Source organism: Onychomys torridus, chromosome 3 (genome assembly GCF_903995425.1).
Source record: "Onychomys torridus chromosome 3, mOncTor1.1, whole genome shotgun sequence".
Lineage (NCBI taxonomy): Eukaryota > Metazoa > Chordata > Mammalia > Rodentia > Cricetidae > Onychomys > Onychomys torridus.
This window is the reverse complement of record NC_050445.1, coordinates 7013456-7157634: the sequence shown is the minus strand read 5'-3', so window position 1 is coordinate 7157634 and position 144179 is coordinate 7013456. Positions and strand designations below refer to the sequence as shown.

The 144179-nt window shown below is 40.5% G+C and overlaps 2 protein-coding genes across 5 annotated transcripts; both read right to left on the bottom strand.

Annotated features, from left to right (window-relative positions):
• Positions 1 to 27862: 27862 nt before the first annotated feature.
• Positions 27863 to 104582, bottom strand: Stk31 (serine/threonine kinase 31). Of its 3 annotated transcripts, none has more exons than XM_036182343.1 (24): positions 104549 to 104582; positions 101977 to 102023; positions 101835 to 101887; positions 96033 to 96131; positions 87475 to 87549; positions 85281 to 85439; positions 77721 to 78079; positions 75318 to 75492; positions 73739 to 73854; positions 68070 to 68229; positions 67259 to 67381; positions 63553 to 63732; positions 63001 to 63117; positions 61927 to 62046; positions 60795 to 60926; positions 58619 to 58720; positions 57597 to 57677; positions 53822 to 53947; positions 52930 to 53055; positions 52672 to 52758; positions 51526 to 51675; positions 47782 to 47904; positions 32824 to 32892; positions 27863 to 28246 (listed from the first exon to the last, which is right to left on the bottom strand). In XM_036182343.1, exons 2-24 carry the CDS (start codon positions 102002 to 102004, stop codon positions 28019 to 28021), a joined length of 2988 nt encoding a protein of 995 aa, XP_036038236.1. In that variant the 5' UTR covers positions 102005 to 102023; positions 104549 to 104582; the 3' UTR covers positions 27863 to 28018. The 3 variants fall into 3 exon arrangements, with proteins under 3 accessions (XP_036038236.1, XP_036038235.1, XP_036038238.1); XM_036182342.1 differs by lacking the exon at positions 104549 to 104582 and adding an exon at positions 104424 to 104483 and having other exon boundaries at positions 27877 to 28246; XM_036182345.1 differs by lacking the exons at positions 32824 to 32892; positions 104549 to 104582 and having other exon boundaries at positions 28002 to 28246; positions 101977 to 102022.
• Positions 104583 to 108690: 4108 nt separating this feature from the next.
• Fam221a (family with sequence similarity 221 member A) lies at positions 108691 to 134305 on the bottom strand. Of its 2 annotated transcripts, none has more exons than XM_036182363.1 (7): positions 134149 to 134305; positions 128864 to 129037; positions 123358 to 123548; positions 121155 to 121361; positions 115481 to 115588; positions 114200 to 114282; positions 108691 to 109145 (listed from the first exon to the last, which is right to left on the bottom strand). In XM_036182363.1, the coding sequence occupies exons 1-7, from the start codon at positions 134211 to 134213 to the stop codon at positions 109077 to 109079; spliced, it is 897 nt and encodes a 298-aa protein (XP_036038256.1). In that variant the 5' UTR covers positions 134214 to 134305; the 3' UTR covers positions 108691 to 109076. The 2 variants fall into 2 exon arrangements, with proteins under 2 accessions (XP_036038256.1, XP_036038257.1); XM_036182364.1 differs by having other exon boundaries at positions 114200 to 114279.
• Positions 134306 to 144179: the final 9874 nt, after the last annotated feature.

Here is a 144179-nt window from a genome sequence, read left to right as displayed (position 1 = left end):
TTCTGGACTATTAGGCTGCAGTTCACACCTAAAATCTGTGGATGCAGAAACAGCCACAGCCCAGTTTGTTACACTCATCAGTGCCAGTGAATCTGAACATGTCTCTTTTTCAACGTTTGGTTCAATTCAGTTGATTATTTTTTTAATTTATTATTAAGAATTTCCTAAAATGTATTTTGGTCATATTTACTCCACATACCTCCCCCTAACTCCTTCCAGGCCAGCCATCAGCCACCTACCTCCCAGCTTTGTTTGTTCATTAGAAAGAAAGCAGCCAACCCCTTGACTCTGGCTGGAGCTGCAGATATACTGCTGGGCTTGGGCCTCCCGCTGAGCCATAGCAGATCTGCCAGGAGCTGCACCCTTAAAGGAAACTGACTGCTTCAGCCAAAGCCATCAACTCCCTACAGCTCCTCAGATAGTGGTTAGGACACTTGAGGCCCTCCTCCTCTGTGCTGGAATTGACTGGCTTGATCTCCTACAGTCTTACAGCCGCAGATGCTGGGAGTTGCTGAGTGCAGCGGTCTGCTCATGTCCAGAAGAGCTGCTTCACTCTGGTCCTCTCTGACCTCTGGCTCTCACAGTCTCTCTGCTCTTCGTTCATGGTGGCCCCTGCTCACAGGGAAGCGGGTAAGAGAGATGTCCCTTTTGTGGCTGGACATTGCACTGGCATTTACTCTCCGCATTTTAAAACACGTTGAGTGTCTCCGTTAACCACCCTACACTGTACAAAAGAAAACTGATTAGGTTGGAACGCTGCATTAATTTATAGGAGTAAAACATAGGAATCTGGAAGCAGTTTGATACTCTGTCCCTTTATATAATAGTAGCAGTTGCACACATCAAGAATGGAACTTTTCAACATTAGACTCACTAACAGATTTATGGTATTTTATTTAACTTGAATTAATTTTCACTGATGAATAGTAACAAAAATTATATACATGAATATACTGATATTTTGGAAAACAACATGGGAGCCCTTCAGAAAACAAAGACATAGGCACCATGAGATCCAGCTATCACACTCTTGGGTACAGTTCCAAAGGACACAGAGCCAGTGTGTCAGGGGTTTGCTCACATGCTCTCAGCAATGCCATTGACAATAGCCAAGAAATGGGAACCACCCAGTGCCTGTCAGCTGGTGAATAGGGAAGACATGGAACAGACACGGTGGGAAACTCCTCAGTCATCTCAACTTCCAGTTCCAAAATTAGACACAGGGCTGGATTTCAGCAACTACAGAACATTATATATACATGAATAGCACTAAATTATAACTTACACTGTGCTTTCCAGTAATGTCCCTCTTATTTTTGTTCACCACAGTGATAACTATGCTTGTCTTCTGTCAGTTTTAATGCAAATGTACGGGGTAAAATCTGGGTTCTTAATGAGATGGAAAATCGTAGTGGGAGATCTGAATCCCCACCAGGAACCAGAGTACAAGGATCACACTATTGCTACTGTCAAAGACATGAAGCTACAGATCCTGGGACACATTAGGCTGGAGGAAGGATGACGCACATGTTCAGCTCACTGAGAAGCAAACTTATGGTGGTCATTTAATCCCAACCCACTTAAGTGTGAGCTTCAACATACACAAGTGTACCTTTTAATGCTAGTGAGGGCGACTTGAAAATGAACTCCAATCTAAGTTCTCATTCCAGGATTTTAATCAGGAATGGCCCACAAGAGATGAGGATATTTTGAGTAGAGGGGACAGCTTCTCACAGTAATGACACAGGTCTCTCTGTGCCCAAATATTCTCAGATATAACTGGTGTTCTATTTCAGATGGCCAGCTATAACCACAATGAGCCAGTGCAGGAGAGAGCCACATGGTGAGACTCAGGACCCAACTATGGCTACTCCTTCATCTGCTATAGAAGCCTGTCCTTCCATCAGGTGATCTGACTTCACAAAATCTCCAAAAGACACCCAGAGGTCCTCATGCTCATGAGTTATCCTACATGGGACACATCTGAATGCAAGTACACACAGTGGGACTTCCCTAAAACATCTTCATGCCAGAAGCTGGACATTCTGTCTCCAAAGATAAAGCCAGGCTAATTCAGGAAAAGATGTAAAGCTTTTCATGATTAGCCACTGAACTTTACATTCTGATTAACTACAGAGATTGGACAGTGGTCCCATATGCATGTGAGTCCAGCATTCTCCAGTGCTGGGTGTAAGTCATGTTCTACATCCACCATCTGGTCATAAGGAACACTGCAAACCTGGTGGCTGAGAGACTGCAGCTTCATCACAGGAGAAAAATGGACTTAACAAAGAGTCCCAGGTCAGAGAAGGGCTAACAGAACTAGCTCCCAACATTGCATAACCTGCACAGACGTGGGGACAGCGGCTTAAAAGATACCTGGACAGAATGATCATTTACGGGCTTGAAAGATACCTGGACAGAATGATCATTTACGGAGGTTTTCGGGTAGAAGGTCCACTGAGGGTGGGACAAGTAAGAGCCTGTGCTCCCAGGATTCTCTGCATCTCAGGCTGGGCTCTGTCTGTAATTGATTCTACTGTGATTCCTGGATGCTCTTTATTTATTCATTATTTAATCTATATATTTTCATACTGTTCCCTCTAAAACTAAGAGCCACTGGCCTTGCAGGCAAACACTCAGCTAATAACCCACAGAGCACCTCAAGCTAAAAGTAATGGTGCACAGAGCTAAGGCAGGAAACAAAGTATGGTTACTTTTGGAGCCAGATCCAAGGGATCGAACATGGCACATTGAAGGTGATTGCCAGCAATAGACCATGATGCTTATGGAGAATCTAAGACGATGAGGCAGAGTGTGTGCTCAGACATTTGAGATGAGGAAGCAGCATTGTCAACTGTGTTCCTCCTCACAAGGATGGAGTTACCTCAGAAACGAATGAGGACAGACACAAGATGTATGTAGGTGATTCCCAGGGAGGTGTCTCTGTGAAACACTTCCAGCTACTAACCCAAATCTAAGGGTTTCCAAGGATTCTTGACAGAATGAAGCAGGACAAGTGTCTCTGGACCAGGACTCAGCTTCCAGCCTAGGTAAGGAAGGATGAACCATTGCTGATTGCATGTCCACATTAGACCATCACTCATAACTTGTCCAGGGAAGGTAGGAAAGGCATCTGAGTACTGAGGTCTGCTTCCCTAAGGACTCCAGTCCCTGAAGTAGCAATGTAGATATGCTGTCACATATCTTCCTTAAAATATACACGTTGTTATTGAGACAGGGTAATTTTATATTCGGGCGTTGTTAGTAAGATGATAACATCACCACATATACAACCTCCCATTTTGCTGAGATAGTGTGCTCAGCACTGTGTGGGAAAGCATTGTTGTTCCTCAAGCTACAATCAAACACAGAAGAGGAGGCTGGACAGATGATGTGTGGTCAGGCCTCTGATACCTCATATAATAGCTCATTGCCAAAGTAAAGGTGCTGATGTGAGGGAATTCAGTGTCTACTGGGGTGGACTGGGATTCAGGAGGAATTGCAGGTGGGCAGTGAAGTTGGGCTATGTGCAGGGAGAAATACATACAGGATACCCAGGATGAAGGCCAAATTAAACCTCAGTGTATTATACCGGGAAGTTGGGATGATAAAGGATGTGAGGCACAATGTGGTCTCTGAGGTGCCCATTAACAGGACCTGTGCTATAGCAGTTAAAAAAAAAAAATTCAGTAAGTATTGTTGGGGTGTATACCAAGGAACTTGCCAAACAAGGATTCAAGAGGATGACACCCACAACTCACCAGAGAATGTGGTCAAGGGCTGACCACACCCAAACAATAACACAGACTTGTGCAGGATGAAGCTGTTGTGCCCTAAGCCTTGGTCAACAGTCAGCCCATATAGCAGCCCATAGTGTCCAGGGCTGGTAGGAAATGCTTCACAGACTCCTCCTGTAGGGGTTCTGAAGAGACTTTGCTTCTTCACATCATTAATCTTGTCTTTTCCACCTATGGGTTGTGCCCAGAATGAAGGACATTAGAGACACAATATGAAACAGAACTAAAGCCACCTTCCTAACCCTGCACACTATCCACATTTAAATTTAAGTGGTATGTTACATACCATGCATGATCTGGGTATATAAATACATATGTGCATGTGCCTTCAGGCATTACAACCATCCCAGTAGGTATAGGAACAAAGCCCTGAATGCTGGTGATAGGGGAGGGGGGGCCTCACAGCGACTCTTGAAGTCTTCCTAATCGAACACAGCAGGCCAGGCGTCCTGGTAAGAAGTCAAAAGAGCAGTAGAAACAGGCATGTCTGCAGGGTGACATGCCACACTACATCTTCAGGACGGGACTCTAGACACAAGTCAGGAAGAGACTTGGCAAGAAGACACGGTCAAGGAAGCACCTCATCTAAGACTCGTGGTGAGAACCTAGAGAAGTTAAAGATCAACAACTTTCAGCGACAGCCTCTGACAATCCCTCGGGGCAGCCAGCACAAGGAGGGTGTGAAGTGCTTCCCTGGGACCTTCTTTTGGGCGTCTCAAGACAACTTAATATTACATGTAATTTCCACATGGATTTGTGAGAAAACATGACAACAGCTGAGGCAGAGCCATACCTGTCCCCTCAGAACTCCTGCTTCCAAACTTCCACATGAGGAAGCTCTGTTGCTATTCTGTTCTCCAGCGAGTCAGAAGTCACAGACTACCATGGCAGGGCTGGGGTGGGAAACTTCATGACATCCTGCTTTCTGGGAAGCCCTCCTTCCAGCTGTGGTTAATGGTGGTGAAGAGACAGGTTTCAGGACAAATTTAACAATCAGCTTGGTACCCAGGATCCAGCAGATGACACACTACAATTCAGATATCTATACAAACTGGCTGATAATCTGAGCATCAGAAATGATATGATAGTCCATGAATTACACTTTGCACATTGGGACTGAATATGACTCATCCCCACTGGAATTGCTCTACCCAGAGAGAAGTTCCCTAGAGGAGGAGGAGGACTGGATCTGAGCTTCTTCCAACTAAATGGTCATAAAAGAAGCCCTTAGATACTTCCCCTAAGTACCAGCTCAAAAGAGCTGTGTGCAACAAGAAGAGCTTTCCTAACTGTCTTTTTACACTACACTTTCCATCATTCTATTGGTATAACATAAAATTTGTATCATCTTAAAAGTGGGGAACAGATGTCTGTGTCTGTGCATGTTTCCAATGACATGCCAGAAAAGAGCACCATTATTTTCCTCTATAAACTATCCACATGTCTATTGTTTTGATGGTTCTCTTTTTCTTTTCAGAAATGCTGACCACATATGAACACTAATGTAAAAGTATCTTTTGACCTTCAAGAACTCAAAATGATTCACTAGTTTAACTGTAAAGAAACTGGTATGTTACCCTGAGGCTGGCCAGACCCAAAGTGATAAGATATGTAGGCATATCCCAGTGGCTCAATGATAGATGCCCTGGGCAATTCAAGAAAAGTGTGTGCCTGGGCTAAAACCTGACCCTGAAAGGCCAGGCACAATACAAAAAGCAATGTGGTATTGAGACAATCCCTAAAAATGAAGAAGCCCATGCCTAAAATAAGAAGAGATGTGGGCCTGGGCCAATCCCTCATTCTGAAGAGGCCCAGGCAAAAAAAAGAGGAGTGGACCTGGACTAATCCCTGACCCTGACAAAAGTGCCAACCCAAATGGAGAAGACATGTGGCAGAGGTTAATTACCTCATCTGAAGATTCACCATTCTAAACAAGAAAAGATGTGGGCCTGGGCCTATCCATAACCACAAAGAGGCTCAGGACAAAACAACAAGGCATGTGGGCCTGGACCTATCCATAACCACAAAGAGGCTCAGGACAAAACAAGAAGGCATGTGGGCCTGGGCCAATTACCCTGAAGAGACCTGGGCCCAATGAAGAAGGAATGTGGCCCCAAGCATAACATTTATCCTGAAGAGGCCTGGGCCCAAATAAAGAAGAGATGTGGACTTGGGCCAATCCCTTACCCTGAAGAGGCCTGGTCCCAAAGAAGAGATAGGACCCTGGGAACAATCCCTAACAATGAAAAGGCCTGGGCCCTAAGAAGGAAGAGATGTGGGCCTGAGCCTATCACTAACCCTGAAGAGGCCCACACCAGAAAAAGAAGAGATATAGGCCTGGGCCAATCCCTTCCCTGAAAAGTCCTGGAGCCAATGAAGACTAGATGTCAGCCTAGGACTTTCTCTTACACCAAAGAGGCCTTAGCACAATAGAGAAGTAATGTGGGCCTGAGTCATTGCACGACCCTGCATAGCCCAGGCCCTAGGAAAGAAATGGGGGCCCCTTACCCTGAAGAGGCCTGGCCCCAAACAAGAAGAGTTGTGGGCCTTTGCATATCCTTGATCCTGAAGAATCCTAGGCCAAAACAAAGAGATATGGACCTGGGCCAGTCCCTAAAAATGAAATGAATTGGGCTGGAAGAAAAAAGAGATGTGGGTCTGGCCCTATCCCTAAACCTAGAGGCCCAGGCCAAAACAAGATGTGGGACTGGGCCTATCCCAGATCCTAAAGAGCCCACGGGCCAAACAAGAAGAAATGTGGGCCTGGGCCATTCCTGACCCTGAAGATACTTGGGTCCAAAGAAAGGATGTGGGCCTGGGCCTATCTGAGACACTGAAGAAGCCTGGGCTCTAAGAAGAAATGTAGACCTGGTCCATACCTTGTCTGAGGGTCTTGGGCTCAAAGAAAGGAGAGATATAGGCCTGTGCCTATCCCTAAAACTAGAGTCTCAGATCAAAAGAAGAAGAGATGTGGGCCTGTATCACTCACTAAGCCTGAAGAAGCCTGGGCCTAAATAAAAGAGAGACATGGGAGTGGGCATATCCCTATATATGAAGAGGCCTGGGCTCAAACATGCAGAGATGTGAGCTTGGGCAAATCCCTAACCCTGAGGAGGCTTAGGCCCAAAGAAAATGGAGAGATGGTGGACCTGAGCCTATCCCTAACACTGCAGAATCCTGGACTCAAATAAGAAGAGATGAAGTATAGGCCTATCCCTGAACTTTGAAAGGCATGCCCCCCCCACCCCGCCAAAAAAACGAGATGTGGGACTGGGCCTCTCTGTGACCCTGAACAAGCCTGGGCCCAAAGCACAAAGACATGTGGGGAACAGAGAATGAGACAGGGACAGGACAGACCAAACAAAAAGGAGTGTGTCGGGACGCATCAGAGCCTAAAATATCCAGGTCCCAGGACAAAAAGAGCCCTGGCCTGGGCTTACTCCAATACTCAAAATGCCAGGGTCCAAAATAAGACCTGAAATGGGTCCAGGACAAACTGGGAAAAGAATTGTTCCTGGGTCAAACCCTGACACTCAGAAAGTCCATAACAAAATGCTACTGTACAATTAGCCAGACTCACTCTCACCCAAGAACCCTGGGCCCAAACAAAGAAGAGTACCCGGGACAAAACTAGTGAGTCAACATTGTGTTTAGACTGTGGACCATGAGGCACTTGGATCCAAAGCCTTACTTTCAGTTTTTAAAACCAATCAAGACTTCAATGCAGACTCATCCCAGCTTGTTGATCCATAATCTATGACCCGACTGTAATACTCCCTAACTGACCACTAATGTAAGCTGACATTCTGAGTAATAGGTACATGGATCACACACATACATACTTCATTCGATGCAGACCACATGAACACATGTGAGCAAGGATGACACCATCTTCATAATGTGCCAAGGGCTCACTGAAATGACCTATCTATATAGACATATCTTACCATAAAGGATGTCATAATGTACCCTTTAGCTGTCTGAGACACAATTCATCTGGATTAAACTGATTTCTTTAGGAACAGTTCTCAACTGCAACTCAGGCTACAACCTGTTCTCCAAGAATCTTAGACTAACCCAAATTTGGGCTTATTCTAAGTAACTAACATCAGGACAGATTATATCCTCCAAGATTCAAATCTTGATGGTGACCTAACTTATGGCCAGGGGCAAAACCACAAAAGAATCTCAAAGAAAATCTGGCAGCTCCTTAAACCCCAAGTAGCCTGGCCTCATATCTTCAAGGGTGAATGGGCCACACCCTCTTTCTATGCATCCCAGGACAAAATACCACCAAAAAGGAGCCAGGCCCTGGAGGGACCAAACCTCACCTTAATGATCAAAGGAAACAGATACTCCAATAACCATGACCTGGTCTGAAACCAAGCATTATCTTTATGTCAATTTATTTTGTTGGACAAACCATAGCCTCATTTGTTACCCAGGCCATGCCAAGATCACCAAGACAACTGGAATCTTCACCAGCGAGTGACATCAGATCATAGGCCATGAACTCCAATCACTAAGGAGTTGATCTGGAAGCTCCTCTTGGTTCCCCTCTGGTTTGTGGACTGTACCTGTGATTCTCCCAACACAGGCAACTATCTCACAACACATGTGTCAATGCAATGCCATGGCTTTCAAGTAATCTGCAGCACACATGAATGTCAAATGACAGGGACATAGCTTGGGATGAAGGATGTATAAGCCAAACCCAGGAAAGCCTCTGTGTCCAGGTCAAGAACAACAATTTGACCTTGGGTCTGACCCAGGACATACACTCCTTCACTAAGGTTCTATACACTGTGATACCATGAGGTCTGAGGAATTAACAAGGGCAAAGGCCAGGAAGTGACATCAATGGGACCCTGCCAGATCCCTGATTACTAGTACCCTGGGTCCAGCATAAATTCAAAGGTGTGTAGGCCACACCTTTTCTTCACATGACCCTGTACTTGCTCACACTAAGGGAGCCAGGACCACAAACCATGGCCGTAAATAAGAGAAGGGCCTACTCTGATTAATGACTGGAAACATGGTCATGCCTTAATGTCAAGAATATATCCATGGCACACGGCCCTCAGGTTCACCTGATTTTTTTTTTTAATCAGGCTTGACTCTGTTCAATAAACATCTTAAATACATAAAGAAGCCTTCCTAAGATGATGACTGACTGGAATCAATTGCAATGTGAGCTTGGCTCCCTTTCCACCAAGAAGACCGGGTCAAATTTAAATTCAAGGGTTATAGGGCACATACTATCTTCATCAAATGCAGGAAATATGCTCACCACAAAGACCCATGCCCCCAAAATATGGTGTTCATCATGTATGGGACACACCAGAGAAACAACTTGGGCAGATTTGGCATGATGGGTATGTGGGCTGCACCTGGGAGCTATTATATGCCCAATGTCTTCAATAGCTCCAGGACAAGAGATCTTGTATGTGTTGTGGCCAACACTACAGCCTCAGAGGAACCTGGAATCACCACAAGGATCAGGGTTGGTGTTCTGGTATGTGATATCACCCTCACAAATGTCCAGACTGTGGTCCAAACACACATGTCCCCCTGAAATCTCAGGTTCCCCACCCTCTCTTGGTGACTTTGGCCCTCAACCTGATCTGATTAGAAACATCAAGGAACCCACTGGACTAAGAATGTTATGACCCAGGGATACAGACACAACTTTAATAAAAATGTGTAGTGGAAATCCCAGGACTTCCTCCTCTGGAGGGATGTTTGTTGGCATGTTCAAAGACTAGACATAGGTTCCTAGGCTCCCTTAAACCCCTACAGGAGCCTATCTACAAGAAGCCAGAATTATAGCCTGATTTCTAGGGACCTCTTAGAATGCAGATGTAAAGCCTTGCAGTCATTAGTCTTGCTGTACATGCTTTGCCCTAACACTGTGTATATATTGTTAATAAATATGACTTATTTACTGCCGTGGTTTCTCTTGGAATGTGCCCTGTCCCTATAGTTCTAACATTGAACTACTTAAGAACAGGCTGTGATAGTTACTCACAAACAGGAAAGATAGGTAGGTTCAAGTATAGGGCACATGTCTGTATGCACAGACTTCATCCTGAAGATCGGTGCACCTCTGTCCATAATTTGTATCTTTGCCATTTTTTGGAATCTCTTAAAAAGCAAAATAAAAAAAAAAAAAAAAAACCTGGTGAAAGGTGCCAAGCAGGCAGGAGCTCTCACCTAGTTGTAAAGTCACTGGGATAAAATTTCTAAATTGGAGGGACAGACAGCTCCCAACCCCATCCAGTGAGAAAATCATATTAGCACCAATCTTAGAGAGTTGCTGATGAAGGCTGAGAGGCAGAGGAGTAAAGGAAGGCTCAGTGTGGATCACAGGACACAAGGCATTGGAAACTGTCTTCCAGTGGGACTCCACATGAGGATGAATGGACCTCCACTGTTATCCTATGCATGGTACCACAACACAGTCAGGGAGAGATTCATGTCCAAGGAAGAGTGAAATGTGTTGTGTTCTTTCAAATAGAGGAACTAGAAGCTGACATGTTGCAACTCTGGTCTTGCCCCTCTTGATCCTGGGAAGCAGAGGTGGCAGATTTGTTGGTGTGGTCCATATTGATCCTCATAGCCACAGGGAGGGTGTCTCCAAAAAGGACATGGAAGCTGCGCCCCTGAAACGACAAAATATGGAGCTAAAGTGCGACAGAAGCAAGGGCAATACCATTCATTAGCCATGCTCTTGTCAGTAAGGGAAACCCATGGAGGCAAAGAGCTGTAGGGAACTAAGCACCACTGATAGAGGGAGAATTATCCAATACCTAGTATTCAGACCTGAAGTGTGTGTGTGTGTGTGTGTGTGTGTGTGTGTGTGTGTGTGTGTGTGTGATCACCACTGAACAGCACAGCCTATGGTAAGCATATATGGAAGCCTTTGTCTATAGATGTGAATCAATAATAAAAACATGCCATGAATCTGAGGGGGGGCGGGGAGAGGAAAATGATGAGCTAGAGATAGAAGGAGAATGCAGATGGTGAGGTTTTTTTAAATTCTACAAATTATAAATGTAAAATTTAAGAACCGTTTAATGGAAGACTTTGGTTGGTTAGATACTCATATTAATATTTATGAAGTGAATCACATTTCCTGTATTTGTATTGTATTTCAACACTCTTGTCTCCACACCTAGACCTCTCTTCTCATAAGGAGACATGAACACAGACATTACAACATCATGTTTGACATGTAGCTTCCATGGTGACACTGAGCCCAGCAGACATCCCAGGATATAATGCTCTACCCTGTCCTACAACCCCCATTCCACCTACACATCTCCCCAAGCCCCATCTCTGATATTAAATCCATCCCTACTGTTCCGCCTTTATCTGGAAGGAGAGAAACACAGAAGAGAGCCCTGCAAGCATGCTTACTTCTCACGGGAGCAACAGAACCCTGGCCAGCCTTGTGTTTCAGATTGATTCTGGTACCTGAGTGTGTCAGACCCCAGAAAGCCAGGAATTAGCCTATAAATACTTTTTTAGATTTCCTATTTATATTTAGATATAAACTCGACTATTCTCCCACACTTCAAATGCACTTACAATGCTTTTGTATCATCTCCATAAATATTACATCATTGTCACTTCTTATGGAATAACATGGATAGTTGAGTCCGGAACAAAGCTTTTGATATGTATGTAATTCTCTATGGAAAAACCAATGAAATGAGAGCTATGGCTACATAAAATACTGGTTTATATTGTTACATCTTAAGTGTCATCTAATACTTTGAGTGCCCAAATCAAGTAAGAGTTCTTAATATGTAGTTTTCAATATCCATTCAGTCATTATCATGTCCAGTTCTGATATCTGGTTGGATTTTTGAGACCAGGTGTTACTATGTGGGCAGGCTTGGCCTTGAACTCACATCACTCGTCTTTTCTCTGCCCTCAAGTGATGAGACTCCGGGACCACCATCCTGGCTCTGTCCCTACCATCTGCAGTTAGAGCCACGACTAGATAGAAACACACTAGCACACAAGGCCTGCAATCTTCACACCTTACCTCAACGTGGAGGCTAGGAAAAGGTTCTGCAGTGACAAGGAGGTCAAGGACAAGTGGGATACACATAAGTACATCCGGAACCAAGCTCCTCTGCCTATCTACCTGAACACTCTAGGAGAAGGGGCAAACAGCAAGAATATTCATTACAATTGCATACAAAAATCAATGACAATTAATACCTCCTACAGTGCTACCTAACATAGGAAAGAGCTCTTAAAATCATTTTGTAAAATTCATCTTCATTTTGCCTATATTGTCAGTAACATATTGATTCTACAAGGGTGGTCTCTATTTGTAATTTTGTGACTCTCGTCACTCAGAGTATGTGAATGGTATTAGGACACTGCGGTGTAGGCTTTCTGCTCTTGCTGTGCCAAGAAGGTTTCACCTGAACAAATACAGGTGTCATTAGCACACAGTAGTGCTGTCATGTAAGGACCACAGGGTAGAGAGAAGCAATAACAAATCTTAACGCTAAGTAACTGAGTCCCAGGACTTTCCATTTTCATGTTTTATTTAGGTATCAGGTACTTCATAATTAAGGTATTTACTCTGAAAAATAAGAAATTTCATCTATGGTCTCCCTTCCCCTCTCATCCCATTCCCAATGGATCACAAAGATCTCCTCCAACATTTTTCCCTCCAACTCATCCCATTATCCCAGCTTCCAACACTGGCAGGCATGACCTGAGAAAATACCAGCTGAGCAGGACAAGGGAAGAGGTTCACAGACAATTTCTACCAGACAACACACAGCCACTGCACTCCCTGAAAGCCCAGGGAAAAAGCAGAAACCAAGGAACCAAGCCTTCATCCATCAGAGACAAACCAGCATGCAGACAGGTGTGGTGCCAGCTAAGAGTGCTACAGCTTGCAGGCAACAGGAAGTCGACTGACTCACAGGGTCCTGAACATAGGAAACTCCAAAGGCTGCCCCCAAAGTGACACAGGTCCTCTAACAAGGCCATACCCACTCCAACAAAGCCACACCTCTTAATAGTGCCACTCCCTATGAGAATATGAGGTCCAATTACATTCAAGCCACCTCAATTAGTAAGAAATCAACCTAATTTAAGCTCTACTAATAAAAATATAAAAAGTAGCAATGGTTTGAATGTGTGCCAATGGATTTCCTTTTTTTATTTAACTGGTGTCTAAAATTTCCCATATTTATTGATTTCATATTTGGACAAACACACAAATTCTGTTGGGTTCAAGTATGAATATATCTGCTGAGATAGTTATCATATCTTTACAATCAAACTTCCAAAATCCTCTTTATACTAGTGCAAGATATTTTTTAATTAACACAAACTAGAGTTATCTAGGAAGAAGGACCCTCCCTGGAGGAATTGCCTCCATCAGGTTGACTTGTGGACATATTTGTGGGGATAGTTGATTAACTGATTAATTAATTAATTGTCACTTATGTGGGAGGGCATAGCCTGTAGATATAACTGTCTTGTTAAATAAGAAACACAGAACCAATTGCAGAGTTAAAAACCACAAGGTCAGAGCAAGAGCGGAAAACCTTACCCTTTACTGCTTCTGCTGTCCTTCCTCTCCACAAGAGACCTACTTCTGTGTGTCCTGACTTTTTTATAGACTTCCTGTTCTGTTTTCTCATTGGTTGTAAACCCAGCCACATGACCTCCTTGTTACTGCCTGTCTGTACAGACCTCCAGGTCTTCTATGGTTGGTATTGAGATTAAAGGTGTGAGTCTGTCATGCTGGCAGTGTCCTTGAACACACAGAGATCTACCTAGCTCTGCCTCCCAAGTGCTGGGATTAAAGGTGTGCACCACTACCACCCAGCTTCTTCTCTGGCTTGCTCTGCCCTCAAGGCAACTTTATTAACAAACCAATAAAATCACATTTCAATACAAATAAAATATCACTATAATAGCCCACTGTATCTAGTGCTATTCCTGGGTAAGTGGGCCTGCGTTGTATAAAAAGGCAAGCTGAGCAGGAGGTGGTGGCGCATGCCTTTAATCCCAGCACTCGGGAGGCAGAGGCAGGAGGATCTCTGTGAGTTCAAGGCCAGCCTGGGCTACAGAGTGAGTTCCAGGAAAGGCACAAAGCTACACAGAGAAACCCTGTCTCGAAAACAAACAAACAAACAAGCAAACAAAAAAAGCAAGCTGAGTAAGCCAGTATGCAGCTTTCCTCCATGGTTCCTGCCCTGAATTCACTCACTGACAGATAATGTCCTGACAGTTGAGATGAACAACCCCTTGCCTCACCTGAGTTGGTTTTGATCTGTGTTTTGTCACAGCAACAGAAAAGCAAGGCAGGACAAAACCTGTAAAGGAAATGATCCATACATTACGTACAGCAGTCCCACAGTGCCAGAGACGCCTAGCACCTAACTTAATACCTTTCGCCAGCCTCTCCCCAGCTCCCCCACTGTGTCCTTCACTATTCCTCAGAGTCTTTGGAGGGCTTGTTAAAACTGACTGCTAGACTCACTGTCCAGACATTCTAATTCTCAGAAATTAGATGTCACAGTTAAAACAAGTTCCTAAGTGAAGCTGATATCACTGGGACAAGAACTCTGCTTTAAAGGGGGGACTCGGTCTCAAAAGAAAGAAAGGAAAGGAAAGGAAAGGAAAGGAAAGGAAAGGAAAGGAAAGGAAAGGAAAGGAAAGGAAAGGAAAGGAAAGGAAAGGGAAAGGAAAGGAAAAAACAGAGTAGAAGAGAGCTTACAAAATGTGTATAGACTCCACTTACAAATTACCATTTCAGTATCCTGATTCTTGAACACATTAAGATGGCTTCCAGCAGCAGGGAGGCAGCATCTCTCCCAGCTGCATTCCAGCTCCTTAGAAGAGAATTGTGTGCACTCAGTCGAAACTCCTACCTCAGTAAGAGCTATAATGAACTGGGAACTGGGCAGCCCCAAGCCCACTGCTGAGGGCTATTAAGGATGCAGAAGGAAGACTTGGCCCTGGGGGCCTGGCCCTGCACTCACAAGCTGCTCTCCTGCTGGGCTCTCCTGCACTGTCACCAAGTCCAGGGCTCGGCTCTGACCACTCCGAAACTTGCCCCCAGGCTTCAGCTCCTTGTCCATTTCCCTACTATGCGCTCCCCCCAGGGTTTCTTGCCTCTTTTACTTTAGCCTCCCTACCTAGGTGCTGGGTAGAAATGGGTTTTCAGGGAGCTCAGGCTGCTCAAAATTCTTCAGTGAGTCCATGTTTCCCCCCAAAGAAATTAGCTAAAAACAGTTGATTTTATACAAAATTCTCCCCTGCCTTTCGTCCCCTGCCTTTCTTTTATACTAAACGAAACAGGCCTTTTCTGTCTTCAGTGATCTAGGCTTTCCCTACTTAGGGTACCCTGGCCTGGCTCTTCAGTGTTGCTACCCATACTGCCAGATGTGCTTGGGGGACAAGTAGGGAAAGGTGAGATTGGCAAACATCCTTCACTGACCCTCTCCCCTCATGGACACCAAGCTATTCACACATCGTATTACCCTCACAAGAACTGAAGAAACCAGCTGGAAACCATATTCCTGCTCTGGTGCAACAGAATGAAAAGACAAACTGAAGCCTGCAGGAGAGTTGCCAGCACTGCCCCTCCCCCAACTCTATGGACACACCTCCTGCTTGGGGAAGGGAAACCTGTGACTGGTCTGAAAACTGAAGCCTGTCACTAGGCCCATCAGGGTTAAATGCAGTGCTTGGCCAAGTCGCTGTCAATATATTAAGTCAATAACTATGCACTTGTCCACCAGAACTATGTTGGACCAAGTGGCTCTTTCTACCAATCTCTCTAAGCTTGGGCTACAGACCCAGAAAAAAAGACCCATCCACTGAGGAGCAGGAGGTGAGAACCACAAGTGTACAGTGGCAGGACAAATTTGCAGAGACCAAGTAATCAATAGGACCAAAGATCTTGTCCACATGTAAAAGCTAATAACCTATACTCTAACCAGTGTGATCATCTGGATTCTTTTCTGCTCCCCACTCCTTGTTTCTTTGTTTTCTTCTTGTTTTTGTTTGTTTGTTTGTTTGTTTGTTTGTTTCTATTGGTGAAATTCTTTATATATTTATTATTTAGTTATTTAGTGTTGGGGAATATTATTTTGAGGTGTGTTACTTTTGTTTATGTTGCATTTGTTTAACTCTGTGAAGCTGCATTACTGTGCCTAAAACACCTGATGGTCTAATAAAAAGCTAGACAGCCAATAGGCAGGGGACAGGATAGGTGGGGCTGACAGGCAGAGAGACTACATAGAAGGAGAAATCTGGGAGGAGAAAAGATTGAAGAAGTAGCCAGAGAAGGAGGAGGACGCCAGAGGCCAACCACCCAACTACACAGCTACACAGCAAGCCACAGAGTAAGAGCAAGATTTGCAGAAGTAAGAGAACGGGAAAAGCCCAGAGGCAAAAGGTAGATGGGATAATTTAAGGAAAGCTGGCTAGAAACAATGACAGCTGAGGCCGAGTATTTATAAGTAAGAATAAGCCTCCATGTATGATTTATTTGGGAGCTAGGTGGTGGGCACCACAAAAGAGAAAAGAACAACAACAACAACAATTTAGTTATTTCTTTTTCATTGCAAATAGCTTCCTTTCTCATGCAGTAATTCCAGGACATAGTTTCCCCTCCCTCCACTCCCTCCAGTCTCCCATCCACTTTCCTTCTCCAGCACATCCACTCCCACTCTGTCTCCCTTCAGAAAAGAACAAACCTCCAAGAAACACCCCAACATGACAGAACAAATTCAATAATACACACCAAATGCTCTGACACAGAAGCTCAACAAGGTACCCCAACAAGAGGAAATTAGTCCAAACAGCAGGGAAAAAATTCAAAGATATACGCCTCCCACACATAGAGCCCTGCACAAACACCAAGTTAACAGTAACAGCATTGACATGGGGGCTCTATAAAGTCCCCTCACTTGCTACTTCAGTCTCTCTGAGTCCTTACATGCTAGTTGATTCAGTGGGGCTGTGTTCTGCTCTTGCCCTACAATCTTTCTACCCTCTCTTCCCTGGTATTCCATGAACCTGAGGGGAGGGATCCAATGAAGAACTCCAATGTAGACTCTTTCTCCCCCTATGTCTGGCTGTAGGTATCTGATTCTGCTCCAATACAATACAAGAGAAAGCCTCTATATTGACAATTGTACAGGACATGATCTATAAGTATAGCAGAATTTCATTAGGAATCATTTCATTGCTTTTTTAAAGACCAGTTGTATTTTATTTTACCCTAGAACTCTGGAGTATCCAGTCTCTAGTTCCTGGCCATCCAAGCAGTGTTGGGTATGGTCTCCCTCTCTTGGAGGGGGCCTCAAGTTACATCAGACATTGGTTGTCCACTCACACAAGTTCTGAGCCACCAGGCACAATTGCCCCAGCACATGCAGGCAGGACAGATTGTAAGTCAAAGGTTTGAGGCTGGGTTGGTGTCCATGTTTCTCTCTCAGTAGTCTACAGAATACTTGCGTTCACCAAAGATATTAGGACATGGGGTGAAGGTCCCAAACAAACACAAGCTTCACCTCTCCATGTTTCATGAGCCCAGTGGATGTTGTCCTCTTTAGGGAGACACACTGTCGCTGTACACAAACAACCTTCTGTCTTAGCATCAGCCTGGGTTGTTTGGGCATATCCATGGGACCCCCTCAGCCAACAACTAAAGCAAATACAGTTCAGTACCACTTCTGGGAGCCTTGCCTGGCTACAAGAGATGGCCAGTTCAGACTCCATATCCCCCATTACCAGGGTTTCTCAGTAGGATCACCCTCATAGAGATTCTTAAGGGAAAAACAGCCAGCAGAATTGAAAAGACAATAGGATATACCACTGACAAACAAATGACACAAAAAAGTGAGTTATTTAGGTACCAGAGTACTTCATAGTTAAAGTATTGACTCCCCAAAATACAAAGAAAATGAAATAATTAACACAACCTTTTCTGCAAAGATGATGAAACTTTTGTCAAAGGCTTCAATAAGATACATCAGGCAGCAGTTCACATTTCCTGAGAAAAAGAAAATTGTTGAAAAGTATGAGTGAGTGAACTGAGCCCTTCCCATCACCTGCCTCTGCAGCCAAAATCTTTTCCTCCAAAGCACATAGAGCTGAACAGCAGTGACAATGGCTTCCATTGCATATTCAGTGACAGTAAATTCTCACACTTTCCCTTAAAATATAAAAAGTCTTCAGAGATTTTAGTATTAAAACATGAACTCTTCAATAATATATTTTAATTCTTTGAGAATTTCATACATAAGTATAGCTTATTTTTAACAGAGTCCTCTTCATTTCTCCTATCCTCCCTGATCTCAACTGTACCAATTTGGTGTCTTTGTGTATTTGTGTGTGTATGTGTGTGTGTGTGTGTGTGTGTGTGTGTGTGTGTGTGTGTGTCCGTCCTATCTAAGGCAACATTTCATGCCCATATTCCCATGTATGTAGGGCTATTCACCAAGTTTTGTTCAACCTACCCTTACATCATCACCATAAGGAAAAGTGACTCTCTAACAGCCACCAACTGTCAACTGCTTTTCAGTTGGGGGAGGGGCCAGTGGGATCCTTTCCCTTCCATGCTAGAATACTGACTGGCTTCATCATAGAGTTCCTAAATGCAGCAGGACTCTCATGTCCAGAAGACAGTACTTTATTGAAAATACCATGACCTCTGGATCTTAAAACCACCCCTCTTCTGGAAAGGGCTCTGAGACTCAGTGGAAGGTGTAGTAGAAATATAACAATTTTCCCATGAACTCCTAAGACACTTCATCTGAGTTTTTAGTTTCTAATGTGAAACACAGTTTCCTGCATTAAGAGACTTTTCTGATGAGGACTGAGAGCTCACTAACCTACAAGTAGAGACAGATGAATTCCAAGGTATACAAGTGTGAATTCAGAAGGCAATGTGATCTGATCATTTAACTTAGTAATTGTGATAGGTTCACCCTGGGGGCCTGTGAGTTTGCCAGCCACTGGTTCTAGATTTACACTGTGACACATAGCTTTATTCTTGTGGGTTGGTACCAGGAGCCATCCCCAGTGGTGGATGGGTCCTGCAGAGGATGTAAGGAGTCCATGGGAGAAGGAAGTGAGTCAGGCCATGGTGGTCAGGAGAATCTTGCAGCCTGACTGACTAGCAGCCAGAGTGTTTATTTATACAGAAGTTAGTTAGCAGGGATACATTCATGATGTTCCAGAACATAGATCATATCATTTTTGGTTTTAGACATGTGTTTCACTTCCTTTTGCTCATCTTTTAGTCATCATTAATAAACTATGACAGAACAGAGTTATCATTTTCAATCATTTTCCCTCAAGTTTTAATATCATTAATAAACAGAGTTATCATTCTTACTCATAAACCCCATAACCCAATTTTTGAGAATCTAGAGGCATATGACAGCCTGTGCTGTCAGGTGAATTGCTTTGGTTGCTCCAAGGACACTAGACCAAAACAAAATCTTCAACCACCCTGGGCATTTTGCCATGTCTCAAGCAATGTATTATTAACTCTTAGTGGTCAGAGTGCCCAGGAAAAATCCTCAGGCTAAAGCTGCTGTAGTTATTATTCAAATTCTGACATAATATAATCAATGTTCACATTTATATCTTCATAGAATTTGTCTATATATCTAATCCTAGCATTCTGTTGTTCCTTGGTCATATGACATTATAGTGGCTCTACATGAGCTAACTTCTAAGAAAGGGAGGTCCTAACACCTCATACTTTTATCATCTTTCCACTCTATACTTTGCTCACCAATATGTCTCTATGTAGGGCAGAGTTGTATGCCATGTAATTGTCTGAGTATACAATGGGAAGAGGCTTGTAATCTGAACTGTGGCCAACTCCTCTAGCCCACCAGATCTTGTTGACCTTTTTAACTTTACTTTGTTTTTAATATCTTGTTCCTGTGTAAGTAGAGAGACAGATGATTCAAGAATGTCCCATAGCCTCATAAAGAGACCTCTGGCTTCTTTATGTGTTACAACCTCCAAGGCATAAGGAAGACTTTCAAGTAGATAAGGATCTCTCCCTCAAAGTGGGAGGGGAACGGTATATTCAGGACTTTCCTGGATAAGCTTAGAAGAAGCATTCCTGGGAGAAGGCATAAATGATTCATAAGAAATTTCCCATCAATCCAATATCCTTAAATTGTACAAATATTAAAAGTTCCTCAAGTATGCAACAGGTGGAGATGAAAACCAAAGGTGGCATGGCAGCCAACATGTGGCTCAGCTTTGCTGGATCTTTGTCAAGCAGCTGTGCTGGCTTTATGACTTCTGCCATTCCATTCAGATATGGCTGTGCCAGGTTGGATTTTAATTCCAATGAGAATGTGGCTCATTACTGCTGTGTTTGTTTTTCATGAGAATGGGCCCATAAGCTCCTATGCTTGAATAATTAGGTCACACATGGCAAAACTGTGGGCAAAGGTTTAGGAGGTGTGACGTTGTAGGAAGAGGTGTATCACTAGAGATGAACTTTGAGGCTTCTCTCTGACTCATGCTTCTTATCCCAAGATGTGGGCTCTCAACTGCTGCTCCAGCACCATGCATGCCAGTCAGTTGTCATGATCTCTGCCATGATGGCCATGGACTCATCCTCTGAATCTGTAAGGCCCTAATAACTTTTGCCTCTATTAATTTCCTTGGTTACTGTGTCTCTTTACAGCATATAAGACAGTCCCTCCCATGACATGCATGCCACTATTACACCAACAGGTCTATCTTGCCACACTGGTTGTCATTTACAGCTCACAGGAATACAGCTGGAGGAGACTCCTACTGGTCCCATCCATGAACCTAAATAGAACATTTCTGTACTATAACTCTAGTCAATATGGAGAAAACATCTTTCCATGACACCTTCGATTTCTCTGTGTCCTGTGAATAATGCCTGTAGTGTTTCCAGTAGTGGGGTCTTAACCTCAAGTTCTGGTGCACCACCAAGACCAATGGTAATGGGCTATAACAGTGAATTTGTAAAGACAATCGCTATAGTAGTAAAATTACATGCATGTTGTATAACAAATATCAGCGTCACTCAGAAAATTAAGGCTCTTCCTCTTAGAATAAGTCGAAGAAAAATATAAAAGCTATTTTCTACCCTCTACCCCAGGTCAATATTTCAGATTAAAGTTATGAGATTATATATGGTGAGTATGTGTTTCAACAAATCATCATCATGGAAAAATTACAAAAAAAAAAAAAAAAAAAAAGAGGAACTTTCTCAGTTCTTCTGCAGGTAGAAAGATAAAGAGCAAGACCCCAGCATCCAGGAATGTGACTTCTCAGATAACTTGCTGTTGTCCTCTCACATGGTGAATGAAGAACAGAAGTGAGTGATAAACACCGTATTTCTACAGGCACTCAGGTTGCATATTCACTGCGACAGGCCCTTATTGCAATGACACCAGTCCTCCATGAGGATGAGAACGTGCATTTCTCTTTGAAAGTTCACTTCCCAGTGCTAATGCCCTGGAGCAAACTGCGACTGCCTCCATATCATAGATACACGGAGGACATATTATAAAGACTGGAACACACACAGAGATCTATAAAATGCCTTGAAATCTCAGAAGATTGCCACCTGGCCTCCTGCCTCCTATATTTCCAGGGTCAGTTGTTCCTGAAAGGGACTGAAGCTCACTGACAGTCACCTCCAAGTACCATTTGCTGTTGGGACAAAGAAGCCTGCTTATTTTTGTATGGACAGCTGCTAAAGTGGTACTTTCCTTCAGTTTTCTTTCCCTGTAATTCTCAAAGTATCTCCTGTGATCCTTTTCTGGGAGTGTCTGGGCCCATGTGGGGCTGCTATAAAAAGACATCCCAGTCAATGGCAGTTTCCATGTCTGCTGAGGGCAACTTCCTATTTCATGATAGGAGCCTATCCAAGGTTTCCTTTTATCTGATCATTTATGCTCTTCATGAGGATACTACCTTCATGATGTGATTACCTCCAAAGCCTCAACTTCATCATCTCTGGAGGAATAAAACCATAGCGTAAGAATTAGGGGCCTGCCATTTTCAAAAAGAGCAGGGGCCCATGTCTTAGAAACCAGAAACATGGCTTTTGCTCTTCTGCATGGTTACTCCACCCTTCAAACCTCCAGCTGTCAGTAACAGATATTCTGCACTGTGCTATAAGGAGGAAAAGATGGGCCTCCTCACACAGAGATGTGAAGGGAGCTGCAGCCACCACCGCCTCTAACACTAAAGGGACAGACAGGAGGAGCTACATACAACAAACTCCAAGCCTCTCAAATCAGCCTGGCTTTTGTCTCATATAAACCAGGAAAGCTTGAGGGCTCCAGGGCTGGTTTTAGATTCCTTCCTCGTATGTGCTCCCACAGAAACACATGGATGAATAGACACCTACGTTGACCATCAGCACACAAAATCCCCATGTACCTAGGAAAAACTTCAGAGCAAACAAACACGTAGAAGATATTATTAGTCAAATATGAAGGATTCCTTTCTGCCTGAGAAGTGATTGTGGGCCACATGAATGTGGCCCACATGACCAGACTTGCCATATTCCAGAGAAATCCCATGTATCTCCCACAAGGTCAATACTGGAACCTAGGACACACTAGGCCCAAAGACAAGATACATCATAGTATTGGTGACCTTCACAGTTCAGTGGGGAAGGTCAGTATTGCCAACGTGTGTTAAAAGAACCAACAATTAAACTTGAAAGAGTCTGTGCACCGATCTCACAGATGGGACAACCTTCAAAGCAGGTCCTGGACCCTGGCCTACAGTGAGCAGAATAGCAGTGGGAATGGAAAGGGAAAAAGGCTGAGAAGCAGTCTCCCTCTTACTGGAGCTCAGCTGGACTAACTGTGGTCCAGCCAGCTCTTTATCCTAATGGATTCTGTCAGCCTCTGGACTATTACCCTGCAGTTCACATGTAAAGTATGTAAATGCAAAAGCAGCCACAGGCTAGTTGCTTACACTGAATCATTCATTCAATCTGAGCATGTCTCTATTTCAAGTCTCTATTCAATTAAACTGATTTTTCAAAAATGTTATTATTAGCTCTCTATCCCTTCAGATATAATCTCCTGGTCTCATCTCCACTTCCACAGTAGAACTTCTGTGGCAGCTGTCTGGGTGCCAGTATTCCCATTTCCTGTGGATCACACAGATCTTCTCCCTCTTATCTCCCTCTCTGACTCCTTGATTTCCCCCAGACCCCCAGCACCCCTGCTAACACAAAGCCCCTCCTGCCAGGGTAGCAACTAGGCTGATGGCAGGTCCACTCTCTCCTTCTGCTTTCCAGATCCAATTCTCCCCAGGCTCATGCCCACCTCTCTAGTCTCTGCTCTTCCTTTCCTGCCCCACCCCATTCCCAACAGATCACAAAGCTCTCTTCCAACCTTTCTTCCCCTAACTCATCCAATTATCCCAGCTTCTAACACTAGCAAGCATACCTGGGAAAACACCAGCTGAGCAGGACAAGGAAACAGGTCCACAGAAAATTTCCTAACAGACAGCACACAGCCACTATACTCTCTGAAAGTTCAGGGAGGATCAGACACTAAGGAAAAAAACACTTACCCAACAGAGACAAAACCAGGTGTCATCACCCAGACCTGTACTTGTCCCAATTCCAGATACCTAGACATCAGCTTTAAAACACAATCAATAACAGACAGGACAATGTCTCCACTGGAGCCCAGTTACTGTAACACAGCAGGCATCGAATATTCCAACATACTTAGGAAAACGAACTAAATACAGCGTGTATGAAGATCAGAGAGGCACTTAAAAAGAAGTGAAAAAAAAATCTCATTAAGAAATCCTAGAAAATACACACACCATGTAAGGATATGTGCAGGGAAGTGAATAAACTGTTCATTTCTGATAACAATTCTGATAGAATTGATGAAGAAAATTCAAACTGAGGAAAATCAGAAAAAAAATAGGTTATTTGAACAGGAACTACAAAGGCATCAAGAGAATACAAGAGATAAATGAAAGAATCTCAGACATTGAAGATAGGATAGAAAAATATATATATAACTCTGCCAAAAGAAATGTTAAATCTAAAGATTTCCTGACATAAAACTTCCTGGAACTCTGGGCCATTATGAAAAAATCAAATCTAAGAATAACTGGAATAAAGGAAGCAGCAGAAACCAAGCTAAAGGACCAGAAAGTATCTTCAACAAAATCATAGAAGAAAATTATCCTAACCTAAAGATAGAGATGCCTATAAGGGTACAAGGAGTATTCAGAATGCCAATCAATTGGACCAGAAACAAAGTCCCCTTGGCACATGATACTCAAAATACTGAATGTACAGAACAAAGAAGGAAGATTAAAAGTGGCAAGTAACATGGAAAAGGCAGACCTATTAGAATTAGACCTAAATTCACAATGGAGACTGTAAAAGCCAGAAAGTCCTAGACAGATGTACTAAAGACCCTAAGATACCGCAGGTGGCAACCCACACTACTATACTCCAGTCTCTAGTTCCTGGCCATCCAAGCAGTGTTGGGTATGGTCTCCCTCTCTTGGAGGGGCCCTCAAGTTACATCAGACATTGGTTGTCCACTCACACAAGTTCTGAGCCACCAGGCACAATTGCCCCAGCACATGCAGGCAGGACAGATTGTAAGTCAAAGGTTTGAGGCTGGGTTGGTGTCCATGTTTCTCTCTCAGTAGTCTACAGAACACTTGCGTTCACCAAAGATATTAGGACATGGGGTGAAGGTCCCAAACAAACACAAGCTTCACTCTCCATGTTTCATGAGCCCAGTGGATGTTGTCCTCTTTAGGGAGACACACTGTCGCTGTACACAAACAACCCTCTGTCTTAGCATCAGCCAACATTGTTTGGGCATATCCATGGGACCCCCTCAACCAACAACTAAAGCAAATGCAGTTCAGTACCACTTCTGGGAGCCTTGCCTGGCTACAAGAGATGGCCAGTTCAGACTCCATATCCCCCATTACCAGGATTTCTCAGTAGGATCACCCTCATAGAGATTCTTAAGGGAAAAAATAGCGAGCAGAATTGAAAACACAATAGGATATACCACTGACAAACAAATGACACAAAAAAGTGAGTTCAAAACCTGCCTGTTTGAAAATGCACAACTGGAATAGAGAGATGAATGAAGTGAGGAAAGCTAACTGTGTCTTTAGGACGATACTAAAAGATCAGATATTCAGAATATTGCAACTTGAAAATGAAAGTAAAAATAACAGAAAACTTCTCACAACTAGAAATGGATACAAATATCCAGGTACAGAAAGTGCAAAAGTCACCATTGAGACTATGCCAAGACACCTTCTGGCCCAACTCTCAAAGGTGAAATATAAAAGATTCTCTGGGCCCCATGATAAAAGAACCAACCAATAAAAATGTCCCAACTTGACAACACATTTCTCAGCAGTAACTTCATAGGGAAGAGTGGATAGCATTACACTTTCACAGCTTTAAAAAATTATATCAAAACTTGCCAAAACAAGGCAAGACAGTCTTTCAAAATTCCTGCTTCATAGCAAAGTCTGCCAGACATTCTGCAGGACACACAGGAAAGCAACCGCTGAACTTTGTCAACATTAGTTAGGACAGTCCATCAAAATTCCTGCTTCACTGAAAATTCTGCCAGAAATTCTAGACATGTAGACAAAAGGTTGGATGCCCCAACGTTGCAGATGAATCTTAAGTGACTGTCCAGGCAGTCAGCTTCTCTGTGGTTTCTACAGTTTTGGAAGTGGCTTGTACTGTATGTACTTCCTGCTTATTATATAATATCATTCTGGGTGGTCTTTTATGGAGTTGAAAACTATATAGTCATAGTTATAGATTTCCTTAGTTATGATAGAAAGTAAATTAGGTACAAAACTTTGGACTCATCAAAATAGAATTAATAATGGAGTATTTTCTTTGATTTTGCCAAATGCAAATGGACTGGATATTGTAAATATAATTCTTATTGTATAGAGTCTTACTATGTTAAAGTTAAAACCTTTCTTGTGATTTAGACAAAAAGGGGGTAATGTTGTAAAAAATTATTATAACTATGTATAGGTGTGCTACATTAGTTTGTGCTGCAGAATGTTACTTTTAACTGTGTATGAGCATGTTTCATTGGTTTCTGCTACCTTTGTAAATGATTGAAAGATGTGTTACCTTTGTTTATTCTGCATTTCTTTAACAAGATATATTCTATAAGAAACATGAAAGGTAGCCTCACTAGCTACACTGGCCAGAGAAGCAGGTAGGCTAACTGCAGATCTTCACCACTCTCTCCTTTCCTCCAAATCCACTGACCCAGGCTCACACCCAGTTTTGTAGCACACTACCTGCTGAGGCCTCCCCTTCCTCTCTGCCCCCATCTCCAGGGGATCATGCAGATCTTCCCCTCCAATCATGCCATTGTCTGAGGGCATAACTCCAGGAGGCATTTCCTGGACCTGCCAGCTCAGCCTGCCACAGAAGCAAGGAGGCCAGTGAGCAGGTAGACAAGCTTCAGATCTTCACTCTCCCTCCTCTCCTCCAATCCAGATCTCCAGTCTCATGTCCAGCTCTGTAACAGTCACCTGTTGTAGCCTCTCCTCACTTTCTGCCCCAATTCTCAGGGGACAAAGTAGATTCTGGTGAACACCCTGTTTTCCTACCTCCTGTAGACACCCTAAACCCCTCCCCAACCTCTGCCTCTAGCTCATCCCCAATTCTAAGTGTCAGCACCCAATTCTAAGAACATTCTTGTCAGAAACCCTAGTGACCATGTCTAGCAGGATTCCAAAACAGTTCCCTACCTGGCAACACCCATCTACCACATCCTTCTAAGAACCAGAAAAGGCAACAAACCAAGGAACAAAACATACACCCCCTCAAAGACAAAAACAAGATAACAGTATCTAGAAGTTGAATCATGCCGAACCCAGATGCCATTGAAAAAACACATTCAGTAGCAGCCAAAACAAGATGTCTCCACTAGAGCCCAGAACTCTACTATAGTTGGCCCTAACAAATGCACCATATATGAAACACAAGACAGGAATCTTCAAATAGCTTTTGAATAGGATATAAGTCCTTAAAGAGGAAATGAATTAATATCTTAAAGAAATCTATAGGGTTGGGGATTTAGCTCAGTGGTAGAGCACTTGCCTAGCAAGCGCAAGGCCCAGGGTTCGATCCTCAGCTTAAAAAAAAAAAAAAGATATCTATATAACACAAACAAGCAATGGAATCAAAAGTGGAAATAGAATCAATAAAGAAAACTCAAACTCAATGGAACCTGGAAATGATATTTTTAGGAACGCAATAAGAACTGCAGAGACAAGCCTCTGAAACAAAATATATATGATGAGAGAAAGAGAATCTCAGACATTGAAGGCAAGACAGAAGTAATAGATACCTTGTCCAAAGAAAATGTTAAATCTAAAAAAAAAATGGGCACAAAACTTCAACCTGAAGAGTTAACCACAACTAGGAAAACAAAGGAATAAATAATCCTAGACAAACAAATCAGAAGTAGGGAAATACACACACACACACACACACACACACACAGAGCATTCTCAAGTTGTTGGTCAGGCATAGAGATGCCAAAAAAATATAGAGGCTATTGTCTTTGCCCTTGGGTGCCCACTAGAACTTGATATTAAGATGCTAGTGTTGAAATTACAACATATCTTAGTTGCAGGACATGAAGAAACCAAGTTTGTACTAACCAGGGAGCTTCCTTCTTGCTATCTCTGGATATTTCTGTACTACATTATCAAGATCTCTCTAAACTTTGAAATTTTTCAAACTGTGGGCCATATAACTATAAAGGACATTTTAATTTATCTTTATGTTGCCAGAACTAGATACAAAGCAGATGCCAAATATCCTTTGTTTCTAAAAACATCAGCCTTTATCACTACCAACTAGCATATGTCAGTAGAAGAGTTGTACTAACACTATAATGACTTAATTTCAGTAAGTCCAAACAGAAACCCTTTCCATAACAATGCCAAGTTAAACAAAATTTCAAAGAATGTGAGTGATTTTTTTAGGCACAACCAAAACATTTTTTATTTTTTACAATCCAAATACAAAGATGCAATCCAACTAGTTCTGGAACATTTACACACCTTTTTGTCTAGCAAACAAACCGAACAAAGTTTTTAAAGGGACATGTACAGCAACAATAGAGGACTATTTGTCAGTCAAGGGTTGGCGTCACCATTTCTTGTCTTTCTATGTATCTATCCAAGCTCTCCATCTTTGATTCATCTTTTTTGTTATGCTGAGCATACTCAATCTCTTTTTCTGGGTTTGGAATTGATTTCCCTTTTGAAAGCAAGAAACAGTCAGCATTCAAAACTTGCTCAGCAGTCATTGAACTTCTGAAATATATCAAGCTACAGAGGAGGGATTTGACATTATCATCCTGCAAGGAAAGAGAAACATTTTTAAAAAGAATCCAAAACAAAACTAAGGGTAAAAGGAACAAATCTGTAATGATAGAAGATTTAATTTTTAAAAAACACTTTCAGTTACTGACATAGGCTAACCTTAGGTTTTTATTTAGATTTTTATTGATTCTTTCCTAGTTCAGCTACATTTCATTGGAAAGAGATATCTACAGTAATAAGAAAAAAATTTATTTACTGGGGAAATACCATCTCTATTTGCAAATGGTATAGAGCTATGTTAAAGCATTAAGAAATCCACTAAAATTATTAGAACTAATAGTTAAGAATAATTAAAATAGTTACAAAGCAAATACTTTGAAGACTACAAGATACAGTTGAAGGAAATGAAAGGTCTAGATAAATGGGAAAACATCCAATGTTTAATGGATCAAAAAACAACATTGATAAGGGGCCAAAGCTTGAAAACAATACTTATTAGGTAATCAACTTGTCTGTAGACAATGACAAACTATCTCTGAATTTTACAAATTATAGTAATAATCCTGACCCTCTTTAAAAAGAACAAAGTGAGCTGGGCGGTGGTAGCGAATGCCTTTAATCCCAGCACTCAGGAGGCAGAGGCAGGCGGATCTCTATGAGTTCGAGGACAGCCTGGTCTCTAAAGAGAGTTCCAGGAAAGGCACAAAGCTACACAGAGTGACCCTGTCTCGAAAAACAATCAAACAATCAATCAATCAATCAATCAATAAATAATCTAAAGAGAGTTCCAGGAAAGGCACAAAGCTACACAGAGTGACCCTGCCTCGAAAAACAATAAATAAATAAATAAATAAATAAATAAATAAATAAATAAATAAATAGGCAAAGTGTGACAATTCACATTTCCCAATTTCCAATCTCTATAGCAGTAATCAAGACAACATGATGCCAGCAAAGGAACAGACACAAGCAGCAGTCCTTGACGTCTGATGGTAGGACTTGTATTTTAGCAATATGCAGTATAACACTCTCATGGATGCTAGACATCCTCAGTGATCTGCACTCTACATCAGCATGTGATCACTAAGTCAGCTTGATCAAGATAATCACACAATGTTCTGCAATGCACTGTATGCTAAGCTGTAAATTCTGCAGGTAATGTGGACCATATGCATTTTAAACTTACAATGGGACTATAAGGACATAATCCTATCATAATTGAGGAGCATCTGTAAGACAGTGGCAGAAAATTCAGCATCTAGAAAGAAACCCACACAACTATCTACTGGTTTTGACAAGAATGACATGACCATTTAATGATTACAAAACAGTCTTTTCCACAAATAGTGCTGGGATAGATAGCCACAGGCAGAGGGTTGAAGCTGGAATATTACTTCTTAATATATACAATTTAATTCAAAATAGATCAAAGATCTAAATAGAAAACCTTAAATGTTGGAAGAAAATTTAGAGGTAAATCTTTACAATTTTATACTTGACAAAGAACTCTTGAAAATAATCCCCAAAGTACAAGCAACAATGGAGAAAGTTGTATTTCATGAAAATTGCAAACTCTCATGCTTCAAATGACATATTAAGAAAATAAGAATACCACTCACAGGATGAGGTAAAATATTTGCAAACTACATGCCCAACATGTTATTTATTTCTAGAATACATAAGCAACCATTAAAATTTAAAAAAATCAAAGGGCAACCCAATTTTTAAAATGTAAAAAACAAAGTAAGAGTCTGCATAGGCAATTCTCTGAGGAATTATCTAAATTTATCAAATCGAAATGAAGACTGAGATAGTACTCCCATTATGATGGCTAGAATCAAAAAGTCTTATAAGCAATGTTAATATAGAGAAACTGAAGCTCTCATATACTGCTACTACAAATGTAAAATAACTGCTTTGGAATCTAGTAAGTCTTCAAACTACGAAATAAACAGTTGCCACAAGACCCAGTAATTCTACTACTAGGTATATACCCAAGAGAAATGAAACATGTCTGTGGTGGTATTGTGTTCCCCAAAATATTGTGCACCCTAATAAACTTATCTGGAATCAGAGACAGAACAACTACAATATTAAACATAGAGGATAGGCAGTGGTAGCACATGCCTTTAATCCTAGCATTCCAGAGGCAGAAATCCATCTGTTCAAGGATACAGCCAAGCATGGTGACTCACGCCTTTAATCCCAGGGAGTGAGGGCAAAAAGAGAAAGATGTATAAGGCGTGAAGACCAGAAACTAGAAGCATTTTGGCTAGTTAAGCTTTCAGGCTTTGGAGCAGCACAATTCAGCTGAGATTCATTCTGGATGAGTACTAAGAGGCTTCCAGTCTGAGGAAATAGGATCAGCTGAGGAACTGTTGAGACAAGGTAGCTGTGGCTTGTTCTGCTTCTCTAATCTTCCAGCATTCGCCCCAAAAACTGGCCTCAGGTTTGATTTTATTAATAAGAACTTTTAAGATTCCTGCTACACATGTCTGCTCAAATGTTTATATATAAATATTTGTATCATTTTTCTATAATAACCAAAAGGCATATATAACCCAAATGTCCATAAATAGAAAGGTATCAATAAACTGTGGTAAATCTATCACTGGAATATTACTTAACCATGAAAGGGATGAAATACTAATATTAGAACTTATATGAACCTTAAAAGCATGCTAAGTGAAAGCAAAGCACACTATACCCATTAACTATGATTCCATTAATATGAATGCCCACAATAGCACGTGGTTGATTAAGACTGAAGTAAAGAAATGCAGATACTGAGAGGTAGCACGTACAATGTAGTGAGTTTATGATGCTGGTCAGACACATACGACTATACTAAAAACCACTAAGTTATATACTCAGTAGATAAACTGTAAGGTTTGTTATCTCTTTTTAAAGCCATTTTTAAATGTTTTAAAGCTTTACTGAAAGACTTGCCATATCTGACTAAATTTGAAGATGCATCAAAAATTTAAGAAATTTTTTTGCCAACTATGAACAAACCATTATAAAAAAAGACTTCAACCGAAAAATAACACCTGAACCTTTCCTTCCTTAAATTGCTTCTTGGCATGTATTTGCTCACAGCAATGAAAAAGAGTAATAAAGAAAATCGGTCCTGAAATCAGGGAGCAATGCTGTGATAAAGCTGACCCTGTAGTTCTTGGGTCTCTGGAACTTGTTAAAATCCCCTAGAGTGCTGCAAGCAGAGCACACTGGGCTTCTAGTGGGAGTTAAGAAGATAAGAAAGGGAAATTGGACAGTGGCAGTCTTGTCCATGAGGTTCCAGCAGGGAACAGGATTTTTACTGTGAAGTGGGCTAGATGCCTGTGGTGGTTTGAAAGAAAATGGCCCCCAATAAGGAGTGGCACTATTAGAGGTGTGGCTTTGTTGGAGTAGGTATGGCCTTGTTGGAGGAAGTGTGTCATTGTGGGGGTGGGCTTTGAGGTCTCCTTTGCTCAAGCTATACCCAGTGTGGACATAGCTGCTTTTGCTGCCTGTGGATCAAGATGTAGACCTCTCAGCTCCTTCTCCAGTACCATGTCTGGCTTCATGCCACTCACCATGATGACAATGAACTAAACCTCTGAAACTGTAAGCCAGCCCCAAGTAAATGCTTTCCTTTATAAGAATTGTCATGGTCATAGTGTCTCTTCACAGCAATAGAAACCCTAACTAAGACAATGGCATCTATGTGACAGAATAAATAAATAAATAAATAAATAAATAAATAAATAAATAAATAAATAAAAAATAATAAATAAATAAATAAATAAATAAATAATAGTAATCTGGTACTTTCTGCCCATATCCTGAGAACCTGAGTGTGAGAGGAGTCCAAATACAGGAGTGATATCTGGTGGGGGAAATCTCAAGAAAGAGCATTCATACTGTGTGGAATGGCTACTGGTAACTTTTCTCATCCAGATCTACAACGCAAGAGAGTAAAAAAGCAAAGCAGAAAGATACCAAAAAAAAAAAAAAAAAAATTGTAGTTAGTCAAGGAAAAGAGCCTGAGCAAGATTACATTCACTTCCTGCTCCAATTCTGGTAGTCCTAGTACCTAATTCAATTCCTGGTACCAGACAAGTACTCAAAATAAGTTGGCTGGGGCAGTGGTGGTGCACGCCTTTAATCCCAGCACTCAGGAGGCAGAGTCAGGTGGATCTCTGTGAGTTCGAGGCCAGCCTGGTCTACAGCTACACAAAGAAACTCTGTTTAGAAAAACCAAATAATAATAACAAGTTGGCTGAAAACATACATGGATGACAAAGCTGTATCAATGACATACATGAATTTCAAAGAAAAGGTATAATTAAGCACTTACAAAAAAAAAAAAACAAAAAAAAAAAAACAAGAGTAAAACACTCATTTCAAAACAAAATATCCTTGGAATATATAATAAGCACTATATTTTCTTATTCCATATATGATGTTAATTATCTGTTAGTAGCATAAGTAGGGTACTTAAATTTTCTTCAATACCTTGTTACTAATGCTAACTTAATTTTTGTAAAAATTAGAGAACATTTTCAATCAAATACTTATAAATTTATATTATTACACATTTCAAATGAGTAAATAGCTGATGGAAACCTACCAAATGAAACTGATCCACTTTTGGGACTCCATCTTCATTTGTCTCAAACTCCTGATTTTGAACAGAAAGCTACAAAAGAACACAAAAATAAATAGGCTCTAAAAGTATCTAAATCAGTGATTCTTAACCAAGGTCAAATATCAGATATTCTGCATATCAGATATTTACATTACAATTCCTAACAGTAGCAAATTTACAGTTATAAAGTAGCAACAAAATAATTTTATGGTTGGGGGTCACCACAACATGAAGAACTGTATTAAAGGGTCGCAGCATTAGGAAGGTTTAATTAGTGTTAAGTACTAATCCTAGAGAGTCTACACTGGATCACTTTCTTATATATAATCAAGCCATAGCCCACTGCAAGTACTTTGGGATAACCAGGAATAAAATCCAACACTTTGTAGATTATAACATCACACCACAATGTCCAAAAACTGGATGCCACTAGATTCTGGTGAATGAGAGGAGCTCATAAAAAAGCACATTTCTCATGCAGAATAAAAACACTTAGTAAAATTACTTGCACAAACAACCAAACAGCCCTTGAAGCCCTACAATGTTGATCAGTTGGTAGACATACCATAAATAAATACTGCAATACTTCTTTGCTTTCTAAGAAAATGTTCTAGGAGCTAGGTGGGATCTGTTCCCAGGACCCATATGGTGGTTCATACCATAACTACAGTTCCAACAAACAGTGCCCTCTTCTGACTTCTGCAAGGACCACACACACACAGTGCACATACATACATACATACATACATACATACATACATACATGAAGGCAAAATACTCACTTGAAACAAAATGAGTAAGACTACTTTTTTGTTTTTGTTTTTTTACTTTTATCGGTTCTTTGTGGGTTTCACACCATGCATTCCAATCCTATTTATCTCTCTGCCCCCTTGCATCTGCCCTCTGCCCTTGTAAAGAGACAAAGTATCTGTAAAATACCAACATGCTGCATGCTCAGTGTTGAGAAGGTGTGCCAGCAGTCACCTGGACTCCTGAAGACTAACAGAGGTCTGACTGTATCATCTGTGACCTGCCACAAGGATTACTTACTGATGGAAAATAGCATCTGTTACCCCGACCTCCTCTCCCTTTATTCTTTCTCTCTTTAATAATTCCTATTTCGTTTTCCTTTGGAATGACTTTACCCTGGTTTACAGAGTCTTTCCAACTTTCCAAGACCTGGACTTCATTGAGTTGTCTCACTACATTTCTTTCTTCCCATTCTGCCTTTAGCTTCTACTGTCTGCTCCTTGCCTCTTTATTCCCTCCTCCTATTTGTTTTTCCTTTACCATCAATCCAGTATCACCCACTGGTCTTACTCTCCTTTTGTTCCTTCTACTCATACCCACAGTAATTAACTTCTTACTATACTCTGTACTATCAGTGTCCTTTACTAGATTACATTTTTTTAAACAAACTTATTTATTTATTTAACATCTTGGCCACAGTTCCCTTCCCTCCTCTCCTCATCTCCTCCCAGTACCTTCCTCGCATCCACCCCTCTATTCCCATCCCCCAACCCACTCCTCTGTTTCTGTTTAGGAAAGGGCAGGTCCATCATTTAAAAAAAAATCAGAGATTAAAAACAAAACCAGGACTGGAAAAAGGGCTCAGCCATCAAGAAGACCTTCTTGTCTAGGTCTGCTCTTCTGGAAGACCCAGGTGTGGTTCCTAGATACTACATGGTGGCTAACAACTGTCTGTAACTCCAGTTCCAGAGCATCCAAAACTCTCTTCTGGCATTCACAAGCACTGCATGCACATGGTACACAAACATTCATGCAGGCAAAACACCCATACACATGAAAAATAAATAAAATCTCTCAAAAAATTAATTAAAGTCAAACAGTTATCTAAAATAAATAAATTAATGATACACTTTGAGGCCTTGGTGAAATAAAAAACAAGCTAAACCCAAAATCAGTATTGTAAAGAAATAAGATCAAGCTAGGTGTGATGGTGCTGCACATCTTTAATGCCAGTACCTAGGAGGCAAAGGCAAGTGGATCTCTGTGAGTTATGGCCAGTATGGTCTACACAGCAAGTTCCAGACCAGACATGGCTACAAAATGAGACCCTATCTCAAAATGGAAGGAAGGAAGGAAGGAAGGAAGGAAGGAAGGAAGGAAGGAAAAGAAATAAGATCAAGATTAAATGGCAGCAAACAAAAATCAATATAAATAATCAATGAAACAAAGAATTGGTTCTCTAAAACAATAAATAAGAAAGATAAACCCTCAACCAAACTAAAAGACAGAGAAGACCCAAATTAATAAAATCAAAGATAAGAAGGGAAACATTACTAAAATTACTAATGAAATTCTTTAAAAAATCATTAGACCATAATTTATGAACTTAAATTTCACTGTTGGAAAATCTCAAAGAAATCAATTTCTAGACACAAACTACCTACCAAAATTAAACCAAGATGACACAAATAATTTAAGCAGAACTATGATAACAAGAGTGAAGCCATAAAAAAAAAAAACAAACCTCAAAACTCAAAAGGGTCCAAACCCAGATGCATTCAATGCTGAAATCTACTTTTATACTTGATTGTTGCCCACAGGCTAGAAGCACTTGGCAGACCTTCAAAAGGCTAATAATATCAATGCTTCTCAAACTATTCCATTAAATATAAATGAAAGAGGTGCCACACATTCTATTCATGAAGCTAGGATTAGCTGGTACCCGGACCAAACAAGGCCACAAAAACAAAAAAGAAAATTATACACCTAAAGAGCATTCATGCAAAAGTTAACAAAATATTTGCAAACCAAATTCAAGAATACATCAAGATCATTCACTATAGCTTTATTCCAGACATGCTAGCATGGTTCATCACTTTCCAATCAATAAATGTAATAAAAAGACTTAGACAGAAAACTCATGATCATCTCAATGAATGCAGAAAAGGCTTCTGACAAAATCCAACATTCTTTCAGAATAAGAAGCCCTAAAGAGACTAAGAAAGAATATATACCAACACAATAAAGGTGATATATGATAAGCCAATATTCAATATCATACTCAGAGGAAAAACTAAATGCATTTCCACTAAAATCAGAACAACACAAAAGTATCCACTTCACCCACTCTTACTCAATACAGTGCTTAAAATCTTAGCAAGAGCACCATAAACAGAAGGGACACAAGTTGGAAAGGAAAAATACATTCAAAGTGTATCTGCAGGTGATATGATTCTATACATACTAAAAAGACTCCAAATAATCCCCTAGAAAATCCTTAGATGTGATAAACACTGTCAACTATGAGGTGGGATTTAAACATTAACATATAAGCCCAGTGGTGGTGACACACACTTGTAATCCCAGCACTCAAGGGGCAGAGGCAGATAGATCCCAGTGAGTTCGAGATCAGCCTGGTCTACAGAGAAAGTTCTAGGACAGCCAGAGCTGTTACACAGAGAAACACTGTCTTGAAAGAAAAATTAACATATAAACCCCTATATGCCTTTCATTCATATGTGTGTATGTATATGTGAACAACAAAATGAGAAATAAGTTGAAAGATACAAATTTCATTCATAATTGAGAAAAATCCTCTTTGGAATAAACTAAACCAAAGAAGTAAATGAACTCTATAAAAAAATGCTAACTCTACATACAGAGCACTCCCACACCTAAGGCTCAGTTAATATTGCAGAAGCGGGGGTGGGGGGGGGGGGGGGGGGGGGGGGGGTGTTGAGTGATGCAGAGTCTTGCCCAGCTATGACACCTACAATGCACATCAACACCAGCATGTGATAGCTCTGAGGGGGCAATGGTCTCACACACACACAGCTCTCTAACTGGATTTAAGACCCACTCAACAAGGAAGCCATGCTTAGTATTGGAAACCTAGCTAATGACTCAGAGTTAGTACAGTCACGATTGTCGGGAGAATCTACAGCTACTACTTAACTAACCCAGTGTAGTCCCCAACAACAATCTATACACATCTCTCCTTATACACACAGATAGGGGAGTCTTCACCCTCATCAAAAAAACTTTTGTTTGTAACAGATGGAGACCATTACAGAAATCCACAATGAATCAAAATGTAGAGTTATGGAGCCCAGTCCTAACAAATACATCTACAAAACACTCCCATACCCAAGGCTCAGTTAATACTGCAAAAGAGGGGGAAAAATGTCTAAGAGCCAAAGATCAGAGAGTTTGCTGAGAGATTGTGTCTCTAGTAATGTCAGAAGCTACATCCAAAAAGTCTTACCAACATGACTGCCCAAATATAAGCTGAACAAAAGATGACACTAATGGGCATGCCAAAGTGGATAGGGAAAAGTCTCTACCCTACACAAAGAACTATAGGCAACTGAGAAAAGCTGTGAAGAGGAGAGATGGTCTTCCCCAGGGAAGAGTACACCAAATTGGTTGTCCAGTGCAAATGATCAACCCTGAAAACATACATTTATAGGTAGCATTATATGGACTGAACAGGTTATATTTAAGAGAATATGTGTGTACATGAATTATATATACTTGCATGCAACAGCAAGTAGTGGACAAAAGAAGCCATAGATTTGAAGGAGGCATGAAGGGATATGTGGGAGGGTTTATAGAGTGGAAAGGGAAGAGAGACATGCTGTAATTATAATCTCAAAAATAAAATAAATAAATGACAATTTTCAAAAAGAAAAACGTCATGTACCAATTTTTGTTGGAAATCAGCTTTATAAAAAGTCTGTAGCCAGGTGGTGGTGGTGCATGCCTTTATTCCCAGCACTCAGGAGGCAGAGGCAGGAGGATCTCTGTGAGTTCAAGGCCAGCCTGGTCTACAGAGGGAGTTCCAGGACAAAGTTACACAGAGGAAACCCTGACTCAATAAATCAAAAAAAAGGTCTGTAATAACTACATTTAAAAAATTATATAAAACCAATTAAAGACAAACATGAAGAACAGAAACAAAAATAGTAAAATTTTACAGGACAGAAATGCAGAAAACACTAAGCAGGGTTTGATTTGGTTTTTAATCTAAAAAAAAATTATCATTCTTTATTGGTGAAAATATAAATCTAGGAATGCTCAATCATACCACAAGGACACATGCTCGACTATGTTCACAGCAGTGTTATTCATAATAGCTAGAACCTGGAAACAACCTAGATGCCCCTCAACTGAAGAATAGATCAAGAAAATGTGGTACATATACACAATGGAATACTATTCAGCAGAGAAAAACAATGACATCATGAAATTTGCAGACAAATGGATGGAACTAGAAACTATCATCCTGCCGGGTGGTGGTGGTGCATGCCTTTAATCCCAGCACTCTGGAGGCAGAGCCAGGAGGATCTCTGTGAGTTCGAGGCCAGCCTGGGCTACAAAGTGAGATTCCAGAACAGGCCCAAAGCTATACAGAGAAACCCTGTCTCAAAAAAACAAACAAACAAAAAAAGAAATGAAAATATAATCCTGAGTGAGGTAACTCAGACTCAGAAGGACAAACATAGTATGTACTTGCACATAAGTGGATACTAGATGTAAAGCAAAGGATAACCAGATTGCAACCCACAGCTCTAGGGAGGCTAGCTAGGAAGAACACATGAATCACCCAGCGAAGGAGAAATAGATGAGATGTACATGAGCAAAATGGGGGTAAGGGGGTAATTGAGGGCAAGGGATGGGGGATGAGAACACAGGGGAACAGGAGGTTCGAGCTGGAACAGGGACAGAGTGGGAGAGCAAGGAAAGAGATACCATGATAAATGAAGACATCATGGGAATAGGGAGAAACAGAGTACTAGGGAAGTTCCCAGGAATCCACAAGGATGAATCCACCATAGACTACTGGCAACAGTCGAGAGGGTGTCTGAACTGGCCTACTCTGGCGATCAGATGGCTGAATACCCTAACTGTCATCACAGAGCCCTCATCCAGTGACTGATGGAAGCAGATGCAGAGATACATGGCCAGATGCCAGGCTGAGTTCCAGGAGTCCAGTTGATGAGAGAGAGGAGGGATTCTATGAGCAAGAGACATGGAGACCATGATGGGAAAAAGTACAGAGACAGCCAGCCAAACTAGCAGAAACACATGAACTGTGGACCAATAGCTGAGGAGCCCCCATAGTACTGGACTAGGCCCTCTGGATAGGCAAGACGGTTGTTTAGCTTGAACTATTTAGGGGGCCCCAGGCAGTGGGATCCCATCTCTAGTGCATGAGCTGGCTTTTTGGAGCCTATGGTGGGACACTTTGCACAGCCTCAGTGCAGGGAGAAGGGGCTTGGACCTGCCTCAACTGAATGTACCAGGCTCTGCTGACTCCCCATGGGAGACCTTTCCTTAGAGGAGGTGGGAATGGTGGGTAGGTTGGGGGGAGGGAAACACTGGGGGAATGAAGGAGGGAGGACAGGGGAATCTGTGGTTAGTATGTAAAATGAATAGAAAATCTCTTAATAATAATAATAATAATAATAATAATAATAATAAACAAAGAATAATAAAAAAATATTCTTTAGTGGTGAAAACATAAATCTAGGTATGACTGTTCTGCTGTCTATAGTAAGTGACTATATGTATGATTCTTCTTTAAGAGTTCAGAAATGGAAAAGTATAAACAAATTTGACTATTTCTTATAATCTATCACTGCTGCTTATTATCTACACACCAGAATTTAAGACAAATACAACTGTTATCATCTGGAGTTCCTCGTTTATTCTCACCGTAATTCAGTTAGATTAGAAATACTCACTGCAGGTTTTTCCCTTTGGTGGGAGCATTTGCCTATGTCTCCATGAATATGAAATAAAGTATCGAGATTATGGTTGCAAGGAGGACAGAGCATGGAAAGCACAGCAGTGCAGCATCAACAGCAGCTAGAAAGCAGGGAAATGCAGAAATGCTCAACTTCAGGTCTGAAGAAGAAACAGAAACTCTAACACTGGGCACCAGGCAAGACAGTAGGAAAAGAAAGGGGGATTGATCTTCTGTAGGGCTTTAAGCACAAAGAGAAAAGGAAAGTTACAGCAAGCTCCATAGGTATTCCATTTGGCATTCTGTGAAATACAGACTAAAACAGGAGGTCAGTGATCTGTACAACAGACACTAGACAAGATCCTTTGTATTTTCTAAATTGCTCATCCGTGATGTGGCTGGATTTTTATAATTTCAAGCCACAAAGGCCTTCCTCCATCTCCACTGCCTGAATAAGCAATGACATTGAGAAGTTGGAGACCCAGTAAACTGGTTCGGACTTGACAGACCTGGAACTTAGGTTTATATGGTAGGAAATGTAATCATGCTGAAAGAAAAGCTGCCCAACCTCTGAGGAGGAGCCAAAGTGGCTACTTAAGACTGAGCAGGAAGGCTGAGGCAGAGAGCACACAAGACCACTCACTGTCTAAGCCTTTCCTCTCAGCACAGACTACTTTGTCCTGACTGTTTCCTATACTCTCAGAGTCCCAGAAACAACTGTAAATGCCTATCCCCAGCATCTCCCACACCTACACATGCAAGGGGGGCAGGATGCTTCTGTTGATAGTGGATGTGCACTGAGTGAATACACAGACTCAGCAAGTGGGAGCTAGAGGGTAGTTTCTACATTCAAAGAGTTCCAAATCTACATGGGAAAATGCTGGCAAGAATTCAGCCTGGCAGTGGTCACCAAAGCCCTGGTAGGAAGGGCAGAGAAGAGCTCAGCTTCCAATAAGCTATTTCTGTTCTTACCTCTTGGCCTTCAGACAGAAAAATGGCTCACTAGTCCCAATCTCATTGCAAATAAACTGCAAAATGATATGCCTGGGGGAAAAGGCAGTGTCTCCATCCTCCACCTCCTCAGCAATGAGGATATAGTTAGCTGCTGTTTTTGTTGTTGTTTTGTCTTCTACTATATTTGCTTTGTTTTATTCTCTATTTCTAGTTTTGTTTTTCTAAAAATAGGGGCTGAGTGCATAGCCCAGGCTGGCCTGGAGAGACTGGTCAGAGTCTTCTGTCTCTCCCTTAGTCCTAAGTGCTAGAATCTCAAGCATGCACCACCATGCCGACTCTCCCTAATGTTTCTGAAAACTTCATCTCATGTACCTTTCCTCTCTTTACCCATTTTCCTGCTCCTGTCTTTTCCCTCTCCCCATACCTCCCCTCTTTTTATCAATAATTAATACCTTTTCCTTTTTTAACTTTTTGAGACAGGGTCTCACTTTGTAGCCCTACACTAGTTCTAGGCTGGCCAATAACTCAATAGGTAAGCAGGGCTGGCCTTGAACTCACAGAGATTTGCCTGCCTCTGCCTCCTCAATGCTGGAATTAAAAGCATGTAGTAATTTTTAAAATCAATTTTTCCCATGAGTATCTTAGCCTCTTTCTTTTCTACCTCTACTTTGGATAGAGGAGTTGTTTCTATTTTTTATCTCATTCTTTGACTTCTGTCCACACTTACCCTAGATAATTTTTTAACTTTACAGAATATTCTATACTCTAAGTTTCTCTATTTTCAGTTTACAAACATTGGTGATATGTAACTGGGTTGAAATTGATATTGTGTGATGTTACTATTAAAGCAGTTTGTCTCTGCACACTGAGGTACTGGCAACTGAGGCTTTAACAGTATGCTACTCGATAGGAAGATTCTCACCATCTCAACCCACACACACACACAGAAAAATAGCCTGCCATCAACTAGGGACCAAGTATTCAAATATCTGAGACTATGGGAGACATATCATTCAAACCACTACACTGCCCAACAATTAATTCAAAAGATTTCACAGACCTTAATGTAAAACTTGCAACGTTGAAACTGTTGGGAGTAAAACTTTGATAAATAAGCATATGTATGCACTTTCTGAAGACTCCAAAGGCACAGGAAATAATTCTAAGAATTAAATGGTATTACATGAAATTTAAAAGCTTCTGTAAGGGCAGTAAGATGCCCATCAGGCAATGGCATTTGCCTCACCTAGCAACCTGAATTAAATGAACCCATTTAAAGGTGAAAGAAAAGAATCAAGTACACGAAACTGTCCTCTGGCCTCCACACATGCTGTGACATGTGTGCCTACACATGTACATACATCATGTGCACACATGCACACACACACTCCACTTTTATATAATTTTCTGTACAACAAAGAAAACAATCACAGAGTGCAGCAGCATCCTCCAGTGGGAAACAACTGTCCAATTCTCTTCTAATGGGAATGCTATCTCAACTATATAAAGAACTGTCATAATCTAAACACAAGAGTGAAGTATACAACTCTTCAGCTAGCAGGCATGAGCTGATGTGGAACTGAAGTCCCACTCCATCAATTCAGCCTGATAGCAACATCAAAGAGAAATAACACAAAAGCTATGGGGCAAACCAAGGAGGAAATTTGTTACAGTAGGTTAAATAGTGAGATCATGTCACATGCATGAAAACTGATGGGGCTTGGAAGATAGTATTTGTTTGAAATCTTCTCAAATGAACGGACAAAGTTTCACAGGGTGGTGGAAGAATATGTATTCTATAGCTATGAGAATAGTCTATACTTGTCTGAATTTTTTGTACTTCTCTATCTTATCTAATATAATATTAAAGCATTTTCTCCAAAATCAAGAAATAAGGATGTCTACTCACAACACTTTTATACAATATAGTGCTAAATTTGCACCCAAAGCAAGAAAAAAGAAATAAAAGGGATAAAAAAAACAGAGAAGTTCAATTATCCATCAGAAGATGATATGACCCCAAATTTAAAAGCTCCTAAAGAACTCACGTGAATACAAGATCTGATCAAAGATTCAGCAAAGTATCAGATTGAAAAATCACAAAAGAATCATAACATTGCTATACACCAATAAAACCTTTACTGAATAAGGTCTCAGAAAAACAATCCCATTCATACTAACTTAATACTTAGGCATACATATAACCAAAGATATCAAGCATGTCTACAGGAGATTTTAAATGCTTTTTATAAAAAAAAAAATTGGAACACAACCCATTTAAAAACAGACAAAAGATATGAAGAGACTTCATCAAGTATATAGAAAACAAATAAAATATGTTCAAAATAATCATTCACTATGGAGATAAAAACTTAAACCATGATACTTCTATACTGAGAGCATGGTTAAGAGAGAAGATAGCAATACCAAGTGGTGACAATGGTGTAGGCAACTGAAACTCATTTGTATGACTAGAGTGAAAAAGGATGCTCAGTCTGCAAAGTAGTTGGGCAGTTCTTTATAAAAAATTACTCACACAATTATAATCTGACACATCAATCTCACTCAGAGCTATTTACCCTAAAAAGACAATTTGTTTATAACAAAACCACACACAAAGCTGTTATAAGCAGCTTTATCTGTAATAACCAAAAGCTAGAACCATCCAAATATCCTTTAATGTGAACAAATTAACTTGGTACACTCATACAAAAACTACACTAGACAATATGCAGGAGTTTTGAAAGTATTACACTGAAAGAAGATAGTCTCAAAAAGTCATTGTTTATTGTTTGTATGGCTGTGGTAGTTTGAATGAAATTGGTCCCCATAAACTCATAAGGAGTGGCACTATTAGGACGTATGGCTTTGCTGGAGTAGGTGTGACCTTGGCGGAGGAAGTGTGTCACTGTGGGGGCAGGCTTTGGGGCTTCCTAATGCCCAGTGTCTCAGTCCACTTCCTGTTGCCTACAAGATATAGGACTCTCAGTTACCTCTCCAGTTCTGTGTCTGCCTGCACGCCATAATGCTTCCCACCATGATGATAATGGACTGAACCTCGAAAACTGTAAGTGAGCCACCCCAATTAAATGTTTTCTTTATAATGATGCCATGTTTGTGGTGTCTCTTCTCAGCAATAAAAGCCATAAATAGGACAATTGCCTTCTTCAATAGACAAAAAACATGTGTTTTTAAAAAATAAAAAGAACAATGTTTATTAAGGGTAAAAGGATTACTCCTACACATGTGTCCAAACTAGGGCCCATGGGCCACATGCCAATAATATCTATAAATTAGCCCCAAAATCACAGATTTACTTAAATCATTATAAGATTCTGTGTGTGGTTTCGTTGTTGCTATTAACTAGACTGATGACAATGTCTTCCACAATGTAAAAGGGTTGGACACATTTGAGTCAGAGAAAGAACTTGGCTACAAAAGGACAACACACATAAATTTGAAGGGATTACAAAATTGTTCTGGCTTAACAGTGGCAGCAGTTACTACACTGATGAATGATAATTGAATAACTGAAGAAATTAAGAAGGAAAAAAAATTCCTAGTTCTGAATGAAAATGAAAATGTAACATATCCAAATCATAGGATACACTGAAGGCACTCCTAAGAGGAAAGTCTACAGCACTAAGTATCAACGTCTAAAACTATTAAGATCTCTAGTAATTTATTGATGCATCTGGGGCTTTGGAAAAATAAAAACAAATTAAATTAAATCCAAAGAGTGACAGGAAGACACTAACAAAAATTAGGGCTAAAAATAATTAAATAAACAAAAAACCAAAAGCAATACAAAGAATCAAAGAAATGAAGATTTGTCTCTCTAAAAAGCTAAATGAAATTGACAAAGCTTTATCCATATTAACTAAGAGAAGACCCAAACTAATAAAAATAGAAATAAAAAGGGAAACATTACAACAGATACAAATGAAATTCAGAAAACCCTAAGAACATGTTTTTAAAACCTCTGTTCTAAGAAATTTTTAAAAATCTAAAAAATGGATTTCTCCTGTGTTTTCTACTTGAAAACACAGTACTCCATTCACTCAAATAACTGCCTTGTCAAGAATCAACTGGCCGGGCTGGGGATTTAGCTCAGTGGTAGAGCACTTGCCTAGCAAGTGCAAGGCCCTGGGTCCAATCCTCAGCTAAAAAAAAAAAAAAAAAAAAAAGAATCAACTGGCCATACATAAACAGATTTTTTCTACTACTGTCTATACCATTGCTTTTTAACCTGTGGGTCACAACTCCACAGGGTTGCATATCAGATATTTATGGTTTAAAACAGTAGCAAAATTAGTTATGAAGTAGCAACAAAATAATTTTATGGTCACCACAATATGAGGAACTATATTAAAGGGTCACAGCATTTAAAAGGTTAAGAACCACTGCTCTATACCATTCTCATCTGTTGTATATTTTGTTTGTGTTCTGACAAATAAAGCTTGCCTGGAGATCAGAGGGAGATCTAGCCACTAGTTAACTATAGAACCAGGTGGTGGTGGCACAAGCCTTTGGTCCCAGCATTCAGGAGGCTCAAGCCTTTGGTCCCAGCACTCAGGAGGCTCAAGCCTTTGATCCCAGCACTCAGGAGGCTCAAGCCTTTGGTTCCAGCACTAGGGAAGTACAGTCAGGAATATAAGTTGGGTGGAGACAGGATCTCAACCTCATTTGGTCTGAGATTTCAAAGAGTTAAGAAGACTTTAGTGGCTGGCTGCTCTGCTTCTCTGATTTCCAGGCAAGCTTCATTTGTCAGAATACAAACAAAATATCACATAATACTCATCATTTGTATGTCTAACCTCACAATAATATCAGTCTGTTTTCACAAACTATGATTTTATTGTCTTGAAATCAGCCTACAAGCCTTCCAATTTTTGCTTTCACAAAACTCTCTTGCTACTACCAATCCTATATATTTTATGTAAACGGTAACATTTATTATAATGCCTGGTTATTGATTTCCACACACAAACACAACTACCAGCATTTCAGCTGAAAGTGTTTTGAATGTAATAGGCCAATCTTGAGTAGAACTTTCATAAAACATCAGGTTTTCCAGTCCATAAATATAGTATATTTTTCTATCTGTATCTTTAATTTTTCTTAGAAATGCTTTACAGTTTTCTATTTATCTTATTTATTTATTTGTTTATTAAACTTGTCTAAAGTTCCCTATTTTGATATTTTCATGGTTTTCTAGGCATGTGTGAGGGAGTGCATGCACACAGGCCCATGTATATACATTCTTCAGGTGTCTTCCTCTATTCCTCTCTTCCTTATTCCCTGAACTAGAAGTTCCCCATTTTAGCTGGAGAAACAACCTCAGCATGAAGCCATGCTTGGCTTTTTCATGGTTCTGGGGCTTCAAACCCAAGTCCTCATTTTTACACAGTAAGCTCTCATACTCACTGAGCTATCTCCCCAGCTACTTTCATGACTTTTTAAATTCTTTCATGTTTTTTCTGCATGCATGCATGCATGTGTAAAATATGTGCCTGGTGCCTGCTGAAGTCAAAAAATAGAATGTCAGATCCCCCTAGAATATTACTCATGGTTTGTGAGCCAACATATGGTTTCTTGGCACCAAACTCAGGTTCTCTGCAAGAACAAGTGGTCTTAAGCACTGAATCATCTCTCTGAGTCTTTTTTTTTTTTGGTTTTTCAAGACAGGTTTTTTTCTGTGCAGTTTTGGTGCCTGTCCTGGATCTTGCTCTGTAGACCAGGCTGACTTGAACTTACAGAGATCCACCTGGCTCTGCCTCCTGAGTGCTGGGATTAAAGGCGTGTGCCACCGCCACCTGACGAGGGCCATATCTTTATAATTTTAAATTTCCTATTTTCTACTAGTAAATAAGAAAGATAATTACACTGCAATTAAAACTGTTACTTTGATAAATACATATTAGTTCTAGAAGATTTTATGTACATTCCTAAAAATACTCTATTCTATTAATCATGTTATCTGCAAACAAACCCAGCTTCATTTCTTTGCTTTTAAATAGAATGATTCTTTCTTTTGTTCATCTGTATGGCTAGACCAGGGATTAGCAAACTATGACCTCTGTACTACATCAATGTTACTATCTGCTTCTGTACAAACTGTAAGCCAAAAATTGTTCTCATGGTTTTAAGTATTTCAAGGAAAATCAAAGAAATTCTATTTAATAAGATATGAAAGCTACATAAAAAATCAAATTCAGTGTACATTAATAAACTATTATTGGAACAGGTCATATTCACTTGTTTATGCTTTGGTGCTACAGCAGCAGAACTCTGTACTGAGAACACATACCATGCCATAGAGCCTAAGAACAAAATGAGCTGACTTACCCTTTATTGTGGTGATATGTTGTATACCCTAATAAAAGTTACCTGAAGATCAGAAAATAGAACAAGCCACTGGATTAAACATAGAGGCCAGGCAGTGGTGGCACACACCTTTAATCCTAGCACTCAGGAGGCAGAGATCCATCTGGATCTCCGTGAGTTCAAAGCCACCCAGGACTACATAAAATTGATTCAATCTAGGAGAGAAAACAGAGCCAGACAGTGGTGGCACGTACCTTTAATCCCAGTACCTGGGAATCACAGGCCTTTAATCCCAGGAAGTGATGGCTGGGTGGAGAAAGGTATATAAGGCGTGAGGAGATGGGAACTAAAGGCTTTCGGCAGAAGCATCCCTTTCAACTAGAGGCTTTTTCAGTTGGAGCCTTTTGGGTGAGGACTCAGGATTTCAGTCAGAGGATTCATGGAGTCAGTGAGGTGAGACACAGCATTGGCTTGTTCCTTTGTCTCTCTGATCTTTCAGTATTTACCCCAATATCTGGGTGTAATTAAGTGCTTGTCACCCAAGCATGAGCTCCTGAGTTATATCCAAAAACCCAAGTAGTTTGCACATGTCTATCATCCCAGTGTGGGGAAGGCAGACAGGCAGAACTCTGTAACTCACTGGCCAGCCAGCCTGGCCTACTTGGTAAGCTCCAGGACAATGACAGACCCTGTCTCAACAAGCTAAGTACATGACTCCTAAATAATTCATCCAAAGTTGATTTCTGGCCTCTACATGCATACATACAGGTGCATGTACACCTCCACACAAACACAATACACATACATACACACACAAATTCTACTTTTAAAAAGTACACCATTATTCTTCATCCAAAAAAATGGCTGAAAATCACTACAATCATCCCTTTACATTCTGAAGCATATGTAAATTATTGATGATTTAAAAAAAAAAAACATACCCATAATAAAAGGCAGCCATAAGCATATAAGTCTGAACTTGGAGAAGGAGGTTTTCCAGTTTTCAATTCAGGTGATGTCAAACTCAGTCCACCAACCATCATGTTCACTGAGGCTCGTTGACTCTACAAAAACAGCATTGTAGGGATTTTAGAGACAAAACAGTTAAGGGCTCTGGGCAAGAGCTCTGTTCTCAATTGAAAGGTCTTCTGAAATATTTCATTGTCTACCTTTCAAGTATCTAATTTTCTACTCTTACAAAATTTACTTTTGTTATACTCACACTGTAGGTGAGGACTGAAAATGAATGACTCTGCATTCTCTGATCATGGACATTGTTTTGTATATTTTAATTTTAATCGTGCGTGTTTGTGGGCATGTATGCTTGTGGATGGATGGATGAGCACGTGTGCAGGTCAGAGAACAACTTTCTGAAGGAGACCTTCCCCTTCCGCCCTGCTGAAGCAGGGTCTTTCTTGCTCTTTCTGCTGCTCTACTACCTACTCCAGGCAAACTGCCCCAAGGCTTCAGACCTTCCTGTCTCTACCTCCTTCTAAGTGGACAAGTGCTGGGATTACAGGCGTGTGCCACTGCATCGGGCTTTCTTGACTTTTTACAAGGGTTCCAGGAATCAAACTCAGGTTATCAGGCTTACATGGATAGTACTTCACCCATGAAGCCCTCTTCCCTACTCCTGTTTGTGTATTTTAATAAATTCACAAAGCAGTACTATTTTCTAATTCTGAGCATTCTAAATATTTTAAATTAAATGGTACAAATCACTTTCTTCTCTTCATAACCATTTTCTAAATATACCATTTTCTAAGAAATCAAAGGGCAATCAATGACAAATCATGACATCTAAATTCAGTCTGCCATTGGTTGCAATTCCAACTCTCACATTTATTTGCTGTGTGGTCTTAAATTTTAAGTTCTTCACGTCTAAACTAACTTTTAAAATGGCTATAATATCTATATTATAGAGCTGTTACAAAGATAATGTTAGCACCGTGCCTACTATATATCCCTAAGTATCATTATATATTTTCTCCAGTTACTTCCTTTATCCCAACTTCTCTAAGTATAATCTAAAACCCAGCAGCTAAGGCATCAACTGGGAATGTTAAAATAGCACTTTGGGGAAGAATATCAGATGACAAATTAATATAAAAAGGAGTGATTCTTGGAGCAGTTGCATCTACAATTGTACCAAGGATATGATCAAAAATAAACTGACAAGAATCCTTAAAATTGATGTTAGAAGTCCTTAGTTATTTCCTTGTGTCACTTTAATCCTCAGATAAATTAATATGGGACAATAAATGTTTCAAAAAATTCATCTATATAAAAATCCTGTACAATCCAACTTTGTATTAGTTTCATATTCACTTTTTCATTCTTTTGAGCTATCATATGAAAACCACTAAGACAGCATTAATCTAAAACTTGTAAACCAAATGACCAAAGTATGTAACAGCAGTGATTGACAAGGACGTATGTGAAGAAACTGAATCTTTACATAAGGCTTATGAAGATGGAAAATAGTAGGTACTTTGGAAGTTCCTCAAAAAAGGGAAGCAGTAAACTGGACATATTTATTGTAAACCTACCAGAATCAGTATGATTTTCTTAAATTTTTCATGTTTTTCACTGCTAGAAATAATTGAAAATTTGCTTTTTAAAAATGGCCTAAGTTTGTCTCTTGAGAAAAGAATATAGTATCCTTATTCCCAGAGTCCATGGTACCTTGAATAGATTTTTCATATGGCCAAAAGCAAATTTCATTTTCTTTCTTTGTTTTAGGTTTTTTATTGTTTGTTTGTTTATTTTTCTGTTTTTTGAGACAAGGTTTCTCAGAATAACCCTGGCTGTCCTGGAACGCTATAGACCAGGCTGGCCTCAACCTCACAGAGATCCACCTGCCTCTGCCTTTGAGTGCTAGGATTAAAGGTGTGCGCCAATACCACCCAGCTACAAGTTCCATTTTCCAACAGTTTTCGGCAATAAAAACTCCAGAAGTAGTGATGCTTAAAGATTTAGATTCTCTATACTGCAGCCCTTGAAATTCAGATGAAAAAAAATTCAAGCAGAATATCTACATTTGATGTAATCTTGCATGGTAGTTGATCAAAAATTCTTGCCACTTAAAACATTTTTGACTTTTTTCTAAGCCAGTTTTATTTGCTTACAATGTATTTTGAGATTATGTGGATACCAATTATAATATAAATTATCACACATCCCTATTCATGACTGTGTAACTTGTTAAGTATTTTCAATAGGAAGGAAACTGAATTATATGACTCAGTAATTCCATTCCCCAAGGCAATGAGAATGTCTGTACAAAAACCTTGTAACTAATGTTCATGGAAACCTAATTCATAATCACTGAAAAACATAAGCCTAGAGCTAGGCTTGAGGATACATACTTGGAATCTCAGCATGTCAAAGGCTGAGGCAGAAGGGCACTAGGAGTTCAAGACCTGTGCTACAAAGAAAGTTCAAAGCCAACATTTACTACCCAGTAAGACCTTGTCTCAAGTAAACAAAAAAAAACGTAAATCCAAGTATCTATCTACTGATGAAAACACACACTAAAGTTTCACATATACATATAATTAAATACATTTGGCCATAAAAAGAATTATGTCCTTAAACATTCAGCAACATACATTAACTCTGAATGTTACACTAAGTAACAAAAGTGATTCACAAAAGGTCAACTATTTGCATAATTTTACTTTTGTGAGATTACAGAATAAGAAAATCCAGAAGCACCAAGTATATTTCTGGTTTCCAAGGCCTGAACAGAAACAGAAATGAAAAGTAACTGCTAATCAGTGACTACTTTGGGATGTGATAAAAATTATCTAAATTAGATAGTGGTAATCAATACACCACTTTATGAACATGCTAAAAATGTATGAACTCCATCTCGATAAAGCTGTTGTATTTTAAATGGGAACTGTTCATTTAGCCATTTATAGTATATACATATTTCAAAACAGGCTATATATAATAAACATATACATCTTTGTAAATTAAAATAAAGAGGAAATTTCTCCCTTGTGATCATCTATAATCCTAGACTGCCTACTCCACAAATACACTTAAAAATATCACATTCTCCTGTGAGTTTGAGGCCAGCCTGGTCTACAAAGCGAGTTCCAGGAAAAGCACAAAGCTACACAGAGAAACCTTGTCTCAAAACAAACAAACAAAAAAACAAACAAATAAATAAATACACACACACATTCTCTTAACTGTCTAGACTTTGTTATCTCTACAAATTGTCTGGACTTTGTTATCTCTCTTCTATTGAAAGATAATGAGGCACCAAGTTAAAAGTCATGTAATTGAACCTAGATTTAAAACAAAAACATCCATGGTTCTCAGGCTTCTAAAAATGTACTATATTAATAATAGCAAAGCATATATAAATTTAATCTATGAAAGAAAAAAGTACAAGAAGAGGGAGGTTCTTACATGTTTCCTAGCAACTGTTTCCTAATGAGAAAAATAATGATCAATATTGTCAATGCCATTCAGTAGGTCAAACTGTTTCTGTATTTAGAGCAAAACCACACAATGCTCATCACAATCTAGATGATTGTTACAGATACTATTTGTACTACATGACACCCCTTAACTAAAAGTGCAGATCTTCCAATAAATTACCATATTGTGTGGAAGTGTTGAACCACTTTATTAAGTGGTTTCTGTCCAGTAAAGCTATGATATTTTACCTCAGATTTGGTGAAGTCAAAATCTCCAACAATCCCTTGTTCACGATTTAAGGCAAATACGTTGTTCTGATGAAGTGATCCATGAATTATGTTAGCACTGTGCAATGTATGCAGGCCTTGGGCAACACCTTTCATGACTTTTAAAGCTTCCTACAAATAAGTACATGTGAAAGAGGTGGAGTTTCAAAAACTGACAACTCATTTTAATGGATAAATTTTGTCTCTATTAAAAGACTGTCCCAGAACTGAAGTAAAGCTTCCTTCAAATTAAGGATATATCACAGACAAAGAATTAAAGGCTAGATAAAGCTTAACTATGCATGGTTGTTTAAATAAGAATGACCTCAACAGGCTCATATTTGAATACTCATCACTAGTTGGTAGACCTATTTGGGAAGGATTAGGAGGACTGACCTTATTGGAGGAGGTTCGTCACCCTGGGCAGACTTCCAGGCTTCAAAAGACTCCTCCCTCTCTTTAAAGATAGGAGCTCTCAAACTGTTCCCAACACCATGCCTTACTCTGTCATCATGTACTCTCTGGAATTTTAAGTCCAATTAAATGCTTTCTTTTATAAGTTGCCTTAGTCATGGTATTCTATCACAGCAATAGAAAGTTAAGTAATGCTCTATGTAACTGGTAACATCATAAGTGCTCTTTGCACACATGCAGGCACACAAGCGCACACATACATACACACACATCCCTCTCTAAGGCAACTTAAATAACCACCACATAATGCAGCTAGATGAGAATAAAATAATGTTAATAAAAGGGAAGAATCAGAACCTCTTTTATTACTAATTCTAAATTTATAATGATAAAAGCTAAAACTGCCACTTAAAAATCAAAGTATCAACCATTATCAATCATAGGCAGTTACATATAGCATAGCTTAATGGTATAAGTCTGGGCTCTGGAACCAGAAAGACCTAATTTCAAGTTTCAGTTCTATTGGATGAAAAGGTTCTGTGCAATTCACTTAATCCTTCTCAGCCTTGTTTTCTCTTATGCACAGAGCCGATGCAACAATAAAACAGAATAACACAGCCCAAATATTTGTAAAGAACAGCATGTAGTATTGGGTGTTACATATTAGATGTTAGTTTCTTGTGCAATGCATCCCTCAGAATGATTTTTACTTACTTCTGAAGTTAAAGGCATACTGGCCTGAACTGAGCTCAGGTTTGCCTTAGGATAGTATGGGACCATCAGGTAGGCAACAGGATCAGACTAAGAAGCAAAATAGAAAATGTAACTCAAAGTGAAAAATTCACCAATATATTTGTATTGCATAGTGATTCTACAAGGTAACTATTGTTTTATATTAAGAAGAAAAAAATACCACTTTAAAACTTACTTGAAATAAATAATTTCTACAATAGATTAGTTTAGGAACTTTACCTTACACAGAAACAGGAATATCAATGGCAGTAATCCAGACTCTTCCTTAGCATCTCCACAAGCTCTATGATAGGAGGCTGCCCTCTGAATCACCCTGCCTTCTGTGTCAACATCCACAGAATAGCCCTCAACAACAACAACAAAAAAGGCATTGGTAATTTCAACATTAAAAATCCCATTCTAATTTATTGTTCCAACTTAAATGTAAGTTATTGTAAGTTAAGTTACATTTATTTTTCTATTTTAAGTACTTTATCTGCATTGAATACTGGATCTATATTCCCAAATATGTGGTAACTAAGGCCAACTTAAAACACCCTCTCAAGTTCATTCAGTTTCAGCTCATAAGAAGAAATTAAGGGGCTAGAGAGATGGCTAGTGGTTAAGAGCACTTGGTGCTCTTGTGAAAGATAGGAGTTTGGCTTCCAGCACCCACATGGTGTCTCACAACTGTATGAACTCCAGTTCCATGGGATCCAGTGCCCTCTTCTAACCTCCACAGGAACCAGGCATGCATATGGAACAAAGATACACATGCAGACAAAACACATAAAATGAAATCTTAAAAAATTTCAAAGAAATTAAGCAGTACAAGATTGTGTTGGCAACATAGTTAAGCTTTCAAAAAACATCTAGAAAAACAAGAATTTTTAAAGACTACTGAACAAAATGCAGTAAGTGTACCCAAAAAAGAAAATCAAGTAACCCTAGTAAAGACAGTACTCTTTAGGGGAATGAGAGAAATTTTAAAGTCAAAATTAGCTCAAACACAATCATCATGCCAATCAACTTACATACTTTAGAAAGAGTGGGTTTGTTTTATTCCCTGAAAAGTAACATCACCACTTCCTTTATACTTCTGAAGCTTCCATAAATCAGAACTTAAAATTACCTTTAAGAGAACCGGCTGCCCGTTAACCTCAGAGCACACCAGAGGACGCTTGCTGCTAAGTTCCTTCATGGGTTCAGTGTCAAGAAGGTCTCGCTCTAAGCTCATAGTAAGAAGACCACCAGAATTCTAGGCACAAATTTTTATTATGTTTAGATAGTCAAAACATTCCTTAGGGCTTTCAAAACACCAACAGGGCATACTATTAAATGCAATGAAGATCATCAACCTAACTGAAAAATAAAACAAAAATGTTTAAATTTTGGATTCTTTTTAATCCCTCACTCTTGAATTTCTCCTGCCTACTTTGTAATTACCAGACAGTCACTGCTGTAAATTTACAACAGACTGCAGAAATGACTGAAGTTAGTAAGACATGCTTGCAAGAAACTCCAATACTTACCTGAAAAACCTCATATATGCCCTAAAAATTAAAATGAAGACAAGTCAAAGTAGTTAGAGAACACTGATGAGAAGTCTGAAAGTTATGACTGTTGCAAAGTAATCCTGACACTTCTGCTTAGTATTCCTGAATATGAAAATCATTTTCCCAATTGTAATCCTACCATTTTTATATTCTTATATTAAAACTAGATTTTATTTTCTTTAGTAGATTTGTTTGTTTCCTTCTTTATTTTTTGAGACAGGGTTTCTCTGTGTAGACCTGGCTGTTCTGGAACTTGCTCTGCAGACCAGGCTGGCCTTGAACTCAGAGATCTGCCTGCCCCTGCCTCCCAGTGTTGGGGTTAAAGGCGTGCACCACCACCACAGAGCTTGATTTTTTTAACTTATTTTTTAATTTCATAAATGTGTACATCATGCCCCTCCCTCCAAGCCCTCCTATATCTCCCCACTCTCAAATCCATGGTCTCTTTAATTTTTGTTACACACACACACACACACACACACACACACACACACACACACACAAATACAACCTGCTGAGTTCATTTAGTGTTGCTCACATATGTGCTGACCAGTTGATAGTGAATAACAAATTAAGAGGCTTACCCCTGGGGAAGACTAATTTTCCCTGTCTTACCGCCATGAATTACCAGTAGCTTTTTATCTAGGGAGGGCCTTGTGAGGTTTCCTCTAGCACACTATGATGAAACTACTACTGCCACTCTCCAAACTATATTATAGTTTATAACTGTGTTCTTAGAACTTACCCATAAACCCACCAGTGTAACTCTCATCCTTCGTTAAAGGTCTTCTTTTTGCAGCAGATGAAGACCATTGCAGGCACCACAATTGGTCAAATGCAAAGAACCACTGACCATGGGTGCCCAGCTCTAGTAGGTACATCTACCACACAATTCATACCTGAGGCTCAAGGAACAACACAGAAAGTGGGGCAGAAATGTCCTAAGAGCCCAGAGGACCAGGAAGTCTGATGCCATATTGTTTAGTCTACATGTGACAGGAAGCTGACCTTCCCATGATCTCTCCACAATATAGATGCCTAAGCAAGACCCAAACAATGACCCAGTTTTATTGCAGTGTAGTTTTAGGAGGCAAGGTTATGGGATTGCTTTATAGGTCTTGTTTGTGTTGTTATTAAATTTCAGTAACACATAATCAGTTTACAAAGGATTTCTAGGATTCTACCTCAAAATCATCTTAAACATAGTAAAGTCATTGGGAGGCATCCACAGACCATGATTTGAACCTCGTATACTCTTCTACAGTAAATAAAATAATCTTCAACTTCACATAGCTATACACACACTCTACCACCAGACACAAGACAGGCTCTAAAGCTAGAGCTACTAGCTTCAAGAAGAAATAAACATTTTTTTTATGGTTTTGGTTTTATCATGTCTTGGTGTTTGGAGGGTTGTTGTGTTTTTTTCTCTGGGGTTTGTTTTTTGGGTTTTTCAAGACAAGATTTCTCTGTGTAGCCTTGGCTGTCTTGGAACTAGCTCTGTAGACCAGGCTGGCCTCAAACTCACAAAGATCCACCTGCCTCTGCCTCTCTAGTGCTAGGATTAGTGTGCACCACCACCGGCCAGCTCATGTTTGAGTTTTTAAGACAGATTCTCACTTGGTATCCCAGGCTATCCTGGAACTCAGTACACAAGTCAGGCTGGCCTCAAACTGAAAGCAATCCTCATGCCTCAGGTTCCCAAATTCTGAAACTGTAATAGTAAGTCGTGATACCCAATTCACACATCATTTTTAAATATAGTATGGGAAGACTTTATAATAATTGTTTGAAGAACATTTTTTATTTCTGTGGCACAGGGGATGGAACCCATAAAACTACACTACCAACTGTGATTCAAGAAATTTAATCTTACACATTTATTAAAATAAACTCACATATTTATACAAACATTGCTTTATAGATTATGTTTTAGCTATTATCATAACTTACTAACACTTTTTTTGAGACTGATTCTCATGTAGCCCAGGATGGCCTTGAACTCTGATCTTCCTGCCTCCACGTCCAAAGTACTGAGACTGCAGATGTGTGCCACTACATGTATTTTATGCACTACTAGAAAACTAAAAGAATGGCTTATGCATGCCAAGCAAGCACTAGACCTACTGAATTAAATCCCTGGCTGTGAATTACAATCTCAATAAATAAACACAATTAGCTTCTGTATCTGTGGATTCTTCTTCCTTGTACTCAATCGTTAAACAAAAATATTCAAAATAAAATTGTATCTGTACCCAAAAAAAGAATATTTTTGTTATACATTCCCTAAACATTATATACTGATTATTATGTAACACTTATATTTTACTAGGTATTACATGTGTTCTAGACATTATTTAAAAGTATGCTGGGAAAGCAGGATATGGTCACTCAAGCATGTAATCCTAGACCTCATACCAGGGTAGAAGGAGAATGACAAGTTCAAGGTTAGCCCAGACTGTGTCCCAAGACCCTTTCTCAAAAATCAAAAACAAAAAACACATATTCAAATATTCTGCCACTTTTTTTTTTTAGATTTTATTATGTAGTCAGTGTTCTGCCTGTATATATGCCTGAACACCAGAAGAGGGCACCAGATTCATTATAGATGGTTGCAAGCCACCACCTAAGGGCCATCTCTCCAGTCCTATTCTGCCACTTTATGTTAGGAACTTGTACATGTGGATTGTGGAACCTAAGGGGTCTGGAAAACAATTCTAAAAGCCAGATAACAATGGTGTTTCACCTAGCTCTCTATTGCCACAAGGCAATCTAAAACACTGGGGTATACAGATTCTCCCCAGAGTCAGTTTCCCAATTCTTTGAGTCAGAAAGCCACAGTGGTGCAATGAAGGTGAAGGGCCCCACCTGGGGGCCCACGGTGGGATCCTGAGTCCTCTCCAGTCTGCCAAGGACACACCACCAGCTCATCTCACCACAGTTCATGTTAGGACCTGAAAGATGATGTACTACGCCTGGGCAGGGCAAAGCCAGAGGAAACTCTGGTGGAGGTCCATAGTGGTCCTGATGTGCGTATCAGTTGTCCTACCTGGGTATAAAGGCGAAAGACTAATCCAACCATCAAGTAGCTGGTTGTGATCAATTAGTTGTAAACACCACTACCCTTGGAGTCCTGCTTGCCAAGAAAACCAAACTCACATCAATATTTCTACTTTAAACTACTTGGTTTAAGACAGTCCTGAGAAAAAGTTTTAATAATCCTTTTAAATATTTATCAGGAGTATTTTCATAGAAAAGATACTATAGATGTGACATTGACATACATGATCTGAACATCACGGTTTTTACATTCTCTACATGGTGGCAATTTTCTGAGGAAACAAAGCTTACCATATATTTAAGTAATCCAATTTCAGGATACAGCAGAGGCAGTTCAGGGAACCATTTCTGTGTCAAGCTATTCAGCTTCTCCTAGTTAAAAAGTATTTTTATTATAGATCAGTATGTATTCAATTGTAGCAAATATATTACCATCTATTTCTTATATCTAGTAAGATACATAATCCTTAATTTTTACTTCTACTTCAAGAACTATCAAGCAAATATGATATGAGTCACTTCATGTTCAAAGTAAAATAAAAAAATACTGTAATAATAAACTGTCATTTCTCAAAATATTAAGAACATAGTAACATTTTAAAATAATAATTTAACTTAGGAAGAAAATCATAAAAGTCAATCCTAGGCGGCTTATTTTTATTCAAAGATTCAAAGGTATGCTATAGTTACATGCTTAACACTTAGAATATCTATTATTTGCATAATATTTTTGCTTTAAACAACTATCCCTTAAACTAACTCTTCCTTAATATCTCTCTGACACAAAATGTCTCTCCATTGTGAAAAACAGTAGACTGGCTGATTTTTCTGTGGCCACAGAATTTAGGAGCAGAGTGGGAACAAAGGTACAACGGTCTTCTGGTTACATCCCTCAGGCGGATCAAGCTGCTCCATTCATGTTTTTTATTGCTTGTTAAGCTAAAGGGTGTTTGTGTTAATCTGTGAGAATCTATATGTCTTAAACAAACAAACAAAATCTATGCAGAATTGTGTGTAATCAAGCTTAATTCTAAAAACAAGCAGGAAAAAAAACTATTAAGAAGTTGAATTTTAACTTACTACTTTTACCATTGAGAACATTGTAAGTGATTTTTTTTCTTCTTTATAATAATCTGAAATTTCCATATTGGCATAACTGTCATGAATTTTGTCATATTTTATTAATTTGCAAATTCATGTAAACATTACTGTGCCAATGATACATCTAGTATATTATTATATGAAGTCTGTGTTTTTCAATTCAAATCCCTGGGTAAAATCTAATTTAAAATTTCAGAGAATCAAATACTTACATATTCCTCCCTCTCATGATAAATCTCCTGAAAGACACTATTGCGCAACTGAGTTATTTCTTGTTTTATTTTCTCAATTTCAGTTCCATCGTGGTCATCAGACTTTATCGGAGAGAAAAAGTGGTCAATAGGCTTATTGCACTAGATGAAAACAAGTCTTCCTCTAAATATTAATGCGAAATACTAATGTAGAAAATCATTCTGTGTGGTTCTCATGCATCCTTCAGTACCTAGCAGATTACCTAGTACATAGCAGGTCTTCCAACATTAAATACATCAGTTTATTCTAACACTAACTTTTCCCCAAAACTATAAAAAGGTATTCAAATATAAAAATGTATTGCATATGTTTTAAGTTCCTATACATTTTCATGTATATAAAAACAACTAACTTCAATCTTTTTTTAAGAACATTTTTTTAACTTTATTTTATGGGTATTGGTGTGAAGGTGTCAGATCCCCTGGAACTGGAATTACAGACAGTTGTGAGCAGCCATGTGGGCACTGGGAATTGAACCTGGGACCTCTGGAAGAGCAGCCAGTGCTCTTAACCACTGAGCCATCTCTCCAGCCCCTAACTTTAATCTTAAAATAAATATTAAGAACAGCAATTAAATTGAAGTCTGTGAAATTTTTACTTGAAATCAGGTTTTTAAAAGCACATACATCAAAAAGATGAGTGAATATCTAAATCATATACTATGGGAAAAGCTATGATTTAGAAATACTCCATTATGACTTAAATAGAGCTCTAGTAAATAAGGTGCCTTAAAAGGTATGACTACATTACAAAGCTGCATCTACGGGTTGGGGATTTAGCTCAGTGGTAGAGCACTTGCCTAGCACAAGGCCCTGGGTTCAATCCTCAGCTTAAAAAAAAAAAAAACAGCATCTACAATGTCTACAGTCAGCCCTACTACAATGAACGTGCCCAATCTTGTCAGATACATTTCCCCAAAAATTGAAAAGACGGAAAAAGACTACCTTCTCCACAGCCTAGAATACAATAAAACTAGAAACCTCTTAAACTGAAATTAGTTCTAAAACAGCTCCCATTTTGCTTCCCATTTCATGTTAAGAAGAAAAGAGATAATCATGCTGGATGAAGACATGCTTTAGATCTCTTCTGTCCATAAATCAAACCCTCAAGAAAGTTCGGAGAATTACTAGTTTATTCACAAAGTTTCAAGCCTAAGAAAGAAGTGTAGTCAAAATTAGAAAATCCTAACCCCTCTAGTTGAATGAGCATGTGAAATCAATTTTTAAAACTTGCAAGAAATATTGTAATCAGTGTCAAAATGAGTTTACAAAAGAGAGTATGATCTTTAAAAATACTTTGTCACAAAATTTGACCTTTGGAAATGGGAAGACAGCTCAGTCAGTAACATGCTTGCCTTGTAAGTAAAGGACCTAAAAAAAGCTCACAGTGTGAATCTTTGATTCCTGTTCTAGGTGGGCAGAGACAGGGAGTCCCCAGAGCCCAGCCTAACTGCTCAAGGACAGTAACAAACTCTCTCCAAAACACAAAAATAAAGGTGGACAGTGCCTGAGGAATGACACCCAAGGTTGTCCTCTGACCTTCATGTGCATATGAACACACATATATGTGTGCACACACACAAAAAAAAAAAAAGAAAAGAAAAGGAAAAAAAAACCAACCATGGGAGAATATTCTACTACCTAAATGTACAGATTTGTATTATAACAAGCATTATAACTGTTCATAGGGGAAGAAGGAGTTTTAAGATTTATTCTACAATTTTTGTTACTAAAAAATCAAGGCAGCAATGTAAAACATTTAATTTTTAAATACTTAATTACATGGGACAAGTGTTTTCAGTATGAATGTCATTTCAAATTTATTTCCATATACACAGATAAAAAGATTAAGTACTGGGGCCTGTGAGCTGAGTCCAGTTCTTGAGACCCACATGGTGGAAAGACCTAACTCTTACAAGTTTTTCTCTGACAGTGGTATAGACACATTCATATACACATACACATACACTAAATAAGGTAATTAAAGGAAGTAAATTTTTTAAAAGATAAATGTATGTAACAAAAAATGAATATAATAGTTCTCTGGTTTTAGATAGTATTTACACATAGCTTTATGAAATAGTTCAACCAAAATGAAAAACAAAAACATGTTAGCTATAAGCAATTTTTTCCTTACTTCTTCCAAATTACTCTTCTCAACCAATTTCCATCTCAGTTGAGCTTTTAAGCCTTTCAAAGTCTTCTTAATAGACAGCAAGTAATCCACACTGGGGCTCTTATTTAAACAGTCAATGATCTGATTTTTAAACTATATGAGAGAAAGAATTACCATATTTTCAAACACAGAAGACAACAGTCACTGGACATCATTATTTTGCAAGTACCTGGGTTCAGAGTAAATATTAAGAACATTCCACAACTTTCTACAAGGCAATGCTACCAACTGATTTCCTAATTGTTCACATTTCTGTTTAGAAGAATCTCAGGTTCAGTTCTCAAAGTACCAAAGCAAATACTCTTCAATTCAACAGAGACATGAAATTAGACACACAGTGCCAACATGGTTACAAACAAATTTTTGATAAGGGTCTAAGTAGAAATGATCCTTCTCAAAGTGGTTTGACAATAGGTATCAAGATTCAATAATGTTCATTCATTTTAACTTAAAAATTATAAATTATAGGAATCTGAAAAGTTACACATAAAGTTATGTTCAAAGATATGTAAAACATCACTTCTGTGGTTAAAAAAAGTAACTTCAACACTCAACATAAGATAAAGTTAAATAACATTATATATTTATGCAATAATGAAAATCATTCAAAAGGACAGTAAATCACTGATCATATGGAAAAATGTTTATAACATACTAGAAAATTATGAAAATGCCTTCAAAAATGCTCATAGGAAAAGGCAATGCAAAGCATATGTGTATTCACAGTGGATGAATATGCCTATTCACTATCTCTTACACTGAAAGTATTAAAAACAATGTTTTTACTTCATAACTTTCTGTATATAGCAAATTTCCTACAGTAAATCTGCTACACAGAAAATGATGACAAAGGTATCTTTAAGTTCATAAGAAATTCAATCTTTCTAAGACTCACTAAAATATATATCAACAACAAAAATCACCATTCATATTTCATAGTGAAGTCAATTATACACCAAGCAACAATGGCTATTCCATTTTTCTAGGAGTACTAATAAACACACTGAATATTAAACTACTTGAGAAAAATTCAACACATAAAAAAATACAAAGTAACAATTCCTAAGACCAATAAGAGAAAGCAAAATCCAACCTCAACACTGTCCTTGTACTTGGACAGCAGGGTGGCAATGAACCTTTCCTCAGAATGGATCTTCTGCAGCACTTGGCTGTATGTACTTAAAATAATCTCCTTGTCTACAACACCTTGCTCCTAGATGAAAGAATATGCACAAACAACAAAATGGGTAAAACCTTTCATAACAATGGATAGACTTCAAAATGAAAATGTCTTTGAAAACTGCTATATCCACTTCAAATTATTTCTCAAATCTTTTTCTAGACAGAATACTGGCATCAAAGATGCTCATGGGCAAAATACTATCCTAATTATACTATAAATTATTTCTGAAGCTGTCTGAAAGGATATCAGGGCAAGCAATATTCTAAAATAAAAGAACAAACTTTAACAACAAACTCAACACTGTAAGTTACTTTTAGAAACTGTCTCTCACCAACAACTTCTAAATTCAAGTCTTATCGAACCAACAAAATCTATTTAATAATAAAGAACTACAGTAAATCCTAACTTATTTTAATGCATTATCAATACAATTTTTAAAAAAGAAAAAAAATGGAAAGCATTACCACTGAGACTTTGGAAATCAGGCTGAAAAACTGGGTAAGTGTCCCAGTAAGCAAGGCTGAAAGGTCTAGATTACAACACCTATACTTATTGACACAGCAATACAGACTGGGTAAAATACGAAGGTCCTAGTGTATGTCTGTACAGAGTTTGCCCAGATTTTACTTCATTTTCACAATATTTAATGAGTATTTTCTTAAATGCACTGGGTTATGTTGTACTCAGAAACCAGAAAGACAATCCATGTAAAGTAGTGAGAGGTCTCCTAGAATTAAACATTAGTCTTTCTTAGTGTGAAATGTCCTATTCAAATGAAAAAAGTATCCTGTGGAAGAATCGAGACACTGAATTTTTATGGAATGGACCCTGACAGTGTAACTGTTTCAAGCAGGCCTATAAAGAGGAAAGGGAAGGTCAGACTTAATTCTATCTAACAAGACAAATCATATTATTAGTTAACACAATCCAGCTAGCAAATGAAACTGCTGTCTGAAAGGAAACAATAGCAACATCATTACTCACAATAAGAGATATCTCCAGTTCTTTGCAAACACATGACTCAGTCTTCTCTAAAATTTCATCAATATTGTCAATCATGTCTTCTGAAGTTGGTGATTCACCCAAAGATAGATCAAAAACCTTATTTGCAAAAATAAAAGCATGGTGCATCTCAATTAATTCACTTAGCATTCATTGTACCTATATACCTGAAGTAAAGCATGAGGCTATACCATGGATGAAATAGAAAAAGTAAAATTCAAGGAAAAGAACAAATGTAAAACTTACATAACAAAGATAAAAAAATACATAAGCATAGTATGCTTAAAGAAAACTGGTGGTTAAGACAAATGATCAATTCAAATGAAAAGAGAAAAACAGAAACAAAATCAACATGATTTTTAATATAATAAAATAGTTTAAGTCAAAAATGATGAAAAATCCTGACTGCTCAGTCTGAACTCTAATAGCTACAAGTAGAAAATGTCAGCTATTGAACAATGAAAAGACAGAATTAGAACAAACATACATCCTTATTTCCTCCCACAAACATTCCTAATTGAGAGCTCTGCTTACCTTCTGACTTCTCTGGAACCAAGCCACGAGATGCTGCAGAGAAGCCTCTGTCTCACTCCTAATACTGGCGAATTCTTCTCTTTTGCTACACTGCCAGTCATAAAACTTTCTAAGTATTTCTTCAGAATCAGTTCCTTCTTTGGCTTTTCCATACACTTCTTCTAAAGAAGTTGATAAGTCCTAAAACAGAAATATTCATTTGCTGAAGTAATTGACCAAATGTTAGGATTTAAGCACTGTGCTAGGATTCAAGAAACAGAATACCATAATGGAATTAACAAAATCAGAAATAAAAGGGGGGACATAAGAACAGACACCAAGAAAATCCAGAGAATCAAAAGAACATACTTTAGAAATCTATACTTCACCAAATTGGGAAATGAAAAACAACAGATAATTTTCTCAATATGTACCATCTACCAAAGTTAAAATCAAGATCGAATAAGCAACTGAAACAGACCTACAATGAACCAGTCATTAAATCTCCTAACCAAAAAATGCCCAAGGCCAGATCATTTTAACATAGAATTCTACCAGACTTTCAAAGAGTTAATGCCAATACTCCTAAAATTATTCCTCAAAAAACAGGAACAGAAGGAACATTGCCCAACCCATTTTTATGAGGCCACAGTTACCCTCATGCCTAAACCACATAAAGACACAACAAAGTTTCAGAGCAATGTCCCTTACGAACATAGATACAAAAATACTCAACAAAATCCTTGCAAACTGAATCAAAGAACACATAAAAAAAAGTTATTTCACCATGATCAAGTAGGCTTCATCCCACAGATGCAGGAATAGTTCAACATATATAAATCAATAAAAGTAATCCACTATATAAACAAAACAGAAAGAAAAAAATCACATGATCATTTCATTAGATACAGAAAAGGCTTTTGACAAAATCCAACAGCCCTTCATGATAAAAAGTTCTGGAGAGATTAGGGATAAAAGAGACATACCTCAACATAATAAAGGCAGTTTGCAGCAAGCCCATGACCAATATCAACTTAAATGGAAAAAAACTAAAGCAATTCCACTAAAATCAGCAACAAGACAAAGTCATCCACCCTCTCCATACTTATTCAATATAGCACTTTAAGTCTCAGCGAGAGCATTAAGACAACTGGAGGAGATGAAGGAGATACAAAATAGAAAGGAAGAACTCAAATATCTTTATTTACAGATAATATGATAGTATATACAAACCACCCTAAAAACTCCACCAGGAAACTCTTACAACTTTCAGCAAAGAGGCTGGGTACAAAATTAACTCACAAAAATCAGTAACCTTCCTATATAGAAATGACAAACAGACTGAAAAAGAAATAAGGAAACAACACCTTTTGCAAAAGGCTCAGATAATTTAAAACATCTTGGGCTAACTCTATCCAAGCAAATGAAAGACTTTTATGATAAAAACTTTAAAACACTGGAGAAAGAAACTGAAGAAGGTATCAGAAGATGGAAAGATCTCCCATGCTCATGGATTAGTAAGATTAGTATAGTAAAATGGTCATCCTACCAAAAGCAATCTACAGATTCAATGCAATCCCCATCAAAATTCCAGGACAATTCTTCACAGATCTTAAAGGGGCAGTTTTCAGCTTCATATGGAAACAAACACACACACACACACACACACACACACACACACACACACACACACACTAAAACAATCTGCATAATAAAAGAACTGCAGGAGGTAGCACTATCCCTGATCTCAAACTATATCAGAGAGCTATAGTAATAAAAAAAAAAAACGCATGGTATTGGCACAAAAACAGACATGTTGATCAATAGAATAGAATTGAAGACAAAGACATAAGTATACACACCTGCAGACATCTGATTTTTGACAAAGAAGCCAAAAATACACACTGGAGGAAAGACAGTATGCTGATCAAACCGCACAGCCACATGTGGAAGAATGAAAACAGAATCATATTTATCACCCTCTATAAAATTCAACTTATGGCCAAGCAGCGGTGGCGCACATCTTTAATCCCAGCACTAGGGAGGCAGAGCCAGGTGGATCTCTGTAAGTTCGAGGCCAGCCTGGGCTACCAAGTGAATTCCAGGAAAGGCCCAAAGCTACAGAGAAACCATCTCAAAAAAACAAAACAAAAACAAAAATGCAGCTTATGGACCAAGGACTTCAACATAAGATCAGATACCCTGAATCTGACAGAATAAAGTAGAGAATAGACTGGAGCTCACTGGTACAGGAAAAGACTTTCTGAACAGGACCAATACTTCGGGAATAAAGGCCAAGAATTAATGAATAAAACTTCATGTAGCTTTAAAAAAAAACTGTACATTAAGGGACACATTCTTCTAACAAGGCTTTACCTTAAAAAATGGGAAAATATATTTACCAATTATAATCTGATAGAAATTTGTATCTAAAACATACAAAAAAGTAACACTGAACATCAATAAAACAAATAACCCAATTAGAAATGGGATATATAACTAAACAGTTCTCAGAAGATAAAATGGCTGAGAAATACTTATACAAAAATGTTCAGTGTCCTTAGACATAAGGGAAAGACAAATTAAAACAACTTTGAAATTCCACCTTCCCACAGTCAGAACAGCTAAAGTTAATAAAACAAATGACAGCAAATGCTGGTAAGGATGTGGGGAAAGAGGACCACTTCTCCACTGCTGATGGAGGAGCAATCTGGTGTAAGCCACTATGGAGATAAGAATGGAAGTTCCTCAAAAGGATGAAACAGAGCTATTGTAAGACCCAAGTACACTGCTCTCAGGCACACACTCGAAAGACTCCGTTTCCTATTACAGAGACAGTTGCTCAGCCATGGTCACTGCTGCTCTATTCATAATAGCCAGAAACTGGTAACAGCCTAGATGTCCATCAGCTGATAAACGGATAAGATTAGTTCATTTACACAATAGAATATTATTCAACTGTTAAGAAAAATAAAAATCACAGGATTGGGGATTTAGCTCAGTGGTAGAGCGCTTGCCTAGCAAGTGCAAGGCCCTGGGTTCAGTCCTCAGCTCTGAAAAAAGAAAAAAGAAAAATGAAATCAGCTGGGCAGTGGTGGTGCACACCTTTAATCCCAGCACTCGGGAGGCAGAGGCAGGTGGATCTCTGTGAGTTCGAGGCCAGCCTGGGCTACAGAGCGAGTTCTAGGAAAGGCGCAAAGCTACACAGAGAAACCTTGTCTAGAAAAAAAAGAAAGAAAGAAAAATGAAATCAGAGAAGGGAGGGGAAACTGCGGTCAGGATGTAAAAGCAAAAAAAGAGGAAGAAAATTTTAATTATGGAATTTGCAGGTAAATTGATGAAGCTAGAATCAGTCATCTTAAGTGTGGTAACCCAGACCCAGAGAGACAAATAGTACATGTTTTATCTTATATTTAGATGTTAGCTTTTAAGCTTTAGATATTTCATTTAGAATATCCACAAAGATTGGGTGACCATCAATGACAAGAGGGCAGAAGGGGATCTTCTAAGGAAGGAAATTTAGAATATAATGTTATACAGCAATAAAGAGGAAACTAAAATGGAAGGCTTAATAGGAGAGAGAAGGATGCCATTAAAAACTAGAAATCAGCAAAGGAAAAGTTTTTACAATTACCAGAACTATCTAAAATCTCAATGTTAATACTGATTTAATCTCTCAAAGAATAAACTTAATTTTAATGTATATTTAATATATTTTAATTCCAACCTGTAATGTTTTTAAGCGTTTATCAAGTGGTAATTCATCTACTTCCAGAATAAAAACATCTACAGCCACAAACAGCTTTTGTTGTACTTCATTTCTTTTGGTGATCAAAAGACTACCTTCATTCTGAAGAAAGGAAAATAGAATGGTCACTATTAGACACCAGGTATTTTCACACATTTACCTATATGGACAATAGTAATTTCTAAAGCTTACTACCACACTTCAAATACACCATTTAAGACAACAATCCTGCTAAGTTCATTTTCCCTGTTATTTTTGCCTTGATGAACCTGTTCCTTTGAATTTCCATCCTCACATTCCTTGCTTCACAGCCTCTCGTGCCACTGAGACCAAAACACGAGGTCCAGGTTAGCAGGTCTAGAAGTTGCCCTAGTTAAAGCCTCATATGAGACCCTCAAAGCCAGTATTTCTGTTAACTCCACAGGTTTAGCTTCTAGTAGTCCTGAAGGACATACCCAGTTGTAAGAATACTCATTAGGTGTTTTTATAGTTAGTTCTTCCTAATGCAGATACAATTTACCATTCAGGAATATTTACCATAAGCAATCTTGACTATTAACATGGTTGAAATATTTTATCATATTTTCAGGGGAATAGGAAGTTAGTTGAATATTAGGAATTTCCAAAGAGGAAAAGATTTTTGTTAACCATGTATCTAGTTGCCAATTACCTATCCTAACTTCTCTTAAAGTATGACTAGAGTATCAGATCTGCTGCTTTCTCAAAAAATTCAACAGATTAAAAAATAAAAATAAATAAACCAACACAGGAGAGAAAATTCTTAACCTACCTCATTGTGACAAGTTTGGATCTTCTCCTGAGCCACATTATATTCGGCCCAAATTTTTTCTAACTCATTCAAGGATTCTAGAGTAGTAAAGGAGCCTTCCTCCAACACTTGCATAGCATCTGAAAGGTCATTACCAAAACGAATACTGATATTAATGTGCCTATTTAAAAAAACAGAAAAGGAAAATGGGGAAACATCAAGAAATTGCAAAGATCATATGAGAAAATTTCATTTAAAACATCTAAAAGTTACTATTTAAAGCACTGGCCTATGACTAGGTATGTCTTTCTAAAACTTTATGGAAAATCATATGTAACTACGATACAAAGTTCTAATTAAAAATTGAGAGGAGAATTGGAGGGATGGCTCAATAGTTAAAAAGACTTGCATTGGTTCAGTTCATAACTATCTGTAATGTTCTAGGAGAATAGATGCCTATCCACAGGCATCAGACTTGCATGTGGTGCACATACATACATTCAGGCAAAACATCCATATGCATAAGTAAACCTTTTAAAATGTATGGAACAAATAATTTCATATATATTTTGAAGTAAAATATTGCTGTCAACCAGGTGTGGTGGTACATACCTTTAATCCCAGTACTCAAACAAAACAAAAACAACAAAAGATACTGCTGTATTGCCCAGCTTGGCCTCAAAATTTCTAGATCCAAGCATCTTCCTGCCTCAGCCTCCAATAGAACTATTGCTACTAACACATGCTACCATATCTAACAGAAAGAAACAATTTTTTTAAAACTTTGTATAGAAAGATGACTTCCAAAATCTGCAGAATTTGAAATGTCAAAAGGACCTTTAATTTCTATTCTATAATGAGATTTATAAATACTTATCTAAAATTTTTAGATATAGCCTATCTCATTTATCAGAGCCATAGGCAAAGTCCTTCTACCTAGAACATGCTAAGTTTTTTTTTATCTATAAACAAAGCAATCAGAGAGGTTAGGTAATAAACAAAACTAACAGGTTTCATCTATATTTGTTTCTATCTCCCATCTAGACTGCCACCATTCTATTAGCACATTTTTTCCTCAAGAATGAATTAAAGTATATTGTCATTTTGGCTCAAGTCTGGCTCAGAGCTTTGCCAATGCAGCTACTTGATTTTTAGTATTGTATCAAAAGTTTATTAGGCTCTGGGAGTCCAAATTACCCAACTCTTAAAAGATTTACAGACCTGCCAGGCAGTGGTGTTACATGCCTTTAATCCCAGCACTTGGGAGGCAGAGGCAGGAGGATCTCTGTGAGTTTGAGGCCAGCCTGGTCTACAGAGTGAGTTCCAGGACAGGCACCAAAACTACACAGAGAAACCGTCTCGAAAAACAAAACAAAAAACAAAAAAGATTTACAGACCACATACTATGTGAGGATTTATACTGGAGAATATAAATTTCCACTGGGGGAAAAAACCAACATGCAATATATGTATTCATGATGACATTAAAGTATAGGTGAAAATGAATCATTAAAGTCCAGAACACAGCATGAAAAAAGAATTAAGTTGTTTTAACAACTATTTAATCCATGCATTAGAAAAGAGGGACAAATTATGCCTAATAACATAACCCCCATTAACACAAATATCTATATAATTCTAACAGACTTTGAGAACTAATGAGTAAACGCTGTGCAAGATTTGCTAATTAATTCCTTTTCTTCTCATTTTACAAATAAAATGTTTTAGAAAGAGTATAATAAAGTATAATAAAGAAATTCTTATTAATAAAACCTCCAATCCACTCCCCTAGGCTCCACACTATGGGAGGCCAGGCTGGACCTAGGGGACCCAAGGCAAGACACTGCCCACCACCAACTATCTCCCTTTAAGCCTGCCCAACAATCCAGACTGCATACACATGCGCGCGCGCGTGCGCGCGCGCGCGCGCGCGCACACACACACACACACACACACGCTCCATATCCTAGCCTACAACTACAAGAAAAGATTTCTGCTTTATTAGAGGCCAGGCGGATTTAGGGACCTCAAACTGCACTCTCTCCCCAGGCTCCGTATCCTGGTTTACAACTTTGGAATAAGACTTCAGCTTTACCAGATGCCAGGCCAGATCTAGAGACCCCAGACCCCAAAATTCCCAGAGGAGACACCCTACTGGACCCAAAGACTTGCTAGTCACCAGAACTGTTAGCATTTAAGCCAGAAGACCAGAGGAAAGAGAAACCAAGGAACAAAACACTCATCCAACAAAGACAAACACAGGAATCAACACCTAGACCTATAATCATCCCAAACCCAGATGCCTAAACACCAGTATAACAATCAATAACAGAAAGGGCAACACAACATCATATGACAGCAGGAGCTGAACAATCCAACACAGCTGAATCATAAGAAAATGACCTTAAAAATTACTATGAAGATGATATAGGTCCTTAAAGAGGAAATGAAAAAAATCCCTTAAAGAAACTGAGAAAAAGACAAACAAAAAATTGGAAGAACTCAATAAATCCCTAAAAGAAAGCCAAAAAAAATAGAGAACTGAGAATCAATCTATCATAAGACCCAGCTATGCCACTCATTCTTGGGACCCTCAGGCATACACCTAAAGGATGCTCAGTCATGCCACCAGGACACTTGCTCAACTATGTAACGGCCAGAACCTGGAAACAACCTAGACGTCCTCCAACTGAGGACTGGACAAAGACCATGTGGCACATTGACTCAGCTGTTAAAAACAAAGACATGGGGGGGGGGGGGCTGGAGAGATGGCTCAGTAGTTAAAGAGCACTGGCTGCCTGGGTTCAAATCCCAGCACCCATATGGCAGCTCACAACTGTCTGTAACTCGAAGATCTGACACCCTCACACAAACATACATGAAGGCAAAACACCAATGCACATAAAATAATATAAATAAGTAAAGTTATAAAAAAAACAAGGACACCAAAATATTTAAAGGCAAATGGGTGGAACTAGAAAAAAAAAATCATCCTGAGTGAGATATCCCAGACTGAGAAAGACAAACATGGTATGTACTCACTTATAAATGGTTATAAGCTGTAAAATAAAGGTTAACTATTCTACAATCCACAGCCCCCAAGGGACTGGTTAACAATGGGGTTCATGGGGAGACATCCAGATCTCCCTGGGAAGGGGAAATAGAGATTTTGTGCATGGACTGAGGGCAGGTGGGGATGGGAACATGAGCAGGCTGGGGAGGTGGAGAGGGAGGCTACTGAAAGAGACTACTGGAAAGGGAGGGGCATTTCAGGGTCAGGTAAAAACCTGGCGCCAGGGACTCTGCCCGGTATCTATAAGAATGACCCCAGCTAAGATTCTTAACAATAGCTGCTGATACATAGCCTAAACTGGCCATCTCCTGTGACCAGGCAAGACTTCAAGTGGAGGGAGTGGGAAACCAACCCAACCATACAACCTTTGACCTATAGTCTGTCTGGCCTATAGGATATACTGGGGTAAGGATGGCCTAGAGATTGAGGGAGTGACCAACCAATGAGCAGTCTAGCCTAAAAGCCATGCCATGAGAGTAAGTCCACTTCTGACACTGCCTGGAACACCAGGACCTATAGGCTGGATGAGCCAAAGATCTAGGATAGAGCCAAACAGGACTGGAGGGAAAAAAAATGTCAACATAATGATGCATAAACATATTTGGCTATACACATAGATTGGTGCCTAGCCCAACAGTCATCAGAGAAGCTTGATACAGCAACTGATAGAAACAGGTGCAGACCCATAGCCAAACATTAGTCAGAGCTCGAGGAATCCTGAAGAAGAGGCGGAGAAAGGATGGTAGGAGCCAGAGGGGTCAAGGATACCACAAGAAAACTCAGAATCAACTAACCCGGGCTCATAGGGGCTCACAGAGACTAAACCATCAAACAGGGAGCCTGCATGGGACTGACCTATGCATATGCATATATGTGACAGTTGTGTAGCTTGGTCCTCTTGTGGGACTCCTAACAGTGGGAACAGGGAATGTCTTTCTTTTACTGGCTTTTGGAACCCTACTCCTCATACTGGGTCTCCTTGTCCAATCTTAATACATGGGGAAGAGCTTAGTCTTACTGCAACTTGATACGCCATGTCTTGTAGCTACTTATGGCAGACCTGCCCTTTCCTAGACTGAAACAGAGGGGTAGTGGATTGTGGGGGAGGAACAGAGAGGGGTGGGGGGAGAAGGAGTGGGAAGAGAGTAGGGAGGGGAAACTGCGACCAGGATATGAAATAAATAAATATAAAAAAAAATAAAAAACTTCTGTTTCAGTAAACTGGAAAAAACCTCAAATAGGTTAAACATGCTGATTCCCCATCAAATCACCACTTAGAAGCTGAAGTGGGTGAGGGGTTGTTTCTAATTTCACTCTCAAATATGAACTTAAGACACTATGGCTTTAAGGGGCTGGAGAGATGGCTCAGAGGTTAAGAGCACTGGCTCTTCCAGAGGTTCTGAGTTCAATTCCCACCACCCACATGGTGGCTCACAACCATCTGTAATGAGATCTGGTGCCCTCTTCTGGCCTGCAGGCATACATGCAGGCAGAACACTGAATACATAATAAATGAACGAATGAATGAATGAATGAATCTATCTTTAAAAAAAAAAAAGACACTATGGCTTTAAGTAGGAACAGAAAACTGACCAAAAGATTCTGTAAAATTAATCCTAGGTTTGGAACTTTCTCTTTGAAGTCATCAAAAGCCAAAGACTAAACAGAGATTCAAACAAACACCATGACAGGCTCCTATGGCCTATCAGAAACCAGGCCTCAGTTTCAGTTTACTGGAACGGGACAGGCAGTTCTTGGAAAAACCACAACCCCATGGCAACCAATCAGCAAACACCCTTCTGCTAGCTAAAGACCCACCCTGCTCCTAAAAAGTCTCTAACCATTAGAGCCACCAACCAATCCTACAGCAACCTGAAAGCTTTTTATTTAAACCCATCAATCAACCCCTAGACTAACCTCCCCTCTGTGATGTGCCCCTTGCTATGCTTAAAAGGACCCTGCATGCTTCTCCCAGGGTCACCACTCTGTATGAATGGTAGACCCCTACATGCTGGAATTGTTCTGCTCTTGAAAAATAAACATGTGTCTGGTGGTCTTTGGAGCAATTCACGGACCCTAACATAAATTTCAAAATCAAAAACAGTATACACACAATTTTAGCAAAGCACCAACTAATTAGCAATTTTTACACACGCGTGCGCAATTGAAGGGGAGTGTCTGAAGACATCAGTTGGGAAAGTGCTAGCCACAAAAGCATGGCAACCCATCTTGGATCCCCAGAACCCACATTGAAAGGCTAGGCCTAGGGGTGTACCACGTAATCCCAGTGCTAAGGAGTGGAGACTGGTGCATCCCTGGATCTAGGTGGCCAGACAGAACTGCCTACCTGGTAAGTACAGGATAGTGAGAAACTGTCTCAAAAACAAGGACTGCACCTAAGGAATGATCTTGAAGTTGTACTCTGGCCTCCACACATGCACCCACACCCATGTATGCATACAAATACCACATATATATCCACATATTCTTTGAAGCTGAAATTTTTGCTCAGTAGTAAAGAATCTGCCTAATATACACAAGATTCTGGGTTCAATAACCAGACCTGAAAAACAAAAACAAAAACCCCCACAATACATATAATTTTTCTGTAAAGTACCTAATTTCTTTCAATAGTTCTACTTTAGCTGCCAGATTCTTCAGCCTGGTTCCTACACACGTTTTCAGAGTGTTTTCTAAGTGCTTAGTCAGTTCCATGGTGGTAGTTTTCTCTTTCTGAAACATAAAAAGTAAACTTAAAATAGTGAAAACTAATTATGACACCATACTTCTAGCATTCAAATGACTTTTAGTTAGACTCAAGCAAAACGTTAAGAGTTAAAAAAAAAAATGTTAGTGTCAGAACTGAATTGAATTGTTGGACATTCAGCTAATACCAGGTCTAGGACCCTAGTTGAAAGGGATAAATTTTGAGGGCTCCATGAAGCACTATGGGAAATGTGATATAAATGGCATTATGCAATTACTGCTTATTTTACTATGAACTACATAGTATGGTTATAGTTTGGTTGGCTTTCAGTTGGAGAGGGCTGCAATCTAACCCAGGATACCTGTGCATAGAAGTAGTTGTTTGAAGAAGTTGAGGAGGTAGAGGTGAGAGCAATGGTGGAGGTGGTGGTACTGGTGATGGTAGTGACAGGGTCTCATTGTGTAACCCTGGCCAGCCTAGAACTCACTATGTAGACCAGGCTGACCTCAAACTCACAGAGATCCACCCATATCTGCCTCCTGGATGCCGGGATTAAAAATGTATGTACCACCATACTCAGTTTCTTTAACATTTCTTCTATTAGCAGTAGATATATATTCATTTTTGTAGCCTTGGCTGGCTATATAGACCAGGCTGGCCTCAGACTCACTGGCATTTGCCTGCCTTAGTCTCTCCAGTACTAGAATTAAAGGTGTGAATGTACCATTATGCAGAGAAATAGATACACTCTTAAGAATATTAAATACTATTAACAATGCTTGTTTTGAAACATTACATGATGTATATATTTAACAAAGGACTAAAAAAAAAAAGACTGTAAAAATGGTTATGAACAATAGCGGGATTAATTATGAACTCCCTCTGCAATGTTTTGAGATTTTCCATAATTTACAAGTTTGAGGGCTGTAGAGCTGGTTCTGTCGGGTAAGTGCTTGTCAAACTAGCATGAGGACCTGAGCTGGGTCCACAGCTCCACATTAAAAAGCTAAGCACAATAGTGACACACATCTGTAATGCAGCAGTGGACAGGCAGAAAAAAAGAAGGATCTTTGGGGCTTGCTGTCCAGGCAGTCTAGCCAAATTAGCACACTCCAGGTTCAGTGAAAGACCTGTCTAAAAACTAAAGTGGAAATGAGGAAAACATCTGACATCGACCTCTGGCCTACACACACACACACACACACACACACACGTTCAAACACAAGAAAATGCACCTGCACACAATGAACACATACACACACACACACACACACACACACACACACACGAGAAAATATAAATGAAAAAATAATTATATTTCAAACAGCCAATGAAATATAAACATGGTTAGCTTGAAATATGAGAGAAGATCTCTTCACATAAACATCAAGAGAGAATGGATGGGGACAGAGTGACAACATAACTAGAAAGGGCAGTACGTGCAGAGATCTCACAGTGGAGCTCTCTTTACCACAAGCCACTGACATACCTGCAGCTCTTGGGCAGTCTGTTCAACCTTCAGTTCTAATGCCTTATAATTTTCCAGAAGAACCTCTTTCTCTGTTTTAAGCTTTTCATTCTCTTCTATAAGTTTCTGGTCCTGTTTAATTTTTGCCAAGCTGACATTAGACCCTAAATTAAAGTCACCAGCAGCCAAACTTTCCCTATTAAAAACAAATTCATTCATTTTTAAAAATATGCTGAGGCTGTTGGAACCCACAAACTGAAATTACCATAGGCTTTTTATAATACATTTTATAATTAATCGGGGACACTAAAACTATTCCCTAGCTTAACATGAAAAGTCATTTCAGCTGAGCATGTTAACACAAGCCTGAAACCCCAGAATTTGGGAGGCCAAAGTGGATGCATACAAGACCTGAGGCCAGTCAGCTACTCACAGGTTAAGAGCAGCCTGGGCTACACAGTTAGACTCTTGTCTCAAAACACGACAATAGATTATTTTAATGCAAACTAGGTTGTGTTTTAACTGGGGTATACATAAAAAACAATGCTTCCACTCTCTTATATTCCAAATTCCTCTTAACATCATCAACTCCGAAGAACAACATGAACAATAAACAGTGCTGCGTCAGGTTTTCCTGCCCCTCCTCCCTTGTACCCTATCTGTTTAGTTCTTCAACCACCAGTAAAAACCCATCAAAGTGCCATGACGTCATGGCTTGGATCGCGGTAGGAGAGAATACACTGCAACTAGAGTAGTGGTTCTCAACTTGGGGGTCGCAACACCTTGAGGATTCAACAACCCTTTCACAGGGGTCACCTAAAACATGATTCACAACAGTACCAAAATTAGTTATGAATAGCAACAAAAATTGTACGGTTGGGGGTCACCACAACAAAAGGATCTTTATTAAACGGTTATAGCATTAGATAGGTTGAGAACCACTGACCTAGAGAGACACTCAGTGGTTAAGAGCACTGACTGCTCTTGTAGAGGACCCTGGTTCAACTCCCTCCCAGCACCCACATGGCAGCTCACAACCTTCTGTAACTCCAGGCCCAGGATATCCAATTCTCTCTTCTGACCTCTGAGGGCACCAGACAATCATATGGTACAGAGACACACATGTAAGCAAAACACCAAACATAAAATAATATTTTTAAAGAAATGTATTGGTAGACATGGGTATCGAGTCTGGCTTTCTGCCTCAAGTAGATAATTAAAAATTATCTAAAAGGTTAGCTCAACTTACATATACCTGAGGTGACAGATATCTCACTTCCTCTGACCTTTACTTATATGGAATACATGAATCGAAACAACATACTATACATCAGAAGTATAAACAATTATTTGATCAGTTAAGAATTAAAAATATAGGTTGAGAGTGGAGATCAATTAGTAAAGTATATGCCTTGCAAGCATCAGGCCTTGGGTTTTACTTCCAGCACACACACACAAAAAAATAAATAAATAAATAAAAATAAAAATAAAAAAATAAAAAAATGCCAAGAGTATTTTTAAAGAGATGAGCTCTTTACAGAGCAATTAAATCTCACCACACGCTTTCACAAAAAATTCCTTAAACATGTGAAAATTTTTCGTATAGCCAGAGGAAAAACATTCAATCTTCTTTCCCTTAAGAGGATGGGAATTACATCCAGAGCCTCATGCCTACTAGGTCTGTACTCCATTGAGCTAAACTCCAGCCCCAATTTCAAATCTTATTGTAAGTTCTGGGCTTTGTCTGCATAATTTCAATACTAGGGTATGTTTTTATTTTTTATAAAGACATTCAAAAGAATTGGAATGAAAAGTTGGCAAGGGAACTTTAATCAATTCAAGAACAATTTTATTTTCAAGGTTTTTAAGGAAAATATCCCTGCTAAAGAGGAAAGGGACAGAAATTATGTAAGATCACAAAGTCATAGGTACTGTTAAGGATTCTAAAAGCCTAAGAACTGAGTTCTAGAAAGGCTACTACCATAAATTTGAAATCAATTAAACTTTTAAAACAGCAGTTGTACTGGATGCTTTTTGTCAACTTGACACAAGCTAGATTCATCAGAGAGGAAGGAGCCTCAGCTGAGGAAATGCCTCCATGAGATCCAGCAGTAAGGCATTTTCTCAATTAGTGATCAATGGGGGAGAGCCCAGGGCCCAGCCCATTGTGGGTGATGGTCCTGGGTTCTGTAAGAAAGCAGGCTGAGCAAGCCATGTAGAGCAAGCCAGTGAGCAGCACCCCTCCATGGCCTCTGCGTCAGCTCCTGCCTCCAGGTTCCTGCTGTGTGAGTTCCTGTCCTGACTTCCTTCCATAACGTACAGCAATATGGAAGTGTAAGCCAAAGAAAACTTTCCTCCCCGACTTGCTTTTTGGTCATGGTGTTTCACTGCAGCTATAGAAACCCTAAGACAACCCCGTCTTACTTTGGAAACGTCACGTGATTTCCTGCATTAGTCTCACACTTCACATCAAGAGTCAATCTCCCATTAAAATGCCCCTTTGGTCTGCTGAAAGGTGACTGGTTTGATCTGCGCCCCCACAAGGGGATAGGGTTCTTGAGGTTCCTGAGAGCGAGCTGACTGGAATCTGGCTTCTTTGCCTCACAGCCATCAACGCCAGAAGTCTGTCTGCACTTTTCTGCAAATCCTTTCTTTGCCACTTCTTCCCCTATATCGACAGTGCCGTACTCAGCCTGAGCAATAACTGTTCCATCTTGATAGGTTGCTTTAATTCTCATTTTTATTTCTTTTTCAAAAATCAAGCTCCCCAAAAATGTTCTGCCCTAAGAAAGATAGGGGGGAAAAAAACAAAATATAAACCATCCACATTAACATTTTCCTCACTTACTTTGCTTCCACTCATATTTCTTTTTCCTAAAATCTATATACATATACACTATATATTGACTTATGAAAATATATCTCTGCATGTGCATGAATTATTCCAATGTTTGTGAAAACCTTCTTTTCCAGAAGTATTCAACCATATTTATAAATGTTTTTTTCTTTTTAAAAATGTATTTTTATTTTATGTGCATTAGTGTTTTGCCTGCATGTATATCTATGTGAGGGTGTTAGGTACCCTGGAAAAGAAGGTACAGACAGTTCTGAGCTGCCATGTTGGTGCTGGGAATTGAAACCAAGTCCTCTTGAAGAGAGCAGTCAGTGTTCTTAACCACTGAGCCATCTCTCCAGTCCCATATTTATAAATGTTTTAATGAACACTAATTAATTATTGAATTAACAAATACTAGATATTTAATAATAGCCTAGAATAATTTTTTAACCTAGCAGATTGTATCAACTGTCTTGACTCCAACTAAATGTAATGATGTTTGTTTTGGTTTGGTTTATCGACAAAGGGTTTCTCTGAGTAGCCCTGGCTGTCCTCAAAGTTTGCCCTGTAGACCAGGCTGGCCTCTGACTACCAAGGCGTGAGCCAACACCACAGCTGTGCTGATGTTCTAGTGAGCCCCACCACAGCTGTGCTGATGTTCTAGTGAGCCCCACCACAGCTGTGCTGGTGTTCTACTGAGCCCCACCACAGCTGTGCTGATGTTCTAGTGAGCCCCACCACAGCTGTGCTGATGTTCTAGTGAGCTATCACAGCTGTAATGATGTTCTAGTGAGCTACCACAGCTGTAATGATGTTCTAGTGAGCTACCACAGCTGTAATGATGTTCTAGTGAGCCCCATCACAGCTGGACTGATGTTCTAGTGAGCTATCACAGCTGTAATGATGTTCTAGTGAGCTACCACAGCTGTAATGATGTTCTAGTGAGCCCCATCACAGCTGGACTGATGTTCTAGTGAGCCCCACCATAGCTGTAATGATGTTCTAGTGAGCCCCACCACAGCTGGACTGATGTTCTAGTGAGCCCCACCACAGATGTAATGATGTTCTAGTGAGCTATCACAGCTGTACTGATGTTCTAGTGAGCCCCACCACAGCTGGACTGATGTTCTAGTGAGCTATCACAGCTGTACTGATGTTCTAGTGAGCTACCACAGCTGTAATGATGTTCTAGTGAGCCCCACCACAGCTGGACTGATGTTCTAGTGAGCCACCACCACAGATGAAATGATGTTCAAAGGAACCTTATTTTCAAAAAAAATTTCTGGTACCTATAAAAGAAGTTCAACAAAACTTAAAAGTTATTTTAAAGGCAAAATCAGACACTTTGATTTTAAACTAAGACAAGAAAAAAGATTAAAATAGAATCTCAAAGCACAAAACAGATGTTCACAATAACTCAGTGGGTCAAGGAGCCTGCCACTACATCTCACAATCTGAGTTCAAGTCACATGGTGGAAGGAGAAAAATTCCCACAAGTTGTCCTCTGACTTCCACATATGCTATGCTACATGCATGCCCACACATGTACATATACATACAATAAATGTAAAAAAATTTCAAAGCACAAAATACCAGAATCTTTTTTAAAATCAATAATTTTAAATTATAGACTGTGAGACACTAGTAATTGTTTATTCAAAACTGCCTTAAACAGAACTTTAAGGAGGCCATATCAGCACCATCATATTAGAGAAGCCACATGAGAAACTAGGTACTTGCTAACTTTTAATTATTACCAACCCACCACACTGAGAAAAGATACAATAAAACATATTTGAGATTGCAAAGTATCTTAAGACTTCATTTTACCAGGAACTTTATTACTGAGAATTTTAATTTAACTTTGATACAATCTAAGTACTCTTTTCTTCTTGATTTCTCTAAATTCCTTTCCTGATTTTTCAGCCTACACTATAAATGAAATTACTAATTTTTCAGAATATATAAAGAATGAATTGAAAAAGTAAAATGAGTGATTACTGTTCATATTTGCCTATTCATATCCTCCTTGAAACAGAGGTACCATTAAAATAAGTGGACCATCTCTCCTAAGAAAGGAAAGGTTTATTTTTAACTATAGTCTCAGTAAATAGGAAAACCTATGACTGGTCAAGTGGGAGTGCTTGCCTAGCACCTAGGAAGAATGGCAGAATGCTTGCCTAGCACCTAGGAAGCCCTGTGTTCAAACATCAACACCACTACCAAAAGAAGGGGGGGGGGCAGTAGGAGAGGGGGAAGAGAAAGAAAAAAGAAAGAAAAGAAAAGAAAGGAAAGGAAGGAAGGAAGGAAGGAAGGAATATGATATATGCCAACCAAGTAAGAATTATGTCATAAACTATCATAAAAACAAGGATACAAAAGCCAAACCAAAAACTAAAATATAAAACATAACCTCACTTTTAAAAAAAAAGTCAAGATCCAAAAAGATTTGTATGACACTAGTACAGATAATTGTTTTATTTCTCTAACTCTGTAACAGTATAGAGGACAGAAATAAAACCCACATAACAAACCCAAACTTTTCTTGTACATGGGCTCTTTTATCAGTCTAATGAACTATTTGTGGACTCCTGAGAAATTTTTCAATGTATAAAATACATAGTATTACAAAGGAAAATATTTCATTTGTGGTTCAATTTATCAACAGACTAAGAACACTTAGGCCTAGAACAATACATCTAAAGGATCAGAAATGATCCAAACTACATATGCTATGAGATCACCAATGCTGTTCTGCTAAATGGAAATATCAAACTGCCTTCTAAATATTATGTTTGTATCCATAGATTTAGTGAGGCTCTCAACCTTGTTCAGAGAAGCTGATTTGGCAGTGAAAGCTGAGTCTCAAAACTGTCCAAGTGCACAGAAGAGCAGGTAAGAGTATAAAAGCAGAGGATGAGGAACACAACTACCTCCTGGGTTTGACATGCCCCTTGCACTCATGAACTCAGGAGCTGTGATTACCTCATAAGTCCCACACAAGTTAACCCCAACAATCCTCCACTATGAATGGGGAGGGGCAAAGGAGGCCCCACTCTAGCTGAGGAGCTATTGGTAGTTGGTGGCTCCTGGAGGTGTAACCTCTGGTTGTTGTTGTTGTTAAGGAAAGAGGATGTACTGGGAAGAAGAGTTCCAACAGATAAGGGGAAGGGGGAGCAGGCAAAGTATTTATAGCAAAAGAAACATAGGCTTTAATAAAATTTTCAAGCATAAAATTTAGAAATACAAGCTGGGTATAGTGGCAGGAAAACTGAATAATTTCACTTCCCATCTCTCCTTAGGGCAAAGGCTGCATAACCTGAGACAGTCTGAAGAAACTCAGTCCCTAAAGGACGGACTTACAAAGACATAGAGCACTCAGTTATCTCTGTCAGAATTCCCATAAATATCAGGAACTAGAGGATCGTAGAGAAGGGCAGATGCTATTGAGAACTAGGTCTGACAGAAGCTGTGTTTGAACCCAGTTCCCTGGGCCAAATCGACGTGTGTTCACAGAGGAGGTAAGAAGGCTCGTCCTGCAGGGACCTCGAGACTGGTATGGAGCTTTAGTGACCTTGGGGGTGGGGGGGGAAGACCTTTGTAAAGCAGGAAAGGCTTTGGCATATCTCAGTGACTTGGACCAACATGTGGACAGAGTTCATAAAGTGACAGGCCCCCTAGAGGAGACAGTTAAAGGGTAAAGGCAAGGAAGTGGTCTGGGGGTTCCTCGAAGACAAATACAACATTTGTGTCAGGCTGGAGTTCCTAAGGAAAAAGCTGATAGTCAAATGGTGTGCTTAGGAGCTTCTGCCTGAGGAGCATTTCACAGAAGACACCCAGGACAGAACAATACAGGTGAAGATGATCAAGCCTGTCCCCAAGGTGGGTAATTATCCCCCCAGACTATGGAGGACACATTTCCCTCCCGCAAAAGGTTATGTTAGGGGTGAAGATGGTTTGCCCAGTCAGGAACCCCCAACAGTTAGGTATGGTGAACAGGGAGGCTAAAGGGATGTCCAACCCAGGGCCACTGTGACCCAGGGAGCCTGCAGGTCAAACAAGGCCACATTCACCTTTGGCCCTAAGTAGGTCTGAGCAGATAAAGTCAGGCCCACTAAGTTTATCATGTATGGAGAAATGTAGGGATGCTCCCAGGAAAAGCTCCTGGGTATGTAAACATGTAACAATTCAGAGAGAAGGAGTGAAATTACAGAGAACTAATTAAGTTAGTACCTCCTATACATGTGTACCAAACCCTGGTTTGTGAATAAAACAGATGATACAAATGAATGAAATCTTTCCATGCTGTAATAGAGCTTGCTTATATTCAACTTTTTTATCTTCTTAGTTGTAAACTTCTGGATCACCTGACACTTTCTGAAAACAGATGCCAACAGACTTTCAGAGTGTTTCACCAAGGTTATCTTTGTAACCCCACTCACTATCTGTTATGTTACAGTGGTTCAGGATGTTGCCTTGTCCTGCTCATCTTCTGGAAAGGGTCTTGCTCTATAGATAACATGATGCTAACCTCTAAGTGTTTTTGAGAATTGAAAAGCCACTGGAAAGACAACCAGGTAAAATGGCACTTCTACCTACATTACAACACTACTGGGACTGGATTAACTTTAAAAAAAAAAAAAATCCAAAAGTTACCCTACATGCATTTAAAAAAAAAAAAAAAAGGACACTCTAGAGACTCTAAAGTTAATAAAAACCCCAGTACCAGGAGTGTGCTACCTTCCTGTGAGTTGCTGGCTAGGGAAGCCCCTAAGACCCCACAAATCTCACATACACACACACAAAATAAACCTATTGCTACTGCTGTTGGTTATATGCCAGGACTAGGTGGTAAGACTACTGCTAAAGACATTGCATGTATATGCTTTGACTGTAGGACATGGAGAAATTAAGCCAGGACTATAATGGAAACTCCCACCCTGCTAGTGGGATTCTGTATTGTCAGAGCAGGCCATGCCCACACTGGTAGAAAGCTGTCACCAACATTCCTGCTTGGCCATAGACCCCGGGTGCTAAAATACCAACATGCCAGGCAGGATGAGCCTGCTTATGCAATAGTGGCTCTGCTCTCCCAGGTGAGACCAACAGCCTCCCAGGAGGATTTAAGGTCCTTTCCACAAGAGGGAGCGCATGTCTGGTACTGTAGCCAGAACAAACACCTATGGCTGGCATGTCCTAAGTCCCAATTCAGAAACAACTTCTTGTTTTCTAGATGGATGTGATGTGCCTGTCAAACTGCCTTCTAAACATGTGTATTTATGCCCAGAGATCATTACTGTTATCAGCCTCAACTCATAACCACTGGGGAAGTTCCTGAGATCAAGTGACTGTTACTGTGATATGGTAGCCTATTTCTTAGTCATTGGTGAACATCTACAGTCAACCCCTCTAAGGCTCAGGGATCATTGCTAAAGAGCAGCAGGGAAAAAATATAAGAGCAGGAGGAAGTGGTGAGTGTTATGTAACAATTTTCTGAGAGATTGAAACATTCCATTCTGCAAGAAGCAGCTCCTTAGATAGAAAATAGCTTCAGGATGTCCCTGAAACTGACCAGATTCTCTAGCCCCCCTCCCTTCCAGAGTAAGCAATAAAAGCTCTGCGTCTCTCTCAGAAAAGAAGACTGAACTGCAAAGAAGACGCTGAGATGAGATGAGCTGGTACAAAGACTCAAACGAGCTGAGCTACAAAGAAGATTCTCAAGGGGAAAAAAGCTGCAAAATAGGCTCTGACACCCAAACAGCTGCCTAGAAGCAGCAAAAACCAGCAAGCTGACTCAAAGAGGTTTGGACTAACTGAGGCACCTGGAAAGGACACTCTCTAACATGTTGAGCTGCCTACAGGCTATGTATGCACTGTGCTCCAGGTTCCCAACTTTGTGAACTGTCACCCAGGCTGGGGTGGGCTTTGATAATGCAGCTGTCTTTGCACCATTTCTGCTCCTGTAAGTAACCCCAATAAAATTGACTGGTTCATCAAGTTGGACTTTGGTGGTATCCATACTTTGGACTGCCACAGGATTCCTATCTGGCGTGAGTAGACATATGTGCTGCATCTCCCAGGAAAACAGGAGAGAAAAGGTTTATTTACCTTACAAGTCCAAGTTACATTCATCACTGCAGGGAAGTTACAGAGACTGAAACAGCCAGCCACACCACATCCATACTTAAAAGTAGAAAGAAACAAATAGACCCATGTTGCCTGCTTGCTCTTCTCACCTAGCTATCTCCTGTACTATATCATTCAAGAGACCCTGGCCAAGGAATGGTACTGCCCACAATGAACTGAGCCTTCCCAGGTCAATTGGCAATCAAGACAGGCGCTCACATACGTGCCCACAGGCCAACCTTATCTAGATAAGTCCTCATTTGAGACTTCCTTCCCAGGTTATTCTAGTTTGTGTCCAGCCACATTTAAAACTAGCCATCACATTGCCTAAAACATAAGTCTGATTATTTGTAATGCTAAAAATTTCAAACTACTGATATTTATAGACATGGTTAAAGATCACTGAGGGGTGCTCTAGAATCAATCCCCAGTAATGCCAAAAGAGAAACAAACCCAATACTTTCACAAAAACAATGTTAACACAATTTTTATCATATAAAAGACCCCGCCAGGCGGTGTTGGCGCACGCCTTTAATCCCAGCACTCGGGAGGCAGAGCCAGGCAGATCTCTGTGAGTTCGAGGCCAGCCTGGTCTCCAAAGCTACACAGAGAAACCCTGTAACCCTGTCTTGGGGGAAAAAAAAAAAAAAAAGACAGTCCCTTTATATTTTTACAAAAGAAACCATTCACATTTGTTTTATTTATTTATGTATATAAAATCACTTATTTGATCATTAAGAATGATTACCTACCAAATATGAGAATATATAATTTTTTTATGTGTTTATGCTCATCTGTCTGTATGTTCAGGAAGTACCAGGGATCAACCCCAGGGTCTGATCATACTAGGTAAGTGTTCTACCATGAACTGTATCATAACCCTAAATTATTTTATAATTCATATTTTCTACCAAAATATACAAGCTTTTACATTAAACAAAGTTAATGACATTTAACAGTGCACATGCTTTCAAGTATATAGTTTCCAGTATAATACATTAAGAATTAAATGTGTGACTTGCCTGGTCAAACTGGGTAACTTCTTGGCCAGAAGGAATCTGCAGTCCCCAAAGTCTATACTTCTTGGCAATACTAGAAAATTGCAGCTCTGGGGGAATTTCTACTATATCAGATCGGTTTAGAATTTCAGTATTTCCATAGTCAATGTACCTCACCAGGCACTAGAAAAAAATTGAAGGCAAACAGTAGTACTGAACCTAGATTATAAATCTGTTAACTAACAAGACCTATAAATGTTGCTTCAGATGACAAACACCTTTAGAAACAGCTCTAATGACAACCTCAAAGTAAAGAAAATTCTGCATTTGAGAATAATTTCCAATAGTACCATTTGTCATTTGTCTTTTTTAACCACTAGTATTTTTATACAAACATGAGTATATAGCACTGTGATCCTTTCTAATCTCTTAATATTAAAATCAATTTATAGTCTTAAATTAAATTGAAAACAGTAAAGCCTATTTTTTCCCACAGGAAAAAAAATTTCTTTAACAAAATTAAACCCATTCTGGCTAGACCTTGAAAATGACCAAATTCACCCTTACTTCCAGCCCTGTATCTATTGTTTTTTAATCTTTCTGGGGGCTGTAGGGATGGTGATTAAGTGATCAGTGATTAAGAACACTGGCTGTTCTTCCAGAAGCCTCAGGTTCAGTTCCTAGCATCCACATAGTAGCTCACAACCATGTGTAACTTCAGTTCCAAGAAATCCAACCCCTTCTGGCCTCTGTGGGCATTGCATACACATGGCACACATCCATACAAGCAGGAAGAGCTCCCATACACATATTTTTTTAATTTTTAAAAATTTTCTAAAAGTATATTACAAAGTCAATCATCATCTCATGCCTCAATTTAAAACCTTAGTCAATCCAAAAGGCAAGTGCAAACTATTCAACTGTCAAATTATGGAAAAAGTTATATTAGAAAATTCAGTTTCACAAAGATAAAACATTATCTATAGCAATATTAAATTATATTTTAAAATGCAAACCAACCATAGAAATCATTAAACTTTTCTACTTAGCATTTTATTAATAAAAAATATTTACCAAACATATACATTATGAAATATATTTTAGGTCTAGAAAACAGATGTAAAAAAAAATCACTTATGGAACTCCTGCAGAACTGTTTCCATGATCCCACAATGTACATTTGCCCCCAAACAGCTCTGCAGAAAAATCTCATCTCCCTTAGGAGGGAAGTTTATTGGGAGGGAAAAAATGGGGTTGGGAAGAATTGGGAAGGGAATAAGACAGAATAATGGGGGGAATGAATATTAACAAAGTACATTTTATATACTCAAGAAATTGTGAAATAGAAATAGGTAAATAAATCTTCCATAATCTTCAATGTAAGAAATAAAACAGCTTGACACAAAAGAACTTAATCACATTTAACTTAAGAATTAGAAGTGGAAAACCAATCTTTATTGTTAACAATATTTGACACCAAATACAAAATACATCTAATTTCAAGATCAAATAAATGTTCTTTTTCTATTCATGAATCATAATAAAATGAACTTTAAAAGTTACTTACTATTAAGAATCATTAAGAGACAGGGCAGAAAGAGCCAACTAATCAGCAAAAATAACCCACAAATTTTATCTTCTATTTTTTAATTATATTATTATTTATGTACATGGGTATTTTGCCAGCATGTATTTATGTGTAACACATGTGTGCATGCTGCCTGAGGAGGCCAGACAAGGGCACTGCCCTGGAACTAAAATCACAGATGGTTGTAAGCCATCATGTGGGTGTTAGAAACTGAACCTAGGTCTTCAGGAAGAGCACTCAGTGCTCTTAACAACTGTACCATCTCTCCATTTCATAAATGTTAAGTTTATTAATCTAGTCATTATCACTATGAATAAACAATAATAGACTCAATAAGCATCCTTTTAGAAATAAGGGCCAGCAATATGGCTTAGTAGATGAGGATGCTTGCTGTTAAAGCTGATGACCTGAGTTCAATCCCAGGACCCAGATGGTGGTAGCAGAGAACCAACTCCCCCAGGCTGTCCTCAGGCCTCACAAATGCTGTGCACTGTGGCACTCTTGTGCCCACATACATATGTATGCACATACAAAATAAGTAATAGTAAAAAGTTTTAAAGTACATTTTTAAAAGGTTGTGGAACCAAGATAAACATTCCTTAAGCCCAAAATATAAATACAATTTCCTGCCTTATCATCACTGATGGTTTTCAGCACTTTGCATCTGTACCAACACTTATCTTCAGAAAATAATCCACCATAAATCTGTAGAGGAAAAAGAAACATTTGTCATTTTAATGAAAAGCACGCTAAGTAGGTCAGTATATAAATTAGCATTGTATACTACTGTGTGTTAATAAATACAGTAGCTTATCTAATCCTCCTAACATGCCTATGAGGCAGGTACTTCGTTTATACCACTATGTATCCAAAGTTGTCGCCTTGTCTTCAGCAGAACCAAGATTCAGACTTCTGATTCTAGAATCCATTATACTAATCTACCTCTCAAAAAGTAAATTTAAAAAAAAAAAAAAGACCACCTTCTGGTCTTCTGGGAGAGGACAAAACTCCGCTATCACAATTATGTACTTGCAACAACCACACATGACTGTAATGAGTCTACAAGCACAGGCCCATGAACAGCCAGGCATACATTAAGGAGAGGACAAGGGAAGCCTATATCATTACTGAACAATCTCTCTGGTTCTATCAAGGAACAGTCACTGCCTTTCAGTTAGTTGTGTACCTACTAGTGATCCCACCAGGCTCCAATGCTCATACAGAGTTCCCTGGTTAAATTAACTGGGCCACAAAACAAAACCAAAAGTCATGAATCTGGGAAAGGGGCAGGTAGGGAAGACGTTGATAGGAATAGTACAGAGAGAACATGAGCAGAATGCATTATAAATGTGTATATGAAATTGCCAAAAGAACTAAGTTAGATTTTAGGGGAACCTGCAGGACAAGAAAAAGGCCATGGAGGAATGCAGAAATCCAAGGGAACTACCCCTGAAAGGTCTTACAATCGCTCCTCCCCTACATGCCAGAACCCCAAGAACACTGAGGCTACAGAGACAGTTCCTACTTGTCCCTCACATCCCTTGGAGCCTGCTTAAGCCAGAGGAATCAGAAGACATAACCTTCAACTCAGCATAGCTATACCAGCAGTTCTCCATAAGCATTCTTTTTATTTCTTATTCTCTATTATTTAATCTCCACCCTTGCATACATGTCTCATGATGATTTCCTTTTGTTTGTATATTGTTCAAGTAGGTTTCAGGACTATTGTCCACCAGTCTAATATAAAGCAGTCTCTACTACACTTTTCTCCCACATCTCAAATAACATCTCCTCTTTCTTACTCCTACATCTTCTGTTCATCTTTATCACCTTTTTTTACTTCTTACAACATTCCATAGATATAACAACCCCTATTATCTGTGGACCCTAACAGTACCCCAATTTTCACTTCCTAGTTACTTTATACACCTTGACTTTTTTTCTTTTCAAAATAAATCTAATACTGTGCTGACTAGATTCATGTCAACTTGCCACAAACTGTAATCATCTGGAGGAGGGAACCTCAATTGAGAAAATGTCTCCATAAGACAGTGGTTCTCAGGGTTGTGGATTTAGCTCAGTGGTAGAGCACTTGCCTAACAAGTGCAAGACCCTGGGTTCAATCCTCAGCTCAAAAAAAAAAAAAAAAGGACAGTGTTTCTCAACCTTCCTTTGATCCTTTAATAAAGTTCTTCATGCTGTGGTAACCCCTAGCCATAAAATTATTTTTATTGCTACTTCATAACCTAATTTTGCTACTGTTATTAATCATATGTAAATATATATTTCCAATGGTCTTAGGTGACCCCTGTGAAAGAGTCGTTTGACCCCCAAAAGAGTCACAAACCACAGGCTGACCACTGCCATACTATCAGGCTGGAGAGATGGCTCAGAGACTAAGAGCACCGTCTGCTCTTCCAGAGGTCCTGAGTTCAATTCCCAGCAACCACATGGTGGCTCACAACCATCTGTAATGAAATCTGGCGCCCTCTTCTGTATACATAATAAATAAATAAATAAATCTTTAAAAATTGTATACATAATAAATAAATCTTTTTTTAAAAAAAGATCAGGTTGTGGACCAGCCATAGAGCATTTTCTTAATTAGTGATAATGGGTGAGGGCCCAGCTCATTGTGAGTAGTACCATCCGTTGGCTGGTGTCCTAGGTTCTGTAAGAAAGCAGACTGATCAAGCCATGGTAAATAAATGGGTAAGCAGCATTCTTCCATGGCTTCTGCATCAGCACCTGCCTCTGAGTTCCTATCATGGTGTTTCATTACAGCAGTAGAAACCCTAAGACAAATAATTAATATTTATCCTTACCCACTCTACCTCCCTACCACTACTAATTTTAATAACTAAAATCTGAGTACACGCCACACTACCCTTAGTTATTAATCATCCAACAATTATGGAAGCCAAAGGGGCCCTTGTCATTAACTAGCTAGTATAGTATCTCTCCATAAAGATAATATCAAGTAGCTTTGATGATTTCAAAGTTTATATCCTGCTAAGAATACAAATACATAATTTATACCTAGCACAATGAGCTCCTAACTAGGGAACTATTTTCTGAACTACACACTCAACTCTACCACACCCAAGTCCCACAGAAACATTGCAAATACTTCAATTGAAAGAATACAGCTGATAAAAAAAATTATACCAAATGAAGAAATAACACTACATGCATAAATTCCAACCCAGTGACATAAGACAGACAGGCACACACACACATACACAGACAACATTCCTCCAAATTTTACTAATCCTACAGTAATGGTACCCAGCAAAAATTAGTTAAATGAAATCACAGAGAAAGAACTCAAAATAATGATTGTAATTATATCCAAGGAAATAAAAAACAAGCTCCTGACTGAGAATGCAAAACAGCTGGATAAAATGAGGAAGCTATGAAGAGGAAATTCAACAAAGAGAAATACGAAGGAAAAAAACCAATGAAATGTTGAAAATAAAAAACATAACAAAGTCAAATAAAAAGCTCTATGAGAAGTCTCACTAGAAAGGACAGATCAAGGAGAGGGTCGACTATCCATGCTTAAGGCAAGACCGAGGAACTGGAATAACCAAACAAGGCAAAGTTAAAATAATAAGGTAAAGAAGGAATTCCGAGGTACACCTGGCATTCTGAAAAGATTCAGTCTACAGTAGGCAAGGAATGTGGAAAAGAATCTAGTTCTAAAGGCACAGAAAACAGTTTTAAGAATCCTAACAGAAACTTTCCCAGAGTTAAGAAAGGAGATGCCAATCCAGATGTAAGAGGCATTAAGACCAAGACCAGAAAAGAACCCCACATCATGATTAATTCTAAATATACAGGGCCAAGAAAGTATACTAAAAGTAGCAAGAGAGAAACACCACACCATAAATAAAGTCAGGCCCATCAAAATAACAACAGATTATTCAATGAAACTTTAAAAGCCAGGAGAGCCTGGACAGGTGTGTATTTCAAGTTCTGAAAAACTGCCAACCCAGACTACTATACCTAGCAAAGCTACCTAGCATAATAGAAGGAAAAATAAAGTATTCCCATGATAAAAATAGGCTAAAGGCATTTCTGACCACATCAGCTCTACAGAAAATACTTCAAGAAATTCTTTGAACTGCAGAGAAAAACAAAGCCATCCAGAACACCACAGGAAAGGCTAAACTATAAAATAACACACTGTTGAAAAACAACTCCATCCTTGAAGAAATAAAGAAGTGAATGAAAATAAATTACTAGAATCAAATGAAAATGAAAGCACAACATGCCAAGACCTATGGGATATAATGAAAGCAATCCTAAGAAGGAAAGAACTGTATAGTTCTAAGTGCCTACATAAGAAATCAGAGAAACCTTAAATAAATAAGTCAATTATTCGCCTTAGGACCCTGGAAAAAGAACAACACATCAAATAACAATTCAGTAGGTGAAAAGAAATCATTAGGACATAAAATAATGAGGAAAAATATAAAGAATCAAACAAATACTTGGTTCTTGAAAAGATAATAAAACTGACAGACTCTTAGTCAAACTAACCAAAAGAAAAAGAGAAGACCTCAATTGATAAAGTAAGTGACGAAAGGGGAGTCATACAGCAACTACCATGAAATCAGAAAATCACTAGGTCTTACCTTGGAACATACACTCACTAAGTTAGAAACACTAAAAGAAACTTATAAATTCCTAGATGAAAATAACATAACAAATTAAGCCAAAATGAGATAATTATTTAAATAGATCTATCACAAACAGTGAGTCTGAAGCAGTATTTTAAAATTTCCTAACTAAAATCCCAGGCCTAGATGGATTCACTGGTGAATTTTACCAAACCTTTAAAGAAAAAACACCACTAAATCTTCACAAACCTTACCATTAAAGAAAGAAGTAACATCACCCAATTCTTTTTACTAAGCTGTTATTACCCTTATACCAAAAGCAAATAAAAAAACAATAACACAAAAAGAAAATTAGAGACTCCCATGGTGAAATTACATACCAAAAAATTCTCAACAAAATACTTGCAAATTAAAGAACACATCAAAAAGGTCATCCACCATGACCAAGTTGTCTTTATTCTAGAGATGAAGGGAGGGTTTAATATACATAAATCAACACCCTATGACTAATTGGTCAAGGAAGCCCCCAAAAAAGCAAAGGCTACTGCACTGCTCTTGGCTCATAATTATAACTAGATGGTAAGACTCTATTACTGAAGACCTAACATAGTCTGGTTACAGGACACAGAGAAATCAGACTGCCAACTTATCTGAAAATGTCCTCCTTACTATCTTTCACAGTGCCATAATGTGCTATATAGGCCACTAGGTAAGAAAAGTCACTCATGGTACTACCTAGAAGTAACCCTGAATACTACAATACTGTCCTACCAGGCAAGATGTACCCACTGGTGCCAATAATGGTAATAACCAACCACTTTCTGACTGGATTTGAGGTCTGCTCCATACAAGGAAGTTCATGTCTGGCACTGTTAACCTGGTCAAAGGCTGTAACTTAGAAAGTCATAGGCCATAGGGGAGAACCTACTACTGCTATTTTGCTAAATAGGCATGTTGTCAAACTGCCTTCTAAATATGTATGTCCTGGTTAGTTTTTTGTCAACTTGATATAAACTAGAGTAATTCTGGAAGAGAGAACCTCAATTGAGAAAATGCCCCCACCAAACTGGCCAGTAGGCAAACCTGTGGAACATTTTCTAGACAGATGGTTGATATGGGAGGGCCCAGCTCACTGTAGGTGGAGCCACCCCTAGGCAGGTAGTCCTGAGCTATGTAAGAAAGTAGGCTGAGCAAGCCAGAAAGCAGTGTTCCTCCATGGTCTCTACTTCAGTCCTGTCTCTGGGTTCCTGACTTGAGTTTCTGCCCCGACTTCCCTTGATGTGATGGACTACAATTGGCAAGGTAAAGTAAACTTTCCCTTCCACGTTGCTTTTGGTCGTGGTGTTTGGCAGAGCAATGGAAAGCAAACTAGACACCTTACATTTATACTGACAAATTAGTGCTGCTTTCAACCTTGGCTAGAGAAGTGGTTTTCTGTAGTGGGCAGCATTTAATGCAGGCAACTTTATTAGTCCAAGTGCTAGAGTAAGTGACTACTGAGTACTCAGCTCTGGACAGAAGATCTCTATCAACCTCTAAGTGCAGAGAACATCATGGAAGAGAGGGCAGAAAGACTCTAAGAGCTGGAGAGTGGAGACAAGTGCTAGGAAATGCATTCTTCTGGAGATAACAGGGCCCGTGCACTCACCAACTCATCCAGCAGTTACCTGCATCAACTTAACCATAATCAGTCAACATTCTAGAAGGGGACACTAATTTGCTCAGTGGGTTACAAAAAGACCCAAAAAGACACAGAGAGAAAAAGAATAAAAATGATAGGGGAATTTACAGGCTGTCTGGGAGTAGTGGGTAAAAGGATTTGGGGTTAGAGAGGATCTAGATGTATTGAACATCTAGGAATACATATGAGATTGTCAAGGAATAAATAAAGATATTCCAAAAGGGAAAAGAAACACCAGTAAAACAAATGAGTTAAGAAATAAATTTTAAAAAGGAATAAAAAGGATATATAGTATGTGTGTGTGTGTGTGTGTGTGTGTATAATAAAAAGGATATAAAGAAACAAAACTTAAAAATTATCTTACTGTTTTAATGTCTCAAAGAAAACAAGTAAAATATTTTTATACCTAAATATGCCAATGTTGTTCGAATCTTAGATGGTCTTGTCTTTTAATTAAAAACAAAAAAAAAACAAAACAAAACAAAAAAAGCACCCAGTACCAGATACTGGGGTGAAAGCTGAAAGATCTGAGCAGCAGAGCAAGCCACAGCCACCAACTATTACCTCACCAACTCCATGAATTCTCTGACTGAAAGCCTCTGAGTCCTCATCTGAATGGGTCTCAGCTGAACTGCTTTAGTTCCTATTTCCTGCACCTTATATACCTTTCTCCGCCCTGCCATCACTTTCTGGGATTAAAGGCGTGTGTGTGCTTCCCAGTACTGGGATTAAAGGTGTGTGTGCTTCCCAGAACTGGGATTAAAAGTGTGTGTGCTTCCCAGTACTGGGATTAAAGGCGTGTGTCACCACTGCCTGGCTCTGTTTTCAGTGTGGCCTTGAACTCACAGAGATCCAGACCAATCTCTGCCTCCCAGTGATAGGATTAAAGGTGTGTTCCACCACTGTCTGACCTCTATGTCTAATCTAGTGGCTGACTGTCCTCTGATCCTCTGTTAAGCTTTATTGGAGTACACAATATATCACCACATGCAAAGAATATTCTATTTTAAGTCTAATCCTGAACCTGGTGGAATCCATATTTCCTATGAGTCAAGAATAATTTTTATACTCTTTACCTTATATAATAACATTAGAAACATTTTTACCAAGAAAAAAAAAACCTAAAACTCTCTAGTTTCTGTGTTCTTAGTTAACTTCAAAGCCACTAATTTTGGAGACGAATGCATTATCAGCTTTGCTGTGCATTTGTTGTGAGAACATAAGTAACAGTCACTTATCAAGGCTTGAAGGCCACTTTTGATGGAAGCACTGATTCTACAAATGTCTAATTCAAGACTGGAGCCAGAATGAAAGGCTTGGCATCTCGGTCTGTATCTTTTAAGACTTTAACCTTTTGGTTATATGTGAAAATACAAGACCACAGAAGACACAGAAAAACATAGCACCTAAGTTCTTCAAAGATTTGTACCTATTCACAGAAAAGACAAATACTTCTTCCTGGTCTCTCTCGCTCATTATTCCTGGAGTTGAGAGGCTAAACTGCAAACAGAGACTCCATTTCTCTATTTTTTGGACCAATAAATAAAGTTCTCTTTTTGTTTATCACTGTCTCTTAAATCACTGTTTAATCAAGCAACAGCAAAATCAAATGTTTCCTGCTACATGATTAACTGAATAAAATTAGACAGTATTATTAATACCAAATTTATACTTTAATGAAGTTTAATAAAAGAGCAAAAACATTACACTATGAATTCTGCTCCTGCCTCAGCTCTACTGACGTTTGTGACTGGATGGTTCTTTATTTGGAGGTGAAGAGCTTCACAGAATGTTTGCCAATACTCCCTTTGACATCACTCAGTAGACGCCAGTAGCACCCCTTCCAGATGTGACAACCAAAAGCAATCTCCTTCCATTGTTAAATGTCTCTTAAAAGTGGAAGGGGAAGATACAAAACTCACTCCAGGGTGATAAAAACATACTTAAAAACTGAAAAACATACACCCTCAGTTGAGACAATATTGTCTCCAAGGAAACAAAAAGTAGATCTGGAGGAATACAGTACAAGGAAATCTTAGTTATTGCAATGGTTCATGGCCCTGCTAAGTTCCCCCCTACCTGACAACATATACAATTGATCAATAGTATGATATTATAATATCTTGTTGGAGAAGCCCCACTAAGAAAAAGATTAGTCCAAATGCTTCTTAGGAGGAAATAATGAAAAAAAACAGCAAGCTCAGCCAAAACAATTGAGCCCCAGCTTCAATGACAGACCCTGTCTCAAAGTCAAGTGGAGAACAATAGAAAAAGACACCTTATCTCTGGCCTCCACAAGCACAGGCAATCTCTCCCTTCTCTCCTTTCCCCTCTCCCTCATTCTCTCCCCTTCTCCCTCCCTGTCTCCTTTGCATCTCCCTCTTATCCCCTTCTCCTCCTTCCTCTCCTCTCCTCTTCTATCCTCTCCTTCCTCCTTCATCCCCCCCATCCCTCTGTAAGTGAAGAGTTGAAGCAGGAAAGAGAAATCACATACCAAAAAAGAAAATATTAATATAGACAAGATTTCAAATCCAGAAGGTAATCAAATTAGCCACAGACCAGGAGCAGGTATCAGCTATACATATATAAGACAAAAGACTTACATCAATAGAGAGGTATGAAGATGCAACTCTGTTGGGAGACAGCTCACCTAACATGCACTAGACTCCACACTTGATCAAAAGCCATCCATATTTTAGTTTACATCAGAATTTCTGTCCAGTTGTTTTTAATAAATAAATTTACTATGAGTGTAGTTTATAGAAATTCTAAAAGTCTGTCTTTTCTGTTCAATAGGCCCCAAATTCCAAAACCTGTAAATTCTAAACTGTAGAAAATCAGACATGTAAGAAGAAATGATTATAACCAGGAATAAAGCTTACCTTCTTAGGATCAAGATTCCCAAAAACTGAATTAGCATGAGGACAAACTTCAGATAGTGAGCAACCAATCTTCATAATATCCTTATTTCTACTAACATTCTAAGAAGAAAACAGAGTATGAGATTCAATAAATTCTGATGGTATTATATATAATTGAGGGTTCTACTAAGTGTAACACTTAAAGGACTTTAGTGCACTGGGAAATAGATCAAATTCTTGTGCTACAATTTTCATAATTCAAATGAGTTCTTATGCTATGATTTTCATAATTCAAATGAGTTCTTAGAAGAAATGATATTAAACTGTATGAAGCTTACAGTCACTTACACAGAATTCAAACAAAGTGACAAATATTATTAAATTATACTAAACAGGCTCCTTAGAGACAGGATAATTCCAGGGCTGGTGGTGACAGAAAATATAAAAAGAAGAATAAGACATGTTTAGAAGACATGAAACCAACCTATACATTTTGGCCAATTTCTGTTCCACTGGCCAGAGATGAAGAATTCAAACAGCAAAAATAAGTGATAACAGCAATGGCTTACAACCTGTGACATATCCACTAGTCTGTAGTCATATAGGTTAAATTACTGAACAATTAAGTGGCAGAGAAGAAACTCTTCCTTACAGGAGAACAACTAATAAATGCAACAGGAATAAAGAAAACTGAAAGAAGGCCAGTACAATACCAGAAAAAAATTTAAAAATTACAAGTGAAAAGTTCAAAAGAAATAAAACTAGTCAACCCAATGTATCTCTCTCTAAAGCATATTAATTATAAAATGTATTATTTACATTTTTTAAAAAATGAACATCGCAACCAGGTAGATTAAAGCTAACATACCCAAAAAGACATAATATCAGGAACCCTAATACAATGCACACTGCACACACATCATCTTGGGTATTTTGGCCAATTTATGAGAAATCATCATATAAACCCATATTAAAGATACTCTATAAAAATACTAAGATTCGGGTTGGGGATTTAGCTCAGTGGTAGACTGCTTGCCTAGCAAGCACAAGGCCCTGGGTTCAATCCTCAGCTCAAAAAAAAAAAAGAAAGAAAAAAAAGAAAAAAAGAACTAGGATTCAGTCAGGTGGTAGTGGTGTACACCTTTAATCCCAGCTTCGGGAAGCAGAGCCAGGTGGATCTCTGTGAGTTCAAGGCCAGCCTGGTCTACAGAGCAAGATCCCAGGACAGGAACCAATAAATAAATAAATAAATAAGTAAATAACTAAATAACTAAATAATAAAATTTAAAGAAAATACTAGGATTTGCCCAGCGATGGTGGTGCACGCCTTTAATCCCAGCACGAGGGGGTTGGGGGGGGGGGGAGCAGAGGAAGGAAGATCTCTGTGAGTTTGAAGCCAGCCTAGTCTACAGAATGAGTTTCAGGATAGTCAGGACTGTTATATAAAGAAAACCTTGTTCCAAAAAAACTAAAAACAAAAAAAAAAAAAATAAATAAAAGAAACAAAAAGAACCCTAGGATTCTTCCAAAATATCTAAAGTCAGGATATCTGACAAAGTATCAAAGGTTAGAGGACTCTTAAAGATACAATGGGGATCTCCGGGGCTATTACATAGTTCAATTAACAGTACTGTGCCAATATTATTTTCCTGGCTTTTGTCACTGTGCTACGGTTATACAAGAAATCAGCATTAGTGGAAGCTGAGTGAGAAGTACACAAAAAGCCTTTCTACTAATTTTGTAATTTCCCTGTGAGTTTATTTCAAAGTAGAAGAAATTAAATATAAGCCAGGAGTGGCACGCACTGCACACCTGTAACCCCAGCACTTGAGAGGTAGGAATGCAGGGCATCGGGAGTTTGAAGCCAGCTTGACTCTATGGTGGCACTACACCTCAACAACACAAAATAAAATCAAGTATCAACAGACACACACATCACATCAACCTTCATAGAAACACAAGAATGAAATACTCAATGCAACCATTAACGTCTGGAGATAGAAAACCTCTCAAAGATCAGTTGTAAGACATCAAGATGAATGTCAATGTCATCATTCAAAAAAAAAAAAATGGGAAATAGGAGCTTGGGTAATAGCACAGTTGGTAGAACATTTGCCTAGTTTGCATGAGGCCCTGAGTACAAAAAAAAAGGAAACTACATTTAAACTGATGCCAGGAAGTATTTGAAGCAGTCCTTGAAGTCTGTAAATAAAATTCAGAGTACATCAAAATATTCCAGTTATTCCTATCAAAACACAGACTACATAATGGAAGTTCCTTTCAAAGAAAAAAACAAATAGGTGTGGGAATGACAGCACACATCTTTAATCCCAGCACTCAGGCAGAGGGTCAGGCAGGGGAAGCCAACAATAGATCTTCACCCTGGCTTGCCTGTTTCCGAATCTCTACTTACGTCTCTGATCTCATCTCACCTTAATCTCACAAAAAAAAAAAAAAATTATGATTTGCATCTTGGAATAGCAATAGATGTAAAGAAATAGCACCAGTAGTTTTAATCTTCTTAATGCATTCATCTAAAGAATACTTCCTTTTTTTCTTTACGTTTCTGAAGGAGCCTCAAGCTGATGACTGAAGAAAGAAGTGGGTAAATTAACTAACCTGTTTTGGTGAACAAAGTTTACTGGGTCACAACTACATACTTTCTTTCACATGCTTTTATACTGCAATGGTAGAGCTAACAGATTAAGAGTTACAACAGAGAATGTATGACCCATTAATTGTGCAATATTTTCTATCTGGTCATTACACGAAGTTCTCTGACCCAATTTAGATGACAGCACATTTTTATTTTTTTTAATTTATTTTATTCGTGTGTATGTGTCCCTGTGTCTGTTAGTGTTAGCAGGAGCCAGAAGAGGCTATTAGATCCCCTGAAGCTAGAGTTAGAGGCAACTGTGAGCTGCCTGACATGGAATTTGAACTAGCATCCTCTGGAGAGCAACAATGAGTAATAATTTTAACCACTAAGCCATCTCTCCAGTCCAAATTTATTTTTGTTTTACAGCTATGAGAGTTTTGCCTGCATGTATCTCTGTGCACATGTGTCTGGTGCCAAGGAGGCCAAAAGAAGGGATCAAATCCCCTGGAACTGGAATTACAGAGGGTGTGAGCTGTCACATAGGTGCTAGAAATAGACCTCAGGTCCTTTGGAGGAAGAACAAGTGCTCTTAACCCCTAAGCCATCTCTCTAGCCCCCATAACTCCAAATTTAACCAACTAATGACTAAGATCAACGGAAATCAAAGTCTAGAAGTACAGTAACAAATACATAGCAATACTCACTTGAAATGTGACAAGTCTGACTCAGTGCATAGTATAAACCTACACACTGGGATTCCATAGATGTAATAAGGCTGGGGGGCGGGGGAGAGACACAACTTTAATCCTAGCACTCAGGAGGCAGTCTCTGAGTTCAAGGCCAGTCTGGTCTACAGAGAGCTAGTTCCAGGACAGCCAGAGCTACCCTGTCTCCAAAAAAAAAACCTACATAAAAGCTGAAATACAAAAAAAGAGAATACAAAATATCTTGCTCATATTTTATATCAATTTTGTGAGTGTACTTTCTTCTAGCATTGGAAATGGAAGCCATGGCCCTCCCTCACACATCCTAGGCAAGTACTACACAACTAAACCACATCCCCAGCCCTTATTTTATTGAACAAGAGCTAACTAAATTTTTCAAGCCAGCTGCAAACTCAAGGTACTCTTGGTTCAGCCCTACAAGTAGCTGAGATTACTATGCCTAGCTTGCTGATTAGATTTTGAAACAATATTTTGGATATATTACGTTAAATCAAAACATGTATTAAAATTAATTTTTGCCTATTCCTTTTACTTGCACCAATGTGGCTGCTGAAACTAGAGCTAATTACTCATAGGGCTCACATCGAGTTTCTACAGTGACAGCACTGATCTAGAAAGTATTATTTAATTTAGGACATATATATGACTCCTATAAAGTAAACTTAAATGTGTAATTTGTCGTTCAGTGTAGGGCACCAAGCGGCACATGTGCTATGAATACCGAACACAAACCCACAACATGTGGACACCATTTAAAACGTATGTACACATACTGGAAAGATGGCTCAGCTGCTAAGTGCTTCCAAAAGAACCAGGTTCAATTCCTTGTACCTGCAGGGCAACTCACAACTGTCTGTAACTCTAGTTCCAGGGATCCAATGCCCTCTTCTGACCACGATGGACACCAGGTACACAAGTTGTGGACAGACACAAATACAGGCAAAACACATATACACATGACATTAAAAAATAAAAAGGCTGTGCTTAAGTATACAATTTACCACAAATTCAAATTTTTCTATGGTTTTTAAGAACTTTTTGTTAAAGATTGATTGATTGATTGATTATGTATACAGTGTTCAGCCTGCATGTATGCCTGCATGCCAGAAGCCACCAGATCTCATTATAGACAGTTGTGAGCTGCCTTGTAGGTGCTGGGAATTGAACTCAGGACCTCTGGAAGAGCAGCCAGTGCTCTTAACCTCTGAGCCATCCCTCTAGCCTCGTTTTTAAGAACATTAAATCATATTTTTCTGTAGCTCCTTATAACTTCTATTTACACACTGTACACTTAACTTCATCAAAAAAGAGTTCCCAAGCCGAGGGAAGTATAGATAAATGCAATTTTCTTCCCTCTTCCCTCTTTTATCATGTATAGTTTGCAAAACCAAAAATTCATTAGTAATGGTACATTAAAGATTCACCTCTTAAAATTTGAAACCCAAGCATAATTTTGTTTTGCTGGGAAAAGGTTTCTGGACATAGGCCTGTCCATGGACTCAGAGATCTGCCTAACTCTGCCTCTCAAGTGCTGGGATAAAAGGGGTATACCACCATGCCCTGCTTAACTTTGTATTTAAAACTGAATATACTTACCTGATTTTCAATCTATCATTCTCAAAGAATAAAAAATTTAATAATATGAAAACAGGAAAAGTATATTAAAATATTATTTTATAGACATTTGAATGGTATATATAACCAAATTAATAAGTTAAATATAATTATGTTATGTTAATGTTATTTTTTAAACCAGATTGCTTCAAACCTCCCACAATGGAACTGTTCATCTTTGTACCAAGAATGTTGGGGAAACACAGTTTCTAAGTGTGACTTGTACTTGGCCAACTGGGAAAGATGCTGCTGTGGAAAGGTGCTAACGTGCTTCTGAGATGTCTACAATCCCTTCAACATAAGCAAGGACTTAGTCCAAGTGGTTCAAACTGGTCTACAACAGGATCAAAAACAAAACTTTATTTTGAATAGGAGGGTAGGGGTGAATATGACCACAATATGTTGAATAAAATTCTCAAAGAATAAAAATGAGAAAAATACTGTGAATGTGTTAAACACACACACACACACACACACACACACACACCCCACAGGTCAGAAAGCTAAGTTGTTTTTGTTTTTTTTTTTAATCAAGTTTTTTGAGTAATAAGGAAAAAAATGCTTGTTTTCAGGAAACAATCTTACGAAAGACCTCTAGATGGGGCTATCACTTCACAAATGCAACAGTGTGTGGCTTTCTGACCCTATTGAACATAATTTTGAAGTCCCAATCTTGGTACTTTTCATGTTTCATTCAGCTGTATTGTATGCATATTATTCAACTTAGGAAAACTTCAAGTTGTGGACATTTGTCTTTTAATTATGTCTGTACTACACAATTTCATCAAGATTAGATACTGAGAATGAAAACAAAAATACATTTATTCTTAGATTTTTATTTAAACAAGAAGGTAAAAAAGATAAACCAACCAAGCTTCCATTTACCTGGGCCCAAAATGTTACGGCATCTTCTACATGACTTCCAACAACATCTTCAACTAAAATAAAATCATAATGCAAAAAAAATTAGGACTTAATCAGTATCATTAAGCTCTTATACCCCCCAAATAATATTTAACAACAGTACCTTTATTGTAATGTGTATCTTCATCCATTTGGACAAGTTCTGAAAAACTAACAATTCAATATTTTGAATTAGGTTTTAATATCTATTAACAATGAAAAAAATCTAAACCACATTATGTTCAAATTCTTAAAAGTGTTTGTCCTAATGGGGTTATCAAAACTCGAACTCTATACTAAAAATTGCCTTCCATGTATTTTCTCATGATTGTTTCTTGTATTTGTTCTGAATATATTGTAGTTTTCAATGTCAAAATGTATCATCCCATCCCTATCATGATCTTTAGCCAAACTTTTACAGATTTACATGTAAGATAACTCACACACATTCTGACCACTTTTATAAATCAATACTTTGGAACTACATGCATATTCTTGTGCATGTGTACATTCCAGGGAGCGAGTGTAGGGATGTTTTGCCCGCACCTATGGCTGTGGACCACATGCATGCAGTGCATGCTGAGGCCAGAAGCAGGCTTCAGACCCACTGGGATTGGCATTACAGCTGGTTACAACTGCCATGTTAGGGCTTCTAGAGAACAAAGATGCAACTTCTAACAAAAGCACACCGTCCCAAATCTCAGCATGGAGGAGGGAAGTGAACCCTAGTCCTCTAGAAAAGCAGTCAGTGCTCTTAACTGCTCTCTAGCCCTTTTTTTTTTTTTTTTTTTTTGGTGGAGCTCTGGATTGAACCCAGCGCCTTCACTCTACCAGAGCTAAATCCCCAACCCTGCCCTCATAGTCTAAAAAAAAAAAAAAAAGAATACCGTCTCAAACAAGAGAAAGTATTCCACAATAAAACAAAGAGAAATGCTACAAATGTCTGAGACTGGCTATCTTTGTTTTGTTTTAAATACTCTGAAACTAAAAACTGAAATATATCAAATTTTGCCTATTACTTCAAAAATCATTTCATTACAGAATATTTTAACAACTGAAAAATACTTCAAAAATAGTCTACTACTTTACAATTTTATGCTCAACACATCAGAAATCACACTTTCCACTCTGAATCTTTTTTTTTTTTTTTTTTTTTTTTTTTTTTGGTTTTTTGAGACAGGGTTTCTGTAGCTTTGGAGTCTGTCCTGGACTAGCTCTGTAGACCAGGCTGGCCTGGAACTCAGAGATCCATCTGCCTCTGCCTCCCAAATGCTGGGATTACAGGCGTGCACCACCACCACCACCACCACCACCACCACCACCACCACCACCACCACCACCCGGCCCACTCTGAATCTTAAAAGGATTTAAGTATGTAGTGTATTTCACTATTCAATTCCAACTGATTTTATTTCTTTCTCAAAAAGGCACAGAAGGTATATTTATCAACAGCTTCCATCCTCCAAAGCTGCTGGGTTTGAGGGGGCAGTGGGGGGAAAGATTAGTTTGTCCTTCAACTTAAGATAAATATTCTACACATTATAATACACAGGGAAATTTTTTTTCACAGAATTACCTTTAAAACATAGAGTACATGTCATGTTTTGAAGCACATTTTTTGAGAGCTTTTTAATTTTTCAAGAACACCTGCATCAAAGTTTCAAATGCTCCCAACTATGAAAAGAGAAATTAACTCATCACAGAAAATAACGGGGCTTATTTATAAAAATTTAAAAGTTTCCATTTTTGACTAGCTTAAGCTTTTTTTCCAAATAGTGTCACAGAAACATCTTCAAATCCGAAATCCTTTACTATAAGTCAAAAGGGAGCGTTAAAATTGAACTTAACTGTTCTGAGAAGCTGTTAAACAAAATTGGAATCTGTTTAGAGAAACTATTCTCTGGAAAATACTGCCGCGTTTTGTTTTGCTTGGTTTTTTGGTGGTGGTGGTGGTGGTGGTGGTTTGCTTTCTTTTGGTTTTTCGAGACAGGGTTTCTCTGTGTAGCTTTGCGCCGTTCCTGGAACTCGCTCTGTAGCACAGGCTGGCCTCGAACTCACAGAGATCCTCCTGCCTCTGCCTCCCGAGTGCTGGGATCAAAGACCTGCGCCACCGCCGCCGGGCCACTGCCGTGTTCTTAGTAAAAAATGAAAGTTTACTTTGGAAATCCTGGCACTTGTTTCACGAAACTGTTTCCTAGAACTATGTTAAGTGGTGTTCGGCGGAGGTGGATGGCGGCATGGTGGGAATAAATCGCGCCTCCTCGAAAGGAGACCAGGGAGAAGCGGAAGGAAGCCCCTCCACACTTGCGTCCTGGGGTCTCGGAGGCCTACACCGCAGAATTCACCGGAAGGGGAAGAACTACTCCACACAGTGGGTCTCCTCCCGAGGGAGCAGCCGGGGTGGTGCCGTCGAGCTCGCTGCGGCAGGCGGCTCGAGGGCAGCGGGAGGCCGGGGGGGGGGGTGGGGAATAGGCCTCGGCCCGGACCATGAAGCCTCAAAGTGCGAGCCGCGTGGACGCCGCCGCCCTGGAGACGCCACCCATGCCCCTCCCCACCGGGCCGGAGACTAACCTCACACTTTCCGCCTCCGCCATACCAGCAAACAGCCGCTGGCCCCACATGCCAGGCGCTCCGCCCGCCCGCCCGCCTCGCAGGCCTGCCCTCCCGCGGCCGCCGGCGCGCTTGCAGACGCTTACCGCGCGAGCTTCCGCACCTCGGAGCCCGCACTGCGCTTGCGCGCCGGGTGCTGCGCCATGGCGGGTGGCGCGCGCGCGCGCGGGCGGCTGCCGTCACGTGGGCGGGCCGAGGCCTCGAGCGCCGCGAGGCCGTCCAGGCCGTCCTGGCCGTCCAGGCCGCACACCGCCCGCCCTCCGCACAGGCTCCGAAGAAGAGAGCGGCGCGCCCCGCTGGCGCTGGGAATTTATAGGACGGCTGCCCACCCCGCACCTGCCGGCCAATGGCCGCTTCCTTTCGCCGGGCGTCAGTGACGTCAGGCCGTGGCGTGGGGTTGCGTGGCTCTTCCTCGTTTTTAGGCACGAGGGGATTTCAGCTACAAAAGACAGAGGCCACAATTTGCGAGAAACAGGATATCCTTTTCCCAAGGTTGGCAAAGAGGATAACTTGCCAAGTGACCGTGTCTTTTTGTAGATCGGTAAATAGCTGTACGCACATTGCTCCCCGACCCTTCACTGCCACGCCTCACATTGCGGGGGACCGGGAGAGTCTTTTTTTCCCCCCTCAGGACATTAAGAGGGGAAGGGAATTGATGTGGCTGAGTTATCCGGTTATGGGCAAGTAATCCATGTGGCACAAATATTGCACAGCTGAAAACCATCTCTGGTTGATTTGTTTTTGCAAATCTGGGAAATAAACCCAGATCCTCCCTCAAGGTCAAACCACTGAACTACACCCCAGCCCTCCAAATTAATTTCTAAAGTTTGAAGTAGAATTAGCATAAACTGCAGGTATCAATATTTAATGTTAATATTTTCGTGTATCATTGAAGTCATCCCCACGCTGAAACATTTCCTTCAACTGTCCTCAAGCCCTACTCAAGTAAATACAGTAATGTGGCTCTCCTTCCTGTGTCTTCATACTGGTTTCAATTTCTGAAAGTGTTAACTGGATCATATATAATCATTTTATCTGCCTCCTTTCAAATGGCATTTTAAGGTATTTTAAGGTAATTTCATCTGTTTCTTCTGCGTATCACTAGGTTGTAACATTTTATTCCCATGTACTGGTCTACTGTGGATGCATAACAGTTTTTCTACATTTCTGTGGACATAGGGATTGTTTCCACTTTAGAATTGTTTCAGATAAAGGTGCTATGGTCTGCAAGTCTTTGTGTGGACATATGTTTTTCCTTTCTTTTGGGTTAATGTCCCCTAGACGATGTCTAAATGGTAGAAGTGTGTAGAAGACATTGCCAGACTGTTTAACAAAGAAGCCACGCTAATTTGTAATACCACCATCAAAGCGTGATGGCCCCCGTCACAAGTTCCCCTTCCTGCCCTCCTCCTCTGTGACCTCATAAGGATTTTCAAGGGCTAGTGAGGATCCTTCCTGTACTGAGTGGTTTTGTGTGTCAACCCGACACCAGCTGTAAGGCATTTTCTCATTTAGTGATCAGTGGGGGAGGGCCCATGGTGGGTGGTGCCATCCCTGGGCTGCTGGTCCTGGGTTCTATAAAAAGGTGGACTGAGCAAGCCCTGGGAAGCAAGCCAGTAAGCAGCTCCCCTTCTTGGCCTCTGCATCAGCTCCTGCCTCCAGGTTCCTGCCCTGTTTGAGTTCCTGTCCTGGCTTCCTCCAGTGGTGAACTGCCATGTGGAAGTGTAAGCTAAATAAATACTTTCCTCCCTACTTGCTTTATGGTCATGGTGTTTTGTCGCAGCAATGGGAACTCTAAGACACTTCCTGTAAGGGATCTGGAATCTCCCTTGCTCCTAGAACCAAGACTGAACTGCCTTGGAACTAATAATTAGGTAAGAAACTGTGGAGTTTGGTTGGTTGGTTGTTGGTTGTTTTTTCTGTATTCATTACCAGGACTTACATGAGCTTTCTGCTTGCAAGTTACAACAGTTTGGGATTTTGGTTTGTTGTATTATATTTGTTGTGTTTTAGAGATGAGGCAGTAGTTACACACCTCAAATATCTGAATTGTCTATCTTTCCCTTTGGATCATGAACTTAAATTTAATCAGACTCATTCATGCCTTCTTGCCTATTTAGTTACATTAAGCCTCTGACAGTCAAATTCCACAACTTGATATTCCATTATCAATCTGCTCTAACCGAGTCTAGGATAATGGCCATATCTTCCACTAATTCTAAATCTGTATTGGTCAGACCAATGAGTTCTTTTTCCAGGACATTCTCAGCCATTGCTTGTCTTATTAAGATCTTACTGATATCATCCAGGCCTTCCTAGGGAAAATTCAGACTATAGCTTCTCTAGAATTCTTTTCCAACATACTATTTTTGTTATTTGGGAATTTCACACAATGCACCACAATCGTAGTCCCCCTACACCCACCCTCCTACCCTTGGGCCCTCCCCAACAGAAGAAAAAATACACTGAGTCCAATTTGTGTTGCCCATATACTCATTGGAACATGTTCAAACTCCCAGTGGCCAGCCCCTTAAAGATAACTGAGTCCTTCCCCAGCCCAGCCCACCCCACCAGAAATCATCAACTGTGAAGAGCTATACTTCAGGATCCCTATCACAATTTCTAAGGACTCTCTTCAATGGCTTCCTGTCTAGACGGGGTTTTTGTTGTTGTTGTTGTTGGGTTGGGGTTTTGTTTTTTTGGTGGAGGGGGAGCTGTCACAGAAGCCTTCAAGGTCTCTCATTCTCGAACCTTCTTCAGTCATTGATACCACTGCAAAAGAAGCTTCCTTGCCCACAACAGCCAGCAGCAGCACGGATTGTGGACTGCCACATGGTTGCAGCGGTAGCAAGGACTGTGGCTGTCAACATGGCCTCGGGCAGCAGCAACATGGACCACGGAGAACTCAGCCTCCAGCAGCAGCGCGGACCGTGGAGGTCTCTGGAGGAGGCCCAATCCAGAAACGACCCGTTCTCACCTCAGACGTCCTGCCTGCCATTCGTTGCTCGGAGCCAGGGAGATGGTGTGACTGGCAGCTTGCTGAGCTCCAGGCTGCTGCACACCACCCCACCAGCTCTACTCAGCAACAGCTTGCCATGTTCCCACACCTGTGGCCACTGCTGTGTGTGGGGCTGCCTCTTCCCACCTGGCGTGCGACTCCATTCTCCTGTCTTTTCCACCTCTCCATCCATCATTCATTCACTGACGTGGAACTGCAAGGTGCGGTGTGTCACACAGTATATATATTTTTTACCCAAACAGCTTTACATGCAAATACTTACTGCGATGAGTCATCGGTCTGGTACCAGGTTTCTGGTTTCTGAAGCACCATGTGTACTGGACTATCGCAGAGACTCATCTCAGATATCCTGTTCTTGCCCAGAGTCAGGGTGACCTTGCAGAGTCAGCACCCTGAGGCTGGTTGGTCCTTGCCTCCTGGCAGGCAGAGAACTGGAGAACTGGCCTTACTCAGCGGTGACAAGTCCTTGTCCACAACAGCCTTGCTGCTGCTCCTGTTTTTAACACTCTCCCACCCCTTTGTTCAGTATTATGCCAGCTAACTTCTGGAACTCCAGATGGATAGCTGTATCTTCTGCACACCGTCCCTTAGTCTCTTAGGACCAGCTGCAGCACCTCGGTCAGAGTTCACATGGCGTCTGGGTATGAGTGCCTCCACCTCATCCTCTCCTACCCAGCTTCACATTCTTTTTCCTCCTGCGCTTTGATCCAGCACAGTCTCAAGATCTGCTCTCAGACATGTTTCCTTGGTTCCAGCCAGCACCCTTAGACCAGCCTCTGCAGTCCATTCAGGCCGGAACTACTCTCCTGTGGAGAGACTATTTCCCAGTGGGGCACACTGAGACCTGATCCTGACTGTTGATTTGGAGTCAGTGAAAGGCAGCAGGAGTGGATTCTGAGAATGGCGACTGTCACTTTGTCATGCAGCTGCCTTAGGTTACTTTTAATTTGTACTACATTTAGGTGTGTGTGTGCGTGTGTGCGTGTGTGCGTGTGTGCGCGCGCACGCGCTCAACACAGCAGGTGTTCAGTACATTTATACACCATGGGCAACTTGTAAGACAATGAAAAACATCAAGTGATTTTATTAGAAAGAGGCTTATAATTTTAAAAGACAGTTTTTAGTTAAAAACGTAAGTTAACATTCCAAAGCTTAAAAAGTAAAAACTAATGGTTTTAACTTTCCATTGTGAATGAAAACCTGGCCCATATGTATTTGTTTAAAGCCTTTAATAATACCCTTAATTTTTAAGATGGCCTCTAAAAGTTAAATTATGATAAACTAAAAATATCTATTGTGCTTTCAGGGTTTTAATGAGAATAACACCGAGAACCCACTGGGAGAGGGGAAAGCGTACATATGCCGAACCAGGAGTACTGTGACTTCACAGCCAGCCTGGGTCACACCGTGCACTATTTGAAGAGCACTGGAAGTGCTCAGTCATGAACTCTGACAATTCCATTTCACTTGTTTCAATAAGCTAAGCAAAATTCAAACGACATATTTATACATTAGAAAGTACACAGACTGGGAGAAAATAAACCCCATAAGTAGAAGATACATCCGGTTGGCGGCTTCAATCTGTCCGACAGACTTCAAGAAGGCTTTGTGCCTGCTGGCGACAGAGCTTTTCCTTTCCGCTTAGCAGCCTTTTCCATTTTTAGCTGAAAATTTAAAACATGTACTGATGAAATTTTTAAATTATCCTAAATAAAGGCTGTACGTACCTCGTTAGTCATGCCTTATTTAGCATAGCCACACCAAAGTTATTAACTGCTGAACACTAACGCCAGAATCTGATCATTAAAGGAGCGTGACTGCATTCTTTAAATGACTGGCTTTAGCTTTTCAGGAGTTTGATAAGAGGAATATATAAATGAATACTGCCTTGGATAAAAATAAATTTGAATGTCACTGAAGTATTTCTAAATGCTTAAAATCGTGATGGTACTTCCGGCCTATGCCTGTTCCCTGCAGTTACAGAATAAACCTGATTCAGCAGGAACATCTGTCAACACCGGCACCATTGAGGGTGAGTTCCTAGATTCCAAAGCAGGGGACCAGAAGTGGCAGCTGACTAACTTTGAGAAACACGACCCTTTCCACGACAGTAGGGACTCTGGGACTCCCCATAACACAGGCACACCTACTTCATTGTCATCACCACTCACAAAACTCCCAGGCACAATATCAGCCTCAAACTTCCAAGGGGACAAACAAAAAATAAAGGTCCCTAAGTGGAAACAGGACCTTCGAGCTTAAGTGGCAGAAGTCATATCAAGAAACCAAGGGGGAAAGGAACAGGGATAAATATGACCAAGTAATTATATACATGTATGAAATTCTCGAAGAATAAAAAAAATTAAGGAAACCAGGAAAAAAGTCGGGAGGAAGGTGCTGCTGAGCGGCACAGCACGTGGCTAGCAAGCACCAAGACTTAGGTATGATTTCCAGCAGAAAGGAGGGGATGAGAAAGGGCAGAATAGAACAGGAGGCACAGAAGGGGAGAAGAAAGGAGGGGAGAGAAGGGGAGCGAGGGAGAGAAACTAGCTGGAACCTGGTCAAACCAGTTTACCGTATCTATCAAGTTACAAGTGATAAATCGCCAGTAATACAACCCAGGTACCCCATCTTCCCCTTCTCCCCTTCATCCTCTTTGGTAGACACTATGCCCTCTTACACTCACACGTCAGTCAGGTCATTTGAAGGGCTCTGAAGAACACCCCATTCAAAGGCAACATTATAGGACCTTTTCAGTAGTTTTTGAGGGGTGTGAGGTGGGGGGCTGTTTTGTTTGGGGTTTGGGTTTTCAAGAGAGGATTTCTCTAGTAGCCCTGGCTCTTCTGTCCTGGAACGTACTCTGCAGACCAGGCTTGCCAAGAGCTCAGATATCTGCCCGCCTCTGCCTCCCAAACGCTGGGATTAAAGGCTAGTTTTGGTTGGTTGGTTTTTAATTCTCATACAAAGTCATAGGCTTCATAATGGCGTTTTGCATCTGTATTTTGTTTATCCTTCTCCCCATCCCCGTCTCCCCTCCTGCTGGCTCCCTTCCTCCCTAGGGTCCCCTCTGCTTTAATGGCACCTGTGTTCATCCTCTTTCTGGTTCTCTTGTTGTAAACAGAACACTGGAATCCTACCTCTTTCCTTTTATTTGCTTTGTTTCTTTAACCACAGTATAGATACTTCTCAGGATTATTCAAAGGTATAAGTAAAATCAAATATATAGATGAATGTATTTAATAAGCACTCAGAAAGGTAAGTGTGGTGGTTTGAAATAGAGTTCCCAGGAGTCTCGGGCATTCAAATCCTGTTTGGGGAAGATCAGGAGGTGTGGCCTTGCTTGTGGAAGTGTGTCACTGGGGACAGGCTTTAAGGACGCACAGCGTTTTGAGTTAGCTCTCTTTGCCACCTGCTTGCAGTTGGAGGTGTAAGCTCTCAGCTGCTCCTGCCGCCCTGCCTTCACTCCCCATAATGGACGCTACCCCTCTCTAGAACTTACGTAAGCCCAGGTGCTTTCTGTTCAGTTGCCTTAGTCAGGATGTTTTATCACAGCAATAAAAAACACTACACTAGGCATGGTGGCATAAGCATGGTGGCATAGACCTACAGTTCCAGAACCTGGGAAGTGGAGGCAGAGGACTGGCAGTTCAAGGTCAGTCTCTCAAATGTATTGAGTTTGATGTCACACTGAGCTACCTAATACCCTGTTGTGTCTCCCCCCCCCCCCCAAATCAATCTGTAGATAAAGTACTCAACAACTGTTAGACTTTTTCATCTCATTTAAGGCTAAGTGCTAGATTCTTAGTAACATGAGAGGGGAGCTCATTTGGAATACTCTTTCACAAAGCCAGGCAAAGTGGCACACCCAGGACTCCCCGCACACTAGAGGCTGAGGCCAGATGACTCGAAGTTCACAGCATTAGCATGTAGAAGGCCCTGCTCAAAAAAAAATTAAACTTAAGAAAGTTGTTAAAAGACAAGCAGCACTTATCAATATCCATGTAGTGAGCTAAAAGGCAAGCTATCTCTTTCCCAGAACCTGTCCTGCTTTTCTAAATGTCCCAACAGAACAAAGTGTCTTACCCCTAGCAGACTTTGGTACAAGTTTCCTAAGTAAAATTCTCCTTTCTTGGGAAAAGAGACCAAGTCTTATCAAAGCAGAAGAAAATGATTTAACCTGACCCATAAACATAAAGTAAATACCTTACCAAGAATCTCCGAAAGCAGACAGTAAGCCATGTAAGCACAAAAGCTTCGGCTGTCAAAGCCAACTTCCACTAACCATTATGAGTCCCCATATTGGGGCTGGAGAGATGGCTCAGAGGTTAAGAGCACCAGCTGCGTTTCCAGAGGTCCTAAGTTCAAATCCCAGCAACCACATGGTAGCTCACAAGCATCTGTAATGAGATCTGGCACCCTCTTCTGTATACATAACAAATAAATTAATTAAAAAAAAAAAAGAGTCCCCATATCAGTGTTCCAAATAAATAGCAAAGGACAAAGGCAACACATAGTCTTGCCCTTGAACGAGGTCCTGAAACATCCACCACAGCTTCCTGCTCATCCCTTTTGCTCAGTGGCTCTGGAGTAAAGAGCAATTACTAACCACATGCATGGTTCACACCAGCTCAAGGGAAAGCATTCAGTGTGGACTTCTTCCTTTCATATTCCATTAATTACATTGCAAAGTGTTTAAAAACTGTCAGGGAACAATTCATCACATGAGCTTAGAGAACTCCATCTCCCTGCCGGCAAACAAATACCACTGGCATGCTTTCAACACAGCCAACATTATTCAGGCCCATTGGGGGAGGGGTTAGGCAAAAGGAGTTTTAGAACCCAGAAAAACTAAAATTAACCTGTAAGTGTGTGTCCCGATAATGAAGATTGATTGGATTGTAAGTCCTGCCCCTAATGGTACTACAAAAGCAGCCTTTTAACTGGAACTTGCCTCTAAGGCCTCAGCTATGTGTTTCCCTTTGCTATGCCCCCAAGGGTTTGAACCCCTGCCAAACTCACGTGCTGAAACTCAATCCCCGATGACAGGAGTAGAGTGAACTTTTCATGGTAGGAGTGCAGTTGGTGTCAGTGAAAAAGATGCCAGAGAGCTGCCTTACCTCGTTCACTGCCACACAGCAAGAAGGTACCAACTGTGGACCAGAAGGCAGCCCTCAGAGGACACCCAATCTGCAAGCACCCTGATCTCAGACTTCCTGGCCTCAAAAACTTGCTAAGCCTCTACTGTTTAGAAGCTACTTAGTTTATGGTATTTTGTTAAAGCAGCCCAAACAGAGCTTTCCAAAGGACTTTCTGCAATGAAGAAAAGGATTTATTTCTTTGCAGTCCAGGTCAGAGTTGCCAGACACTGTGGTTACTGAGCACTTAAGCCATAGCTAGTGTGACTGAGGAACATTTAAACTTACACAGTCACGTGTGATAAGTGATTATGGCACAGATAGAGACAGTTTCTATCACTATACAATGTCCCACCATTTACCTCTGCCTACACTGTGTCCAGGATGCCCCTTCCCAACTTCTGAGGCCTACACTGTGTCCAGGACACCCCTTCCCAACTTCAGAGGCTACACTGTGTCCAGGGTGCCCCTTCCCAACTTCAGAAGGCTACACTGTGTCCAGGGTGCCCCTTCCCAACTTCAGAAGCCTACACTGTGTCCAGGGTGCCCCTTCCCAACTTCAGAAGCCTACACTGTGTCCAGGGTGCCCCTTCCCAACTTCAGAAGCCTACACTGTGTCCAGGGTGCCCCTTCCCAACTTCAGAAGCCTACACTGTGTCCAGGGTGCCCCTTCCCAACTTCAGAAGCCTACACTGTGTCCAGGGTGCCCCTTCCCAACTTCAGAAGGCTACACTGTGTCCAGGACACCCCTTCCCAACTTCAGAGGCCTACACTGTGTCCAGGGTGCCCCTCTCAACTTCAGAACCCCCCATCATCCCCATCTTCAGGGTTCCTCATGGGACAGCTGAGATAATCTAGTTTTTTCTTTCACTTCCTGTGCTTTTGCATGGAGAATTTATTGAACATTCTACTTCTACATCCTCCATTACACAGTGAGCTTAGCGAGGCATCATGTGAGGGACAACAGGAAGGAGAAGGAGAGTCTTACCCATGTGCAGTTTTTAGTTAACTGTGTACACTGATGAGGTGCAGTGTGGGTCAATATCAGCATGAGATGTACAATAATTCCATTAAGGTAGTTGGCATATCTATTACCTCTAACACCTACCACTTCTTTGTTTTAAGCCATTCAAATCCTCTCTGCTCGCCACTTTGAAGTACACAGCTGCTGAACCCTGGTGTGCCACAGAGCATCAGAATGTGTTCCTCTTAGTCAGCTGCACTCCTGCCCTCATTAACCAGACTCTCCCCTGACAATTACTTATTTAAAAAATGTTTAAATCATGTATAAAAAATTCAAGATACACATATCTTAAAAAATATACAGATGGTTAATGTTTATTTTACTTCTGTATTTAATCAATATTTATGAATTTCATGAATCAAATGGTAGATTAGTCCTATTTACATATCAGTGCTATTTCTATCTGAATTATTCCACGGAAACTTTAAAGCCTGAATCCAGCTATGAGTTAAACCTTTGCCAACTCTTTTCAGGATGCTGCCCACGTAAGAGCTAACCTTTCAGTGGTGTCTATGCTCCAAGTAAAACCTTATACCAGTAAATTTCCGCAAACACTCACCTTTTCCTGGTATCGTCTTTCAAAGTAAGCCATATCATCCTCTTCAGGTTTCCTTAAGGAAGAATTCTGAGTGCTTGGACCTGCTAATATGAGAAAAAAATCCAAGTTGTGCACTTATAACATTACATGTCCCCCCAAAAGGAGATGGAGAGGAGGCAGAACTCCTTTATACCTACTTTATTATTTAAGTAATAATAGTTTATTATTCAAACCAGAAATGGCCTAATGGTCCTCATATTAAATGCTTTCTTAGCAAGAATTCCATCACAAAACAAAAGTAATTTCCAGTGGCAAACATTCTCCAAATATTCAACTGGCTCTTATTAAATAATACCACACAGCTATTCCACATGAGCAACCTAAAGTTAGGCACAGAGAGGTAGAGGTAGGGAGAGGTAGAACTGGAGGCAAGCCTAGGCTACCTATATAGCAGGTTCCAGGCTAGCCTAGGCTACAACACTGTATCAGAAAGTAAAATTGAGGGACAACAGATGGTTTGATCCTCCACATCCATACTCACCCACCCCCAACACACACACACACACACACACACACACACACACAAATACACTTATTTTCCAACTATTTTTTAGACTGTAACTAGAAATCCATATTATACTTTATGAGATAATATACAGTACTGTGCACTATTGAGGCTGTCTATAGGCAACCACAGAAATGATACTAACTGCTTTGGAAAGTTCCAGAACTAAAATAGTTCTAGCCATCTCTCATGGTGTTTATTTTGTAAAATTAACCAATAGCTGCTTTAAGTTCTGAAAGGAATTTAAAATTGTTTTTGTGTATGTCTGTGTGAGTGCTCGAGGCTGCGTTGGACTCCCTGCATGGCCCCCAGGTTCCTCAGAATTGCAACATTCCCTCCAAATTGAAACATTGCCAAAAGGAGGGAGGGAAAGGCTTTTCCTCTACACCCTCAGAGGAAAATAAGAGGTAAACAAAAGGTCGCTGAGGGGGTCGGGGAGAATTCCCAAGACTCTCCCAGCAGGGGAAAAGGCAGTTGCTCTGGACAGAGACAGGCAAACTGTGGAAAGAGATTCCGGGGCGTGTTCGGCTTTTCAGGGTTCAGGTCTTTCTGGTAATGCAGCTGCTTTTGAATTATCCCTGCTCCTCACCACACTCCTGTTAGTAACCCCAGTAAAAACTCCGGAGTTCACTAAATTGGACACTCGTGCAGTCCTTACTCTGGTCTGTTGCCTGGGTAGCAAATCAAAGTTCTACATTGTTACCTCACCCAAAAAATATTTGTTGTGACTTCATTACCATCTGTTAGTGTTTGTGGAGAAGAAGTAGATGGCATTTGCCAGGCTCTTAGGAATGGGTGGTCCATGGCTGAAGCTGGAGAGTTCAAAACTTCAACCGAGGGTGCACCTGGAAACAGAAGATAGGGAGAACGGAGATCCAATCTCTATCCGTAAGGATACAAGCAGTCATCACTTCTACTGGGAAGTAGATCAGAACATCAGCAGATTTGTTAGGACAAAGTCCGGTGCATTTTAGCTGGCTACAGTAGTACACGCCCATAATCCCATACTTCGGTAGTCAGACATTAGACTAGTTTGAAGAACACATTGAGACCTCAACTCAAAACAAAGCAACACCACCAAATACAAATAAGTAAACAACCAGGAATCTTCATTTTAAATTCTTTTCATTTTCTGTGTATGGGCGTTTTGCCTGCATGTACATCTGTCTAATGTGTATGCCTGGTGCCCAGCTGTTGGATCCCCTGGAAAAGGAGTTACAGACAGTTGTGAGATGCCATGACGATTCTAGGAATCAACCCCAGGTCCTCTGAAAGAGCAACAAGTGCTCTTAAACACTCAGCCATTTCTCCAGACCAAGGAATTTTTATTTTAAATTTTTATTTACCACACAAAGAAAAACCGCTTTAAAAAAGTGTTTTTGCATTTCTCAGAAATGTTTCCCCTGAAGGAAAAAAATGTTAGTTGCTACTGTAACTATGTCAGGAAAGAAGTATCAGACCTAATGCAGTCATGAAACACTAAAACAAAGCTGAGCTTCTGATCCGCTCCTTCCTAGAAAACCAGTGAGCTGCCCAGTGTTTGTCAACTGGACACAAACTAGAGTCATCAAGAAGAGGGAGCATCTCCTGAGGACTGTCTCGATCATACTGTCCTGGGGGCACGTCTGTGGGATGCTTCCTAATTAGAATGATGGATGGGGCTGGAGAGATGGCTCAGTGCTTAAGAGCATTGCTCTTCCAGAGGATAAGTTCAATTCCCAGAACCAGTATCAGGTAGTTCATAAATGCCTATTAACACCAGCTCCAGGAATCTAACGCCCTCTCCTGGCCTCCATAGGTACCTGTATACGTGTGGCTTACACACACATACACCAAAATAAAAGTAATTTTTTTCTTTTTTTTTTTTTTTGTTTTATTTTTTGTTTTTGTTTTTATTTTTTTCAAGATAGGGTTTCTCTGTGTAGCTTTGCACCTTTCCTGGAACTCACTCTGTGGCCTCGAACTCACAGAGATCTGCCTGCCTCTGCCTCCCGAGTGCTGGGATTAAAGGTGTGCACCACCATCACCTGGCTTACCAGCTTAAATATATTTTTTAAAAAAGAAATGATTGGCTGGGCAGTGGTGATGCTCGCCTTTAATTCCAGCACTCAGAAAGGAGAGGCAGGTGAATCTCTTGAGTTCAAGGCTAGCTTGGTCTACAGAGTGAGTTCCAGGACAGTCAGAGATGCACAGAGAAATCTTGTCTCAAAAAGAAAAAAATAAAACATGATTGGTGTAGGAGCGCCCAGCCCACTGTGGGTGGTATCACCCCTGGACAATGGTCCTGAGTTGGTTATGTATTTGGAGGTTTTTTTTTTTTTGGTCTGATTTTGTTAAATGAGGGGTCTACATAGTCCTGGCTGTCCTGGAACTCACTATTGAGATTAGGCTGTCTTCAAACTCACAGAGATCCCCCTGCCTCTTCCTCCCCAGTGCTAGGATTAAAGGCGTGCATCCTCCTACCTGAAGGTCCTGGGTTGTATAAGGAAGATCAAGCCATGGGAAGCAAGCCAGTAAGGCTTTCTTCCAGCCTCCGCTTCAGTTCCTGCCTCCAGGTTCCAGTGTGGCCTCACTCAAGGATGGATTATCACCTGCAGCCCTTCCCTCCCCAAGTTGTTTAGGAGCAGTGTTTTATGAAAGTCACAGAAAGGCAAAGGACAACCAAGTATGGAAAATGAAGGAAGTTCTTTCTTCAACGAACATGGAAACATACACCACCCTCAAACTACAAACTACAAAGACCAGCTGCTAAGGGCACTAACTCTTGAACCAAAAAGAAGAAAGCTACAGAGAAATATATGAAACCATCCTATCTCCCTCACAAACCACCTCCTTGGAAATGAACTTTCAACCCCACTGGCTGACAAGCTAGTCTTAATCTCCTAAATGCACAGCACAGAAAAACTGCTCATTCTTCCAATTCCTTCCCCTGCCTACCTCCACCACTCCCTCCTGCGACTCTGGGACACGGGAGGCTCAGTCCATCTGGGCCTGTCCATCCTCGCTCGCTGCATGGGTTCCTGATCTCCGGCACTAAGGGCTGGCCTCGTCTGTAGTCTGGTCTGGTCCTGGTGGTCTCCCATTTGCCCTCATTGCAGGTGCAGATCCTACCATGCTCCAGTGCCTGTCACTTCCCATCCCGAATCTTCCAGTGCTGGGGACCCACCTTCAGCTATGCTCTGGGGTCACCTTAGCCCCACCACAATAGACTGCATGGTGGGCCCGTCTCACAGCTCGGCTGTCTGCCAAGCCCTCCTGAGAGCTGGGAATTATGGACTGCTTCCACATCATAAAGGAATCAAGTCCCAGCCAGAGAGCACCGTTGTCTACAACTCTACATGGCTCAGAGCAGAAGCCTCACCATCCCTGGGTTCTCCTTCAACAGGACAGAAACTTCTGCATCTCCTCTCCCCACACACCTTTCCTTACCACCCCCTTGCCTCATGGGCTTTGGTGGGTTGAGTAAGCATGTCGAAGAGGCTCATGTTTGAATATGTGTCCCCAGATGATGAAGCTGTTTGGGAAATATTAGGAGGTATGACCTTGTTGGAAGAGGTCTGTCACTGGGAATGAGCTTTGAGATTTCAAAAGCCCATGCCATCCCCCGTTAGCTGTCTCCTAGTTGTGGCTCAAGATGTGCGCTCTCAGCTCTTCCTACAGCCAGGCCTTTACTCCCCCACCATGGACTCTAACCCTCTGCAACTGTAAGCCTGAATTAAACTTCCTTTTATAAGTTGCCTAGGAAATCGTGTTGTATCACAGCAACAGGAAAGTAGGACAAGGGCCAGGACAAAGGGTTTTCTTCCTTTACACTGCAGCGACTTGAGGGGTAAATATCAGAAAGGCCAAGATGCCCGTTCACCACCACCGCTCTTCGGACTGTTGGAAAACTACTAACAAAAGGGGGGGGTGCGCAAATATATCATTATTTGCAAACTATACTGAAAATCTATCTGTCTAAAACTCCAAAGCTTGAGATCCCACATGACAGAAAAACTCCAAAAAGTTGTTGTCTGGGCTCCACATGTGCTCTCATACATAAACACATGTGCCTACATATACATACACACAATGCATAAATGTAATTTTTAAAGATTAAATAAATAAGAATTATGTGGGCCTTCTAGAAAAATAATTTCAGAATTCCACTTGTCTGTAGAGACGGGCAAAAATAAATGAAGATAAAATATTATAAATTACCAGTTCTTTCTATATTAATCTGTACATTCAGTGTGCTATTAATTAAAATATTGCAATGTTTTTATTTAAAACATTAGGCCAAATTTCTGAAAAATTTTAAAAATAGGCCAGGAATATTCTGAAATAGTAAAATTAAATCATTAATGAATTCACTTACTTACTCTGAGCCTACAATAATGGAAACAAAGCGGTTATACAGAAACAGACAAGAATGGGCAGACCCCGGAGCACAGAGCAATCTCTAGGTTGCACCCAGTCCTACCAGCTGATGAAGAGCAGATGTAGTGTCTGCACTCAGCACGTGTGAAACAGAAAAGACGCTTCCCCCACAGACTTGCTATGATAGAGTAAATGAGATCCTGAGCAGTGGTGGGGACAACTCAGGGCAGTACAAAGGACGCTTCAACCTCATCATCATCATTTTTGCACTTGTATTTGGGTTTTCTGAAGCTGTTACATGAACCTAAGAAAATCATGTACATTCAATCTACAGAAAAATTATGATTATATAAAATAAAAAAATCTATAAGAGGATGATAATTTTGACAGATGAACACAAACAGGAAGAATGTTAAATACCAAAGCCTACCATGACGCAATAAAAAACTGAGTACACGTGATACTGACACACCAGAAGTACGGACGGACAGACAGACTATGCCAACATCTCTGATCACTTGAGAAAGAATGGCAGCCATCAATATGAACAAAAACTGAGTCAGATGTAATATATCACATGTTGATAAGAATAAATTCCAGATTCATGAAAAAAAGAAACTATATATAAGATAAAGTGAAGAGATGTACATTTATAAAAATCAAAATGAGGCCGGGCAGCAGTGGTGCACGCCTTTAATCCCAGCACTCGGGAGGCAGAGGCAGGTGGATCTACTGAGCGAGATCCAGGACAGGCATCAAAACTACACAGAGAAACTTTGTCTCGAAAAAAAAAAAAAAAATCAAAATGGGAAAAAAAAAATGGAACAGGAAAACCTAGTTATAAACTTTTTAAAAAACCTTAACATCAGGAGCTGGGGAGATGGTTCCTGTCAGAGGGCGCCAACTGCTCTCCCAAAAGATGTGAGCTCCGTTCCCAGCACCATGTCAAGTGGCTCACCACTGCCTGTGACTGCAGCTCCCATGGATCTGCCACCTTCTTCTGGACCCACAGGCACTCTCAGGGACATATACACACAGACACAAACACATAAATAAGAATAAAGTACTATTTTCTTTTTTTTTTTTTTTTTTTTTTTTTTAGCTGAGGACTGAACCCAGGGTCTTCCACTTGCTAGGCAAGCGCTCTACCACTGAGCTAAATCCCCAACCCAAAAGTGGTATTTTCAATGTTAAAATCAAATGGTAGGCTGGAGAGATGGCTCAGAGGTTAAGAGCACTGGCTGCTCTTCCAGAGGTCCTGAGTTCAGTTCCCAGCAACCACATGGTGACTCCCAACCATCTGTAATGAGATCTGGCGCCCTCTTCTGGCCTGCAGATAGAACACCATATACATAAAATAAATCTTAAAACAACAACTTAGGGTTGGGGAGTTAGCTCAGTGGCAGAGCACTTGCCTAGCAAGCGCAGGGCCTTGGGTTCGATCCTCAACTCAAAAAAAAAAAAAACCAGGTGGTAATTACATTGGAGAAAAAATAGCTGTAAAATAAATAAAAGATTATTAGTTACATTAACATTTAAAGGTCTTGATAAAGGTCAGTGAGAAAAGATGGAAAGAGAAGGAAAGATGGAGCAGGGAGAGGAGAAAGAGCAGGAGTGTTACAATAGCAAGTTGCACACAACAGAGTAGCAAGTAACTACATCATATCAAACAAGTGTCACCCGGCTACTTCAATAAACGGGCATGGGCTCAGGGTTAGATTAAGTATTGCACACAGAATCATCTTTTCTTTGCTGTCTTCTATAACAGTATGTTGTATAGTGCAACAGATTTTTAAAAATAAAAACCAAATAAGGGAACTTTTTCTGGAAAAAAAAAATGACTATAAAATGCTAACTAAGGCCAGGCAATTGTGGTACAGGCCTTTAATCCCAGCATTCGGGAGGTTCAAGACCAGCATGGTCTACCGAGTGAGTTCCAGGACAGCCAGGACTGTCACACAGAGAAACCCTGTCTCAAAAACCAAAACCAAAGGGGTATCGTTACTGTTGGTGCGCCTCGTGCCAAGCTCACACTTCAGCATTTTCACTTACCAATGCCACTGTCATCCAAGCGCATGTAGCCTTCTGCCAATGAGCTGAAACCTGTCAAACCGCCCATGGCTGCGTAAGGAACGTCCTGTCCCACTGGTTTTCCCTGAGCCAGCCTTTCTTGCCGCGTTTCCACCACCGTGTCATGGGCATACGCCGGCTGGCCACAGGGGCAGGTGAAGCAGCTGCGGAAGCCTGAACACTTGAAGCCTGAAGTAAGACACAGAGGGCAAGATGTCACGAATAAACGCTGAGCCGCCCACCCTGAGACATTTATCTTAGCCAAGGCCAGCTAAGGGTAGGTCCTCTGACCCTGGATCCCTTATCTCCAGCCACTGGTACTCTTACAGATGCTGCAGTGATTCAGGGGGTGCACACTGAAGCAGGGGGAATGTTTCAAAAACCATCTGGGCCCAAAGGACACTGAGGTAAAAACTGGAGTGTCAGAAAATACAGACCCTCTCCTCAAAAGCTACATTAGCGCTGAGCACTGTGGTGAATTCCTGGAAGCTAAGCACCCTGAAGGCTGAGACAGGAGGCTCACAACCCTCAGGCCAGACTAGTCTACACAGCAAAACCCTGCCTCTAAAAAACTGAAATCAATAAAGGCTGGAGAGATGGTTCAGTGGACTGAAAGCACATACTGTTCTTGTGGAAGACCTGGGTTCAGTTCTCAACACCTACATGGCGGCTCACAACTGCCTGTAACTCCAATTCCAGGGAATCAAATGCCCTCTTGTGGCTTTTACCAGCACTAGGTATACACACACACACACACACACACACACACACACAATTTTTTAAAGCAGCCACATTGGAATGGAGACCAGAATATATAATATAAAATCTCCTAAATTTTTTTTTTTTGGAAGCTGGGGATCGAACCCAGGGCTTTGTGCTTGCTAAGCAAGCGCTCTACCACTGAGCTAAATCCCCAACAAGCTCCTAAATTTTCTACAACTAATCCCATCCATACTTGGCAGTATGGATTTACTCCTGCTATTGTAAGTAAAAGTGTTTTTCCAGTTGAGTACCCTTGTCCAGAACACTCAAAGTCAGAAATGCTCCAAACCTGCTTTTGGATTTGGAGTTGCACCATGTGGAATTTACTGGCTGAGCACACATAATCAGAACATCTGAAATGTTTGTCAGGTTGTTGCATCTTTTTTACTTATAAAATCCCTCTTTTAAAAGTCTGTAAAGAATAAATTTAGGGCCATGGGTGTCACTCTGTGGCAGAGGGCTTTCCTAACATTCATGTGACCTTAGGGTCAATCCCCAACACCGAAACCCATAGCAAAAAGGCACCAGGTTGATTAAACTCTCATTATTAAAAACATTTTTATCATCTTTAGGTTTTTGTTTGTTTGTTTGTTTTTTGGTTTTTCAAGACAGGGTTTCTCTGTGTAGCTTTGCGCCTTTTCCTGGAACTCACTTGGTAGCCCAGGCTGGCCTCGAACTCACAGAGATCCACCTGGCTCTGCCTCCCAAGTGCTGGAATTAAAGGCATTCGCCACCACCGCCTGGCTAAGTTTTTTTATTTTCTTTTATGTGTATGAGTGCTTTGCCTGAATGTATGGTTGTGCACAGTGTCTGTGCCTACAAATGGTTGTAAGCCCTCACGTAGGTGCTGGAACTGAACCTGGGGCCTCTACAAAAACAGTCAAGTGTTTTTTGCTGTGGAGCTATCTCTCTTGTTATTGACAACTTTTAATCAGAGTTGGAGAGACTGGCTGCTCTTCTGGAGGACCTGGGTTTAATTCCAGACACCCACAAGGCAGCTCACAACCATCTATAACTCCAATTCCAGCAATCTGGCACCCTCTTCTGGCCTCCACAATACACCAAGTACACATGTGGTGCACAGACATGCATGTAGACAAAGCACCCATACACAATAAATTAAACTTCATTTTAAAACTTTAAAATAAAGTGGTGTTGCCGGGCGGTGGTGGCGCACGCCTTTAATCCCAGCACTCAGGAGGCAGAGCCAGGCGGATCTCTGTGAGTTCGAGGCCAGCCTGGGCTACCAAGTAAGTGAGTTCCAGGAAAGGCGCAAAGCTACACAGAGAAACCCCATCTCGAAAAAACAAAAAATAATTAATTGATTAATTAATTAAAATAAAGTGGTGTCTAGTAATTCTTTAAAATCTATCCCTATTACTTCAATTAAAAGCAGTCTGCAACTGTGTATGATGGGACTTACAGGCATTGCATATGAAGCCAAGGGCCGGGCTGTGCTGGTCAGCAAAGTGTTTGCAGCTGCAGCGAACAGGTTGGGTACCGTTCTGAGGGACGTAGTGGTAAGCCTTGCACCGACACCCCGGCACCTGGCAAGGCAGGTCAATGGGGCGCTGCTGTGGAAGCGTTTCAAAGTCAGTTTTGTGCTGTTTGTACCTTTAAAAATTAGAAACACAAACACAATTTGGATATTGTCAAACATTACATTATTGTCTATTAAATGCACATGTAATTATTTTTATTCTGTTTTTATCTTTTGTTATTTGTATCAATAAGGTAAAAGTAACCACTTCCACACTCAGCATTTCTATCTACTTTGGAGAGTAGTATTCACTTCTTCAGATTTTAATATTTGGTTATTTAAGAAGTTTCACAATCATATAAAGAAATATAATTCCGGAGCTGGAGAGATGGCTCAGAGATGGCTGTTCTTCCAGAGGTCCTGAGTTCAATTCCCAGCACCCACATGGTGGCTCACAACCATTTGTAATGAGATCTGGCGCCCTCTTCAGGCCTACAGGGATGCATGCAAACAAAACATTGTAAACATAATAAATAAATCTTAAAAAAATAAAAAGAAGAAAAAGAAATATAATTCCCTTAAAATACTGGTCATTGCAGTTCTTTAGTCTGGATGAAGAGTTCCTTTTGTGGGGACTACTGGAAATCAAACCCAAGGCATCATGTATGTTCGGCAAATGTTCCACTACTAAAGTATAACCAGTCATACAAAACAGCTCTTTATAAAAAACAAAATGCTTTCTATCAAGTCAGGTGTAGTGGTATATACTCATAATTTTAGCATTCAGAAAGTGGAGGCAGGAGGATCATGAGTTTGAGGCCAACCTGGACTATACAACAAGACACTGTCAAAAAACTCATGTGTGAGGGAAGTGGTGAGGTGGCTCAGAAGGTAAAGGTGTTTGCTGCCAAGACTGATGACCTTATTTTGATAACCACTCCCCTTAAGTTGTCCTCTGCAGCACAGCCACGCTGTGTCATGGCATGCCTGTGTGCTGGCGTCCTCTCTCTCTCTCTCTCTCTCTCTCTCTCTCTCTCTCTCTCACACTCACACACACACACACACACACACACACACACACACACAGTAAAATTATATAAAATTCCTAAAGCTAGGTAGAGCACTCACCTACTATGTAAAGTATCCTAGCACACCAAGAAAACTAAAGAGGCCTATAAGATGACTCAGTGAGTTGAGGAACTTGTTGTAAGGCTTGAGTTTGATCTTCTGGACCCACTGACCTCCACAAATGTACACACACATACATGCAAACATACATACACCCTGAACAAATATAAATGTAAGGTTTTTAAAAAGAATGGTTTTCATCAAAGTGCATCAATTAAGTTTATTTTTATGCTTTGCTATCTAAACTTGAAACAAGTTTAATAAAATTTTAATTTTACTTAACTATAATTTAATTTTTAACTTTCAACATCAAAATGAACAAATGGTATTGATAAAAATATTTTAAGTTGTATGTTTTTAGCTTTGCATACACATAAAATAATCTTTTAATTTTTGAAAAGAGTACTACAAAACAATGAATTCTATTTGATATTTAAAAAAAACTTTCAAAATACCATCCTTTCACCCTAGAAATTCATTTTGGAAAATATACCCTAAGTAAATAATTGCACATATAGATAAGGGTTTGGCATAAAGGCAGTGTTATTGATTATAAATAGGCATATTTATAAGCATAAAAGAATGGATAAACCCATTACTTGAGAGCAGTCTTTATGTAAAGAGAGTGAAACTCTTTAGATAAAAAACCTTCATAGAATCACAGTTCTACATATAAAATATTTAGAAGTTGGGCTGGTTAAAGCCAAGGGAAGGACAGGAATTGGAGTCCCCACTGCTGTAACAGTGTCTCACTCACAGCTTCAAAAACAACAGAGAACACCTCTGGACGAGCTGGGACATGGAGGAATTATTAAAAACCTGCCTGAGATTACTAATAGCCACATGCACACACATTTCCTGTGATCCTATCATGAAAAAAACAGTGCTATGTTTTATGCATGCACAAAATATACAACGAAATGAACAATGCAAAGAGAAAAATTATAGAGATAAAATAGACAGTACTGACAGCAGCAGGCTTTGGGTGGTGAGCGCTCTACTTTCTATATATTCCCTGTTTTCCTTCATAACTATGTTTCATTTTAGTAACAGAAAAACTTATGTTAAGTAGGAATTTCATTAAGTGATGAATACCACAGAGAAATTTCTTCATCGCAATTGGGTTTCATTTTCAGGGTCATTTACAGCTGCACAAATTCCACAGAAAAACTGGCATTAAATGTTCACAAACATAAATTATAAGGCAGCACAAATTTGCCCAACCCCTTCAGTTTTGACAGATATCAACATGTACCCATCATCCTCCAGTCCTCCACAGTGCTTTCAGTTAAGGTGTCTAGGTAAGTCTGAAGCCAATCTACACATTACTCATCCTAGCAACTGCCTAACAACTTCTGGCAAACTGCAACTCTGTAAATAGCAACTAGATAAAGAAGGAGCCTCGGAAGTCGCTGTGGAAGCAGGGCAGTTCCCCTCCAATGGATTCCTTAGAACAAAAAGTAAAACCTGGGCCCTAAGAAGAGCTACCTAGGTTGGGGGGAAGGGGTTGTTTGTTTTGTTTTTTTGTTTGTTTGTTTTTACTTTGCAGTTTGTTGTACTTCTTCCAAAGCAATTTGGTCATTTTGATATTTACAACTGTGACATGATAGAAAAACGTTAAGGAATGCACATGCTCAGCAATACAAACAACACACATATGACTGGCCCCTCAAGTCTCTTCTCTCAGTGATACTCATGAACACATCATTTGAAGTCAAAAGAATTTGTATTTTCATTTGTTCCGGGTATGGGGCCAAGTGTGGTGGTCACACCTGTCAACCCCGCACTGGGAAGAAAAGAGAACATGAGTTTGAGACTCCTTAGGATTACACAAAAAGTTCCAGGCCAGCCTGGGATGTATAATGGGACCCTCTCACAAAGAATTGAGCAAACAAATATTTATGAAAAACACCAACCCAGCACTCCCTGAGGGTGTGAAGAGTGATTCATAACCCTGAGGAGAAGCTGGTCTACTGGTGGATGAGCAGCCTGACCAGCACAGATCAGTGTGACCACCCAGTTCCCACCTGTCTAATAATGGGGACAGTAGGTGCTACTTTCACCTCACTGAAAGACCCCTGGAAAAATATCACCCTCTGTTTTTCCCAACGGCAAGACAAGAGGCACTCATGGTGACAGACTGTGATGAGTTTTAACACAGTATGAAAGTTTATTACAGGTTTTGAAAGCTTTGCATAGTTCTAGTGCATTGTGCAAATACCGACATCAAATGTTTCTCAATCATCACACTGTTATTTTCTAGGAGGAAGATGTGTTTTTGCTCTAGCTTTCATTCCGTAGCCATGAGCAAATCAGTGATAAGGTGGCTGGAGAGACGGCTCAGCAGTTAAGGCGCACTCTGCTTCCCCACACCCACCTCAGGTGGCTCACAACCATGTGTACCACAGCTCCAGGCACATCTGTTGCTTCTGGCTTGGCAGTCACCTGCACTCACGAGCACATACTCACCCAGAGGCCCACTCACATGCGTAATTAAAACTGAAATTTTTAAAAAGTAAATGACTGAGCATTCCTTGGGTATATGCCCAAGAGTGCTACAGCTGGGTCTTGGGGGAGATGGATTCCCAATTTTCTAAGGAAGCGCCATATTGATTTCCAAAGTGGCTGTACAAGCTTGCATTCCCACCAGCAGTGGAGGAGAGTTCCCCTTGCTCCACATCCTCTCCAGCATAAGCTGTCTTCTGTGTTTTTGATCTTAGCCATTCTGACAGGTGTAAGGTGGTATCTCAGAGTCGTTTTGATTTGCATTTCCCAGATAATTAGGGATGTTGAGCAATCCCTTAAATGCCTTTCAGCCATTTGAGCTTCCTCTGTTGAGAATTCTCTGTTTAGTTCTATAACCTATTTCTTAATTGGACTGTTGGGCATTTTGATGTCTAATTTCTTGAGTTCTTTATATATTCTGGAAATCAGCCCTCTGTCAGATGTGGGGTTGGTGAAGACCTTTTCCCATTATGTAGGCTGTTGCTTTGTCTTGTTGACTGTGTCCTTTGCTCTATAAAAGCTTCTCAGTTTCAACAGGTCTCATTGATTGATTGTTTCTCTCAGTGTCTGTGCTACTGGTGTTATATTTAGAAAGTGACCTCTGGTGCTATGTTCATATCAGCATTGTTTGTAATAGCCAGAACCTGGAAACAACCTAGATGCCCTTCAACTGAAGAATGGATAAAGAAAATATGGAGTACTACTCAGCAGAGAAAAACAATGACATCATGAGGTTTGCAGGCAAATGGATGGATCTAGAAAAAAATCATCCTGAGTGAGGTAACCCAGACTCAGAAAGACAAACATGGTATGTACTGACTCAGAGTAGGATACTAGATGTAAAACAAAGATGACTAAACTGCTACACAACTCCAGGGAGGCTACCTAGAAAACGGGACCCTAGGAAAGACACAGGGATCACCCAATGTCAGAGAAATGGATGAGATCTACATGAACAACCTGGATGACAGTGGGAGTAATGAAGGGCAAGTTTTGAGGGAGAGAGAGTTTAAGGGAGCAGGAGATCCCAGCTGGATCAAGAACAGAAAGGGAGAACAAGGAATAACAGACCATGATAAATGATGACCACATGAGAACAGTAAGAAGCAAAGTGCTAGAGAGGTCTCCAGAAATCCACAATGATACATTCACTGTAGACTACTGGCAATGGTCGAAAGAAAGCTTGATCTGACCTAGTCTGCTGATCAGATGGCCAAACACCCTAACGGTTGTGCTGGAACTCTCATCCAATAACTGATGGAAGTGGATGCAGATATCCTCGGCCAGGCCCCAGCTGGAGCTCCAGGAGTCCAATTGTTGAGAAAGAGGAGGGACTGTAAGAGCGTGAATTGTTGAGACCATGATTGGAAAAGCACAGGGACAGATAGCCAAACTAATGGAAATACATGAATTATGAACCAAAAGCTGTGGAGCCCCCAACTGGATCAGGCCCTCTGGATAAGTGAGACAATTGAATAGCTTGAACTGTTTGGGAGGCACCCAGGCTGTGGGACCGGGACCTGTCCTTAGTACATGAGCTGGCTGTTTGGAACCTGGGGCTTATGTGGGGACACTTTGCTCAGCCTGGAAGGAGAGGACTGGACCTGCCTGTGCTGAATCCACCAGGTTGAATTGAATCCCCAGGGGAGTCCTGGCCCTGGAGGAGATGGAAATGGAGGGGAGGGGCTAGAGGGAAGGTGGGAGTGGGGGCGGGAGGGGGGAGGACAGGGGAACCCATGGCTGATGTGTAAAATTAAAACACAAATATAATAAATAAAAAAAGGAGGGGAAAAAAGTAAATGACACAATATCTTACCTGTGTGTACAAAAACACGGTGTCTCTGGGCCAATAAGTTTACAGTCCATTCCTGTTGGTGACCGCCAGCAAACAAATAACCTGTTCTGTAAACGCATGGGTAAGACTTTTTTCTTGTATTCTTCATACTCTTCAGGAGTAAAAGGTTTCCCTCCATCGTCCTCACCAACAATTCTACAACAACAAGAATTGCTTTTAACCTTTGAGTATTTTCCAGGCCCCAAATATTCAACTCTACAATTAAATTATTCTTGTACATTTAAGTGAAAAGTGGCTTTGACTTTGGATTTTTACTTTCAACCCAAATCATAGCCAAACTGCAAACAGTAACAATAAAACTTTTGCTTCTGATGGGGTTCGGATGTGCCACTCATCCTCCCCACCCCCAGATTTGGCAAGCACCTTCTTGAGCAAACAGCCAAAGCAGGAATGCCACTCCCACCATCCCAAATATTCTTCCCTGAAACAGGTTCTACCCTTCATTCCAGAAGGAGCCTCCCTCTACCTACACACTAGTCTCCAAAGATACAAGAACACGGAGACGCATCTAGAGCGACAGGCCTTGCTGTGTTCCCTAGTTCACTGCTGTTATGTCCCACCCTGCTGTCCTCCAGTCATTCCTCTCTGGCTGCCCACCATCCCACAAACCTAAGCATAATGGCACAGGATTTCCTGTGCATTTCTATTCTTTCACTCCCATGCCACATAGCATTTGACTCTGTACGCATCTCCCTTGTCAACCTTCTTTGTATTTTAGTTACTTTAGCCATGAACCCCATGATGTCTGAGGAAAGAAATCTTTTCTCCATTCTCTTCCCATATAAAAGATTGGAGGTAATATTTTTTTTGTTGGTTTTTTTTTGTTGTTGTTTTGTTTTGTTTTGTTTTGTTTTGTTTTGTTTTGTTTTGGAGACAGGGTTTCTCTGTGTAGCTTTGCACCTTTCCTGGAACTCACTTGGTAGCTTTACTGATTGTGGTGTGTGACTGGGAAATGTCCCCCACAGGTTCTTGCATCTGAACACTTAGTCCCCAGTTGGTGGTGGTGTTTGGTGAGGTCATGCAGCCATGCTGGAGGAAGTGCAGGGCTCAATGCTAGCTTTGAGAGATTATAGATTTTCTCCACTTCCTGTTCTGTCTCTCTCTGCTTCCTTTGTACAGACAAAAACTGATCAGCCATCTTCCTGCTCCTGCCACCATGCCATGCCATCCCTGCCATAATGGACCTATAAGCCCAAATAAATCCTTCCTTCTTGAATTTCTTTTGACCGTGGTATTTTATCACGGCAACAGAAAAGTAACTATACAGAGATCAAGGTTTATCAGTAGGTTATCACATAGTCATTTCAATTTCTACTTTAATTCGGAAGCAAACATTCATTCCTCTCATTAAAAGCTAGAACCTAAACCAGATGTGGCGCCCTCCTGCAATCCCATCCAAAATGGCTAAGGCAGGAAGATGAAATAGAGGCCAGTCTGGAATGCACCGCAAGCCCCTGTCTCAAGAAAATAAAAATCTTGAGCTTAAACTGCTAAAAGTTATGTTTTCATCCTTTTAAAACAGTACCTAAAGCGGGGCACTAGTGGTTCACATCTTTAATCCCAGCACTTGGGAGGCAGAGGCAGGAGGATCTCTGTGAGTTTGAGGCCAGCCTGGTCTACAGAGCAAGTTCCAGGACAGCCAGAGCTACACCAGAAACCCTGTGTAAACCAAACAAACAAAACAATACCTAAAATTAAACCTCTATCAGTGCAGAAGCCAGCATAACTTCTTGGCATGCCTGACCTTTGGACAGAAGCTGAAGGTCATGTGAGCTCTGAAAAGATGCTTTGATTCCACAAGCTCAAACTCCTCATTTGTAATGGATGATCAGATGTTTGGAGGTTTCATAAGATTCCAAAATCTAATGAAAAAATATCAGCCTGCACTATTTCTATGGGGAAAAATTGCTTTGCTAGAAGAAAGAAAAAATACAACTAAAAACAATTTTAAAGTTGTTCAAAGTGGAAGAAATTTCTGTTTGAAAATATCTCCCTTTAATTTCTTTTTTCTAAATAAATCTATTTATCTACTTATTTTACCACGTGGCTGAAGTACTTACAGAATGTCTATATGATTTTTTTAACATTACATACTTTTCCATGTTTTGAAATACCTGGTTGCAGCAGAAAATAGAAATCCAGCCTTTAATCCCAGCACTCAAGAGGCAGAAGCAGGTGGCAGGGTCTAAGTTCAAGGCCAGCCTGATCTACAGAGCAAGTTCCAGTACAGCCTGAGCTACACAGAGAAACCCTGTCTTGAAAAACTAAAGAAAAAAAAGAAAGAAAAGAAAATAGAAACCTAATTCATAAGCTATACAATCAGCACAATCTTCTCCTTTTTTTTTTTTTTTTTTTTTTTGGTTTTTGAGACAGGGTTTCTCTGTGTAGCTTTGCACCTTTCCTGGATCTCAGTTTGGAGACCAGGCTGGCCTCAAACCCACATAGATCTGCCTGGCTCTGCCTCCCGAGTGCTGGGATTAAAGGCGTGCGCCACCACCTCCCGGCTTTTTTTTTTTTTTTTTAAAGATTTATTTAATATTATTATGTATACAGCATGTGTATGACTGCAGGCCAGAAGAGGGCACCAGATCTCATTACAGATGGTTGTGAGCTACCATGTGGTTGCTGGGTATTGAACTCAGGACCTCTGGAAGAGCAGTCAGTGCTCTTAACCCCTGAGCCATCTCTCCAGCCCAAAACTTTTTTTTTTTCCTGAGACAGGGTTTCTCTATGTAGCTTTAAAGGAGCCTGTCCTGGAACTCATTCTGTAGCCCAGGCTGGCCTCAAACTCACAGAGATCCTCCTGCCTCTGCCTCCCGAGTGCTGGGATTAAAGGTGTGCGCCACCACTGCCCGGCCCCCTGGCTTTTTTTAAATAAGCTTTTAAAAACTTGCAAATAAAATTTCACTAAAATTAACTAGCCCCAAAGCCTATATATCTTGATGAACTTCTACAATGTTAGAATGGCCATTCAGAAGCTGTGTAGCTTCACATTTTATACTTACACCATGGAATATATTTCTGTGCACTTACCTATCAAGAAAACAGAAAACCCACGACAGCGTTAGAACTAGAAAAACAGCTTTCTAGCCTCCTTCACGGCTGTGCCCATCACCTGCACTCAGTCCCTCCCCTTCTCTAAAGCTTACCCTCTCTGGTTCTCTCCTTTATCTGCTTGGATTTTTCTCTCCTTTGCTTAAACACTCTAGATACACAGTAGTTTTCTTTGAAAATGAACTTATTCTGAGATGAGGTTTTATTATAGCCATCAAAGAATATCAATAGTACCAAAAAGATCTTAGGTCAATTGCAGATCTTTCAAGTAAGAGAGTATTGGTATTTAAATTCAAACTTTATTGTATGTCCATCGTCTCCAGGGTGCCGTGTTCACCTGCTGATCTGAGTCCTTGAGTCTGAGTAAGTCTGAAGTCCTGCTTTCCTAGTAAGCCCCAGGTGAGGTGGCGGTCAAGGGCCCCACCTTCTGACACATTGAGTAGGAAGACTGTGTCCTCCCTCCAGATGCTTCCCACCCAAGGCAAGTCAAAAAGTTTTCAAAGAAAACTTAGGAAGTAGCTTTCTGTTTGGCATTTGTTTGTTTGCAGAACCCAGGGCGTTGCACTCATTAGGCAATGGTTCCACCACTGAGCTACATTTCAGTCCTTAGTTTTTCAGCAGGTTCTCCACGTGTGGTTTAGACTGACCTTGAACTCACTCCCCCCCTAGACATTTCCTTGGAGCTGAAATCACAGGCCTGGGCCACTGACAGTAGAAAAGTTTGTTTCTGGTGGAGATCATTTGGTGGAGCCTTCTCCAAATAATCTTCTTATATCTAGTAGCCCAAGTCCTCGTGTTTCTCAAAGCTTGTTGATGGTAAAGGACATGATAATCTCTCTTAAAGGGATATGACACGACATTTAGGCTTGCAAAAATAATTTTCCATGAGCCTATCCCTAGCGTTTTCTGGACAAGAGTCAAGTGAAAGCCCAATCCACATTTGTAAATATGTAAGTCTTCAGTCAACCTCAGGATCAAGAGGCTTCCTCCCAGGGAAGAACCAGAAAACCAAAACAAAATGACACCTGCTGTGGGTAAGAGGGTTAAGTATGTGATGGGTGAACCTGCCATGAAGACTGTGTGCTGGCTAGTTTTATGCCAACTTGACACAAACTAAAGTTATATAGAAATATAAAATCTCAGTTGAGAAAATGCCCACGACTAGACTGGCCTGTCTGCTGATTGACATGGGAAGACCCAGCTCTTTGTGGGTGGTGCCGCTCCTTGAGGTATCTAGGGTGCTCTAAGAAAGCAGGCTGAGCAAGCCATGAGCTGCAAAGAAGTAAGGAGCGCCCTTCCATGGGCGCTGCATTAGTTTCTGACCTGACTTCCCTGGATGATGGATTACAAGCTGTAAAATGAAATAAACCCTTTCCTTCCCAAGTTGCTTTTGGTCATGGTGTTTTATCACAGCCATAGAAACCTAAGACAGATGTAACCAAGCTGTTACATCTCACATTTCCTGTTCAAAATCTTCAGAAAGTTCTAAACATTACCCAAAACTACACTAATGGGGCAGCATGCTGGAAAACCCAACTGCCCAGATGCCCCCAAATGACTTGGGGTAAGCTCCATACTTTAGGACTTTCCTTTGTTCGTTCACATCCTGCCAAGACGTCTGCAATCCCCATTTTCCCAGTTTCCCAACTGTCAAAAGGAAACGTTTCTTAGGAGATGGGGATTTGGAAGCAGATGTATCAGCCTTTGTGCGTCATAGAGCCAAAGAAGCAAGCAGCTGTGTCCCCTGCTGTGGGAAAGGAGCCTTAGAAACCAAAACCATCTCCCTGGGCTGGGGAGTGCATTCGGCAGTTGACTCTTTACCTATCACTGAATAAATGTGCAAACTGATGTCTACTAACTTTTATAGGTCTCGAGTGTTCAATATGTAATTCTTCCATTGTCACTAAGAGAAACAAAAAAGGACCCACTATAAAAGTAGTTAATCATCCCTCTTGTCAGCGGAGACTCTGTCAAGTGGTCTCGGAAGAGACTCTTACAGACTAGAACCGTGTGTCAGCATATTACAGAAAGATGAAACGTGAAATTAATCCAGGCCTCTCGAACAGCCCAGGAACGGACTCCCGAGCCCTGAAGCGCTCGCCTGCCGGGTCCCTGCTCGCCCCACTGTGCTCAGACGACGAGACCCAGCCAGGAACCGGAGTCCGCTCCGAGCAGCAGAGTTAAGGCCTCACCTCTTGTACTCCAGGTACTCGTCTACCGCCTCCGCGCTGCCGGGAGGCAACGTCAGCCGCTCCATGGCCGCGGGAAGGAAAAGGAGCCCTAGCCTCGAGCCCTGAGCCCGCCCTGCAGCTGCCAGGTAGGACCCGCCCGACCTGCGCGGGAGCAACAGCCTAGCCGCCAGAAACAGCCCGGCCCCGCCCCCTTAGCGCCTCCCTCGCCCCAGGCCCCGCCCCTATGCCCCTTGCTCGCGCTTAGCTCCTCCCCTTAGTTCCGCCCTCCTCCCTGCCGCTCCTCTCGCTTAGCACCGCCCTCCCCGCCAGAGGTGCACCCCTTCCTAGCGCCACGCCCTCCCCTTGCACCCAGCCCGTCCTAGCGCCACGCCCCGACCTTATCCCGCGCCCTCCCTAGCCACGCCCCAGTCTGACCCGCCTCGCCCTCCTGCTCCACCTCTGGACTGACCAGGCCAAACCTCTCCACCAGCCCTCGAGATGGCCCTTGTGGCCCACTCACCTGGAGCACCTCTTTGGTCCTTGAGCCTAACTTAGCTTGAGCACCACCGCCCTACCCGGTACCTGAGCCCTTACAAGGTGGCTTCTCCTGCATAGGCCCAGGCTGTAAAAGAGATGCTGTTTGCTCCCGTCCTCAGACTTTATGCTTGTCACTGCTCCATTCCCAGAGACTCCAATGCCTGGCTGGATACAATGGGTTCACAAAATAGGGCTTTGTACACCTCTTTGCATTTCTTCTGTCTCTTGAAATCTAAGTGGTCTTGGAGAGTGGCCACTTGGAGCATTTAGGCTAAGAGTGCTTGCTGAGCAATCCTCAGTACAAAACCAAGCATCTCACAGATGCTTTGTACCCCAGTTTCAAGGTGGGCAGAGACAGGAAAATCAAAGAGGCTTGGGGGCTTTCAACCTAGCCAAGAAAACTCCAACCCTGGGTTCAGGAAGTGACTACGTAAAAGGTCTAGATGGAGAGCGGTAGAGGGAAACACCAAACACCCTCCTCTCTGTGCTTAGAACATGGGACAAGAAAAAATGTTCTCTGAAGAAAGTAACAGGTCTGAAAAAGAACAAATAGAAACAATTCAGTGACATTCTTGCCGCCTGGAACCCGCAGCCTTTCGGGTTCTACCTAAGTAAGCACTGTACCACCAAACTATACACCTGCTCCAAGCTAAGTCTGTTTAACATTTTGAAAGAAACTTCATGCATTTTATATAAAGATGGAATTATCATCCGTTAGTAATTTAGCCATAAGTTGCTCTGGCTAGCTGGAAAGGGGTAAGAAATCCATCTTACTCAGGAGAAAAGAATCCTTGGACATTGAAGCTCTCTGAGGACCAGATCTAGCATCCTTTGTTAATCATCTTGCTTAACAGATAATTGCATTTTTACAGATTCATGGTTCACAGCAACTTGCATGCCTCAGGTCAGTTGTGGTTGTTGCCTAACAGTGTGTTTCCGCTTCAATGCACTATCACCTGAGCTGTCTCGGGACCAGGATGATAATGATTTTGAGAAAAGGTCTCACCATAAAATCACGGCTGATTTAGAACTCACTATGCTGTCCAGGCTGGTTCACACTTGTATTCCTCCTGCCTCTGCTTCCCAGGTGCTGGGAATGGAGATGTTCTTAATGTTAAATTTCTTAATGTTCTTAATGTTGTTAGCCTTTCATTCAAACCCTTTTTTAAATTATTTTTTAATTAGCATACAATGTATTGGATTTCCATAAGGCTTTTAATACACCACCAGTTTTGTTAATTTACCCCTTGTCCCTACTGAAACCTTTAACTTCCAGTACCCCCCTCTACTTTCATATCACGTGTTCTACTATCCCCTCTCCACACTGAGGCCTCCTTCCTTCCTCCTCTGGCTTACTGACCTCTACAGACACTCCATATTAAATACATAAATATATAAGTTTGAAATTCAGATCCACATTAAAAAATAACATGTGGCATTTGCCTTTCTGGATTTACCTCACTTAGTTCAATATTTTACTGTTCATTTTCCTGCAAATTTTATTTTTCTTCCCAGATAAATAAAATCCCACTGTGTATATATACCACATTTTCATTGTCCATGCAACAAGTGATGGACATTTACTCGGATTCCATTTCCTAGCTACTTTGCATAGAACCACTATAAATGTGGGTGTGCAAGTGTGTCTATAGAAGGAGACGGAATCCTTAGGATCTGTGTCCAGAAATGGTATAGCTGGGTCGTATCAGAGTTCTGTTTCCAGCTTTTTGAGAAACCTCCACACTTCTTTCCCTAGTGGGTACAGCAGTTTACTTTACTCACCTCAAGAGCAGAATGGGCTCCTCTTCCCCACATCCTTGCGAATATTTGTAGTTTGTTTTCTTCACAAACAGTAATTCTGAGTGGGGTGAAAAGGAATCTCAAAGTTGTTTTAATTTCCACTTCCCTGGTGGCTGAGGAGATTAAGCACTTTTCAGAGTATTTATTGGCTGTGTGTGTGTGTGTGTGTGTGTGTGTGTGTGTGTGTGTGTGTGTGTGTTTGGATTTTCAAGACAGGGTTGTATTGTGTAGTTCTGGCTGTCCTAGAACTCGCTCTGTAGACCAGGCAAACCTTGAACTCAGAGACCCACCTGCCTCTGCCTCCTGAGTGTGGGGATTAAAGGTGGCCTGGCTCCATTTGTGTTTCTTGAGAATTCTCTGTAGCCCGTGTATTGATTGGGTTGTGTGTTTTCTCTATGTTTAGTTTATTGAGTTCTTTATATACTCTAGATATTAATCCTCTGTCAAATGCATACCTTGCAAAGATTTTCTCCCAATCTATATGCAGTCTCTTACTCTGTCAATTTCCTGTGCTCCCATTTTTAATTTTATGAGATCGCATTTACTGATCATTGGCCTTCCTGGGCAATCAAGAGTCCTGTTCAGAAAGTCCTTACATATGCCTCTATCTTGAAATGCACTCCCTGCTTGCTCAGCTACCCATTTCAGAGTTTCAGGAATGACTCTGAGGTTCTTGACCCATTTCCAGTTGTTTCATGCAGAGTGGAAATAAGGATCCAGTTTCATTCTTTTGCATATTGACATCTATTTTCTAAGCACCATTTGTTGAAGAGGCCATCTTTTCTCCATTGTGTATTTTTTTTACGTCTTTGTCAAAAATCAGGTAGTTCTTGGTTGCATAGCCTTGTTTCTGGGCTCTCTGTAGGGCAAGAGGTCCGAGCCTACTTCTGGGTGTAAGCACAAAATCCCACCAATCTCTGGGCTTGGCTTGAAATCTCTCTAATCCCCACACCAGAAAACAACTCCCCCCCCAAAAAAAAACCCTCTATTTGCCTGCCTTCTGTTAAGTTCTTTGCTGCTGCAAGCAGAGGCAGCCACACTCTTGTGTCTTTCCTAATAAATGTCTTACGTGAGGTTTGTTGTGTGGCATGACTTTATGGTATTCCTTGGCTCCCAACTGCCAGGACACCTTTTCAGAGCCGTAGCACTTACCTAGGAGAAACCTCTCCCCTCAAAGCTGTAACAGTTCCACTGGGGAAACCTTTCCCCTCAGAAGTGTGACACATGTGTTGCAGAAAACTTTCCCCTCAGAGTTGTAACACTCACATTCTCTATGTTAATCCATTGTTCTACATGTTTGTTGTTGGGCCGGTAGCATGCTGCCTGTATTACTATGGCTATGTAGTATAACATGAAATCAGGCATAAGGATAACTTTTAGCAGCTTTCTTTTTGCTCAGAATTTCTTTGGCTATTTTGGGTCTTTTGTATTTCCATATGAATGTTAAGATTGTTTTTTCTATTTCTGTCAAGATCATTGCTGAAATTTTGATTGGGATCACATTAAATCTGTAGATTGCTTTTGGTAGGTGGCCATTTTTACAATGCTAACCCTACCAGTTCATGAGCATGAGAAGTCTTTCTAGTGTCTTCCTCAGTGTCCTTAATATAATCTCTGTGGATTAAAGTTTTCATTCTAGACCTCCTTGGTTAGAGTTATTCCAAAGTGGTTGGTTTGGTTTAGTTTGAGGCTATTATCAGTGGGATTACTTCCCTGACTTCTTTTTTAGTATATTTGTCTTTGGAATATAAAAAGGATAATGATTTTAGTGTGTTCATATTGTACCCCACCATTTTGCTGGAAGTGCTTATCAGTCCTGTTTCCTGGCAAAGTCCTACCAAAAAAAAAAAAAAAAAAAAAAGCCGGGTATTGGTGGCACTCGGGAGGCAGAGGCAGGTGGATTTCTGTGAGTTCAAGGCCAGCCTGGTCTACCAAGTGAGTTCCAGGAAACGCACAAAGCTACACAGAGAAACCCTGTCTCGAAAAACCAAAAAAAAAAAAAAGTCCTTAAGGGTTCTTTTTTTGGGGGAATCATGATGTGCACATGGCGATGCTTTGATTTCTTCCTCCCCTATTTTTTTTTTTTTTTGTATTTTTGTTTTGTTTTTTGTTTGTTTTAGTTTTTTCGAGACAGGATTTCTCTGTAGCTTTGGAGGCTGTCCTGGAACTCACTTTGTAGACCAGGCTGGCCTCGAACTCACAGAGATCCGCCTGCCTGGAACTCCCAGAGATCCGCCTGCCTCTGCCTCCCGAGTGCTGGAATTACAGGCGTGTGCCCCCACCGCCCAGCTCCTTCCCTATCTGAATCACTTTTATTTGCAGCTCGTGTCTTACCTCTCTAGGACTTCTAGCACTGTATTGAGTAACAGTGGAGAGAGTGGACACTTTCGTCTTGTTCCTGGTGTTAGCAGCAATGCTTTGAGTGTTTCCTCCTTTATAATGTTGGCTACAGATTTGTCATATACAGCCTTTATTATGCCGAGATAATTTCTCCCTTTCTATTCTGAATTTTTTCAGGACTTTTTAACATGAAAGGATGCTGGCTTCTTTACAAAAGCCTCTTCTGCATCAGTAGAGGTGACCATGTGATTTCTGTCCTTGAGTCCACTGTGCAATTTATGACATTTATTGATTTTTATCTATTGAACCATCACAAGCTTGTTCGGTCAGGATATCAACATAAAGAAAACTCTTCCACCAGCAAAAGTATCACCACTCTCTGAAGACAGAGGTGACAATTAACAAGTTCTTGGTAACAGAATATTTTAATTGAGACATGCACGTTGTTATTTGAAACACAATGCTGTTGTGCATGTAACATTGAGCACAACTTGTATATGTACTGGAAACCAAAACAAGTTGTGAGACTTCGTTTGCTGCAGTACACACTTTCTTGCAGAATGGTCTGGAACTGAGCCTGTAGTGGCTCCAAGGTACCTGTTCATGGTATGGGGAGTGACAGTAGGCACCCAGTAAGAAAGAGAAGCCATTAAACTTCAGTGTTTTATTTCAAAAGTACTTTCCAGGCTGAGGAGACAGCTCAGCCGGTAAGTGCTTGCCACACAAGCATGAGGACCTGAGTTTGATCCCCAGAGTCCATGTTAAAAGCTGGAGTGAGGGAGCACACGCTTGTAATCCCAGTGGTGAGGAGGCAAAAGCAGGTAGCCAGCCTAGCCTAATTGGAAAGCCCCAGGTCCCACAGAGACCCTATCTTGGAAAAAGGTGGATATCATCTAAGGAATGACCCAAGATGTACTACACACACACACACACACACACACACACACACACACACACACACATACACACACACACACACACATTCCATACACATAATCACATACATAAACTCATATATGTATATATGTGAATATATGCATATATATAATAAAAGCGCTTTATACATATTTTATTTTTTTAATTATTTATTTTTATCTTATGTGCATGGGTGTTGGGTCCCCTAGAACTGGAGTCATAGACAGCTCTGAGCTACCATGTGGATGCTAGGAATTGAACCCAGGTCCTCTGGAAGAGCAGTCAGTGCTCTAAACAGCTGAGCCATCTCTCCAGCCCCCTATACATATTTTAAGTTCAAAAACATATTATATGAATCCCTGCCCATCCCTTTTCAGGGTCTTTCCTATCATCCTATAGAGGTGGGTTCCAGTCTCATTTAACTTCTTCTCTTTTTATTAACTACCTTCCACTAAACTGTCATCACTCAGCCATACACTAGCAAGCTTAGAAGCCTGTCAGGCACACATGCATTTTTATAGAGATGATTTAAGACAAAAAATAATTCAAATATCAGATAAACGGGTGATTCTAGGATCAAGTTCACCCATAGGGGAAGAAGGGTCTCCACGCAGGTCTCTCCAGTCATACCTGTGTTTGCTGATGCCCGTTTTGCATTTTGTGAGTACCCATCCCTGCTTTAGGCAGCAGCTAAATTAACAAAGACAAATAGCAGAAAAAGCCAGGCCCTATGAGCTTGTAGAAAACATCAGGGGAGTGTCTGGGTAGGCAAAAAGGGCTTAATGAATCCAGAGGGAAATAATTAAACAGGCTTGGCACAATTATGCACTCTCCAGGAAGACACTGGAGCAGTGACTTTTCTGCAGAAAGACAGCCACAAAAAAGTCAGCATGACAAACTGGAATATGAGGCCAGCCAGAAATGTAATCCTAACTCTATGTCACTTTATATTTCAAAAATTAACATTTTGCTAATCAGAACACTGCACTTTGGTGTGGCCTGCCAGACAAGATCCAATTACAGTTTCCTAGCTAAGATGATCCAGGAGGTAGGATGGACAGAGAGCTATGAAAATTGTCTATGTAAGTAATTGCTAGATGTTTTGTTCATTTAATCTTCATAAAGCATTATAAAATAAGAGCCATCTGCCTTTTGCAAGGACATATACATTAGGAACGCTCTCTCTGCAAACAACGGAAAAACCCAACTAACAGTGGCTTAAGTGTAAATTTTGGCCAAAGCGTTTTTCTTCCTACTCTGCAGAAGTGGTAGGCAGCTGCTGGCCTCGGCCCAGGGCATGTCTCCATGGTTGCAAGGACAGTCAATGGCTCCCAAAATTATACCCAAATTCGAGGAAGAGAAAAGGAGGGTCCCCAGCATTGGCTGTCATTCTGTCGAGTTAGAGTTTCCTAGAAACATCCCTGGAAAAGGTTTTTGTTGTGGAGTTTGGGACCCCTGGGAAAAGAACATAGAGTCCTTCCTATTATAATTAAAGGATTTATTGACTAGCTGCTAGCAGGATGAGCAATCTCTAAGCTAAATTTGAGATTGCTGTGAGGAGGGAGTTGAGAGGAGGATTTTTAAAGCGGACAACCACAAGAAGACCTTCAACAGCTCCACAATCAAGCAAGAACTAGCCTGTTCTGCCAAGTTGAGTGGTTAACCCAACTCAAAACAATCTTCGGATGTCCGCAGAAGCAAGTCACAGAAGCAAAAGACGCAGTTAGGCAGAGCAAGTAGATGGTCACGGTGGTACATTTTTGGGTGGGGGTCACTGAGTCAGGGTTGCTAGGAACGTATCTTCCAGGGACTGGAGTCGGAGACAAGCAGCTGGTGGGTACCAAGATGATGCCATAGCTTCTTTAGCCAGAGCAGTTTCCACTGTGTCACTCACCAGGACAGTGTCATGTGGCCTCCTCTAGACACAAAGAAGGCTGAGCAAACAAGCTTAAGCTTCCAGGAGATGTTCACAAGTGTACCTTAGGTTAAAAACAAACAAGAGATCCAATCCACAGGGTCTGTCTTGGTTCACCCTTGAACTGTGTATTCTCAAGCACACAGCGTCTCCCCAAGCAGCTCAGTCTAGTGTCTGCAGTGGTTCCCTTTACTCCTTCTGCTTCTCCTTTCCTTACCCCGCCTCCGGTGCTGGGGATCAACCTGGGGTTCACACCTGGGGAGTGATACCTGGGGGTTCACACCTGGGGGTTCACACTGGGGAATGATACCTGGGGGTTCACACCTGGGGGTTCACACCTGGGGATTGATACCTGGGGGTTCATACCTGGGGGTTCACACCTGGGGATTGTGTGGGCAGCAATCTATCACTGAGCCACACCCCTGCCCCAGAATCTGTTTAGCCACAATGCTGTTCACTGTGGAACCTGTCCTTGAAACCACTGCCAAGGTACTCTAGGACACGGAGTCCTCATCGCTGTGCGGTACGAACAAGCCATGGAAGTGCTGTAGTGCCCTCCCCAGTGACACGGCCCCATCGCTCCTGCCCGAGCCCTTGTTTACATAAGGAAATACAGAACGTGAGCCACATGACAAATGAACTAGAAGCTTAAAGGAAGCTTTCACCCACATTTCAGACCTCAGTGTCTTCATGCTTACTAGCAACATTTACCACCCTCAGCCAGGTGTGGTGCTGCCTACCTTTAATCCCAGCACGTGGAAGGATCTCTGTGAGTTCAAGACCAGCCTGGACAACATACTTCCAAGTGAGTTCAGCCAGGGCTACTGAGTGAGATCCTGTGTAATGTGTGTGTGTGTGTGTGTGTGTGTGTACATATACACATACGTATATAGCCCACCCTGAATACTCTCTCCCTCTGAACTCTGGGCAAGCATCCTGCCCTCCTAAACACCTTTTCTCACAGCCAGACTGCAGACAGCTCCAGGCACTTCTGGGGCCGTCAGCCTATAATGTTCACTGTTGCTCTCATTCCGGTAGGTGGCAAACTTCTTGAAAGAATTCTTGGGAGCGTCTGTCTCCCTAACTGCACCCTGAGAACAGTAGGGGGACCAACTGATATGACTGCAGCAAAGTACCTGCTGCCTCCTGTCAGCTCTCACAGAAGGACAGCCTCTGGACAAGTTTGTTTCCACAACCCTGGGCGGCCGCAAGGGTTGACACACCACATATAGTTATAAAAAAGTGATAAATGAGTATAAGTTGAGGTTTTTTGGGGGGGGGGGTTGTTTGTTTGGTTGGTTTTTGGTTTTTCGAGACAGGGTTTCTCTGTGTAGCTTTGCACCTTTTTCCTGGAACTCACTTGGTAGCCCAGGCTGGCCTCGAACTCATAGAGATCCGCCTGGCTCTGCCTCCCAAGTGCTGAGATTAAAGGCATGCGCCACCACCCAGCTGAGTTTTTTTTTTTTTTTTAAGCCCTACTGGGAATAGACTTTAAATGCCTGAAATTAGGCCTTAACTATAGCGTTAGTCCTGATTTGTCAATTTATCTACTGACATTTTGCAATCTGAATTGTCACAGACACCCATGTTGTCTTTGTTTTCAAGGGAATGTTGTGTTCAAGACTGCATGAAATTAACACAGAAAAAGTGAATATATTCCAAGGAAAAGTTCTTGCTTTTAATTTATTTCATTCACACATGTAGACATCTTACATTATAGATTAAAACTGAAAGAAGCTATCCCCCCTTTTCTTTTTCTGGTTCTTTCCCTATTCTGAAGCTGAATAGGAAGATTGGAGAGAGTTAATGGGTAGGGCACTGGGAACGTAGCTCCATCAATCAAGTTCTTGTGGACCTGAGTTATCCCAAGCATCCAGTATAAAAGCTGGGCGTCGTGGAGTGTGCCTGTAATCGGGGTGTAAGGGGGGCAGAGACAGGAGGGCCGCTGAAGCTTCCTGGACTCCAGTCTAGCCTGGACAGTGAGGTCCAGGCCAATGGGAGACAAATGAGGTTTGGGGCCGGGAGTGGGGGAAGGTGTAATACAGACATGTAATCCTACCTCTAGAGAGGAAAAGATAGGTGTGTCTCTGAGTTCAAGGCCATCGAGGGCTACACACTAAGACCCCATCTTTAAATTAAAAAAAAAAAAAAATTCATCTGGTCTGGAGAGCTGGCTCAGCAGTTAGAAGCTCACAATGCTCTTGCAGAGGACCCAAGTTTGGTTCCCAGAACCCACCATGTGGCAGCTCTCAACATCTTATAGCTTCAGCTCCAGGGAATCCAATACCCTCCTCTGACATCAAAGGGCATTGCAGGAATATGCCCCAACCCACTCTGAGCTATAAACTTATACACATAACTAAAATTAAATCTTTTCAATTTGTTTAAAAAAAAAAAAAAAAAGCTGGATGGGCTGGAGAGATGGCTCAGAGGTTAAGAGCACTGACTGTTCTTCCAGAGGTCCTGAGTTCAATACCCAGCAACCACATGGTGGCTAATGACCATCTGTAATGAGATCTGGTGCCCTCTTCTGGCCTGCAGGCAT

Coding starts and splice junctions, on each gene's coding strand:
- Stk31 (XM_036182342.1), bottom strand. CDS start 104,473: ATGTGGGGCCAGCGGCTGTTTGCTGGTATGGCGGAGGCGGAAAGTGTG. Junction 85,440..87,474: donor AAACCATCAGTGATGATAAG/GCAGGAAATTGT, acceptor ATTTTTTTCTAG/TGCCTGGTGAGGTACATTGA. Junction 63,118..63,552: donor GGTTCCAGAGAAGTCAGAAG/GTAAGCAGAGCT, acceptor TTTGCAAATAAG/GTTTTTGATCTATCTTTGGG.
- Fam221a (XM_036182363.1), bottom strand. CDS start 134,213: ATGGAGCGGCTGACGTTGCCTCCCGGCAGCGCGGAGGCGGTAGACGAG. Junction 129,038..134,148: donor GAGTACCTGGAGTACAAGAG/GTGAGGCCTTAA, acceptor TTGTTGTTGTAG/AATTGTTGGTGAGGACGATG. Junction 123,549..128,863: donor CCGTGTTTTTGTACACACAG/GTAAGATATTGT, acceptor TAATTTTTAAAG/GTACAAACAGCACAAAACTG.